Here is a 140,377-nt window from a genome sequence, read left to right as displayed (position 1 = left end):
CGGAGTCAAAGCAGCTCTACCTAATACATAGAAACAAACACAGGGAGGCTGCCAAAATGAGGAGACAAAGAAACATGGCCCAAATGAAAGAACAGATCAAAACTCCAGAAAAAGAGCTAAATCAAATGGAGATAAGCAATCTATGAGATGCAGAGTTCAAAACTCTGGTGATAAGGATGCTCAAGGAACTTAGTGAGGACCTCAGCAGCATAAAAATGATCCAGTTAGAAACGAAGGATACACTAATTGAAATACAGAACAATTTACAGGAAACAACAGTAGAGTGGATGAAGTCGAGAATCGAATCAATGATATGGAACATAGGGAAGTCAAAAACAACCAATCAGAACCAGACGAAAAAAGAATCCAAAAAGTGAGGGTAGTATAAGGACCCTCTGTGACAACCTCAAGAGGTCCAACATTTGCATCATAGAAGTGCCAGAAGGAGAGGAGAAAGAGCAAGAAATTAAAAAGAAAAAGAAAAAAGAAATCACTGAATTAAAACTGGAAAATGTTATGGCAGGTAAATTATACCTCAATAAAGTTTTTCTTATTTAAAAACCAGTACAAGTATAAAACAATTAGAATTTTTACTGCTTTATCACAGACTTAACATAAAATTGGAATTATTTAACTGTGAGTGCATAGTGGTCAATATCTGACTATTAGCACAGACTTAAGATTATTATGAAAGTAGTTTTGACCTCAGGGTTCCCCTGAAAAAGTCTCAAGGACTCCTAGGAGTCCAAAGACCGCATTTTGAGAACTGCTGCTTTAGACATAAAAGAGAACATGGATTCAAAAGTGGGCAACAGAAATTTCTCCAAAGATGTTCAAATGGCCAAAAGTACATAAAAAGATGCTCAACATCACTAATCCTTAGGGAAATGCAAATCAAAACCATAATCCAGCAATCTCTGTGTACATACTCAAAAGATGTGAGAGCAGGGTTTTAAAAGAGATATTTGTGCACCTATGTTCACAGTAGGATTACTCACAAGAGTTAAAAGGTAGAAGCAACTCAGATGTCCATTGTCTGATGACCGGACAAACAAAACACGGTCTATACTCACAATGGAGTGTTACTAAGCCTTAAAAAGGAAATTCTGACACATGCTACAACACGGATAAACCTTGAGGATGTTATTCTAAGTAAAATAGGCCAGTTGTAAAAGGACAAATACTGTACGATTCCACTTATGTTAAATACCTAGAACAGTCAAATTCACAGAGACAGAAAGTACAGTGGTGATCACCAGGGGCTGAGGGGAATGAGGAATGAGGAGTTAGTGTTTAATGGGGACAGAGTTTTAGTTTTACAAGATGAAAACTCCTGGAGATGGATGGTGTTGACAGCCACAATATGAGTGTACTCAATGCCACTGAATTTTACACTTCAAGACGGTCAAATGGTAAATTTTATGAGTATTTTACCACAATTTAAAAAAAGAATACAGAAAGCAGCTGAAACAAGGAGGCCTGGCTTACAGAACAGGTTGGGCCCTACTGACAGCTATGGAAACCAGAAACGCAGAGGACAGCCTGAAGAAAATACTATTTATGCCTTTGTGAACAGAACTTTGTGTACTGATGATTCACGCAAACACAAAGTCTGTCCATAAAAAGTCCAGCCACTGTTAATATAACAAGAATGGTTTGCATGACATCAATGTAACACAGCAGCCAACAAAAGTGGACTGGAATGTGCATGCATGAACATGACGACTTCAGTGTACTAGTCAGTGGGTGCAGTAGACGCCATTGAGTAAGCATGTGCACTGTGTGGCCATTGCATTCAAAAGGACTGAGTAGAGCAATGAATCTCCATCAAATTTTGCATTAAGATTGAACATTCCTCCACAGAAACTATCCAGACGGCCACAGCTACAGGCAGTTGGTGACTAGCAGCTTCTTCACAACAATGTGCCTGCGCAAGCATCACGTGTTGTGTTTTTTTTTATGAAACACCAAATCACCCAGGTGACTCAGTACCCCTACAGCCCATATTTGGCACCCTGCGACTTCTGGCTTACCCCAAAAGTAAAATCTCCTTTGAAAGGAAAGAGATTTCAGGCCATTGATGAAATTCAAGAAAATACGACAGGGTAGCTGATGGCAATTGGGAGAACCGTGTGAGGTCCCAAGGTGCCTACTTTGAAGGGGACTGAGGTGTCATTGTCCTATGCACAATGTTTCTTGCACCTTCTTCAATAAATGTCTTTTTCATATTACATGGCTGGATACTTTCTGGACAGACCTCATAGGAGAGGTAAAAATATACTGTTAGTAGTATTGGTGCTTTAAAATGTTTTGATTTGTATTCCTAAGTACATTTTGTTTTCAATGGTCACAAATATTAATGCGTCCATTTGGCCAATTAAATAAAGATCACAACTTGTAACAGAAGCATAGTTAACAAATTAAAAAAATTTTTTTCCCCAAATTGAGATATAATTCATATACCACAAAATAGTACTACTTAAAATATATAATTCAGTGGGTTTTAGTATATTCAAAGTTGAGCAGTCACTACCAATTGTAGAACGTTTCACCACAAATGGACCCCCTGGCCTATACAATGACTAATCTAACTTTCTCTATGGATCTGCCTGTTCTGGACAGTTCAGATAAATGAAAATGTGCAACATGTAGCCTTTTGTGTCTGGCTTCTTTCTTTCCCTTAGCATAATGTTTTCAAAGTTCATCCATGTTGTAGTATCAATACTTCACTCCTTTTTATGGCTGAGTAGTATTCCACCGTACGGTTAAAACAAATTTTATTTACCCAGCATCAGCTGATGAACATTTGGGCTGTTTCCATTTTTGGGCTATTGCGAATAATGCTGTTATGTTCACGTACAAGTTTTTGTGTGGAGGTTTTCATTTCTCCTACATGGGTACCCAGAAATGGAACTGTTCAGCCACATGATAGCTCCATCCTTCTCTTTCTGAGGGACTGACAGACCATTTTATGTTCCCACCAGCAGTGTATGAGGGTTGCATTTCTCTGCATCCTCACCAAACACAACAAACTTAATTTTTATATTTACTTCTCCTACTCTTGTAGGCAACTAAAATGTATCCATCTCAATGGATTGTGGGTCGGCAAAAAAACATTTACATCTCAAAATTTTCTCATAACTAAGAAAAAGCCGGAGCTATGTTCTAGAACACTGAAAAAAAAACCCCCAACCATTTCCTTTTGTACTCTATCACAATTCTCTGTAGAATAAACCAAGAGTATAGAAAGAAAGGTAAAAATGTGTTATTTAAAAATATTCCTGAAACAAGTTACTGATTGTGCCCAATTAAGCTGTGAAAAGGCCACTTGCCACTACCTTCAGATTTTTCTACTGCAGAAAAACCTTACCCACTGGTCTCACTCCCTGATATCCAAACTGAGCACTTAGTTTGACCCTGGAGGCACCTCACTCTTATTGTGACATGACCCCGTGACGTCCATGGAGATGGTGTCCTGTCCTTGTCCATCGGCATTCTCTTGATGATGCTTATCTGCAGTTCCAGCAACAACTTCACTTCATTTGTATGCATGCTGCTCTTGCTAAATTCTGGAAACTACTCCAGTGGTGTGACCCCAGCACCTGGACTAGAGCCTCAGTGTCATGAATGGTGGATGCTGCTGCCCCCTGCTGTGGAAGCCTCTGGCTGGTTCTAACCAGCCAGTAGGCTTCTGACCCCCTAGTTTACGAACAGTGCTAATTGCAAATGACTGCAAATATACTCAAGTTATGTATACATATTTGTCTCCATTGCTTTCATATAAAAATTTCCAAGATATGTTGACATTTGATCCTAAATCATTATGGAAAGGGGTCTTCTGCTTAAGTTTAAATTTTCTGACATGCTGACACTTCCAGTATTTTCTAAAATGTACTGCACACTTGTTTGCATTCTTAGGATAGCTCTGCTGCTCATGATGTTAATGTCTGCTCTACAACACCTGACTGTGCTGGCTGCCCTCCCTTGGGCACAGTAGAGCCCACAACACACAGGCAAGTCGAACTGTTTTTGGCGTGGCAGAAAGCAGCACATAAATAGCACAGGCCAAGTACACACGCCTTCAAGAGCAAGCTGACCTGGGTCCTGAGTGTGCTGGTCCCTCAGCTCCCATATACCCACATCAGCCCATCCCTCGGTATAGAGAGAGGGTCATTCAAGGGCCACTGGAAGTGCAGAGCTGCCTTTCCATGAGCTGGGACTCCACCGTGCCCCTGCGACCCTGCCCTCCCCGTGTGGTCAGTCACAGCTCCCTCCAGCCTCATCAAGTGCCCCTAAGTATTAAGGTTCACAACTGCTCTCTGCCCCTCCAAGCCTCCCCTTCCTTCTGGCTTCACTCTGGGTCCAGGAGAAAGAAATCTGGCCTCTGGAGCAGGGGGACTTTGAGGGACTAAAGAGAGTGAATATTGTATATTTTGTACCTTTAACCTGGTCTCTGAATGGTATGGAATTTGATATTGGTGGAAGAAGAGTGGATAATGGTGTCACAACATCTGGAAAAGAAGTACAGGAAGCTCTTGTGAACTTTAGACGGTACACGCAGGCTGGGTCACTGAGCAAAGTCATCAAGGGGCAGAGTAAAATTAAGAGAAAAACATCGTCCTACCTATCCAAGGAAAACGATGAATTACAAGACATATACCCAAACTACTGCTACATGTGAAAGAAACCTTAAAATTGGAAATTCTCATTTCTATTTCCAAATCTCTTACGACTTTAGCCCAGACTTTTAAAGAATATTTTACCATACTGCCACCTGTTAATGCTTCTTGACTCACACCGTTTACTTTTCAGGAGAGAGGGAGCCTTGTTGCTTTCAAAGGCCTTCCCTTTGCTACTTGGAAATCCATTTCCAATGAAGGATATACTACTGATACATCTTGCAGAAAAATGGTAATTTTCCTTACAGAGGTGGGAGAGTGCTGAAACTGGTGCCTGGGCATTTGGCCTCATTAAAAGAACCACTTAGAAAAATGACCAATACTATCCACATTAAAGTCATGGGTCTGTTACAAACAATTGGGCCTAGAACGGCAAGTATAAAAATGAGCAGGCTGGCTTCCCTCAGAGTTAGTCATTAAAGTGATGAAAAGACCAATAAAAGAATATTGTTTCACACTGAAACTGCCACCACAAACTATCATACTCTGTACTCTGGCCCAAGAATACCCTAACATATCCTGGGCACTTGACAAGACTGAACCGCCACCACAGTCCCAGGAAAAGCCAAGGCCACACAAATGGGCCATGCAAAGGCCCCTCACTCAGACAATTACCTTTCATGAAGAATCGGCAGGTGGGACGAGGCCTCACCTTCCTGTCACTGGGGTCCTTTACTTCGCCCTCTTCCAGATCATCATCCTGAAACAGAGGACAATGTGAATGCAGAGGGAATCATCTTAACAAGAGGGAAGAGGCAGGAGCGGCATCTACCAGCAGGCATGGCTTTCACCAAACCAGAAAGGATATGGTCATAAGACCCATATCTGGGCCACTCACCAATCCATGTTCATTTTCCAAACCTCAGGCTCCTCATCCCCACAATGGGTAATCTCAAAGCTTACCTATATGACTGAGGAATTCCACGAAAGAACAGAGTGAAAACATTGTAAAGCATGTAATACAAGGGACAAACCTGGGTTTCATTATACTATTTCTCTTAATTAGCAATTCTGGGAGGGAAATGGTTATATTTAGGGTGTTTAGTATTTTGTACATGTAGAACAAAATATTTTATGTTCTTAAAATTCAGCATTAACTTCCTCTAATTTTAAAGTCTGGGGGCAGGACCCTGGCCTGTGTAGCTCAGTTGGGCGTCGTCCTGCAAAGCATGGTTTGGTCGCAGGTTTGATTCCCAGTCAGGGCACATGCCTTGGTTGTGGGTTCCATCTTCAGTCACAGCACAAGAGGCAACCAGTCGATGTTTCTCTCTCTTTCTACCTCTCTTCCCTTCTATGATCAATAAAAGAAAAAAAAATTCTGGGAGTGGGGAGGAAGTAAGTTAGGTGCTGCAAGTTGTGATGCCACCTGGCCAGTACGTGGAGCCACTTCTTATCTTAGATCCAGGCCCTTTTTTCATTCTTATTCCACAGTTCCTATATCTTGGCTGTCTAAACTTGGAACAACACGGGAGCTTTAAGAAGACCAAAGCCCAAGGACTCTAAAGAGCAGTCACAACCTGGACCAGTCTGGTGCCCTCCCCAGCCGCCACTGTCCCAGGGCCTCAGTCACCACTGACCTGCAGATTCCCTCTCACCTGTGCCTCTTAGATGGGACCTCCCCTCCCTCAGGATCATCCCCAGCCCAAGAAGGCATCTCTGCTGACAACTGTTGGTCCAGGACGAAACCCCTCATTGCCCTGTGTCCCAGAGTACTCCAGTGTGGTTAATCCAAAAGGTCCCACAGGGCAGAGGCCTGAAGTCACTGGACCTCTTTCCTCCCACCTCCTGTAGCACCACCATCTTCCAGACTATGGCTCAGTCCAACATGGCCAGGGGAAGCACTCCCTAACTGGTGTCCCCCAACCTCTCTGGAACTCGCCCACACACTCCCAACAACACAGTGACCTTTTCAAACCCCAGCCAGACCATATCCTTCCCTCCCCTCTTCTGTCATCACTTAACCTATCTCATTTTTAGAATGCAGCTTGAGTCCCCTCCTCAGAGACCCCCATCTCCTTTCACGATGGGTCTCCACAGCCCTCTCTCCTGTAGCACTGATCACGGCTGCCACAGCCTGCCCCAAGGAACTGGAGGCTCAACCAGGCAGAACTGTGTTTGTGTGCTCACCATGTGTTGCCAGTCGAAGCACAGTGGTGAGCTTGTACTAAATGGAAAGCGTATGTTGAATGCAGAAATGCTGAAGTCAAACCCTGGACTTAGGATGACTTACTTTTAAAGCTCAAATAATAGTTATGTAATTTCCGCCTTGAAAATCTGAGTTATTAAAAAGCATCTTGTAGTAAAAAGAACAAATGCCTGAGAGTTATATCCCTTAAGAGAGCCAACAAAATGATTTTTTGAGAGATTAAATAACTTATTCAAGTTCACTTTTCAAGGATCCCTAGAATTCACTGAAAGTTTGTACACCCTGAACAACATTTTCCCATCTTCCCTTACCCCCAATGATTTCTTTAAATCTTGGAGAAATGTGCTTATTTTATGCTAAGTGACAGAACACCTCTCTTCCCTGGTCTATTTACTACTCTTCTCATAGTAATGATCACTACATTAAAGCCTTAATGTGGTCCTTTATATGAGCTCAAATCTAAGTCTAGAACAGATTCTTTGTTCTCATTAAAAAAACCCACAAAACTCTTTTGAAAGGTCAGAACCCATTCAGATCTCACTGCTTCAGTTAGAAATGAATGCACAGGAGTGAAATAATGAGCACAGAATAATAGTTTTTCAGAAGTAAGGATTCATAGCAGTGACTAGATCGGATTTAAAGAGGTGTGTGTTTCTGCAAAGGTGTTACTTTGAATATTCACAAAAGCAAAAAGAACCACCACCTACCCATCTTAAGATTGGTAAGCAGTCACATGAATCATACGAAGGAGTATATGCAGCTTCTAAAAACGATCAGTAAACAGACCTAGAAATGCACAGTAAAGCACATAATATAATGTCAAGCCAATGAGCACAAAACAGCACCTAGACGACAGTGACCACTGTCATCTGGTCCCCACACCTGCCAGGATAGAGATAGAGGGCTGTAGACACTACTGGTGTGCTGGGTTTATGGTCTCTCCTTTAATTAAAACAAAAAACAAGCAAAAACAATCAATCACTCAGCAATATAATATTCTGAATTTTCAACGAACCATTCATTTAACCCATGAGTTTTCAAGTGATGGTTGGTTAAAATAAGTTCTTAAATCTGTATTACAGTTTCATGCAAATACAACCCAAGAAAGGGATCTCTACAGCCAAACTCACAATGCTTAGTTTTTGAGAGCTGTTCCACCAAGTGTGTAATGTATGGGAATTCCTTCAGACCTCCTGACCATGTGACCCAGAGCAGAGGCAGCAGACAGCAGAGGACAAGGAGAGGCCCTGGTGGTCAGGCCACAAGCAAACTGGTGGGTCTGTGAGAAGGATGACACCTGTGAAGCTCTCAGCAAGTATCACCCCCAAAGGCTAAAAATAGTACAGATAATCTAACTTGGAGGAGTGTTCAAGGCCCTCTACAGTTCACAAATCGAAGGAACAGTCATGGCTCATTGGCATACCTCTATCAGCACTTCCTCAGGGTCAATATGCACGGAGCATATCCAACTTCAATGCTTTTATAAAATACATACAACTGGACAAAAGGCCTGAGTTCAAATTCTGAGTGACTGTGGACACATCCCTCCACGCTGAACTCTGGTTTCCTCTAGCAGAACAGGACTACATTCAGAGCGCTCATGTAGTGCTTCACATAAAACATGAGCAGTGAGCCCTGGCTGGGGTGGCTCAATTGGTTGGGCACTGTCCTGCAAACTGAAAGGTCACCCTGGTTTGATTCCCAGTCAGGGCACATGCCTGGGTTGCGGATTTGGTCCTGGGTTGGGTGCATGTAAAAAAACAATCCCAAAACCCCATGAGCAGAGCGCACTCAATGAGTTATCACTAATGGAAAAATACCTCAGAGGCAATATGCCGGGATACAATTATCTCTGAGCACTGGTAGCATAAGTCATTTTTACTTTCTTCTTTGAGCATGTTTTTATTTTCCTTACAAAAGGCACATATACCAATCATATAAGAAGTTGTTTCCAACCCCACAGCTCCCACGGCAACAGCAGATAAGGAAGACGGTCACCGTGTGGTGCTGCCGTGCCTGGAAGCAGACATGGCGTATGAACACACGCACCACAATCCAGGTCTAAGTTGCCACCCTGACACTGCCACCTGGGTCAACCACAACCTCCTTAAACCCTGGATCCTGCGTCCGTAAAACGGGTTAATGGTTCAGGTCTATAATCCCTTACCCCAAATCCTTGCAGCCAGATGTTCTGGGAATTCAGAAATGTTTTGGTTTTTAGAAAGGTGATATAGTGGGGTCTGAAGCAGCACCTTTTAACGGTCACAGTAATCTTTCTGTGGGAAGAGTGTGTCATACACAGGACCACAAACAACCTGGTGTCAGCTGTGAAAAAAACCTTTCCCATTCTCAAGAGGTTCTGGGCTTTCTGGGCCCTCCTGACCCAGAGTAAGGACTGTGGCCTGTGCTTACTCACATGGCTGTGTTGACCAGTCATTCAGGCAGCAGATAACGAATGGGCTCTTTTCAAATGTGGCACCAGCTTCCTATGCTTCGGAGAGGGGACTAATGCCGTCCCTCACCTAAGTGACTTGGAGGAGAGTGAACACAGGAAACGTACCACCTGAAAGGAGTGGGCCTCACAGACAGTAAACCCTCAGCCATGAAGGTTTGCTGAAGGGAACCTTTTTTTAACGACAGTATACATCCACACGTAAAAGGAACATCTATATTTGAATAGAAGAAAATATAAAATACCACCTGCAAAGAAAATGCTTCAAAGTATTTTTGTATGCAGGTGGTCTGAGAGCTACCACTTCTAAACAAGAAATCACATGGACTGTCCACTTAGGATGTGTCCTGCTGTGTGAGAGGCCACTCTACCAGAGAGAGAATCATGGATGAAAAGAATGGAATAAAATGCATACCCCAAAAGGATGATATATTATAGGTTGTCAAAGTTCTGTTAACTGAGTAAGCAAGCCTATAAAAACAGAACCAAGTAGCCCTGGCTGGTGTGGCTCAGTGGACTGAGCACCCACCTGCGAACCGAAAGGTCGCCGGTTTGATCCCCAGTCAGGGCATGTGCCTGGGTTGCAGGCCAGGTCCCCAGTGGGGGCTGTGCAAGAGGCAACTGATCTATAAAGGTGAATCAAAGATCTACGAAGGTTGTTCTATCTGCTCATATTTGCTCATCAAACACAAATCTTTCTGGCAATATAACTAGAGGCTCAGTAGAAAGGAAGACCCTCGCACAGTTGGAGTTGATTACAGCGGCCCAGCTCACTCTTCTGAGACACACCAATGCATCTGATTTTCTTAAATGTGGCTTCCTGATAGGTAATAGACTAATGATTAAATAAAGCTCATACTAGGTTCAGTTGTTAGGGACCCTCCGACCCCACTCCACATAACCAGGGTACTAGAAACTGGCCCCAACCCTGTGTGCAAAATCCACCCCTACTACAACACTTCCAGAAAGCCATTTATATCTGAAAACTGTCTGGTAGCACACCAAGAACATTATAAAGGTAATTCAAGACCGTAGTCATAAATTGTGTGGTTCAAGACAAAAGAATGTCAAGAGTTTACTGTACATCGAGAAAACTTCTGAGAGAGGAAAAGTTGGGGTGGGTGTGGATAACTCCCTCTCAAATCAGTTCATCTGTCTCAGTGACACAAAATATAAAGGGAAAAGCAAGATGATGCACCCGACAGAAGGGAAGAGCTCCTCAGGTACAGGAGGACACGTCACATGGCAATCTAGATTCTTCGACCCAACTGTTCCAAGCCACGCAGGGCCAGACTCTGAGGGAGGGTTGGAGTAGCTCATGCGTGCAGGAGAGGCCCTCTGAACCCTAAGTTTGCAGCCAGGCTGGCAGGACACCTGCCGGACACGGAACCACTCAGGGGCCTCACCGAATACATGTAATCTCCCTATAAACATATCTAGGAGGTTCACCTGATACCGGAGCTGCACTTGAAAGCCATGGGGAAAAAGCCCTCTGTGATGTGTAATTTCCATTAGAACCAGAAGCTACTTTGTAGGGATTCCAGCTAAAGGGGACCAGACCAAAGGCCCACTGGAAACAGGCTGCTTGTAGACTCAAGTACCCACCTCTGGTTCCTCCTTCACCAGAGAAATGCAGCTGGGGACAGGGCATTTTGGGAAAGAAACAAGAGAGAGCATTGGTGGGGACACAGGGCACACACTAGCAGAGAACTGACAGTAAACGAAGAGTTGGAGCTGGTACAGAGAGCGCAGGAAAAATGAACCAAGAGTAGTCATTCATGTACACACTGATACACGTCTCACACTAGGTTCTTCCAACGGTGGTTAGGGCTGGTGTTGGTCGCCCATAACTGGTGCCTAAACAGCCCTCTCTATGGGAGTGGCTTCCCTGGTGTAGACCTTCTGCCCACTGACACCCCACATCTCAATGGCATTCAAATTAAATGTGCCCCAAAGCAACAGGTTTCTCTATCTGCTCAGAAGGCAGGTACTGGCTACCTACCATGTGCCAAGTATGGTGATACTGGGGGAGGCAGCCTAGTAGGTCCCAGAAGTAGGGAACTTGTGTTCCTGGAAGAAAGAAGAGGGTGGTGGAAAACGATGGGAACACACTGACGATCCAGTTAATTTAACTGTGGAAGTATAACAAAGGTGCCAAATACAACAGAGAGGCAGGGTCAGGAGGTAGAGCCCAGGTAAAGGTGACATTTACATCAACATTCAAAGCAGCAGGGATGTCAAACTCATTTTCACCAGGGGCCACATCAGCCTTGCGGTTGCCTTCAAAGGGCCAAATGTAATTTCAACTCCTTAACAGTTACGGAGTAGTTAAATTTATACAGTCCTAAAATTATTTTGGCCCTTTGAAGGCAAGTGCGAGGCTGATGTGGTCCCCAGTGAAAATGAGTTTGACACCCCTGACTTAAAGGATGGAGAGGAAACCAGAAAGAAGTCAGGCGAACAGAGGAACTCCTCAGGGAAGGTGTGCTCATGTGAAGGCCCAAGCCACCATTTACAGTGCACCTCCGCACCGTGGTGAGGTCTGCCTGTCCCTCAGGTAGGGCAGGCTCCGCTCCACCCTGTTACTTCCTCAGCGCAGGGGGATGAGCCTGACACAATGTAGGGCCCTCCAGTGCTGTGTCCAAGAAAACAGACCTGCAGGGGTGGCTTCAGTAGGAGGGGCGGGCTATAGTGTGGGAAAGAAAACACCTCCTGCAACTAAAACAAACTGTGCTCTCGAAGTCTCCTCAGCAGTGGGCTGTTTCCAACTGTGGGGCCCCTCAAGAGAGGGTGCCAAGCAGGGCAAAACAAGCCACAACAACCAACAACCAACCAACCAACGTAGGATCTGAGTGGGTAAGAAAATCGAACTGGATTATTTCACATGCTGTTTCTACTGAAAACAAGCAAATCTCCAGAGGATGGGTGTTTTTTAGGGATAGTTCAATTCAACTGCATGCCCCATATCACCATATCTAAGTGCCATGGAAAAGCCCACTGGTGAAATGACGCCAAGGTACTCCAGGACTGGCAGGGATACACTTGACCCCATATGACCATGGAAAGGCAGAAGAGTACATGAATTTCCTCTTAAGGCTTATTCAGCAGGTGAATCACAAAGGGTTTGTGCTCTGACTGGTGTGGCTCAGTGGGCTGGGTGGCGTCATCCCGTAAACCGAAAGGCCGCCAATTTGACCCCTGGTCAGGGAACATGCCAGGGTTGTGGGCTAGGTCCCCAGTTGGGGATATGCGAGGCAACTGGTAAATATATCACTCACGCATCGATGTTTGTCTCCCTCTCTTTCTCCCTCCCTTCCCCTCTTTCTAAAAATAAATAAATAAAATCTTTAAAAATAAGTTTGCAACTGGTCCTCTCTTAATGAGAAATGAACTGTCCATAACCCTTGGACCACAATCAGGACCCCCTACCCTAACATTCCCTGCTGGCCGAAAAACCAAATTCACAGACAATCTCAACCAATGACTGTTTCTGCTCAAAATTTCACCTGAATTGATGAACTCGAGTGTCATGGCACCATCTTCCCCTTTGCCAACCCTGTGGTAGAGCTGAACTTCCCTGAAGTGGGAGAGAAGCACAGCTGGCAAAACCAAAGGGAACCTGCATGACAAGGTCCCAACAACACCTTCTCGAATAAGATAGTATTTCAAACAAGGTTTATTAACTCAAGAGTTCATCTGCACCTAGTTATGAGAAGATATGAAAAAATCTAAAATTCTAACCACATACCCCCTAACGTTGTTCTTATGAACCAAAGTTAGATAAGTGATGTCTAAAACCCTACAAATTCACCAAGCACAGCAAGGCCACCAATGTTAGAACAGACTGGGAATATGCACCAACACACTATTAGAGAAGTGTGGCACTTACAGTAAACCTGTTGTTAAGTATGTAACCAGTAACCTTTTCCCTCCCAACCCAAAACATTTCTGAGAGACTCCACACACCTTCATTGTGGTGACTTTCAGATAAGCAGCACCTCCTTCCCTAGGGGACTTTACAAAAACCCAGATAATTCAATCTGCTCTCTCTCTGAACTCCTTTGAGTAAAAGCATTACTCAGAACTTCAGGCTCTTTGCCCCCCAAACCCAACTTACTAAAGAGCATGATTAAAGTTCTTTCCAAAAGATTATCTGTAATGAAACCCAAAAACTACCCATATCCAAGATGATCTTACCAGTCTTACATTTTCCTCAACCTGAAGGCCAGATTATTTAAATAAATTATAAGGAAGTGTGATGGTCTGCTCAAAAGCTGAGGTATTCTGATGCACAACCCCATCTTATCCAGTCACTAGGGTCTTATTTGGCCCAGCTGGGACCCTCACCAGAGGACAGGCTGTGAGACAAAGATAAAAATGCCTAAGAGAATAAAAACTGGAAGGAAGCCTCTTGAGTCTTTTCAGTCTCAAGAACCTGACAAGAAGTGAAGATCCACGATGGTTCTGGTTGAATGCCAACTCAAATAGGATTTAAGATAGCAAAGATAAAAGGAGAAAATTACCTCTTCATTTGTTAAAAAAAATCTGAAACTTAAAAAAAAAAAAAGAAAAAAATTTGGGGCCAGACATTCCAATACCAATAGCATCAATAGCATCAGACAGATGAATCAATAGCATCAGACAGATGAGTGAGGGTCCAAGGAAATTCTGCCAGCTACCAACTGGCAGACAGAAGTTTTCTGAATCTAGACTACTTTGCTTTGATTTTTAGCAGTTCATAATTACCATGGCGACTGCTCCCAGAACAATCCTCTCATTTCCCTACACTCCGCCATCCCACCTCCTCGTTCTGAGATGAGGCTAAATTAATCCTCTGTACAGCCCGCCTCCTGAGAGCAGGCTGGGGTGTGGTTGGGCTCCATCTACGTACACTTGCAGCTCAGGATACTCACGTCGATCTCCCCATCATCAATCTCTCCATCGTCATCCTCTTTTTTTTTCTCCTTGTTAGCCTCCAGGGGCTCCTTTTCTTCCACACTGTGGACACCTGCCTTTCCCTCCTCCCTGGGAGCTCCTTCTCCCTTCTCCTCATCGTCCTCGGCCCCAGCCTTCTCGGCTTCGTCCTCCTGCCCAGTGGGGGCTGGCTCTTCGGGTACCTCCTCATCATAGTCTAACTCATGCTCATCCAATTCCCTGGTGACTGAGGAGGCCTCATCCCTCAGGTCACTTGTGCGATCTTCCTCCCCCCCATCCCCTTCCTCTGCACGTGGGGGGCTCGTTGGGGCCCTGTTTAGCTCCTGACACTCGGAGTCCGGGTCCTGATCCTCCTCATCAGAGCGAGTCTCCTCTTCCTCCTGGCTCAGTCCCAGGGCAGCATTTTCCTCATCCTCCAAATCAGAAGCCCTCCCCGCAGCTCTGTCCACATCCTGATCAGACCCACTTTCTCTCAGAATGTCATCGTCTGAGAGCCCTTGCTGCTCCTCCTCTTCATCCTCTGGAGAGCGAGGGTCCCGTTCAGGGCTCTCAGCCACATCCATCGGTACCCGCAGTTCTGCAAAAGAAAGAGAACATAGATTCACAACATTTATCAAAATGGAAAGTACATCTTGCCTTGGTTTTCCTGTCCCCACACTCACTCCTGACCTGCAGAGGGGGCCAGGATGTACATTTTGCTTGGTCCTGCACAGCTCCTCCAAACCCCAGCCCCCCTCCACAGACCACTACTGCTGGCTGTTCTACCATGGAGGATGGCAGGCCATCCCTGCACACATCACCTCCGTAAGGATGGACTATGCTCGCTGTGTGTTAAGTACTTCACATCTGCAGCAACCTGGCAGGAAGACACCTGGTGCACCTCTTCTTTTCACCAGTGATACCCAAACGGTCAACAGAAGGTAGGTGGTAAGATATGCACTCCAAGAGATTAGACTGCTGATGAAATTCAAGAAATAAGGCAGCAATGTTTGAAGGCATATGTGTAACCATTTTTTTCTGGAGTCATCCTGAAGGGCCTGGAACAGAAACCTGGGACTATCTTTAGGAGTTCCCACGTTGTAGGCTGTCTCCTGTTCCTGAATGCACTTCTTCAAGTATGGCCCTAACTGCCTCATCAGATGCACCTGGCATGATCTTGGGCCTCACCACAGACTTGTATGTTGGAGCCACCAATGGACGCCCAGAAGGTGGTATTCATGTACCCTGTGATTCTCACAGCAAAGTAAAGATCCACTGCTCTACTACAGGTATGTTGTGGGAAAGAATTCTGGCAGAAAATCTGATATATTTAAGTACGGTTGACTGTTGAATAACACACCTTTGAACTGCATGGGTCCACTTATATGTGGGTTTTTTCAGTTGACCCAGGGAGCTCAAACCCATTGTTCTAGGGTCAACTCTAGACCCTATTGTATGAAGGGAATCCTAGTATATGAAGGGCTGACTGAAGTCCTTGGCTTTTAGACTGCTCAGGAGGTCAGCACCCCTACCCTCATAGTCGTTCAAGGGTCAACTGTAGTTTCTTATGTAAAAAGACCAATATGTCAAGTTTAGATTTCATTTCTATTTTTACTAATCTAAATTTAATTATAAAGTGAATATTTTTTGGTTTTCCCAACTTGGTGTGCAAAGACAGTACATTGTTCCATTTGTTTTAAACAGACTGCAAAAGATGGGATAAGAGCGTAAGTGCATGAAACCAACACCAACAGTCTGTAAGGAAACACCATTCACCAATGAAAGGTGCAGCAAGTCACCACCACTGAATTAGTGTGCAATAATAGTGATAGTGAAGAGTTCAGTGGTCACCTGATTCTTCCAAATTTTTTATTTAAAATAAAATATGCCACAGTCATGCTGTTTGCATCTCAGCAAGATATGGAAACACACACACATATTTACAAACCTTACATACATGTAATTGTTTTATGTATTTATAGAACTAAAGATTAAAAATATGTATTTTTAAAATGTATGCTTTCAAAAGGAGAACCTGTGTTTAAAGATGCACATACCAAGAGTTGTTCTGAACCTACAATAAAAAACATTGTTTTGGCTGTTAATGGAAATTATTATAATTCAGCACACACAGGACAAATCACTTAAAATTCATCACTTCATAAATAAACTACATGATTAGCAGTAATTGAAACTTATAAACCAGTCAATTCATTCAAAGTCATTTAAGTACAGAATTTTGAAAATGATTTAATTTTTGGTCTTCTAACTACACTACCTAGAGGTAGAACTATTGGAAAGTATTAAAAAGTTAGTCCTAATATGGTATACTTGGCTGAAAATGAAAATTCGAGGCCACTCCCACGACTTTGTGGCTTCCCTGCACAGGCAGAGTCTATCATTGCACACAGCGCACTTCTATGGCGCAGGGCGTTGCACAAAGATGAGAAAGCTACCAAGGACAGGGCTGGCTTCTAAGGCCCCTTACACTCTTAACTATTCCAGACAGAGAATGGGGGCGGTTACAGTAATCAGCCAAGGGCCACTGGCAACCCCCCCAGACCCTTAGTTAATGATATTGAAAAAACACATAAGATTTTCCTTTGTGTATGATACCCTTTGCCTATCTCTGTATAATTTTTATTACATTGTATGTAAGAAATATTCTCCATAGAATGGCAGGGACTTTCATCTCCCCAGCTGCTTAAGCTAGCACCTGGTACCTTGTAGGGAGGCAGTCACATGGAACTGATTACTGAGCCTTATACATCACTACTTGAAACCAAACAAATTCTGATTTTCACATTTTATACTCTAATGGTGACCTTGACACAAAGCCACCTCTTAAATCACTCAACCACATTAGAATGTTCTCTCAAACTAGTTTAAAAGTCATGCAATACCCTGCAGAACCCTCTACCCCCAAGCCTGTGATTGGCTTTGCAACATACTATCTTATTCACAGCCACAAACTCTTACAACCTGTAACAGTCCTTTTCCAGGTCCCATGTGCAAACTGGTTTCTGCTTTGGTTTCATCGTTTGCTCAGATCCAATCAAATTGCTTTTGATATTTAGGTAAACTTGAAATTAAATCTTAGAATAAGGAAAGGAAAAAAGAGTGTCAAACTTCAAATAATGCAAGCAGTGGGATGTTTCCTCTTGGTACGCTGTACCTTTATGGTTACGTGGGCTAGTGCCAACAGTATAGGTTTCTGAGGTATAAATTGAGCTCCCAGGTCTACTGCTTCCTAGCTGGAAGATCTTAGGGAAATTAGGTAAACTTGCCAGACCTCAGTTCCTTCATCTGAAACATGGGGACAACAGTATCTACTGTACAAGGTTGTTGCAAAAATTAGATGAGCCTGATAATGTATGTGCCTGGCATGTTTTAATTTTTTTAAAAAATAATTTGTATGAGTTCATTTGAACCAAACTGATGAATTATAAATTATACTCAGGAGCAGGATCTCACATGCTTCCTGGCACACATCATGTGAAGGTGAGTAAAGGTAATCCTCAACTTCCAAAAACAATACTCCTTTCACCCGTAAGGTTCAGTTCAATTGTCTTGGTGCACTCAGGAGTAATTCATTCACTGTTTCATTCAGCAAATACCTGATAATCTACTTAATGCAAGACTGTATTATTAAAACAACTTCTGCAAAAATTCAACAGCTACCACCATCCACTGTGAGAACACCACTCTGAGTCAGGCGCTTGACCAATTTCCTCACATCGACCTTCCAAATAAGTGATGGTCACCTTCATAGATAAAGGAAACCCAGGCCACGTGGCCACTGAGTGGCTATTGCAGGACTGCACTTGGAGCTGCACTTCAAGTGCTCAGTCCCAGAGCCCTGGACTATGCCTGACCTATGCAGGGAATGAGCTTCCGCTCCCTGTCAAGGAACTAACCCCTAACTTTTGCCAATGTTCCTGTAGAAAAATGGAACCTGAGTTCCAAACTAATTTTATAATTCCTTTTTGGAACACAGCCCACACCTAAATTGGGGGACTTATATTGCACCAGTAGATTCTGCCTGTTTTTCTTTTCTCCCTTCTAAAGTTTTGTGTTAATCCAGCTATCCTCCTATCTTAGTCCTTCTAGAACCAAAAACATACCTTTTTGTATAAATGGAAAAGTTAACATATTTACACAGACTACTAGTTAAAAAATAGTGGTGAACATATGGAGATTCAACTTGTGACACCATTTATTTTATGATTTTAAACATGTCTGGAGTTTCAATCTTACTTAAAATTTAATAGGAATGCCCCCCACAGTTTGAATTATGGAAATTACTCCAACATTCCTGACTCTCAAAGGTGGTTCTCAGCATTGACCAGAGGTGGAGAAGCCAAAGGTCCTGAGTGTACCTGCTACTATCAGGGGCAGCTCAGGGCTCTCTGTCAGTGGTGCTTGGCCCTTGGGAGTAAGGACTGCTTTGAGGATAAGATGAAGGGTTGGCTTCCCTCTCTAGAAAAATCTGAACACACACAATTTATCTTCTACTTTAGGGAGTTCAAAGCCTCCTGAGGTTCACCCATGATCCCCAGATTAAGAATTCTTGCCTTAAGTATACCATACATTATTTTATTATATATCCATACTTGCCACACTGTACTGAGACTATTTGTTTGCAACGTCTATTGGGAGGCCCTCCTGTCCCCGCACAAAGTGACTGAGAGGACTCAGATTCACTCACCTCTATATGTTCCCTAGGCTCAGCAAACAAACATGTGGCACTTAGCAGCAGAGCTCCCATGTAATTTACTGTTTAAACTGGGACATGTTTGACACAGACTGGAAGGAGGCACTGTTAACAATTACATCAAGCATGAATAAGGGCTGTCCAAGGCACACGGGGATATCCAGTCACTCAAGGAGGCCCTGTGAGATCACCTGGGAACTCACAATCTGAGGCTGCTTCAGCCTTGCAGGTGGAAATATGAGAAAGGGCTCCCTGTTATTAGAAGTAACCTGAGTTAACAACGCACTGCACTGAAGAGGAGTGTCAGAAGATGGCTTGCATTCCAGGGCGTGCTCTAGGCAGGTTAACTGTCTCTCTGTGCACCCGTGTTCTAAAATAACTTGAGATTAATTCAATTTGGCAAATATCTGAGTGTGTGATCTATGTTAGGTGCTAAGAAAATCATGTAGCCTGTTAAGTGTAGCCAATGAAATGGAGGGTCCTCTGGTTATGTCTTCGCCAACTGCCAGGTGCACAGATTTTACTCAGTTTGTTCTCACACAATCACCCGGTAATTGAGGATTCTTGGCAAAGTTTAGAACGAATTCTTTAATCCTTTTATCCGTAAAATCGTGAACTTGCCCAGAGAACAGAATAATAAATATTCATCACTGTGCTTCCACTACCTAGTGCATTTGGCAGATGGTAACTGATGTTTGTTGAATGAAAGAATGACAAAATCTTGTTACCTGTTAAACGACCTGTTGCATACCAGAAGTAAATTCGAAGTAAGTGCCTAATTTTTAGAAGTCTATACCAGAACTCAAGCATAGTGGCTACTGTCTCATGTTCCAGCAATCACTCTAGAAGGCTGCACACTGATTCCAACAGCACTGCTAAAGCACAGAACATTTTGGGAATGTCTCTTTTGAGTGATCTTTAGAACCTGCAGAACACTCTCTCGGTGCTTTCAGTGGAAGCAAATCTTCCTCCTTTCAAGGTGCGCTGCTTTGAGAAATGGCAGGAAGACATTCCTGGTCTGGTAAGTGAAGTGAGGTGAGTTACAAAGATAGGCAAGACAATTTGGGGTCAAACATAGGGTGTAACTATTCAGTAAAGATAGATTTTCTCAAATGTCTTATGTGTTTATCAAAACAGGAATTCGCAAGTTTTGAATCATAACCTCTCATGTTAACAACTTTAAATAGAGCAGTTCCTGTCTGAATGCCTCAGTTTTGGTACATTTCGTTAAACTTCTCATTCATAACTTCATATACTTACAAAATCCAAAGGAAGGGTGGCATGGTTGGTGAAAGACAACACCCCCAACTAAGTTTGACCACCAAAAAAAAAAAAAAAAAAACCCTCAGAGAGGAAGCACTCACCTTGAAATGATCTGTAGCTGTTGGAAAAGTTTTTTTAAAAAAAGTTTTAAACATGAGCAAGGCCACAGCTCACCTGTTTGCGTTCTGGAATGATTCCACAAAGCTTTCATACAGAGTCTGAGCATTTCCCCCCAAAACTAGAGAGGAGTTCCAGCCTTAGGGATACATTTGATTGATTTCCAGAGCTGGCTGGGCTCACACATCTCAGACTGTAAAATTATCAGACAAAGACTCCCTTCCCAGGGCTTGGAAATGGGAATCAGCCTGTGTCCAGGTTCATACTGATAATCCCAACCTCTGCTCTGGACAAGGACCACTCCACAGGATATACAATGAAGGTGAATCTCCAGGGAGAAATAACGAGACCCCTTGCTATGCCCCTAAACAGTACTTCACACGTCTAACACCCTCTTCCATTCTCCCCAAATGGATCTGAAGACTGACCAACTCTTGCAATTGTGTTTGCTGGTATTTAAAACGATCAACGACTTTATCCCGCAAACTCGGCTGTCATATAGTACTTTGAAAAACTTAAGTTTTAGCAGGAGCAAGACTGGAAGTAGGTTCTTCCAGCATCGTAGCTGCAGTGAGTTTATAACAAGAACAGGCATTCTTTGGGCTCCTGACCAAAGGGGCAAGAAAATTACATATTTCTAAGAGTGGGGTGCGTCTTGGGGCACAGCCAGTACGCCCAACCTGTGCACAACGGGAAGCTAAGAGCAAGTTCCAGGAGGCTCCAGAGAGCTCAAAGTTCCCGAAGAGCCCATCTCAGTCCGGGCTGGCTGCCTCCGGAGAACGAACCTGCGTGCCTCCCCCGAACCACCTACGTGGGCTGCAAACATGTGCCATGCTAATGTCCCGGAAGAGAAATGACAGCTTTAGGAGAATCAACTCCCAACGCGGGGCGCGGAGGCAACCGAGGGGAGCTCGGACTCTAATAAGAGGTTCCAGGGTCCCCCGGGCCGGCTCGCCGCGGACGGAATGCTACCTCAGTATCCTCTACTCCGGGTCCAAGAGCCACGCTTCGGTCCGGGGGGGGTGAGCAGCCTGGAGACGGCGGCAGCAAGCTCCCGGGCCTGGGCTCCGCGCCGCCGCCACCACGCTCCCCGCCGAGCCGCCTAGGCCTCCTCCCCGCCGACCCAGCCACCCCGCCGCCTACCTCAGCGCGAGGGCGGGGAGGGGGCCACGGTTCCGCTGGGGTCTGGGCGGCGCGGGGAAGACGTCCCTCGGCCCTTCCGCTCCTTACAGGATCCGGCTAGAGGCGCGACACGGGCGGAACAAACGGGCTCCACTACCCGCGGGGGCCGGCCATTGTGCTACGTCATCAGGCCGCGACAGTCGTCCTGCCGGACGGCGGGCTTCCCTCTCTTGCCCCGCCTTCCTACCACTTCCTTCCGGCCCCCGCGCGGCGCGCCCCCACCCCCGCCCCTCCCGAGCCCATCACTGCGCAAGCGCCGCATCAGGCTCGGCCGCTGTTGTTGGATCTGAGCCGGCTCGTCGCCAACCGCACGATCACTTTTGCGGGGAGGGCTTAATGCGTCGCGCGGTCACGTGACGTATCGAGTTCCCGCCTCCCGTATTTGCTTTTGGGTTAGGGCAGTTTGCTCTTCTCAGAGATGGGTGGTTTCGCCAAGGGGGTTTGCAATTTGAATTGCTTCTGTTGGAGTAGGGAGCTCCCGTTCTCTGAAACTTAAGCACCCAACAAGAAATTAATCATTTTTGAAATACTGGCTTAGTAGATTGAGCGCTGGCCTGCGATCTGAATGGGCACTGATTCAATTCCCAGTCAGGGTACGTGCCTGGGTTGCAAGCCAGGTCCCCAGTTGGGGACGTGTGAGAGGCAACCTATCAGTGCTTTGCACATGGGTGTTTCTCTCCCTCTCTTACTTGCTCCCTTCCCCCCTCTCTGGAAATAAATAAAAATAAAAATCTTTAAAAAAGAGATATTGAGACCTGGCTGGATAGTTCAGTTGGTTAGAGCATTGTCCTGATATGTCAAGGTTGCAGGCTCGATCCCCAGTCATGGCTCTATAAATAACTGGAACATATGGATGGCTCTCTTTCTTCCTCTCTCTCTGAAATCAATAAAAAAAATTAAAAATAAAAATGATACTGACTTTAAATATCAAAGTCTCAACATTTTAAACTATGTTTGTGGGACCAAATAGCTCCCACTCTTAATCAGTTCAACACAAATTATTTTTGAGATAATGAGTTTAAATATAAAAACTTAAACAATTTTAACTGTCTCTGCTTTCTTAAAAGTAATCAGCTGGGAACCCTCCTACACTATTGGTAGAAATGTGAATTTGTTCAGTTACTGTGGAAACCAGTATAGAGATTCCCCCCAAAATTAAGATTAGAACTACCATATGATCCAGCAATTCCAAATCTTGGATTTACCTAAGGAATTCAAAAACACTAATTTGAAAGTATATTTGCATTCCCAAGTTCTAGCAACATTAGTTACAGTAGCCAAGATATAGGAGAAAGCTAAGTGTCCATGGATAGATGAATGGATAAAGAACAAGTGGAATATATATTCAATTGAGTATTACTCAGCCATGAAAAATGTGAAACACTGCCACTTTCAACAACAAGGATGGACTTTGAGGGTATTAGGCTAAGTGAAGTAGGTTAAGTCAGACAAAGACAAATACCATGTGATTTCACTCACATACAGTATAATGTGAGAACAAAACAAAAGCAAACACATAGAGGCAGACAACAGCTTGGTGGTTACCAGAGGAGAAAGGGCGGGGTGGAGGGAAGGCAAAATAGATATAGGGGTCAATTGTATGGTAGCAGATGGAAACTAGACTTTTGGTGGTGAGCAGGATGTAGTACATATAGATGTCAAATTATAATGTGACACACCTGAAACTTCTATATTGTTATAAACCAATGCTACCTCAATAAAATAATAATCATCTCAAAAAATTAGTCAGTTTTGAGATACTGAATTTAAATATCAAAGACTAAACATTTAAAACTATTTCCACAGTACTAAATAGCTTCCACTCTATTGAATATAATCCCTTTAACTCAAAATTAATCATTTTTGAGATATGGAGTTAAATATCAAAGCTTAAAATTTTAAAACTATTTCTGTCAGACTAAATAGCACTGTCTTTTAAATGTGATCAGCTTAGCCCTGGCCAGTGTGCTTCAGTTGGTTGGACGGAAGGGTCATGGGCTGATTCCTAGTAAGGGAGTGTACCCAAGTTGTGGGTTCGATCCCCAGTAGGGGTGTGAACGAGAGGACAGCTGATTGATGATTCATGCTCTCTCTCTCTCTTACTCTCTCTGTGTCTCTCTAAAAACAATGAAAAAATGTCTTAGGTAAGGATGAAAAAAAATTAAAATGTGATCAGCTTAACTCTGCGTAAACTGTCATAATCAGGAGGACATCGTGTCAATTTGAAGTATTTTTACAGTTTGCCAACCACCCTCAGAGGCCCACAGTGAGAGCCACGCAGGCAGCCTGCAGGAAAGCAAAGGAGTGCGCTCTTCACTTCGCGACAAACGCAGTTAGAAGGGAACTGGGCTTGACTGAATTCCCTGCTGTGCCCGCCTTAAAATCCTAGTTCTTTTTTTTTTTGCTTCTAAGTTTTTATTAGTGTGACAAACATCCATACCAGTGTGGGAGGTAGGAGTGGGAGAAGAGGGAAGGGGAGGGCAGGAAAGAGGAAAGGATAAAGCTCCAGGTTCTCCCCATCAGGGATTTCATAGTCCCCCAGAGGAATGTGGTCCTTAAAAATCATGTACCACTTCTTTAGTACGATCTTTTAAAATATATATATATATTTTTCCAGTATTTCTGTATGTAATTTTTTAAAAGATTTTATTTATTCATTTTTAGAGAGAGGGGAAGAGAGGGAGAAAGAAGGGAAAGAAGCATTGATTGGTTGCCTCTTGCATGCCCCCAACTGGGAACCTGGCCAACAACCCAGGCAGGGGCCCTAACTGGGAGTTGAACCAGTGACCTTTCGGTTTGCAGGCCGACACTCAGTCCACTGAACCACGCCAGCCAGGGAAATATCTTTTCCTAATGGGTACCAGTTTGGACTGTAATGATCTTTTGAAGGTCCCTGGTGGTGTCATCAGTGTTGCTGTTCACATTGACCTTCTTCCACAGACAGTAGTAAATAGCCTTCATCATCCTGTCTGGAGCTACACAGAGCAGTGGTTGGGAGGCAGCAGAGGCAGGACATCAAGTTTCCCAGGCCCCAAGACCTTGGCTGAGACTTTTCGGTTCCTAACCTCCCAGACTGGAGGCCTCCATTCTTTTATTGGTTGATTCTTGTATACGCCCTGACAGAGGATTGAAACTACAACCTTGGTGTATCTGCTCTAACCAACTGAGCCACCCCACCAGGCCCTGAAAGCAGCTTTTCAGAAAGGCAAATCTGATGGACGAAACAGCTGGGAAGAGGGCACCAGAGGGCTCTCCCTTCTCCAGGTTTGCCCATGGGGTAGGGGGTGGTGCCTCTGCTGTTTTGCTGAGGGATAAGGGAGGTGGTCTGGGGGGCAGCAGCAGCAGATGGCGGGAGTTGGAGAAAACTGCCATCCCCTGGGCACAGCAGAGCCTTCTGTGCGACTCTAGCCTGTGGAGTCCCATCCTTCCCAGCTATTCCAGGCAGCCCCAGTGGGGAGCTGGGTGCCGTGTTTGGGGGGCACTAGGGGCCACAGCCTGCCACCCTTTTCTTTTCCCATGGGTTCTTTCTCCTCTCCACCCATCTCTGTTCAGCCAGGTCCTGGAAATCACTTTTGGGGACCAAACTAATGAACATACCACTACGCCAGAACTCCTGCACAGAAGTCCATCGACAGTCCATTCTGCACAAACATTTGTAGCCAACTCCTGTGATGAAATATTACACAGCTGTAGAAGTGGATGGACTACAGTCATGCTCAGAGGGAATGAATGTCTCTGCATGATGATGGGAGTGGAATAAGCAGGATGTGCATCTATCAGTGCACGTGGTCCTGGCTATAGAGAGCACACACACAGGCAGAATAAAGGATGCTGTTTGAGCCTGGGCGTGAGCCTGGCAAGTGGCAAGCTTCTTGGAGGAAGGGCAGGGGCTGGGAGGGCAGGGATTATGTTTACTTATGTGCTCACTTTATTCATTCAGCCATTAATTTATCTTTTTTTGGTGTACCTTCTCTATGTTATTACACTTCACAATTAAAATGTAAAGAAAAAGAAAGACACTAATGGTCATTGGACTTTCTGGGGGAGTAGGCTATTAAAACCTGTATTCAGACAGTGACCAGAGGGGAAAGGGAGGAAGATAATGGGGGAAAGAAGGGAAAGGGTCTTCAAGGAACATGTATAAAGAACCCATGGACAAAACCAAAGACGGGTAGGATTTAGGGTAGGGCTGGGGGTGGGTAGGGCAGGGGAGAGTGACGGTGAGAAAATGGAGGCAACTGTATTTGAACAATTAAAAAATGATAAAAAATAAATAAAACCTATATTCAAGGGCACTGCTCCCAGATACTTGATTCAGAGGCCCAGGAATCTGCATTCTAACTGGGTCCTCCTGGGTTCTGAGGAGGAGAAACTCTGGCTCAGAATCTGTGTTCTAAATGCCTGGGAAGAGCCAGGCCCCTGGCTATTGAGGGGAAAGAGCCTGGGATTCCTGCTTTCTGAGCCAGCTGAAAGGCCCCTTCAGGGTTTCTTCCCAAGAGGGTGCACAGCAGTGAGCCCCAGCCCCAGCAGGAAGGATCTGGGGCACCCTTGCCCCCCAGAGCCTCCAAAACTGTGCCCCCCTCCCACTCTTTCACCTGTGCCAGCCACTCCTCCTTCTGAGCCTGTTTCCCTTCTGGCACTTGCTATACAGGAGATGCTCAGCAAGGTGTTCTTTCCTTCCTGGATCACTGTGAAGGGTCCTGGGGTGGGGGCATTGGCGGCCTCCAAACCAGGGTCACTTTCAGATTCCAGACAGTTGAGCACCGCCAATTAATTCCACCCTGGCCTGTCATGGAGAAGGGGACTTGTCCCTGCCCCCCACCAGCTCTCTGGGTCTCTGCTTTCTCCTGTCAGTCCAACTATCAAAGACTCAGCCTGATGAATTCCTGGGGAGCCCCACCCCAAGCCTGGGAGGGGAGGACCCTGGGCTTTCTTCTCACAGGTTTCCCTGCTGGGTAGGCTGCATCAGCTGATGTGGTTGGTGCAATCAGCCATGCAGGGGGCAGGCGAGGGGCTCAAGGGAGCGGGGAGAAGTTGGCCAGCTTCTGTGTCTGTGCATACATGTGTGGCATTGCAGTCTGCGGGATGAGAAGCCTTCATCTGTGGACAGACTGAGGTGCAGGATTGGTTTCCCTCTCTGTCTCCCCTGGAAAAGGAGGAAGAAGGCATTGAGTTTCTTCACAGGGTAAGTTCTCGGTGCTTGCAAGTTTCTCCTGGGGACTGGGCTGGGAGGCAGTGGTCCCAGCAGCCCACCTGGTGGAATGTTCTGTGGAGAAAGAAAAGTGGTAAGGAAGGCGGGGGAAAGGCAGGAGGGGTGTTCACTGAGGTGCTGAGGGAGCAGTGGGTGGCGCTTGCACATCTGGAGGGGCTGTTGTGAGATCTCTGATTCAGTCCTCCAGACAGCCAGCCTCTTCAGCTGGCAGTGGTGTGAGACCTTTGGGGGTTGCAGCAGCACACTGGGACCCTGGGGTGATCATCTCCTCACCTAAACAGAAAGGGAGGCTCATTTTCAGGAGAGTGATGGGCCTGGGGCTCATGTGGATCCGTGTATGCAGCTATGCAGAGGCCTGTAAGTACAGGGGTATGGTGTGTGTTCTGTGTAATTGTGCATGTGGGTGTGCGAGAGTGGATGGTGTGTGTTTGTGTTTACAGTACATACACTTGTGTTGTGAGAGAGCTTATGTTGTGTATTTACATACACATGTGTGCATTTGGGTCACTGGGTTTTGGCTACAGGGTATGTGTAGGTGAGTGCAAGTGTGTCCATGAAGAAGTGTGTGCTACACATGTGTATGTTGAGGTCTGTTGTGTTTGTGTGTGTTGAGTAAGCTGTTAAGGGGAGTTTGGGTTTATGAGTAATTTTGTATGTATGTGTGTGTGCATGTCTGTGTGTTTGTGTACTTGGGGGAGAATTACGGGCTATGCGTGCAGCATGTGCTTGTGAACATGATGTGACTGTGTGCTGCATGTGTGTGCACATGTGCACGCCTGGACGTGTTTGCAGGTGCGTGTTGCGTGCAGATTAGGTCATGCATGCAGATGTGATGCCGGCACGCAGTGGGTGCACACACATGTTACACGTGCGTGTCACACATGTGCGAGCACAGCACATGTGTTGTGGGTGTGCTCCATGTATGTGTTGTGTGTCTGCAGGTGTGTTGTGTGTATATGTTGTGTGTGTGCAGGTGCCTGGACAGCATCCTAGGGACCATCACATCCCTCCCAGCCCTGCTCCAATTCTGTGCCCTGGTACCTGCCCCATGGGGGCTCTGGAGGCTGTTGGCCCCAAGGGCTGGGCAGGAATGAGTGGAGCACCTGGCCTGGCAACCAGCTCTGGGTGGTGGTCAGCCTCAGCTTCATCTGCACAGAGGGGCATCTGCCACTCAGCCTAGGTCACTGTGTGGGTCATCCTGGCTAATGTGCCAGGTGGTGGGGTGGGGCTGCCATGGGCCAGCTCTGCACACACCCAGCTTCTCACATCAAGCTGGGGCTTTGAAGGGAGGTGACATGTGGCCTTCCAGGCCAATGGCACTAACAAGATTAAAGGATAGAAGTGTGTGTGTGCGGTGTGTATGTGTGGCATGTGACTGTTGTGTGTATCATGTATACACACTTGTGTTATATGTGGCATATGCATTCTGTATGATGTGTATTGTATGCATGCACACATGCTGCATGTGTATATCATATGAAGGTGTTGTGCAGCATGCGTGCATGTTTGTGTGTGGCACACACATATGTGTTGTATATTGTGGCTTACATGTGTGTGTGTGACACGGGTGTGATATGTGTGTACATGTGTGTGTGTCTCCTGTGCCCTCACCTGTTTGCCCAAGTCCCAGCTTTGACTTCACTCACTGAGCAGATGACTCTGTGGCTCTATCAGCTCATAACAAAGCTCCTTTTGCTATCATTCCTAGAAGCATGAAAAGGAAGGGGACATCTCTGAACAACGACAGATGGAAGGGGGTCTGGCTGACTCCAGATCCCTTTCCAGAGTAAGGCGGAGCAAGAGTCCACTGTGGCCAAGGCCTGGGGGGCTCCTGGACAAGAGTCGGTCATCAGCTTCCAGCTGTGCTCCCGGGAAGCTCCCCTCCAGCACCTGGTCAGCCACCATGGAAAATGGGAGCAAGCTAGATAACCCCAGTAATGTGTCGCTGGTGCGAGGTACCACTATCCTGGGCCTGATCAAGTACAGGATGGTCTCAGTCTCCTGGTGTTCTTAGTGTGCATGGTGGGCATTGTGGGCAATGCCATGGTGGTTCTGGTGGTGCTGACCACATGGGACATGCATATGCCCACCTGGTCAGTTTGGCCCTGGCTGACCTCACCGTGTTGGTGGCCACAGGGTTGCCAAACATCTCTGAAAGCCTGGCTGGGCAGTAGGTCTATGGGTACGTCAGCTCCATGGGCATCACCTACTTGCAGTATCTGGGCATCAATGTCTCCTCCTGCTCCATCCTGGCATTCACCATGGAGAAGAAGATGCTCTTAGCCTTCCACTTGCATGTCATTTTCTTTACCACAAAGCAATGCAGCCAGGACTTCCTGGCTGGGATCCTTAGTAAACTGAGGCTCAGCTGAGCAGAGAGGGGAGCTGGGGTGGGGCCTGGAAGAACCTGGCATCAGGGGGCAAGCTTTAGGAAGTGTGGTTCTCATCTTGGCTCTGTTGCTGACTCTCTGTAGGACACCAAGCCCACTACCGCAGTCCTCTGGGTCTTGGTTCCCTATCTGGAAAGTGGGCATTTAGACTGGATGATCTCTTGGGTCTCTTCTAGTTCTGATTTTAGTACCTGAGAGGCATTCTAGCCTCATAGTTAACCATGTGGACTCTGAAGCTTGCTGACTGGATTCAAACGCAGCTTTTTCTCTTCCTAGATGATAGGCCTTGGGCAAGTTGGCCCAGAGGCTAGGTGGCATGTCTAGGACCACATAGCGTCAGGACATAACTGAGGCCTTCTGAGATCCAGATGTTGTCCTGGTCCTAGGTCTACCTGGTTGTGTCCTTCTGGAGTCCAGTGGCCTCCATCTCCTTGCCATGTGCATTGACCTGGTGGCCTGGGTGTTATAGGGTGGGGGGACCTGGGTCTAGGCTGTGAACAATGTCTTTGGCTGCCTCAGTCAGTGACCTTTGGAAGTAGGCAACAGAAAACCCACTGGCACTGGTGCAAGGTCAAAGCCCTTTGAAGGGAACTGGGATCCCTGGGCTGTAGCAGATGTGGCAATGGCTGGTGGGCCTCAGAGACAAGGTCCTTGAGGGGAGTTCCGACTTCCCCTCCCCTCTCAAGACTGGCTCTCTTTTCTGCCAGTCTCCCCAGCTGCTTCAGAATGGCTACTTGGCTCCCCAAATCTTCATGGCCTTCACATTCTCCCATTGGAGGACAAGTTCAACCACCATATCCCCATTCCAGTTCCCTCAGATGGAGAATTTGATTGGCTAAGCTGGGTTAGGTATAGGGAACTGTTCCACACGTGGGAAATGTAGCCTAGCTCCCACTTGGAAAAGCTGGTGGGTGCGACGTTTGGCACGCAGGACCCACACTCACGGACAGGTTCTCCCATGGAGAATCAGGCCTGCATTATACCTAGGCTGCTATGAGACTTGCTTTTGCTAAAACGCCCTCACCCTGGATTGAGGAGGCAACTGTTTACTGAGTATCTTTAACTTCCTAAAGTCTGTGCTAAACCTCCCAAGTATGGAGTGTAACCAGTTCAACCATTTCCCCCTTGAGCTGTAACATCCTTCTCTTTGAAGTGATTAGCAGCATTCTGTCCTTTGTTGTCTGTAAAAGGTAATCACCTACAGTGAACCTGTGCATAGTAAATGAGGACCACCCTCGATGTAATGTGCCCAGAAAAGCAATAAAAGCCTGTCAAGGCAGGGGTCGGGCTCTCTCTCTTGAGCTCTCTGTGGCCCTCTCGCCCTCTCTCTCACTTAGAGAGTGGCCATGCCGTCCCTTTTTCTCCACAGGATTTCTGTAGTCCGTGTGTATTTGTCTACTGCTGCCACAACACAGGATCCTGCTGGCCAGGATCTGCATCAGTTACATGTCCCCACTTTGGTCCAATCACACACTGATGGGTAAAGTCATGTGACCCTGCTGGCCCAAGGGCAACTGGCTGTCTTTGGCTGCAGGTACCTTGCCCTCTGCCACCCCGTGTGGGCACAGACCGTGGGCACAGTGGTCCGGGCCAAGTGGATCATGGCTGATGTCTGGGGCGCATGTCCATCTACTGCCTGTTCTGACTCTTCCTGGTGGACCTTAACATCACTGGGAGCCACGGCCTATAGTGTGGCTACAAGGTGTCTTGTAGCCTCTACCTGTCCATCTACCTTCTGGACTTCACTGTCTTCTTTGTCACACCCCCGCTGGTGGCCACCATCCTCTGTGGGCTCATTGGGACAATCTTGTCCTGGAGCTCCCTGTCCCATCTGCCCCACCACAGGGGCAATAAGGCCTGGCCAGAGGCAGGAACTGAGGAGGGGTCACCCCATGGATCAGGCCAGGGCATGGTGGGCAGCTGCCTCAGACCCAAAGGCTTTTCATTTTCCAGGAAGCAGGTAATCAAGGTCTCCTCTGTGGTTAGGTGAGGCTGGTAGGTGGGTGAGGCTGGTGGAGGATGGGAGCAATTAGTACCAGAGAGAGGTAGGGAGATACAGAAAGGCATAAATGATGGAGAGAAAGGACGCAAGCTCAACATTTGTTCACTCATTCAACAATTGTCTACCAAGCACTTACTAAGTGCCAGACATGGTTCTAGGTGCTGGGACATGGGAGAACATGACAAGCTGGAAATCCTGCCCTGCTGGAGCTCATGGCAGGTGGAAACACACTGTGAGCACCACAAGCACACAAAAAAGAAAGGAAATAAGGAGAGACTCAAAGTGGGGAGAAGAGGAAGTTTAGGGGAGAGTTTGGAAAGTCTTCACTGAGAGGTGACAATGGAATAAAAATCTGAAATTGGCAAGGGAGCACACTGAGCAAATATCCAGGCCAAGCATTCCAGATGGGGAAAGAAGGCAGCACAAAGCCTGAGGCAGGAGGTGCCTGGTTCTGTGGATCAGCAAGGAGCAGAGGTGAGGGAGGGTCTGTGGGCTGGGAGCTCTTGGCTTTGACTAGAGAGAGCAGGGGCAAATGACTAGGGCATCCTGAGTGGAGGGACAGAATCTGTCTCAGGTTTCAGCAGGACCCCCACATGTTTGGAGGTCGAGACAGGAGTGTATAGGTTCCCACGTATAAAACATGATTGGGCACTCAGAGAAACTGAGGCAGGGAGAAAACTGAGCAGAGAGGATACCTGTGAATGAGCAAAAGATGTGAGTGGAGAGAGGGAGAGAAGGCGGGAGACGAGAGAGAGAGACAGAGACAGAGTGAGATGGACCAGGAGAAAGAGGGTGATTGAGAGAGAGAGAGGGCAGGGGGAGACATAGATATACAGAGGTAGAGAGAAAGACAGACAGAGGGAGAGATAGAGAGACAGGGAGGAGGGAGAGAAAAGCACAGGGAGACAGAGACAGAGAACAGAGTCAGGTGTGTTTGGAGCAGCAAAGGCATGTGCTCACACTTGGGGTGTAACATGGCCCCAGACACAAAGCTGTGGACACACAGAAAGTCAAAGTTCCTGGGGCAAAGAGAGTGATGACTTCATGGGTGCCCCTCTTCCTCACCAGAATTCATGAGGAGACTGCTATTCCCCTGATGCTAGAGGTGGAAAAGAGAAACTCAGAGAGGTTAGGCGGGCTGTCCAGGGCCCCACAGCTAGGGAGCAGGGTGCAGTGGTCTAATTTAGGCTTGCCTGCTCCAGCACCCATACTCTCATCTGCTGACTCTGCACCCTGGAGGAGGCAGCAGGGAGGCACCAGGACTGGAGCAGATGAGGGGATTCCTGGTGCTGCTTTCAGTTGGTCTAATTGGGAGCAGTACTTGTTGGAATTAATTGTTTGGTTTTCCAGAAGGTACTCAGAATAGAGGACTCCCTTCCAATTCTACCATACATAAAACATCACCTTCTTTGGATGAAGACCAGCCTTTGGTGTGGTTGGTGGTGGTTCATTTCACTTGCCCCATGATCTCTTCCATTCCATATTATTGAAAAGTATCCACTTTTTGGGGGTGTGTGTGTGTGGATGTGTTTTATTTTATTTTTTTGAAAAGTATCCACTTTTCATCGCCCATCACAATTTATTTTAAAAGCTGAACATTTTTGTTACATTTAAGCAGAGAATTGCATGCAGAAATATGGTCAAGAAGGTTTTTTTTCTGCTTAACTAATGTAGAACTCAAACATCAAAGCGATTAATATAACCAAGCTGGTGCAAATGATTGTCAATGCTTGATTTGAATATTCTGAGTATGTCAGCTATCTCCCACATGGTTTAACATTGACTGTTCTCAATTAATGTCTTGATTTGATTGCTATCAACTTCAATGGGTCTACCAGACCACGGAACATTGTCCAGAGAGAAATCTCCAGCACAAAACTTCATAAACCACTTTTGACACATTCGATCAGTCACAGCACCTTTTCCGTATGCTGCGCAAATCTTGTTTGCATTTCAGTTGCATTTTTACCTTTCTTGAAATAGTAAAGCATGATATACCAAAAGTGTTGCTTATTTTCTTCCATCTTCAATATTGAAATGGCTACACAAAAATTCACCAATTTTGGTGAGTTTTTAAAAAATCCATGCTGTTACGACAGCTGCTGCAATACAGTCTAACAAAATAGTTTTGAACGAAGTTAAAGACAACTAAGTGTTACTAGAGCCATCTTATGGAAAAAAACCAAACAAACTTTTTGGCCAGCCCACTACTTCATGATCTTATCAATCAGCACAGCTTTGAATATCAGCCCCGGGGTTGCTGCACAGGAAGTGTTCAGCACAGTGCCCAGAGGATAGGCAGCAATAATTTATTATTTTAGTAACATTCTCATCACTTACTTAGGAAACACTTCCTGAGGCAGGTGCCATGGCTGCACCTTTCTGTGGTGTTTGCTTGGCCACCAGCCATGAGGTGTGCCGGACTCCAGAGGCTTCCCCTCCCCCACCCTCCGCCAGGTCACCAAGAAGCTGGGGGTGATAGCGCTGCTCTTCGCTGCCTCGTGGATGCCCGACCTCATGCTCCTGCTGCTCGGCTCCTCGCGGCACAGCCTTTCCTGGACCCCTTGGTCCTTTTCTTCTGCCTCATCTGTGTCTACACCAACAGTGCTGTCAATCCTATCATCTACAGCTTCATGTCCCCAAAGTTCTGGGTGGCCTTCCAGTGGCTGTGCAGGTGCAGGGTCAAGAGGTTGCAGAGGTGCACAGCCCACCTCACCAGCTGCAATGTGGTCTGAGAGGCCCCCCAGAAGATTCAGACCAGCAGGAGTGAGGTCATAGGCCCTCAAACAGCTGTGTCCCTGCCCTAGCCATAGGAGCCTTACTTCTGCACGGTCTGAGGGCTGCCCTGCCACTGCCCAGCCTATCTCCTTCACCCCTTCTGCCTTCATCCCTTCTGTCCGCTCACTTCTGGGTCCTGCAGGTGTCTGTCCGTCCACTGTGGCTGGCAGGGCCTGGAGAGGGGCAGATGCCCCTGTTGCAAATGGTTCTTAGCTTCAGGTCCTCAGTGAGTTTCTCTGTGAAAGAGGACATTGGAGTCTCCTGGGTCAGGTTGTTGGAGTTCAAGGGTGGGCTCCATTTGGGTAGCTCTCTCACCTCCTCTGGAAGTAGGGGATGTGAGAAATAGGAAGAAGAAGATGCTGGAAGAACCCCAGTCTTCATCAGTGTGAAATTATGACCTTCCATCGTTACTTCTGTTGTAAGCATTGTGTTACAAGGGGAAAGTCCTGGTGGGCATTAAAGGAATATGCTTCCAGTCTCTGGTAGTATCCATTCATTAGTCTAGCTATGGACAGTGCCCCCTGCTGCCATGTTGAAAGGGTACCCAGCTTCCACTGGCTGACACCCAGAGATACTTCATGCTGCCCCATCATCTGCACAGAGGCTGTTTCCACTTGGCCACTCATATGTGCTGAGGATGACCAGGTACATAGGAATCCTGCTTCCCTCCCTTTTGACTTCTGTCTCTGGGCCAGAATACCCACGTGGGGCTATATCTCTGGGTTAAAAACACAGTAGGGTGCTTGACTGAACTAGAAATAGGAAGCCATTTCTGAGCTCCCTCACTCTCAAATGTGCAAGCTGAGTCTTGGGGGTGTACTTTGACCTCCAGGCACAGCCATCTGTTCCCCTGTGGGTGAGCCAAGGAGCTCCTGACCCCAGAGCTAGATATGACAAAGGTGTGAGACCCCTGATCCCAACCCTATCCTTCTCAGGATTATTTTCCTCCAGGGCCCTGCCCTGGGCATTAAAAGCATATTTTTGGTGGAGCCTTGTTTGGGAGGAGGTCTGAGTTTTGCAGAGATGGCCAGACTACAATCTGGCCGTGGGGCATCTGTGTCGGATGCAAGGAGGAGCAGCAAGTGTGGGAAGGTCAACCCAGAGGATGGTGCAGGCAGTGATGGGGTGGTGTTTCCAGCGGTGCCCGAGGGATGGATGGGGAGGACGAGAAGGTTAGGGGCCTCCATGGAGGAAGGGCACCTGCACTTGCACACTTGGAGCTGAGCTCAGTGGACACAGGCGTTGCCTTGGACCTGCTGGTGTTGAGGTCCAGGCATTGGCATTAAGAGGCCAGTCCTGTGTCAGTCTTGCTGTCTGAACCGTTCCTTTACTTTTTATTTTATTTTATTTTATTTTACTTTTTGCACAGGAACATCTAATTGATAGGGAGCTTAACATTGTATTGCCCCTTTCCAGGACATAGATGAAGATCAGGAAGTTAATTTGTGCATCCCCCACACTGCTGCAAACAAAAACAGAACTTCTGTAAGTGCAGGAGGTCACCGAGCAGATGCACTGACGCCCAGGAGTGGGCCTGTGTCTCTTTGCCTTCATTTGACATACAGCTCTCAGGGGTCCCCAAACCTGGTTGTGCATCAGCCCCTCCCCCTGTTTCCATTGTACTTCTCCAGAGTGAAGCCCCTTACTCTCTCTGATTTCCGTGTCCATTTCTCACTGCTTGCTGTGGACCAGAATGGTGATTTCCATATACGGACCTCCTGGGCCCAGGCTGGAGACCTGGGGGTGTATGGTAGCAGGGCCAGAAGCAGTGGGAGCAGTGAGAAGTGACAACTGTGGCAAAGTAGGCTGTGGAAACCATGACAACCGTCTCACGGGGAGGATGGGAGCACCTGAGCAGAGAGCCCTAGCCCTCTGGCTGGGCCACCCCCACCCATATTAATCATGACAGGGCCTGGTAGCAGGCAACACCCCTGTTTAAGGTGACAGACATCATACATTATGCTCTAGATATATTTCCCACCCCAATGGCTAAAAGTGAAAGCTTTGGTATGTGAAGGCATACACCAGTGGTTCTCAGCTGTATCATGAAATCCACACAGATGAGTGTTGAGTTGTCATTTCTGCATGAGATTCATTCTGCCTCAGCTAGGATTCATGCTCTCCTGGTATCGATCATCAGCGGAGCTTCAGCTGTGTATAAGTGGGAACAGCAGTCAGTGAAGCCAGCCACAGGAAGGGCCTGTGTGTCTTGGGAATGGGCTCAGAAGGTGACAGTGGCACTGAGAACCACTGGGGTGGAGTATGACACCTGAGTAGCTCTCAGGTATTGAGATACGTTGGCATTGTAATGGTGCTAACTTACTAAGTGCCACCAGAGCTCACCACCACCACTTCTGCTCTCTGATTAGTGTTTGTGGCTTCAACGTGGGGCTGAGGCCTCAGGCTAAAAGCCCTGAGTGGTGTGGCTGATGAGGGGACAGGGCCTGGTGTTGGCACAGGCAGACCTATAAATCCTGGCAGGGGCTCTATCTCCTGCCAGCTGGAGACAGCTGTGAGGACCAAGGGATAGGTGCGGGGCTGGGCGCTTTCTGCCACAAAGTTGGAGCTCAAGATGAGGAGGACTGGAAATGGCTGGACCAGCTGGAGCACTACTGTGGGTGGGCCCCTCTGAGGCTTCTTAGGACAATGTTGGACTTTACCTTAGCCTGTGCTCCCAGAAAACAGGGGTGGGGAAGAAGCCCCACAACCCTTTTGCTTTCCTAATGTCCCGGGAGATGGAGTACTACAGAGAACCCCTTCCCCGAATGCCTGGGCTGAGTCCCCAGTCTACTCTTTCTCATGACTTGGGTAAGACCCACAGATGACCAGGCCAGACCCTGACACTCTAGTTCTCTGTTCTTTATTTCATGGTTGATTACCCGAGATTGATTAGAGCCGTTTGTCCTCATGTTGGACACAGAGGAAAACATTTCCCACACAGCTGACCCTGACTCTCCCAACTGCAAAACAAATCCACCCACCTGTCACCTGCAGACCACCTGTCACTGATCTACACCTCATAGAGCCCAGAGCAAAGTCACCTGCTAGGACATGTGGTTGATCTTCAGGCCCATGGAGCCCTCCCTATTGCAAAGGCCTGAACGAAACTGAGGGTCTTCCTATAGTTTTGTCTCTGGTGTCAGTCCCAGTGGTGCTTCCTGACTTAGAGTTTGGGTGGGGGCAGAGGCTGGGAAGGTGGAGGGAGGTGGGAGTTAGGGAGCCATGCTCTGGGAAGGGTGTAGCTCTGGGCCTGCCCCAGCCTCCCTCTCTCATTTTCCACTTGGGCAGATCCTCATGGTGGTCCTGAGGGTGAAGGAGCATGTAATGTGCATGGTACATCGTGACGTGTTCCTGGAGTGTGGGGGTCACCGATGCAGTGGGTCATCAGTTGGTAGACTACTGGGAGCTATCTAGGTGGCTTAGGCACCTGAAGACCCCAGCTAACTGGCTGGTGGAGGCCACTTCCTGTTGCAGGGGCCCCAGGCCCCAGGAGATAACCTGGGGAGGGTTGGAGGTGCAGGGAGCAGTGCTGGACCTGTGTGGGGTGAGTGCTCTAGGATTGGGAGGCTCCCTGCCTGGTCAGAGGCGGGCGGAGGGTGGGGGTGGTGGTGCAGGGGCTCCAGCCATCATTCAAATTCCCATTGCATTAGAGACAGTGCTGCACGTGGTGAAGGGTGGGGACTTGAGGGGCACTGGGCTGTACCTTGACTGGCTGTGTGTCTAGCTAGATACCACATTAACGTCACTGAGCCTCCAGTTTCTTCAGCATCACAGAGAGCTCACCCCCATGACCTAGGGCGGGTCTGGTGAGTACTTAATCTAGCAGTTCTCAAAGTGTGGTCATCAGAACCCTCAAGGTCTGCGCCATCGGAACCGTTTAGATGTCACTTGCTTTTTTCACGGGTTGACTTTCTCACTGACAGGGCAGAAGCAGTGTAATGAACCTGATGGCGTCTGAGCTGGATGGAGGCTGAGGCCCCAGCTGTACTCACAGTCACTGCGGCCTTCAGGCTCACACACAGTCAAAGAGACACAGCTCCCCGAGGCTGGCCTTGAGGAGGCAGCTACAAGCATTAATTGTATTCAATCTCAACTCTTAAATTCTGTCTTTTTAATGTTTTTCGTGAAGTGCACAGGTTGTCTGGAGGGTAGACTTGCATGCTAGGTTTGTGCTGTGAGCCAAGCCGGCCACTCTTCCCACAGAGCAGCAATGACTGTGACATGCCACAGTGACGCAGAGCCAAGACTTCTCAAAGACTCACCTAGCAAGCCTGCCACCTCAAGGGGAACAGCTGACAACACTGTTGCTAATGATAGAAGTCGAGATCTGTGAAGTGAAAACCAAGTTAAAGAGAGCCAGACTCTCCACTGTGGGCTGGACAGCTTTGTAGAGTTCCATGATGTTTCTGATGAGACTGGCGGTGAGGTTGAGTGTGGTGTTTTGATGTTATATGACAAAGTGTGTCATGGTTTGGAACATTAGTGTGATTCAGTGAACTTAGATTTTCCAATGACCCCATGTGGGATGTTTGAAATCATGCCTGGGTAACAGATCCTTTCAAAGTGTAAAATTGACTAATGAATTTTAATGTAACAGAGAATGAAAAGTTGAATGATATGGTAGCAGCTTCCACATTGAAGCTAATCTTTAGGAATCGACCACTTGTTGAGTTTTGGTGCAGCCAAGACAGTCTGACAAGGCTATTAACACATTCCTCTCTTCCCAACTGCATGTCGTGTGAGGCCGGATTTTCTTTTTTCATCAATGAAAGTGATATATTGCAACAGAGTAAATGCAGACTCTTCCATTTAATTTTCTTTTTATTTTGGAAACTATTATTTTTCATAAAAACATGATTTATGTTAACATATAATGGGTTTATTCTTGTTAGTTCTTTTTAATCTTTAAAAATATGTGTATTGATTTTAGAGAGAGAAGAAAGGAGAGAGAGTGAAACATTGATTGGTTGCCTCCCACATGTACCCTGACCAGGGAGTAAACCCATAACCTAGGTATGTCCCCTGAATGAGAATCAAACCTGCAAATTTTTGGTGTACAGGACAATGCTCCAACCAACTGAGCCACACTAGCAAGGGCTCTTCTTAGTTTTAAATAAAATAAGTATTTAAAAAATTCTCAGTTTTAACATCTAATATGGTAAATAGCTATAGCTCAACCCACATAAATCAAAGCTCTTTGGGGTTCTCAGTAATCTTTAAGTGTAAACTGGGTCCAGAGACTAAAAGGTTGTGAACCTTTTAATAAAAAAATCAAATAGATGTGAATTAATTTTCATAGTACCTGGCAAATACTGTTCTTATAAATGATCATTTTACTTCCTTTTGGTTTACTTTTGGGGAAACTGAGGTTTAGAAGGAGAGAATTACCTATGGGTACAGGCAGAACCAGGCCACTGCCAGACTCCCACCCAGCCAGCGATGCCTGCTCTGTTTGCTCTGCTCACCTCGTTTCTCCACCCTCTTCCTCCCACCTGCCTTCCCCCAGACCCACCTGTGGCTTCTGAGAAAGGGCATCTTGACATAGTGTTTCCCTGAGCAGCTCGGAGCCCTCATGCCATTCACTCAGAACCCACCCCTCCTCCTTAGAGGCTGCCAGCATCTGGAAACACCTCAAGAGGGCAGATCATTGAGAGGGCTTCAGAGGTAGAAAAACCCCGTGCCTGCCTCTGAGGAGCCTACATTCATGTCTCCAGTCACAACAGATTCACTGCCAGTTATTAGCTGTAAACAACACATGAGCTCTTTTATAGATTCATCCAATATGTTATACCACAAAGCACAGTTGGCCCTTGAACATCTGGGAGGTTAGGGGTGTTAACTTCCCACACAGCTGAAAATTCATGAATAACCAACCACAGGTGCCTCTCCACAGACTCTGATTCCCAAGGGCAGAGTGGAGCCTTGAGCAATGCGGGGTTGGTCAATTGAAAAACATCTGTGTATAAGTGGAGGTGTGCAGTCCAAATTCATCTTGTTCAAGGGTCAACTGTAATTCAAGTCCATCATATCCTGTTGAGTTTCTCCCCAGGCCAATTAGGTGGCTACCAGTGCTGTCTTGTGACAGCTGAGGAGGTGTAGGGGGCTGTTCATGGTTGGAAGTGTCCCGCTGAGTCCAGGCCCAGGCTGTACCCTCACCTGCATCAGCTGTTGGGGACATATGATTAAAATAAAGACTCCCCACTCAGAAAACCTGTCCACAAGGGTGGGAGAGAGAGAAGATGGTTTGATTACCAAGTAAGCATGACCCCAGAATGTCATGCGGGTCATATCCGCTAGGTCATTAAAGATAGGGGAGCCCACCCTTTCCCTTAGCAGAGATGTAGCTCATGACATATGTGTTCTCAAAATAGAAGTAGTTCATTCTGAATCCGCCTGGTAGTTGGAGGGCCATCTGTGTCAGCTAATCACCTTTGTCTAAAGGAATAATAACACTTCTATCTCTGACTGGGGCCAGACTTGCAGCTGGGAGCTTGGTGCCTGCTAAGATAGGCTCCTGCCCTCTGTGGAGACTGGGAGATACGGTGTCCCTTTCTTTGTTTTTTTTAAATTTTTTATCCTTACCTGAGGGTATGTTTTATTGATTTTTTTAGAGAGAGAGGAAGGAAAGGAAGAAAGAGAGAGAAAAGAAACATTGATCAGTCGCCTCCCATATGTGCCCTGACTGGGGATTGAACCTACAACCTGGGTATGTGTCCTGACCTGGGATTGAACCTGTAACCTCTGGTATAAGGGACAATGTTCCAGCCAACTGAGCCACCGGGCCAGGGCAGGGTGCTCCTTTCTTAATGATCACATTCAACGAGGAGGCTCCCAGGTCCTGGGGAGAGATGGTCCTGGGTTATAAAACAGCAAGAGGCTCATAGAGCTAAAACATTACATATGTTTCGAAAGAGGCAGAGCAAGAATTTACAAGTTTTTAACAATAAATGCTCTAAGGAGAGTAGGTGGCTCTATTCTCTTTTTGTACCTGGAGAGTTAAAAATTTCCCCTATTTTGATGTGTATTTGCTCTTCCCCAGACCACCAGCCCGTCCTGAGGGAGTTGGTGGTAACCTGCCAGCTTGCATCTGGAGCAGGGAGGGCCTGCACAGACAAACAGGCTGATAAAAGATGTTAGTTCAGCCCTGACTGGTGTGGCTTGGTTGGTTAGGTATCATCCTGCAAAGCAAAAGGTCACCCATTTGATCCCTGATCAGGGCGCATGCCTGGGTTACAGGTACCGTCCCTGGTTGGGGTGCATACGAGAGGCAACCCATCGATGTTTCTCTCCTTCTCTTTCTCCCTCCCTTCCCCCCTCTCTAGACATAAATAAATGGAAAAAAAATGTTAGTTCAGGAGCACTAAACCTGTGAGGAACTGGCAGGGGATGTCAGTGAGTTCCAGAGATGCTGGCTCTCCTTGTCTGGGGAATTGGGAGCCTGGAGCCACAGTACTGAGCTGTCACCTGGAGAAGTCTAAGCTGATCAAATCCTTCTGAAACACAGATGCCTGTGTTGTTGGGAAATAACAGTCTTAGAATGTGCACACAACCCAGCTAATGTTCCCATGGAGCATGGGCTTGCTGTGTGTCATCTGCTCCTCCTGCAACCCTGGAGCCGGACCATCCCTGCGTTGCTGAGGAGAAAAAAATGAAGCTGGTGAGATTCCATGCCTGACTCAGCATTACACCGCTAGAACACAGAGGAGGCAGGACCTGCCCCCAGTTTTAACTCCAAACCTTTGTCCTCTCCAGCCTGCTCCACAGCCCCCTTGGTTTTTCTTGACCTCTCCTGTGTAATGAGGAAGGAGAGTTGCTCTGAGGTTGGCAACACTTACTGCGTATCTCCTGTAAGCAGGTCAAGTGCAGATACTGGTGTGTGAGAAATGGGCTCTGCCACTGTGCAGGTGCGACCCACAGTCATCAACTCAGGGTCTGTGCCCACAAGTTGAGAGCAACTTAAGCCAGAACAGAGCTCAAATTTTACACCTGGGGAACCTGAGGCTCTAAGAGGAGAAGGCACTTGCCCAAGGTTACTTAATGACTATAGCTCTGGGCCTGGAGTCCATCACAGCAAGGTCTCCCGCAAACCCAGGCTTCTCTGCTTGGCTTGCTTGCATTGTCCTGTCTCTGTAGCAACCAAGAGGCATCTGAGATGGGTTTTGTTTCTTGATGGGTTTTGAGTATAATCAGGGCTCTTTGTCCTCTCACAATAGGAACAGGATAGCTCCTATACCTGCCTCTCACCCCTGCCTGGCTCAGAGGTGTCCCTGGAGCCTGACTCCAATGGAGGCCAGGGTGGGGAGGGGACGCACCCCTGTCACAGTGCAGAATTTTGTGGCTCATGTTTAGAGAGTTTACAACAAAATCAGAATCCAAACAGGCCCTGATGGGTGGCTTGTCCTTTCTGCTGTCTTGATTCAACACAACTAAAATCAGAGTGTTTATTTTAGGTAAGACTGTGTGTGAATGTCTGAGTGTCTCGGGGCTGCTGTGACAAAGTACAAACAGGGACTTTAAAACAACAGTTTATAATCTCACAGTTCTGGAGGCCAGAGTCGGAAATCAGTAGCACTGGGTTGGACTCCCGGTGTCTGTGGGGCTGTGCTCCCCCTGAAGCCTCTAGGGGAGGATTCTTCCTGCCTCAGTCAGGACCTGGGTGCCCCAGGCATCCTTGGCTTCTGCCCACATCACTCCAGTCCCTACCTTCGTGGTCCCACGGCCTTCTCTGCTTCTGAGTGTGGCATAGCTCCCCCTTGTGAGGGTCCACAAGATGACACTGGGTCCGCCCAGATAACTCAAGAAAATGGCCCCCTCTCAAGACCTTAATTTAATCACATCTGCAAAACCCTTCTCCAAATAAGGTCACATTTATAGGTCCTGGGAATGAGGACCTGGTCTATTTTAGGGGCCATAGGTGGCCAACCATAAGTCTGGTACAAACCACCAGACTTAATTCTGATCTTGGAAACCACCTGTGGCTCTGTGCTTGGATATCATGAGGTGACAGGAAGGACAAGAAATAGTGGCTCCTGAGCATATGCTCAGGTGATTCTAGGCATGTCTGTTTGCTCTAATTTATCACTTTCTCACTTTATTGGAGGGGCTAGCTCAGGCTTTGGGTTGAACAGATCTGAATTGCTGCCTTTGCTCTCTACTCTTCAGCTGGGTGGCAAGTTAGCTGAACCAGCTGAGCTTTATGGTCCTTACTCAGAAACAGGGCTGGAAGCAGAAGGTCACCCAGGTTCTTCTAAACAAGATGCTATATGCAAAGTGCTTGATAGCAGCCTGGCCTTGTGGGAAGACCCCCAAACGGGGAGCTTTCAGTATAAAACAGGAGTTTTTACTGAAGCAGTAATGGCCCTGTCATTTTATTGAAGCCACCCCTCCCACCAGGTAAGGGAGAGTGGGGGAGCCAGCTCTGGAAAGCCAGCAGAAGTTCTGGAGCCACCCTTCCCAGGTGGGGCATCCCCTTCCAGCTCTGCAAGCTGAGTCCTTCCAGATGGGACCCCAGTCTGTGGAACCCTAACCCAGTCGCCGCCTCCTTCCCTGGATCCTCTAAACAGGGTTGGATCCTCTGCTCAGCACATTTCATTCCACACAAATTCTCTTTTAATTGAAATTTTATAAACACTTTAATCTTGCATATTGTAGCTGAAATAATGCATGTTTGTGCAGCCTTATTGAATAAGGAATCTGTCACCTCCCAGACGCCCGTTGAACTTGCCTTTTGTGGTGGGTTTGAGGGAGGGCGATAAAAGCATTTCATTTGCAATGCTGACAGACTGTGCACACTGTGGCTTTAAGAAAAAGCATAGGAGAAGTGATGACTCTGGGGAGCATTAGTCTTTGAAGGCCTTGGCAAAATACTTCCTTGTTTGTCCCCATCTGTGGAGCAAGTTCCGTAAGGAGCTTCACTGACTGTCTCCCTGCTGTCCCCGTGAGCCTCACGTGTCATCCTCCAGCCATTGTTAAGTGTCAGGTGTAACAATAGTAAGTGTGGGCTTTGTCTTTAAGTGACAAAGTACAAATAGGGAATTTAAAACAACAGTTTATAATCTCACAGTTCTGGAGGCCACAGTTCATGGGTGCAGGAGGTAAAATCTACACATGAATCACAATGATCCATGGGATAAAGTTGTAAGGCCCCTGTGTGAGGGTCCTGCTTGTAACAAAGTACCACACAGCTGGATAGCTTAAAACAACAGAAATTGATTCTCTCACGGTTCTGGGGGCCAAAAGTCTGAGATCAAAGTGTTGGCAGGGCCCTGCTCTCTCTCTGGAGACTCCAGGGAAGGATCCTTCCTGCCTCTTCCAGCTTCTGTGGTTACTGGCAGTCCTTGGTGTTCCTTGGCTTGTGGCCACATGACTCCAATCTCTGTGTCTGTCATCACATGGAGCCCTCCCTGCATCCTTTTCTTACAAGGACACCAGTGGGCGTGTGGAGGAGAGGGTGGGGCTCAGGAGCAGGCAGGGCAAGTGTGGCCTGGGGGAGCCACAGAAGGAACTGGGCCTAAGGGGACACTGCTGGCTGGGTGTCGTGTGATAGAACCTCTGTACAAGGTTGCTGCCTCCTAAAGAGATGATGCAGCCAGGCCTCCTGTCCTTGGGGAGGATGACAGGAAGCTGAGAGAGGCTGCATAGGGCTCAGTTCTACCAGCCTCATGATTCAGACCTGTCCCTGCCAGTGCCCACGAGCATGTTTAAAATACAGGACTGACACTCATTCTCAGAGGTGGAGCAACAAAAGGTGGCCTGTCACTGCACCATGCATGAGCCTTGGAAACACTCTACATGAAAAAAGCTGGTTGCAAAAGGCCCTGTGTTTTATGATGCTATCCAATGCACCATCTAGAAAAGGCAAAACCATAGAGGCAGAAGCAAATGAGTGGTTACAGTGGGCTGGGGGCTTGGAGGAAGTGGTGAGTGACTGCGCATAAGTAGGAACAGCTTAAAACGTGCTGGAGAAACACAGAGGTGTTGGGTGCACACCACAGGGGATATGCTAAACACCACTGAATGGTGCGCATGAAGAAGGTGATATTATGCCATGTGAATTTTACCTCAAAAAAAAAAAGCAGTGGGGAGAGGAGACTGTGGTGGGGAGTGAGCCAGGTGGGGAGCCTGGTCCCCACACTGTCCTGGTAGGACCCAAACCCTCCTGTGATCTGGGGCACTCCCCAAAATCGGGTATTTGGCTGTCTGGTTCCAAATCGTCATAATGTAGATAAACGTCTTAGAAAGGTCAGTAGTGTAATGATCATTTCCTTTTATTGGCTTTTTAGAGAGAGAGAGGAAGGGGGAGGGAGGGAGAGAGAGAAACATTGTTTGATTGTCTTCTTGTACACATCCTGACAGGGGATCAAACCTGCAACCTGGGTATGTGCCTTGACTAGGAATTGAACCTGTGACCTTTTGGCCCAAAGGACAACCCCCAACCAAGTGAACCACACTGGCCAGGGCTGTGATGGTCATTTTTAAAGAGTCTCTCTCATCCTACGTGGGGAAATAGTCAAGCACACAGCTCTCTGCAGGTTGTTACTTGGTCAGCCTCTCTCATCTCAGCTCAGACACTGACTCCCTTTTCCTGGGCACCCTGGGCAGGTGAGGGAGGCCACAGGGTGGCCTATAGCGGGCACCGGCTGGCCCCCTGTTTCCTGTGAAGTCAGGGCCTAGGGTAGGATGCTTGTGTTCCCGGGCTCTGAGATTTTCCTGGCTTGAAGTCTGATGTTAGGCTATGCAAGAGACAGGCAGAGGAGAGAGATGTGCATCCTCAGACCCACCTTCTGACCACGGGAAACATTCCCCAGCTGTTTCCCCTTCAAGGGGCCATTGAGCTTTTGCCCTTTACCTTGGGGACTCCCACCTGCCTCAGGGAACCATCCTCACCCAACGCTCCAGAAAGGAGAACCCCCCTGCCTGCCTGGGGCCTGGGGTTGGAGTCACCCTGGGCATCCCTGTCCCTGGGTGATATATGTCTTGCTCAGGCAGGTCAGGGCCCTGGACTTCTCTGGGTCCACCAGAGCTGGCTATGCTTATGTGTTGGCCCCTTTGGAGGCAGAGTGGACTTCAGTGGGTGACAGACCCTGTGGTGTAGAGGGAATAAGGGAGAGTCGACACCCCTGAGGCATGCATGGTGCTGGGGCATGGGAGACAGAGAAACACAGGAAGTTCCTTTTATTTGAGTAGAGTTCGGGTTGGGGTGGGGGACACCCTCTCCCACAACATTCCACATTTGACCTGACCTTGAAGGAGTGGGAAGGCGTGGGAGGTATTCCAGAAGGTCGCCTATGGACGAGGAGCAGACGTGCAGCGAGTATTTTGGGAGGAGGGAGGGGATAGTCAGGGCTCAGTGAGGGAGAGACTCCTTTGTCTTCTCTGATGGGGGTTCCCATCAGGGGCCCTAGAGCAGGCTGCAGACCTGGGAGAAGACTGTCCAGAGGGAGGCGGGTTCAGGCTGCTCGGTCGCACCCCAAGTCTTGATTGAAGCCTCCTCCACCTCCGTGGGGTGCCTCAGCTGGAGGACAGTCCAAAACACCTCTATCCTTCCCCAGGTATTAGACTGATTCCAGAAGTTCTTATTGCTGTTTAAATGAGGATTTGCCTGAAAGCTAAATTACAGACAATCTGACACAGATTGGAAATGACCTGCCACTTTTTTATTTCTTTTTCTCTCTTCTTTTTAATCCTCACCTGAGGACGTTTTTCATTGCTTTCAAAGAGAGAGGGAGGGAGAGAGAGAAACATCGACTTGGTTACCTTCTTGTACATGCCCCAACCGGGAGCTGAACCTGCAACCTGGGTATGTGACTTGAAGGGGAATGGAACCTGTGACCTTTTGGTCCATGGGATGACATCCAACTAAGTAAGCCGCACAGGCCAGGGCCCACTTTTATATTTCTTGGACTGAGTATTTAAAAAAAAAATCAGAGTATTCTAGGCATTACAGTTAAAATAAGACAGCCTGATGACTCCGCTTGTGAAATTGATTCTGATAGAGGACCTATTTTTAGACTCAGAAATGGACTAATTTCATTCTGCTCTAGTTCTTCCTATGTTGAAACCCAAGCTCCCTCTCCTTTTTGCCATGTGAGTTTTGCATGGAGTCTGGCCAAGGGCAGCTGGATTAGGACTTGCGGCAGAGTTAGAGCACGGAGGTGGTGCGGCCAGCATGCTGCTGCTGAGGGGGTGTTTAACCTCCTGGACCCTCTGTCTCCTCTTCTGTAAAACAAAGTGGGGCAAGGAAGGGCTGGGCTGGGCACAGAGCTTCCTAAACCCTGATCCATTAAGCTGTGCTTCTGTGGCAATATTTCTATTGGTCTGCAGTGAAGTGAGAAAAATAAAAGTCAGGGGTTTCAAGAAATCAAATTTATTTCATGCAAAAGCCTGTCTTTTGTTCTGAGAGTATGTCGTTCTAACATTTTTGATGCTGAAATGTGTTTTCATGAAATGCTGAGATGATAAAATAATGGTTAAAAAAATTAACGTCAGTATCTGGAAAAAAAAAACAAACCCAGGAAAGATTAGATCCACTTGACCCCTATGGTGATCGTTGGCAGTTTTCTGGCTTGTAAATTTCCACAGTCTGAGGACCCTGCTCTGGGGGTGTGCCCTTTCCAGACTTCAGCTTGGATCCCACCACTGATCCCCTTGGACAGACCAGCCATGTGCTGGGCCAGAGGCTCTGGGAGGGAATGGTTGCCCAAGCTGTTGGTCCAGCTAGGTTGGAGAGGGCAGTCTAAGGTGGGGCAGCGATGCTTCAGTCTGGGCCACTGAGAAGTCAATCAATAAGCAGTCCTGCCCGGAGCTCGAGGTGCAATCAAGGAGGGCTCCTAGGTTCCAGGCTGACACTGTCACCAGAAAAGGACCGGACCTGGAGCAGGTCTGTCTTGGACCGGCCTGTAGCGTGTGTGTTCTTGACTTCATGCAGAAAGGGTTTCACAATGCGTGACCGGGTGATTTTGAGAGGACGTTTATCAAAGCTGGGGACAGTGAAACCAGGAAGGGCCTAGGACAGGAGGGAGCCTGGGAGGTGCTCTGCTCTGGGTCTCAAGAAATGTAGGAAAGAAGTTTGCCAAGGTGGGACTGCTTTTAGCTCACTGGAGAGTCAAAGAAAAGGGGGCCTTGGAGATAGGTTCAGGGGGTCAGCAGAGCATGAGCTGGCCCTGCTCACTCTTCCCTAGGAGAGAAAAGTAAAGATGCATGCCAGAGGGGAAGAAAGGTGTGGGCGTGCTCCGGAGAGAGCCCTGGCTGGGCAGGCACCCTTGGTCACAAGGGCTTTTCTGTCTGGTGGGAATCCTAAGGGGTGGTCTCAGGGGAAGATCTCAACAGAATATCTGCCCGTTTCCCAGGTGTGTCCTTCAATACGATGATTCATCAAAATGAGTGCGTAGGGGAGTTTGGGATCATTCTCTGGTCAGCTTCACTGCTTTACTTTTTTTATCTTGGGTTTGTCTGGCTCTAATCAGGTTTTTCGCTATTTGTTCCCCTGACTTCATCCGTCCTTGGGCTTGGATGGCATAGACAGCACTAACTGGGTCTCTGTTACCTATTTCCCTGACCAGGGTGATTTAAGGTGGTTAGGGAGGCAAGGTATAAATCATACGTTCTCAAGGGTCCTTGGTTACGGAAGATAAAGTCTTACAATTCACTAGCTGGCTATAAATTGGTCAATTGTTTGGCCTTGTTTAATGGTCTTTTCTCAGTTTCCCCATTCCACTTGCCAAGGAATTTTCTTAGCTTTTTACTGTCCTGCCTCAATACCACATGAGAGCAAGGAGCCCAGACCATGGGTCAGGAAGAGCCGGGGTGGTACCACCACATGACTCTGGTCCCAACCTGCCAGGGTTGGGGCTAGGGGGTTGGAAGCCCTTTATGACTCCCAGGGGATGAATGGGATGCTCTCCTGGGGGAGCGGGCTTTGATGATAATGACGTGTCTATCATTGATATTAAAGGATGAAATCTTGGTGGCGATGCCTGTGGGGTCAGCAGGACACTCCCATTTTACTGATGAGGAGGAGAGGCCAAGCAGTTAAATTGTTCCACCGTCACGGGTAGAGCAGGGATGTACATCCTGCGCTATGGGGGCTCCACCAAGGTCATCCATCGGTGTGGCTGTGGTATCTTCCCACAGCCAGAATTGAGCCCACCCAGAATCTGTTCTTTCAGAACAAACATGCCCGCAGCTCTGCTCCTGTCCCCTTCAGGAAAAGGGTATTCATCCTTGCCTCAGCTCCGTGCCAAAAGGTCTCCACGTCCTGGCTTTAGGCGCCTGACTTCTCATCTGCCCACAGATGTGCAACAAGGTCACTCCTTCATTACTCATTGGACTGGTGAGGACACTGAGGGCCCTGGAGGTGACCTGCCCAAAGCTGAGTGGCCAGGAAGGGCCAAGGTTGGATTGAGCTGGGGTGTCTGAAGCCAGAGCCCATTCTTATAATTTTTAGACTTGAATGATCATCAGTTTCTGCTTTTTCACTTTAAAATGAACATCAGTGTTTTAGGGATGGGCGAAGGATCTGAAAGGACTTTTCTTCAAAGACATACAAATGGTCAACAGGTACATGAAAAGATGCTCAACATTACTAGCCACTGAGGAAACACAGATCAAAACCACAGAGAGACCTCATCCCCATAGGACAGCAGGAAGAAAAAGTTGGACAGTAACAAGGGCTGGTGAGGATGTGGAGCGATCTGACCCTGATACGAGGCTGGTGGGGATGGAACATGGAGCAGCCACTGTGGGAAACAGCCTGGTGGTTCCTCGAGAGGTTAAACATAGGGTGTTCACATGACCCAGACATTCCGCAGAAACACCTGTGCATGGGTAATCATAGCAGCATTATTCATAACAGTTAAAGAGAGAAAACAATCTAAGTGTCCGCACTGAATGATCAAAACATGTTCTATCTATACAATGGAATATTATTTGGCCATCAAAAGGAATGAAGCACCAACACATGCTACAGCCTGGATGAACCTTAAAAATAATATGCTGAGTGAGAGTAGCCAGGCACAAAAGGCTGTGATGGTGTGATTCCATTTATGTGAAATGTCCGGAACAGGTAAATCTGTAGAGACAGGGAGTCAGTGGTGCCTGAGAGATTTGCACACAGACTGGGAATTCCATTAGATGCGAGGTGGGAAGGGGAAGAGGTTACCAGTTTGTCCCATGTGGGTGGGGGCTTATTCTCCCCCGGGGGATGGGACTATAAATAGAGCCCTAGGTTATGGCTGTTATCAGCTCTAATTATAAGGCATCCTTTCTGTCATCACTCCCAGTTTTCTTTGCCTCTCTCGCTATCTGTGTAACTCCATTTCTTTCCATTTCTTTGTGTCTCTTTCTGTTTATCCCTCTCCATTGTACTCTATTTTTCTGTCTCCGAACTGGGAGATGGGGAAGCAACATGTCAAAAGGTTAATTCTAAAGGAGGGACTTGCTAGCGAAGGAAATGGGCGCTCAGTCTCCCCCTGAGCATGGGATGCAGCTGATGCCAAGGTTGCTGCTAAGAAGTGTAACTGAACACAGGTCCAGCTGCCTGCTGTTACGAAAGCCAACACTCAAGAGGCAGGTGCTGATGTAAAGGAAAGTGGTTTATTTGTAACTGCTAGCCATCTGGGAGATGGGGGACTCATGTCTCAAAGCCCATCTCTACCTCTTAGTGGAGGCAGAGGGGGGGTTTTAAGTAAGGAGGGAGAGGGGAACAGAACAAAGAGATCAAGGGAGGGGGTTGCAAAGTTCTCTACGTGCAGGTGAGCACAGTCCATTCTGATCAGGCAAGTGATGGTCAGGTGTGCACCATCCTGGATTCACATCATCCCAGCTTCACATAAACCTGGATGCATGGATTAAGTTCAGCAAATCTTCCGGAGTTGGGATGCTTGAAGGTCGGGGCCTGCATCTTTTGAAATTAATTGCTAGCATTCTTATACAAACATGCTGTTCATCTATAAGCCACATATCAGTCAGAGTCAGCACTTACAGAAACAATGTCAAAAGAAGGTGGGGTGGGTTACAATGTTTCATTGTTACAGAGGAGATGGCTGCCTTTCAAGCCAGGATGCCCAGATACACACAAGGGAATCAGAGCCTACAGTCATTTGCTTGTGGTCACTTCAGCTTTGATGGGACCCATGCTGAAGGGCAGCCAGGATGACATGGTAACATCAGCTTATGAATGGGCCTCATGAAATGTAGCGACTGCTGTCCTCTGCACCTGACATTAGCCAGCAAACAGTCTGGTCCAGTCTTCATCTCATAATACTTTCCTTAAGTGAAACCATGCCAAGCCCTGTGTAGGAAATGGATTAAATAGAGCCATTCTTGTCTGTGTAGTGGTGAGTCACCTGGAGCTGCCTTCCCTCAACCCCAGCAGCTTCTAACATGCCTCCATAGACCTCATGGGTCCTGGGAGCACAGTCTGGAAACCACCAGTGCAGTGGGAAGTCTAGGGCCTGCTCCCGGGTTCCTACCACTGTAACATGGCTGTGTCCATAATAGTCCAGTTCTCCGGGATGAGGGCTGGCCAATGTCCATGCCCCGGACTGTAGAGCTGGGCCTGCGTGTAGCATGCAGGCACTCTAGCAGGTCGTTGACAGAAGGGTCTCCAAGTGACTGTCCTGCTCACAGCCTGGACAGGCCTTGGGATCAGGGCAGGCGGAAGACTGTCCATTGGCAAAGGAGGTGGCAGTTCTGACACTCCAGAAGATTCCTGGTCAACACAGAAGACTATTCCTCCCTCTGAACCTTAAGGAGTATCAGGTTGAAAGACGTTCTGGCCCTGGCTGGTGTGGTTCAGTCGACTGAGTGCCAGCCTGTGAACCAAAGGGTTACCAGTTCAATTCCCAGTCAGGGCACATGCCTAGGTTGTGGGCCAGGTCCCCATAGCGGTGCACGAGAGGCAACCACACATTGATGTTTCTCTTCCTCTTTCTCCCTCCCTTCCCCTCTGTTTAAAAATAAATAAAATCTTTTTTTAAAAAAGAAAAAGGCAGCCCCGGCTGGAATAGCTCAGTGGATTGAGAGTGGGCCTGTGAACCAAAGGTCGCCAGTTTGATTCCCAGTCGGGGTACATGCCTGGGTTGTGGGCCAGGTTTCCGGTTGATGGTACATGAGAGGCAACCACACACTGATGTTTCTCTCTCTCTTCTTCTCCCTCCCTTCCCTTTTCTCTCAAAATAAATAAATGAAATCTGTTTAAAAAATAAAATAAGTGCTCACTTAGGCAGCACATATACTAAAATTGGAATGACAGAGATTAGCATGGCCCTGCGCAAGGACGACATGCAAATTCGTGAAGCGTTCCATATTTTTTGGAGGCAGGGGAGGAAGGTGGGTTCGGCTGGGGTGGGGCAGAGGGATGGGGAGAAAATGCAGACAACTGTGATTGAATAACAATAAAAATTTAAAAAAGATAAATAAAACCCCAATCTGTTCTTTGAAAAAAAAAATAAAAAAAAGAAAAAAAGAAAAAGGTATTTCCCCAAATCCCTCTGGAGTTCTGAATGCGTCCTTATTTGGAATAAGGGTCTTTGCAGATATAACTAGGGTGAGGATCACAATGAAATCCTCCCTTGTTAGGGTAGACCCTAAATCCAGTAAAAGTGTCCCAAAAAATGACGGAAAAGGAAGACATTTAAAGGGACGCAGAAGACAATACCACTTGAAGAGACACCCATCCAGAGGGTGGAATGATGCTCCTACAAGGCTGGACGGACACCACCAGCATCAGGCTGAGAGGCCTAGGCCTGGTGCGGCTACTCCCCTAGAGTGAGTGTCAGGGGAGGGACGGCCCTGCCCACACCTTGATTTCTGACTTCTGGCTCCCAGAAGTGGGAGAGAACCCTTCTGTTGTTTTAAGCACCCCCAACCCCCTCTGTGGTCGTTTGCTCTGGCAGCCCTAGGATACTCATCCAGGGGGCAGGGACTTGAGTGGAGAGGCATTTGGAAGAGGGTGAAGGCAGGATCCTCTCCCTGGGGCTGACTTCCTCTGGTCCCGCCTCAACTCCCTCCAGCATCCCCATGCTCCCTGAAAAAATCAGGGAGTTCAGATAGCAACTCAACCCCCAGAGCTGGTGACTGTCCAGCAGATGCCCTGTCACTGGGCTGAGAGAATAGAGTTAGGCGGCTCCTCCTTCTACAGCCTTTCTGTGGCTCAGTCCTTGAGGCCTTCTGCCTGTACATTCCTCCACAGCCACCCCTGTCCCAGGGGCACAGAGTGCCCAGTGAGCCATCAGTGATCAAGGACAGCCCCTCTATTGCCCTTTGCCCTCCTGTGTTCTGGCCCCTCTGTCCTCCTGTGTCCTGACTGGGCACCGGAGTCCAGCAGTTTTCTCAGATGCCTGTCAACACCTCAAGGCTCCCACAACCCAGTGATTGAGGCAATTATGCAAACATGGTTTGGTTTTCTCTTCACAGAGCAATTTGCTGACTGGTTACGTGGTGTTCCTTTGCTACCAACAGGCCTCTTGTTGCATTAGCACCAGCATTCCTTTTGGGGCGGGAATATTTATTTTCCTCCAGGTGAGTAACTTAGGAGCAGGTATCCCAGCGTTTCGAAGACCGAAGGCTCCTGTGGCTTTTATGCAGGTGTTTCACCTCCTTGAGCCTCAGTCTCTTGCTGGGAGGAGGGGGCAGGTGACGTCTGCCCTCATTCCGCTCTTACACTTGAAGGGCACTTCTTGCTGGATGTAGACTTCTGGGTTGACAGTGTTATTTTTCTTTTAGCCCTTTAAAAATTTTATTTTGCTGTCTTCTGGATACCATTATTTTTTGATGAGAACTCAGCTGTCATTCTCATTTCCTGCATTTTAGTGTCTTTTTTCTCTGGGTGAGTGAATCTGATCCATTTGTGGTTCTGTGACATCCTGCATCGTCATGTGGAAGACACTGGCTTATTGATTCATGCAGAACCTCCAGAGTGATGGCATTTGTATTACAACATTAAAAAAATTCACATTCATTAATATCGCCACCAATCTCAGCAGGAAAAAATCTTTAACTATTGAGAAGCTGTTGAGTAGACAGCGATGGATACAAGATTCCCCAAATTCTAATTTTCACATGAAAGTTCCAGTGCTAACAGTGGCAAGAAATACTATCACCTATTTTCCTCAAAGGGACAGGCTCACTCGTCATTTTCTAGGCCGGGTCTGACCAATATCCAATTCTGAATAGTCACAGTCTTTTTATTATCCATTTTTCAAATCAGAAAAAGATGTTCCCTGAGAAAATCAGGGAGTTCAGGTGGCAACTCAACCCCCTATTGCTGTTCTTCCAGGCAGCCCCTCCGCACTTCCCAGTTCCTCCTGGGGTATTCAAAAGAGTGTGCTCAATGGTGGAGATTTAATACAGTTAATAATTTTTACAGCTTCGTCAAGGACATTCTTAATTGAAGTGTGAGTGGAGAAGGGTTATTGCCACAATCTGGTGCTGTTGCCTTATTTGTGTTAAGGTCCCCTTGTCACATCTACCTTAGCTTTTGCGCCATTCATGCAAATGTGGATCAAAATAGGGTCTTGTAGACCCTCTGCAAGGGTCTTGGGGCTCCCTAGGGTCCTTGAAAAACACTCTGAGAACTGCTGATATGAAAGCACATAGAGGTGTGTGTGTGTCCTTTTCCTTTCCACCCAGTCCTCTGTTGAGCAGCTGGAGTGTCCAGCTGGTCGGCAAGGCCCTGTGGGTATGGCCTTGCTTTGGTGCAGCTGCAGCTCTAGGTCTCCAGCTGGGCTCTGGGTTCAAGCACACAGTATCTTGGGGAGTTTCTCTCCTTCTCAGCCCCTCCCCACCCCTAGCCATCTGCCCAGCCTCTGCAGATCTGCTACCTCTTACTATGAGCTGAGTTGGATGAGGGTTGGGTGCAGCTCTGGTTACACCTCATTTCCTTGGGCCTCAAAGATCTGGAGGGTGAGCTCAGGCCACTCTCCCTAGGGGGCTCTAGGACTGAATTCTGTCTACTGCAGGACTTGAGACATCTTCTTTCTTCCAACTAGCTCTCCCTTAGGGAGCCCTTAGGGGAATGGACTGAGTCTGGCTTTCAGGTTCAGATACACACACTACCCATGGATGGTTGAAAGCACGGCTGGTGGAAAGTATGGGATGGTGGAAAGACCTGAACCCGGCTCTCTGGGAGGCCCACTCCTCTGCCTGACCAGACAGCCTGCCTGGGCCTTGCTGGGCCTTGCTTGTGCTTGTCCCTCTGGAGTCTGTCTGTCTTGAGGTCATCTGGTTGGCAACCTCAATTCCCCTGTTTCATGTAAGGAAACATATTCATACGTTCTCTACTGTGTAAGGAAACATATTCATACATGCTTAGGATACGGACAGCTTTGGGGCCGTTATTCTGTCAATCACACCATCCCTTAAAGCTTTTTAAATCCCTGCTCCCTGCATTTGAATCCACAGTTACGTCTGTGCCTTGGTGCACTTGCATTTTCCCCTCAGCATTGGGTCAGTGCTTGGTGAGGAACACACCCACGGTTGAACACCGCTGGGGACCCCTGTGGGCATTAATGGGTGGAAACAGGTCTGTGGCTCCTCAGACCAGCTCTCATGAGCGGTGCGCTGTGGCCGGGAGGACTCTGGTTGTTTCTTTTCGAGTTTGTAATATGGGATGGGAAGAGTGGAAGCACTCTGCACAGGGTGTCCCTCCACGTTTAGGGCTAGAACTGTCACCCCTGGCTATTCTGGGCACTGGTGTAGTCCGGGCTTAGCAGGGCCGGGGCTCAAAGGTTCATCTGTGTCATGGATGAAGGGCAGAAAGGTATCAGGGAGAGTGTCCAGGTCATTGGGGTGGTCAACCACATACTCTGTGAAGGGGAAGCAGTGGTCTCGTCATTCCTCCAGGTTGCAAGAGCCTGGGATATGGATCCAGCCTTCTTCCTACTCATCCCTGCCCCAGCTGACAAAGACCCTCTCAGCACAGCTATATCTGCACCTGCTAGGCTCTTAAGAAAGATGCAAACAGTCTGTGCTGTTCTTATGCGGGTATTTCTCAAACTTGTTAGAGAAGAATCTGCTGGAAGCTCATTAAATGCAGATTCTCAGGCCCTGACCTGCTTCAGCCCCTGGGGGAGGCCCTGGAATGTGGATTATCTACTGGCTCAGGTAATGTTAATGGGAGAACAGGGCTCTTGGGAACTGTGGCCAACTGCATCCCCGAGCACCTCTTTCCTAAGTTGTCCCCAGTGGTGAGGCAACTGTAGATGAAGGGAGAGAGGCCTGATTTGGCCAGGCCAGAAGGATGTGCAGACCAACCCTTCTAAGCTGCCACCACTGAGAGCTCCGGTGAGGGCAGGTCTGTGAGCCAGGCTGGGGCCCTGGTGCAGTGGGGATCCTGGTTGCAGCCAGGAGGTGGCAGACGTGCAGGTGGCTGTGTGCAGTTTGCTTCAGTGCTCCCAGTAGTCCTCACGGTTGGGGGTGGGGGCTGTGGCAAGTTGCACCCTCTCTGAGCCTGCTGCCCATTCCATAAGAACAACGACAGGAGGGCCCTGGTCAGGGAGCTCAGTTGGTTAGAACATATTTCTGATACACCAAGTTTGTGGGTTCGATCCCCTGGTTAGGGCACATACAAGAATAAACCAATAAATGCATAAGTGATGAGAAACAAATTGATGTTTCTCTCTGTCTCAATCTCTCCCCCTTCCTCTCTCTAAAATCATTAAAAAAAAAAAAAAAAGCAGGGATAGGAGGACAAGCCATACCGTGGGCACTGTGGAAGCATTTTGATTATGGCCTGGCACCTGCTGGGACTCTGCCTGGGGACCCCCCTGCTGTCTCTGAGTTCCCTTGCCCCAAGGCCGACTCCAGTGCAGGCTCTTTCCTCACTGACTGGTCATCTTTGCTGCTCCTTCCCCTCCTGTGGAGATGGACTATTTTCCAAACTGTGAGGTCGATCTCTGTGTCCTCTTGAGGCTAATTCTTGGTTGTGATGGGCTATCTCCCATCCCTCTTTGCCCCCTCCCACCCCTTTCCTTCTGTCTCAGGGGATGAAGGGCCCACAGGCTTGGTGAGCCTGGAGTGTGATAGGGCAAGCTCCCGGAACCTGGCCTGCTTGCCCATGTAAATGAGTTGCTGCTGACCCCTGGTACCAGGAATGTCCACTTGCCTTGATTCCTAGAGCTAGGCTGTCTCTAGGGGTGTGCGGGTGTGTGTGAGTGCACAGGGCTGTGGATGGCAATGACCTGGGAGTGGGCTGATCATTTAGTACCCTCACAGGACTCCGGGTGGACGGCCCGGTTAGGAGGAGACAGGGTTGACCGGTGGCCTTGAACAGGGGCCACGAGTGCAAGGAGCTGTTATATGATGTCCCTGGTCAGAGTTGGCTCCAGGGAGGTGCGATTGGTATAGTGGAAGGATGGGATCCAGGAAGAAGCCCAGGGGTGGACAGGAGGGGCTCGCTTTGGGGATGGGCTGTAGAAGGGCCACCAGGGTGTGGGGGAGGGAGACTTGCTCATTTGTCTGCTGGTCCTTTCACTCCTTTGTGACTTCAATGATTGCATGCCCCTCCCTGGTGTGAGTGAGGCCCCAGGCCAGGTGCCCAGCAGGCAGTAGTCAAGGCAGATGACGCCCTTGGGGAGGGACAAGGGGGTGGCAAAAAAACCCAGATTTCTAGAGTGCCACTGCTATGGGGGAAATAAACAGGGTGCTAAGTAAGGCAGGTCAGGGATGATCCTTACACTGACAGCAGTGTGGCAAGAAAGGCAGCCTTTCGGGGGGAGCAGACTAGACTGAAGTACTGGCAGGGTGAACAGGACCTCAGGGCGTGGTGTGGTGAAGAGGGCCTGGAGGCCCCCTCTGTGTGGCAGGAACCCCTGAAGGCTTGAGTTGGGCCTGGTCAAAGCTGGGAGGAGAGCAGTGGTGGCCAGGGCTGGCGGCCAGTCCATTGGATCTGGTGTGGCTGGGGACACAGGCAAAGCAGCAGTAGTAGTCTTGAGAGGTAGGGCCAAGCAGACTGGCTGATAGGTTTGAAAGTGGAGATTAAGAGAGAATCCAGCCCTGGCTGGTGTGGCTCAATGGAGTGAGGGCCAGCCTGTGAATCAAAGGGTTGCCCGTTCAATTCCCAGTCAGGGCACATGCCTGGGTCACAGGCTGGGTCTCCATTGGGGGGCAACCACACATTAATGTTTCTCTCCCTCTCTTTCTCCTTCCCTTCTCCTCTCTAGGAATAAATAAATAAAATCTTAAAAAAAAGAGAGAGAATCCAGGTGAAGCCGCAGACCTGGAAGCTAGATGGTGGTGGCAGAGGCAGGTTTGGTGAGGTGTGGTGCCCTATCAGGGTGGTTGGCAACTTCTGCACAGAGGCAGGGAGAAGATGCAGGTTGCTGGGGTGCAGTCTGGGACATTCAGGGCCCATGAGGGACATCAGGGTGACATCCAGCACAGTGCACAGACAGATCTGGTGCTCACAAGAGGTGTGGCTGGGCTAGAGAGAGATTTAGGGGTGTGGGAATCCATATGCATACTGGGGAGGCCGGGGAGTGGGGGGTTGTCGGCTTTGTGAGCGGTGAACTCTCCTCATTTAGGGAAGCAGCAGGCTAATGGGATGAGGGGGTGGTTGGGAGACAGAAGCATCAGGTTTCCTGAAGAGAAGTGGGAAGGAGGCCTGGGTGCCATCCTGGGGCTGTAGCTGGGGCAGTGGCTGCAGTGAGTGTGGCAGGTTCTGGTGTAGGGGTGGAGTTGTGGCGTGGGGGCCTTGAGGAGGCATGGTCCACTGATGGAATCTGTAAGGTGTGGGAAACCTGGATCTGAGGAAGGAGGGGGTAGACATGGGCTCTGGACTGCGGCTGGGTGCAGTACGGTGCTCGGCACTACCTTGGGAGGTAGGGAGCAGTGGGGGGACCCAGGACCCTTAACCAGTTGTGTGGTGCTGCCCTGGAGAGTCCAGCCAAGCCACCACGAGGCCCTCCCCAGGCGGGGGTGAGGGCAGTGGGCTACAGGGCCCAGGACCTCCCTGGTGACAGGGCCAGCAGTTCAGGCCTGGGGCAGGGGTCAGGGCCAGCTTTGCCTGCTGAACTGAATTCTCAGAAGAGGCCACAGGACCATCGGGCGCACCCCTGCGCACATTTACAGGCATGGGAACTGAGGCTCTTTTCTGTACGGCACTGTCTTCCACTCACATTTGCCCTCTTGATTCACTTGCCACTTTGTGTGGGGATGGGGTGTGGCTTGAGGCGAGGTGAGGACATGGTTGCTGGTCTCCCTCATCTGTGTCTGTGTTGCATTTTCCCTCCTTTGAACATCTGTTCCTCATAAGAAGCCATATCCCTGATGTTCGTCAGCATCTTTCTTTAAAAAAATTATTTTAAAATTTATACACAGTAGAACTCACTGTTAGGTTTAATTTTTTTAAAGAATAGTGTGAGGACTTCAGAGTGCCTTTCATTCAGTGGTCTGGCTCAGAGGCGGAGATTCCTGAACTCTCCAGGCAAATTAATGCAGAACATTGCGAATAAGGAGCAGGGAGGAGGGTCTGTGCACTCCCCCCCCCCCCCCCACACACACTCCAGGAGAGGCCAGGTTGGTCTTTTAGAGGACAGGTATCTACAAGAAAGGGAACTTGGCTCCCATGGGACACTCTCCCAACACTTCCCTGAGGGTGTGTGAACCCTGACTGCCCAGCGGCCTTGGCCAAGTGACCTTGTCTGATCAAGCCCTGGTACTCAGGACTAGCTCAGAGCAAGTTCTTGCCTGTGGACGATGCCATGGAGACTGAGTCTAGGTGGGTGGCAGGAAGCACCTCTCAAGTCAGACAAAGGTCAGAGCTGCTGAGTGAAACTGTTTGCTACTTCAAACAAAGTTGGAAAAGGCTGATGGTGTGTTTTCAAGCAGGTACACCAGGCTGGACGGTGCTCAGTTACCCAGCTGCCAAATGGCAGGAGCACCGCTCGCAGCACCAGTAGAGCAGACTGGGCGTGCCGTGCTCCTGTCCCTCACCCCCACTGCAGCCACTATGGGTGCCATGCTATACCCACTTCAGGATTTGCTCCCCCTAGACCCAGGGCCACTGTGGGCCTTGGTACCCTGTCCCTTGTGCACCTTCTTCCTTGGTGTCTGTTAACTGCCCTTCCTCTCCAGCCAGCTGTGGCAACAACAGGGGTTCATCCTTCCGAAGATGCTCCCATCCCCGGAACCTTGGTGGCTTATGACTGGACAGGTGTCACCCAGGCCCCAGAACCAAGTGGGGTGGGAAGACTGTCTGCTGTGTTTTGTTATCTGGTGGCCAAACCAGAGCTTCTGGTTGGATTTGGGTGGCAGCAACAGTGGGCCTAGAAGGGCAGTACCTGTTCCCCCTGTGCCTCAAATGGGTACAGAACAGCTGGCAAGGCAGCAGTTCTCAGTGTGTGGTGGCATCAGACTGACCTGGGGCTCGGTCCAGCTCTTAGGGCCACTAATCATGTGACTTTGCCAGGGACCTGGTCACTCCAGACTGCAGTGGCCTGTGTGTATGCTGGAGGTGGCACCGGTGGCCTCTAAGTGCTTGGTGCACAGATTGCCCAAGATGCTGGCCAGCATGTGCCCCCACCCTGCAGGAGAACTAGGCTGCTCCACCACTCTATGCATCAAACTGAACTTCTTTATTAAGTGCCAAGGGTCCAGGTGGGCGCTGCCATCAGCAGCCTCCTCTGCTGAGGCCTGTGCTTGGTGCGTTTTCTAGGAGCCAGAGTCACCAACAGCCAGGTTCCTGGGGGTGATTCTGTGTTTATGAGCGTTAGGCTGGTAGGTCCTGGCTCCTGGAGAGCAGCGGGGTGTGTGAAGCGGTCTTCCGTCTGTAGTGTGGCCTCCGGTCACTTTACGTGCTCGGCGGCGTGCGAGGAACAGTAATACTTCTTGTGGGCAATGAAAGTGGACAGGCTGCTGAACTTGATGTTGCACAAGCGGCAATACCTGTGGTTGCCGTTGGGCAGGGGGGCTGGCGTCCCCTTGCTGGGGGTCTGGACGCCCTTGTCCGAGTGGGAAGGAGGGGTTGGTGGGGCCGTGGGCGGGCCGGGCCGGGGACTGCTGTCAGGAGGGCCAGTGGGTGGCTCCTGGCCGTTAAGGCCATCGCGGGGGGCGGCGGGCGAGGGCGTCCGGGTCTCCGCACTGGGGCTGGTCAGGGGTTTGCCCAACAGCAGGCCGTGCGCCAGGCGCAAGTGCTCGACGAGATCCCCACGAACCAGGCCATTCGGGGGGCAGTAGGGGCACACGACCGCGGGATCCTCGGGGGCGCGCGGGCGGCACGGTGCAGCGGGGCATGAAAACTTCTTGTGCGCTAGGTAGGCTTCTAGGCTATGGAAGCTCACGCGGCAGGCCGTGCATTCGTGGTAGTCGGCCAGGGCCGGCAGCACTGGCTTGGGGCCGGGCAAAGGAGCGGCAGAGGTCTGGCGCCGCGGCTTTTTGCTCAGATCAATGGGACCTTCGGACTGATCCGGCCCGTTTCCGCTTCCGGGACGCGGCGACAGCGGAACTGGCGGCTCAGGACCCGGAGACAGCGCTGGTGGGGCGGGGCCTGGAGCTGCGGGGGCGGGACTGACCGCCTGCAGCTCGTAGAGCTTGCGGCGCCTGCGCGTGCGCACGGGTGGCGGTGCTGGCACGGGGATGCCGGGGATCCCAGGGGTTCCTAGGAGTGCTGCGGGAGCCGGCCGGCGTGGCGGTGGGTCGTGGCGCGAAGCGCAGTAGTAGCGCTTGTGCACCGTGTAGGTCTCGTGGCGACTGAAGCGGATGTTGCAGGCTTCGCACAGCGTCCGACGGGGGTCGTCTTCGTCGTCCGCCCCGCTGCTCGGGCTGAGGCTGCCCTCACTGCCCCGGCCGCCCGTCTCGGCCTCCGGCGTGGTTGCGTCCCCCGCCTGGTCCTCGCGCGCTCCGGGTCCGGGCGAAGAGCTTGGCGCGTCGGGTTCGGCAGGTGGCGGGGCAGGGGGCGCGCGAGCAGGGGTGGGGGGACCCTTGGGCCTGCGAGCTGGGGGTGCGTCGTCGGGCGCGCGGCGGCCGGAGCAGTAGAGGCGCTTGTGTACGTAGAAATTGCTGACGTTGTTGAAGGTGATGTCGCACTCGAAGCATGTAGCGCCCTTAGGGGCCCCCGCGAGTAGGCCTGCCGGCGCCCCCGCACCCACCCCCACCTGCAGCCGGCTGTGCACCAGCTCTGACATCTTCGCCAGAATCTCCGAGGCGGGGGGCGCGGCGGGGAACTGTGGCAGGAACAGTGCGCCGGGGCCCGGACTGGAGCCGGGCGTGGGGCTGGGCAGCTCAGCCTTTACCCCGGCGGGCGCGGGGCTGGGCGGGGAGGGTGTCCGCGATGCAGGGGCTGGGGGCCCTGGCTCCACCTCCGGCTCCTCGGCCGCCTCCACCTTGATGCTCCTGGGCGCCCCTGGGGGCTCACCGCTGCCCCCATTTTGGGGGGCCGCTCTGGCCTCTCCATTGGTGGCTTCGGCCAGGGCTTTCCTATCCAGTCCTGGTGATGGGGTGGACCCCAGGCCCAGGTCAGAGGAGGCCAGGGGGCCATGCAGGGCCGGGTGTTGCTGGAAGCTGGCCAAACTGTCTGCAGGAAGACCCCAAGGGCCACACTTCAGGGCTGGAGCAGGACCTGCCTGGGCCAGACCTGAGGAGGGGGCAGGGTGGGAAGGGAAAGCTGGACTGGGTATAGGTGGTGGAGGGCCAAGGCCAAATTGACCCCCAGTTGTGTCATAGACCAGACCCCCCCCCCGCCCCGTCCCCGGGACTCACCTTGGGGGAGCTTGGCTGAGGGGTGCCCAGCTCCTGGTGAGTAGATCTCAGCCTTGGAGCCTGGCTGGCAGACCATGTGGTTGGTCACCAGGTGGCTGTAGAGGATGTCCCTTGTGGTGGAGATGAAGCCACAACTGTGGCAGACACCTGCAGATGGGCTGTGGTGTCAGGGCCCTGGAGCTGGTGGGCTCCACAAACACCCCTTGACCTGGCCCTGCTCCCTTCCCAGCCCGCTTACCGCTCAGTGTGTCTGTGTGCACCTTGAGGTGCCGCTCGCAGTTGGCCTTGGTGGTGAAGGCCGACAGGCAGATGAGACACACGAAGGGGCGCTCGCCTGGAACACAGGGCCCAGTGAGGGGCCATGATACAGGCCATGTGTGGAGGGCTCTTCAAGCCTCCCAGGACCCTGGCCTGGGCCCAGCCCCGAGCTGACCATCCAGGCAGCCATAGATAGGCTTCATGCCCTGGGAGCTTTGGGAGGCTATGTGGTATGGTGGGAAGACCACACAGGCCTATCTGTTGCCTGGGCGTAGTGGGCACGCATGCGCTATCGTCAAGCAGGCTGGGGTCCTGGGGGGGCATGGAGCCTCACCACTGTGGCTGCGCATGTGGATCTCCAGGGAGCTGGCACTGGGGCAGCTTTTTCGGCACTGGGGGAAGGGGCAGATACGCTCGTTGGGGTATGGTTCCTTGGGCTTCTCATCAGCGGTGGCTGAGGCAGGGGAGCTGGCACTCTGGCGGCTGGCGCAGTAATACAGGAGGTGAGCTTGCAGATTTCGCTCACTGCGGTACCAGATGCCGCAGTCCTTGCAGGGGAAGACATCTTCTGTGGGGGCAAGAGGTGGGTGACACCTGAGGGGACATTCCAGAAGTAGAGGGGGGCTGCCTGCAACCCAGGGTAAGGCAGTGGACTCTGCAAAGTGAGAGCTCTGCCCTGGCTGCCTCCTGCATCCTTCTGCTTTGATCAGTGAAGTTTGTGACCTGGCCTGCCCTTCCCATCAACACTTCTCTTTCTTATCTGTTCTTTTACAACCTAGGGTGCCCTCTCTATGGATTTCTAGGATGCTCTCCATGCTGCCTTCCAACAGTGAGCCCATAAGGAGATGCCATGGCCTCATGCGGTGCTCACGGGAGGAGTGTGGACATGCTATGGGACACCTGCAGGAGTGGGACTGTGGTCCAGGACGTGGTTATGTCAGTTATTTGGTGGCAGCAGTCATGTACAGGGGAAGAAGGTGGCGAGTGTATGCAGGTGCCTATGTGCTGGCAAGGGGGCCATGAAGGGAGGACCTGGGTGCTGGTGAAGGATGAAACAGGCGTGTGCCCATCAACAGGTGTGTGAATGGCCAGGTGCATAGGGACCAGATGCATCAAAATCCCCAAGCACTTGGGCATGAGGTTGAGAGTTGAACATCGCTCTGGGTGGCTTCTGGGGTGGGGGTGGGAAGGAGGTGAGGCCAGGAGATGCAAGGAAGAGGAGTCCTTCCTGTTACCTTGTCATTCCCCATATATCTGGGTGATTCCACATCAGTTACTGAATGAATGCTCACATTAATGAATCCACCAAATTTACCCCAAGTAACCTGCCTCTAATTTTTCAGTTTTTGGAGTTTGGACTGCAGGGCTGATTTTGCCAGCAGGTGAGGATTCTCTGATGGATGCTTCACCATTCTCTGGTTCCGTGTCTGTATAGCAGAATTTAAAGGAATGCTCTGCGTGTCTCTGCCCCTGCTCTGCGACCAGCTGCCCCTTGGCTGAAGGTGGCCAGGGCAGGGCTTGTACCTTAGAGGTAGAATGAAGGGCCCTGGGGTTCCTCGTCATCTGGTTTCTATTTCTGCAGGTTAGGGTGTGTTTCTCAGCTTGGCTTCTCTGATGTCTGTCCCAGGTCCCTAGTTACTGCGCAGGTGCTCCTCCACCCAGGAGGCTGCCAGGTTTCCTGCTTTTCCCACTTCTCTTAAGGAATTTAAGTACCTTTATCTGTCTGGCTGAGGTGACCACCCATTGTACCCTGTACCTACAGTTTTTCTGACTGTTTTCTTCCTCTGGTTTTCAAGTTCCCTTTCATTTGGGGTCTCAAGGCAGTTCTGTTCTCTATAAGCTGAGACCTTGAGCTGGGTTGGGGACCTGAGGCCACTGGTGGGTTTATTTTTATATTTGCAAAGTCAGTGCCGGGGACTGTGCTGCTGCCCATGGTGTCAAGAGAGGGGCCAGAGCCTCAGAGGTCCATTCAAGCCCTGGCCACTGCGACCCAGGGCTGACCGCGGGTGGGCTGACCACGGGTCAAGTCCTGGGTGGGTATAGCCCAGGAAACCTGCACAAACACCTCAAGGCTAGTATTACCATTACCTCAACTTCGCAGGTGAGAAAAACAGGCCAAGGGTGGTGGAGTGTTGAGAATTAAACACCAGAGTCCTTTGCAGACTTTCCCCCACCCCATGCTAGTGTGTGAAGGCCCTGTCTCTTCCTGGGGGTCTCATGCTGCCCCAGAGCTTGTGGAGCTCTGACTGCCCTGAGCCCCAGCTCATGTTCCCTGTCTCCCTTTGGGTCAGGATGCTCAGAAGGGCTCTCCTTTGACCCCCCACCAGCAATGGTGCTGACCAACATCCAACTGGACAGCCACACCGAAGCGCCTTGCTCGCTGCTGCCTCCTCACCCAGCCCAACTGTAGCTGGCTGGTCCCTGTGGGCTCCAGTGTCACTTCTGGCTCTGTCTCGGCTGCACCCATTTGCATCAAGCTATCATCACCTTCGACTTACAGTTTTGCAACCCCACAGTTGCCACGCAGCAGCCAGGGTGATTTTAAAGCCAAACTGGATCACACCCTTTGCTGCTTAAAGCCTCTAGTGAGGCCTCATTGCTCTGAGAAGAAATTGGTTCTTGCCTGGAACCACCCTCAGAGATTGGCTGCCTGCATGCATGCCTGCCTGCCGCACCGCCAGGTTCCAGCTGCAGTGACCACCTCCCGGGCCGCGGTGGGTGACTGACCACTCAGCAGCTCTTTCCCAGCATGCAGGTCCAAACCTGAGTGTTCTTGTCTGAGCAGCTTTCCTGAGCATCTCAATTAAAGGAGCCCCGCCACTGCCTGACCACGTGTCATTGCTTTCCTTGCTGGATGCACCCTCCCCTGCAGCCACTGCCACCACTCTCAGTGGGCCAGCGCCCCATCTTGGTGGCCTTGGTGCCTCCACTGCTTGGTTCGTTGTGGATGCTAAACGAGTATTTGTGGAAAGAGTGGGTCCTATTTCACTGTCATAACTCTTTAGGTTTAGTGTGTGCTGAGAAGTCAGGGTAGTCCCAGCACTTAGTGGGCAGGGCCGGGGGCGATGCACATGTTGGCAGGGTCTGAGAGACAGAGAAACCTGCACTGCCCCAAAGGGGTAGTCATGGGCTCGGGTGTGTGCTTGCTTGCTGTGCCTTTCCCAGTGCAAGACCGGAGTCTTGGGGACCTTGCTGCCTCTCCGCTCATGCTAGGTGCATGCTGCTGCCATGCCTCCCTGCAGCCTGCTCAGGGTTGCCCCCTTACCATCCCTGAGCCAGCCATGTCACTCATGTTCTAGCTGTAGCCTGGATCTGCCCCACCCCAAAACCCCCTTCCTGGGGCCCTACTTTCAAGTTCTGTGTGCATGCCCACTGTAGCCCACTTCCTTCTCTGCTCAGATCCCAGTAGTCACAGATCTTCGTGCTGCTGAGCACTGAGCACTACCTGCAGCCCTGTGCCCGGGGACTGGGCTGGCCCTGCCAAAAGGTGGGAAAGGGCGGAAGGAGCGGAGGCATGAGAGTGGTACTCACTGTTGATGACTGCTGTGGCCAGGATGGATGCCATGCCGGCTTGCTGGGGAAGGAGCTGGATGTCAGTATGTGAGCGGGCCAGGCACTCAGGCTCCGCTGGCTCCTTCTTCACAGGGTGCCTGGGGCTGCTGTGGGGATCCGCTACAAGGAGTGTGCTCAGCAGTCCCCCTGCTGGCACCGGCTTGGTAAGCCTGCACCAGAGGGCTTCATCTGCAAGGGTAAGGACACCCTTGATGGGAGGGCCAGCAGCCCCAGGCCTGCCACACCAGCTCTGCAGATGTCCCCACATGTCCTCCTGAAGGCCTCCTCTTAGAGATCAGAGTTTTGAAGCCAGAAGGGGCGGACAGAGCCAAGGCCACGGTCAGGGAGTGGTCATGCCTGGTTTATAGCTGTGGCTGTTTGGTTTCCAAAAGTGGTCCTGCCTCTCTGGGGTAATGGGGTAGTGGCCTGCCCAAGCCTTAGGCTTCCTTGCCTTGAGTCCATCGAGTTGGAGGGTCCTGAGGGTGGCCAGAAAAGCTGCTGTGTTTTCCAGGAGAGGGATGGCATGTGGGACAGGTAGCAGAGTGCCTGGGCAGGACCTGGTAGCCACTGGACCTGCCTGCCTGCCCCATTCAACTCTGCTGGCGCACTTTCCCCAACATGGCCTGCAGGGGGCAGCCTTGGCCAATAGGAACCCAGTGAGCTACCCAAGAGTCCACTTCGTGTTCAGCACAAGGCCATTTCACTAGCCACCAGGACCCTGGTCCTGCATGGGCAGACACAGGTGGCTGGAGCTCTGCTGACTAGGCTAGGAGGAAGGGCAAGCCAGGCAGTGCTGACTGGCCTACACCCTGGCTTGGTGTATAATCTCATGGATGACTACTTGCTGCCAATACCTAGCCCTCCAGCTGCTTTCTGGGTCCTTAGAGTACCCTTTGATGGGGAGGAGGAGCCAGGGTTTTCACCCCCTGTGGGTGGAAAAACTGAGGTACACAGGATGAAAAGCCCAGGTCCCCACATGCTGAGTCCAGCACCTGTCTGTACCATGGCCCAGCCCTGGCAGCCCCCAGGTGGGAAGGGGTCGGGCCGAGGAGCTGGTCACAAGGCTGCTGCCTGTTGCCAATGGCCTTTAGCTCTGTCTGGAAACCAGAGCCACCTTCAGGATGGAGCTTTGCCTCCACTGGGGTGTGCAGCCAAATGTGCTGTGTGCTCAGGAGTCGGTGAGAGTGAGGCCTCCCAGGATGTTTTAGCAAAGCAGAGCTCCCTTACAGGGGAGTGGGGTGGGTTTCCTGTGGTCAGTTGGCCCACAGCCCTCCTGGGTGGCCACGTGGGAAATGACCCTGCTTGTCTGTAGAAGTTGTCACGTGTCTGTCCCCACTTCCTCCCCTTATTTGTACTGGGGGAGGGGGGTTCCACAGCATCTTGACCCTCACACACTGGAAAGGCCATGCTGTACTTTCCTCAGGAGTAAGACCACTCAGGGCAGGCAGGGCCACAGTGATGGAGACAGACGCCCATGCGTCTGAGTGGCCTGAACTCTGAATTGAGGTGAGGGGGGCGAGGACCCCCATCTTGCTCTTCCTCCCACCCACCCAGGCCCTCCCTCCTGGACCCCTTTTCCAGAAGGGGCAGAGAGGCAGGAGTGGGCCAGAATACATAGGCCCTGGTCCAGTCGGCACCTCTTGCTGGGCCCGGGCCCCTGGCCTCCTTGGTCTGGGTTCCTCCACTGCACTGGTGGTATCCCAGGGACCTTGAGAGTGGTCCTGGCTTCCTGAGACCCTGCTGCCCATCCCAGGCCAGACAAGTGCCCGCCCCCAGATGGGCATTAACTGGGTGCTAGGAGTGTATGTGGTGGCCAGTCCCTTGGCTTGGCTCAAAACAGGCTGGTTTCCCTTTAAGAGCCAGCCCAGGGAGAGCCAAAGGACCTCCACCTTCCGGAAGGCTAAGAGGGAAGTGCCAGATACCAACCCTTCCTGTGGATCTCCACATTGGCCTCGGCCTCCGTCAGGGCCTGGGGCAGTGTCCTCAGCCAGCAGGCCTCATCCTCCAGTAGCAGCATTGGGGTGGGGCTCTGGGGGGTCAGAAAGGAGGGGTGAGCAAGGACACAGCAGGGGGAAAGCCCAGCTGGGGGTCCCTATAGAGAGACTGCCTGGTGGATGGCAGGCTGTGGGCCTGCTCCTTGTCAGATGCTGGGTTCTCTTAGGAACTGAGACCCAGAGAGATCATGCAACATAACCCAAGGTCACACAGCCAGCCAGCGGCAGAGGGGGGACTCATATGTAGACCCATGTTCTCTCCTTACTGCCCCCTGCCATCTTAGCAGGCTGCTGGGTGCTATGGTGAGTTCTCAGGGTGCCCATGGGGGCACAGGCTCCTCCCACGCGGGCTCCCAGGGCCTGTGGGCCAAGACCAAGATTGGTCCTTAGGAGACGGCATGCCCTGACAAGAGGGGCTTTCATGTCCTCCCAGACATTGGGGCTCCCCTCCCCCATTGTAGGGCAGGGCAGGCCCACTTTTGCTTGGACCAACCTGGGACCAGAAGGTGGTAGACATTTAAAGGACACCTGCCTGGGCCCAGCAGCTCACTGAAGTCCCCAGGCAGTGTCCCCATGCTGAGGCTGGCTCAGCACCTGGTCCCCTTCTCGTGGCTCCCAGAGACTAGCCCCTTGCCCCCCTGGCTTTGGGCCAGTGTGGAGAGCAGGCAGTGTCCTCCATCTCACAGGTGAGGAAACTGAGGCATGGGGAGGGTAGGAGGTAGGGGAGGGACAGCTGGCACCGGCACCTTGCCCAACAGTGCAAGTGCTCTCTCCCAGTTGGGTCTGGGAGCCGGCCTTCACAGCACCGGGAAGGAAAGAGTGCTCTGGTCAGGCCCTCAGAGGGGCGTGGCCTGACTTCAGGAACCCTGCAGAGTGGAGGAAACACTCGTCCTCTGTCCCAGCGCAGTCTGGTGCCTGGAGGTGGTTGGCTAGGGATGGGCTGCCTGCAGCCCCACTCAGGCCCAGCTCCTGGTTATACTCGGGGTTGTGGTACAGATCCACAGCTGACTGGTGGGCAGGGCAGAACTGTGGCCCTTTTTGCCCAAGGTTGAGGTGACCACCGCTGCCCTTTGGGCCTCAGCCCCAGCACTGGACCCTGGTTCTGGGCTCCTCTGCCTGGAGGTCCCTAAGCTTAGCAACTGAGTCCTGTGTGGAAAGGTATGATGCACATCATTTGGGTGTTTTGTTTTATGCAAATAAGTGCTTTTTACTTAGAAACTTGGTACATCAGGACCTTTAACTGAAGAACCAGTGTCACTTGCTCTCACCAGGAAATGCTACCACCTATATGGGGGTGGCTTTGTGCACCCACAGGGTACACATGGCAGTTGGTGGGGATGCTGCCATGTGGGACAGCTAGGGCTGGGGATGGTGTGTGGGGTGTCCTCTGACAGGTTCCAGGCACCTCCCCGCCAGTTCTGAGCCCAAGGCACTCTCGTGGGCTTTGGCTGTGAGGACGACAGGGGCTCCAGAGCTGGGCATCAGGGTCATGTTAAAGCTTGACCTCCGTCACTGTGACCTTGGGCAAGGCATTGCCCCTCAGCAGCCCCTTTGACCACCTCTGCATCTTATCCCTATCCTGTGGCAGACTTGGGGATCAGGCCAATGTGCTGGGCACTCCTGGTAACACTCCCAACCACATTGGGGCACCCTGGTCATCAAAGCAGCTATGTGGCTCAGTCATGGAACAGGCGAGCAGTGTACATAGCTGGCCAGAGGGTCAGGGAGAGCCCCACCCGTCCCACTACCACGCAGCCCTCCCTGGGCCTTGGCATCTCTCTGCAAACAGGTGATGGATGCCCTTCCTGGTTGGAGCTGTGGCGCGAGCCTGCGTGTTCACTCTGGACCCATTCGCGGCCTGCCACATTCTTGCAGGGCACATCTCATTTTTGGCTCTGTGACTCAGTTTCTCCTGGGCATTGGGAAGAAGCAGTTGTGTGAAGCCCTCCTGTGAACAGTGCCTGTCTGGTGTGCGAGCAGCTCTTGACAAGCGCCCACCACCAACACCCTTGCTTTTGCATTCCCTTTGGTCAGCAGGCCAGGCCAGGCAGGGGCTGTGCCTTTGGGCCCAGGAGGCTGGTGTCCATGGGGCAGCAGGCCAGCGGTTGGTAAATGTCAACTGTGGACATCTCCACCAAGGAGCCTGCTTTGGGGCAGGCGGCTCTGGCTTTTAGAAGACGCCTGGTGATTGTAACATTGCAGAGCAGGGGGTGGGAGCTGGGTGCCAGCTGAGGGTCCCTGTCAGCTGGGAGGCCACAGGAGTGGGTCAGGCCTGGGGCAAAGTGGAACTGGTGGGGGGTGGCTGGTGCAGCGGTGGGCAAACCAACGGGGCTAGCAGCAAGGCAGAGGCTGGGCCTCCTGAGTCTCTAATGAATATTAATGAGCAGAGGAGGGTGAAAAAATTAATCTGCCTTATCCTCCTATGGGTGCTACGGTAACGATATGAAATCTAATTATTCGTCCCAATATTTCTAAACCCTCAAACTGAGACTGACAGCCTCCCGGTCGGTTTAATGCTTATCACTCTCAGGAGCGCGTGTTCGCAGCATGATAAAAACCCCTGCGCTCAGCTTTGCTGACGCTGCAGAACTCCTAATTTTCCGTGTGCGTTCTAAGCTGACAGAAGGCAGTGGTGCCATGTCCCTGGCCAGCTCTGTGCCTTCTGCCCGGAGCAGCCCATCTGTGTCTTGACGGGTACTGAGCGCCTGTGCTTGGTGGTTCCCTGGCTGGCCTAGGTGACAGCCCCTGTCTGTGAGGGCAGGTGAGGAAGGAGGGGTACAGGGGCCTTAAGGGGGCCTTGTGCTATACCCCACATCTGGTTTCCAGGAGGAAATTGGTCAGGAGATCTGGGGCTTTATGACTGACTTTCAGCCCATATTCTCTCAGCCCTTAACACTGGGGTGGGCTGCCCCCCTTAGATGGGGAAGGCTGGAAAAGGGTGGGGCACAGCCATCTGAACGGCAGCACATGCCTGCACTTGGCCCCTAGGGGTGGAGGGGCCACCATACCCTGGCTCCTGGGGAGTGTAGCTCGGCCTTGCCCAGCTTGCCCCTAACCTGTCCCCCAGCCAGCCCTAAGCCACAACCCCCATGTCTGCTGGCTGCAGCCTGAAGGCCACCGTTCTGCCCCCAGGGGCATGTCGAGCCCCAGGGGCTGAGGACATGCTATCAGGAGCAGATTTCAATCTCTGCCTCCGCTGTGGAGGGGCTGGCACAATGTGGGGCTGCCCCATGTTATTCTTTTTCTTTTTTCCCTACTAGTTTCTCCCCAGTTCCAAGCAGCCCACGGAATAGAAGCCCTTTTGTGGTGAAGGCGCTGGGCCAAGGCAAGCCCCCTTCCTGGCCTGCCCTGCCCATGGGCAGTGGGGTGCAAACTTGGGAGGGGCTATTCATAACCCCCCACCTTGCCCTGGCCCTTCTGTCAAAACTAGTAGTCATGTATGCCACCAGCTGCTCTCCCTCCTTGGGTGCCCCGCGGCTCGGTGCCCAGTCTGGGTCCAGCTCACTGGACAGGCCCGGTCAGGAGTAAGTGAGAAGCCCTGCCTGACCTGCCTACAGCCCCTCAGGGTTGTCCCGGTCCCTCCCTCCTGGCTCCAGGCCGGCCCCACCCAGCCCCAGGATAACCTGGGGCGGCCACTTTAAGTTCTCTGGGTGCGTCTGAGAATGCTCCTTGTTTCCCAACAAAGAGGTCAGTGTCTGGATTCTCTACCCGCTGATAACCATCAGAAACCCTATCTCTGCCGCATCCGCTGTGACAACTTTATCTGAGGCTATTCCCAAACCTCGCAGTGCTTCTCCTGAAGCCACATAGAAGGAGAGGTGGGGGCCCTGTTCTGGGGGAGGGTGGCCTGGCACAGGGAGCAGATGGTCCTGCAGAAGGTCAGCAGGGCCAGAGGGCCTCCCCCAGGTTACTACAGGCAGGTTCATGGGAGGGCAGGTCTGGGGCAGGCCCAGATGGGCTCTGACTGGGCCCCAAACCTCTGTTCTTCAGCCTACCCTGTGAAGCCCCGCCCATTTCCCCCTGCCCTCACCCCTATGCTCACCTTGCTGGAGGCAACGGCCTTTCGCACCTCAGGCCCCTCTTATCTCCCCAGATCCTGTGAAGAACCCATTTCACAGCAGAGGAGACTGAGGCCCACAGAAGTGAATGGCGTCCAAGAGCACAGGACGTCGCTTTGTGTACCCAGGACTGGAACCCGGGTATGCATGATCTACACTGAATCACTGCATCCTATTCTTCATTCATTCACTGATTCATTCAAAAACAGTCTTAGAGGGTGTGCTTTATGCCAGGTGCAGGGACAGAACATGCAGTCCCTGATGTCCCAGCATGGATGATAGAGCGGAGAGGCCAGCAAGAAACGAGCCGTGGAGGCTGGGGGGAAAGTGCTGGAGAAACAGGGACAAGGCTGAGCTGGGCTGAGGTCTGGCAGGGGCAGGGACTGGGTATGGGCAGCCGTAGCCAGGGCAGTGGGGCAAGGCCTGGAGGGGAGAGTGGGGCACTGTGTGGGCATCTGTGGAAAGGGGACATTGTGGGGGTGGGGGAGACAATAGGGGAGGGAGCAATAGGGAGGAAGAGATGACATGGGGAAGGACCTTGTGGCCCCCAACTCTTTTCTTCAGGGTAGCCCTAGGGCTCAGGCAGGGATCTGGTCATTAGGGTGGGCCTGGTGCCCTGGCCCCAGGGGAGGGGTGGCTAGGGCTGAGGAGGAGGGATCTCTCCCAGCCCTCAGCATGGGTCTTTCTGGTGTGGTGGGAGAGGTCCTGAGTCCCTGACACTAGCTGAGTCCTCTTGGCTCTCCAAGAGGTTGACCCTGTAGCTACAGTCCCTTCATGCTGACAGCTCCTCCCTCACCCCGTGGCACTTTTCCAGCTCCCACAACTGCAGGCAGGGAAACTGAGGCATGGAATGGAAGGGTGCCAGGGGCCCAGGGAGGCCAGCAGCAGGTCTGCTGCCTGTGGCTTGTCCCCAGCAGGACACCCACACTGTTCTGTTCCCTACCCTGGCACTCCAGCGGAGCCCAGACCTGGGCACCCTCAGGGGCTGCCCTGGAGGGCCAGGGGCCTGCCTGGCCCAGCCCTGGCTCTGCCAATTGCGAGCTCTGTGGAGCAGGCTGAATGTGGCCCCCAAAGATGTCCACTGGGAGCCTGAGTGTGACCTTGTTTGGGAAAAAGGTCTTTGCAGATATGATTAAATTAAAGGTAACCCAGATGAAATCATACTGGATTAGATTAGCCTGGTGTGTCCTAAATCCAATGGCAAGGAGAGAAGAGAAGGCAGAGGTGGGACTGATATATCTCTGAGCCAGGGATCCCCAGGATCACCAGCAGCCACCAGAAGCTGGGGAGAGGCCTGGAATGCACTCTCCTTCAGAGACCCCGGGAGAAACCAGCCCTGCCCACACCTGGCCTCCGAACTGGGAGGGAAGGAATTCTGCTTACGACACCAGGTTGCAGTAATTTTTTACAGCAGCCAGAGGAAACTTACATTCTGGGGCCCTCTCTGAGCCTCAGTTTCCCCATCTGTACAATGGGGTTAGTTGGAACAGCTGCCTCAAGACCGAGGTGAGTCAACAGCATCAGGGTGAATGAAGCTCTAGTCCAGGGCCTGCTGGGGAATAACCACCATGGTCCTAGTGACCTGTTGGCACCCCAGGGTGTAGGCCAGGCTGCATGTCACTTATGTGGGAGGGGGCGGGGAGCATAGCCTCAGGGCACTTCCTTCGAGGTCCCATGGGGCTGCTGGGCCCACTGGACACCGGGCTGGGATGGTTGGAAGAGGCCCTTGGGAGCACCAGGGGCAACGATGGCCCATGGGGCTGTTAAGTAAGGAGGCAGTGCTGGGGCAGGGACGTGGGGAGGCACAGCTGGCAGGCCAGCTTCAGTGCTGCCTGGCTGTGCCTGGACCATGGTAGGTAGCAACCATGTGCTGTTGGGGTGAGTCCACAACATGTCCAGTGTCATTCTTACTTTCCAGGTAGGAACATGGAGGCTGGACAGCTGCAGCCAGCAGCACCTGGCGCTGTGGGGAAGAGGCTGCCCTGAAATGGCAGAAACATTTCAGCAGGTGAGCAAAGCAAGATGCAGGGTGGCTTGCAGTGCATCCCCACTTGGGTAAAGAACTAGCAGCACCCCACACCTGGGCTGCGTGTCCCAGAAGTCTCGGGGAAAGCAGTGCAATGATGGGTGGGCTGGGGGTATTCTTCTCTATTACAAACAAATGTAAATGAGAATCAAGGAAGGAGAGAGGGGCATCATCGGGAGTGTACCTGGGCATCCTGCCTCAGCTCCCCTCGCCCCCAAAAAGGCTCCTGGCCAGGGCTGGCCCTACTGTGAGGTTTGCCTCTGCCATGGCAGTGACCCCTGATGCCACCCTTCGAGGCTTCCTGCATGGAGAGCTGCTCAGAGCCAAGGGCCCAGCCCTGGTTCCATCTCCAGGTGAAGGACCAAGGAGGCCGACCCTCTACACTGATTGCTGGGCAAAGACTCACCTGGGACCACACGGGAGGACAGGATCCAGGGGGTCCCGTTTCAGCCTCTCAGGCAGGGTCTTTCCCCACTGAACCTGTTGCCCTGCTTGGCAGCCATGGGGACCCTCCCAGTCTCACTGATGTCACGATGGCTTTAGGGCTAAAGTAGGTGAGCCCTGGGGGTCAAAGGGATGGAAAGAAGGGCCAAGCCAGTGTGGACCCAGCTGCGGGTGAAAGCTTGTTCGTTCATTTGCCCATCCAACCATTCATTCATTCATCCACCCATCCGTCCATGTACTCATCCATCCATCTGTCCATTTATCCATCCATCCATCCATCCATCCATCCTCCATCCACCATTCATCTTGAACACTTTTTTTGTGGCTGGGCCTCCAAGCCCTTGTTTCCAACAGTGGAAGTTGCTACTGGATCAGGAAGGGACCTGCCCGAGTTAACACAGCAGGTTGGTGCCAGAACCACCTCTCAACCACTGCCAGGCTCTGTGCCCTCTGTGTCCTTCCTTAAGCTCCCACCCCCAGTGGGAGTCCAGCCACCCTGTCCCTTCTCAGCCTGCAAGAAGCTACCCCCACCACCAGCAGGAAAGGGTCGCCACACCCCATCGGGCGCCCCTATTCCTGCCTCCTCCTCCCTCTCCAAGGGTGAATACTGCCTGGCGGCTGATAGGAAGATCTGGGGCAGGAGGTGCTTGGGGGAGAGAACTGGGACCCATCAGCTGAGATCGATAAGAGGCCCGCTGAAATGTTAGCAAAAATATTTAGACAATAAATGAAGTATCAGAAAAGTGCGCGTATCTTTAAGAAATCAATCATCTTGTACGTGCGTCTGGACACTCGGCGCCAAGGCAGAGATAGCGCCTGCTGGGGAGATAAGGGTTAATCAAGGATTTAATTCTGCAGGAGATAAAGCTGCAGGGAAGAGCAGGCAGGCTCCTTCCTCCCCAGGCTCCTCCGCAATACCCTCAAAGGTTGTTGGCTGCTCTGGTGCTGGCTCGCTCCCTCGCTCCCCTCGGCATTATCTCTCTGTCTGGAGAGCGTTTCCAGCCTTGTGCCAAGTCTCGCCAGGCTGACCTGTGCCCCAGGCCCAAGGAGGACAAACCCTTCATGGGGTGGGGGGCCAAGGGGGCCAGGGCTGGTGCCTGAGTCTCCAGCCCTGTCCTTATGGAGCCTGCAGGAGTCTTTAGGGTTGGGCAGACAATTCTCCCTCTGCTACTTGATCTGGACGGCTTTGCAAAGTCACTTGACCTCAGTTTCCTCATCTGTAGAACAGGGGCAGCAGTCCCTGCCTCATAGGGTGGGAGGGAAGAGGAAATGAGGGGCTGTGTGTAAGCAGGAGCACACAGGTGTCCATCTTGGAAGGGGCCAGTAATCCCCAGGAGGGAGCAGAGGAGAGACCTGCAGACCCCACTTAGAACATGCTGAGACCCAACCCCTCAGCCACATGCCTTTGTCCTGTCACTGCTCACAGGTTTTCTTGACACTTGGAGCGTTCAGAAACCAGGGCCCCAGAGCTCCCAGCCCACTCATTCCTCCTTCCAATTGTTAACTGCCCCTGACAGCCTACCCTTGGAAAAGTCAATTGCTACTTGAATGCCTCCAGTGACAGGAAGCTCACTGCCTCTAGAGACTGCTCTAAACAACACAGCCTCTATCCCACAGTGGAGCCAAAATTGGGCTCCTTCCACAAAGCCAAAATCCATCCTGGAGCTTCCACTGTTTCCTTCCAGCTTGGGGCCACAGGACAAGAGGATCATCCCAGCTGCAGGCCTACTGGCTCCGGTGCCTGGTGAGCCCTGCCCTGTGGTAGGCACCACTTGTGGGTCATCTCTCTTTTGACCTGCCCAGCTGCCCTGGGAGGCAGGCAGGCTGCTGGCTTCTCCACTTCACAGACAAACTGCAGCTCTGAGTGGAGGCTGGGGGGGTCTGCAGCCTCAGTCCTCAAGGACCCTTCAGGGCTTCCTATGTCCCCCTGAGGTCCCAAACGGTGAGGAAACAGAAGCTCAGAGAGGTCAGGGACATATCTGGGAGCACACAGCAAAACTGCCACGAGGTAGGATACCTTGGGATCCAGACTCTGTGCCACAAAGGTGGGTGCCCTTGGTCTTGCACCAGCCTCCCACTGACTCATTGGGTGGCCTGGGCAAGTGCCTGGCTCTCTGTGTCTGGCTGCTCAGCTGTGACTGCCATTGTGGGCAGTCCAGGGGGCCCTCAGCAGGGTTGCACATTTGGACCCTGGGAGACTTCTCCAATCTCCTGAGGCCCAGACCCAAGCCCAGAGATTCTGATGCAGTGTGACCCACAGCCCAGGTTTTATGGTCCACGGCAGTAGGTAGGGGCTATAAATGCTGGTCCAAGGGTCTTCAGCTAGGGATTCTGCCTGCAGCCCTATCGGCCCTCAACACTACTGTAGGCTGAGTTCCTGGGGCCCTGGTTTCTGCAGCTGAGAAATGGGGGCTCTAAATGCCAGGTTGGAGCTGGTTAGAGCTTTAGGGCAGCATTTAACCTCTAGGTGCTGGTGGGGGTGGGGGTAGGGGAGAAACCCACCTAACAAACCCACCTCTGCTTGATGACTACATGCAGACTGATTGGAGGCTGACACCTGGGGTCTTAGGACCAGGAGACCCAGCACTGCAGGACATCCACCAGCTAGTATGTACCTTGGATCAAGCTATACCTGAATGCCACATCAGGAATCAAAAAGGACCTAGGCCATTGCTATGGCTGCACAGTTGGAGCACCTGAGCCTGGGCTTGAGGGGACCAATCTGGCATACCACCTGGCCTCCCAGGCAAGGGCCATCAGGACAAGGCGGTGTTTCCTGAACACTCATCATTCACAGGCCCCTCCCAGTTACCATGATACTATATGCTGCCCATTTGCTGTCCCATACTTACTTATAATTGATGCCCTTTCTTAATTGAAATGTATTTTATAAAGAGTCTTTGTACTTCCTGCAAGAGGATGCCAGACCGACCTGCCATAAATAGGAGGGGGTAGTTTAGAAGTAACACCAAGACAATGATGACCTGGAGGTATTTTCATCTAGAGAAAGGGTGCTGCCCCGGTGGGGCTTCTTGGTCAAAGAGGGAGACTAGCAAGTGCTGAAGAGGCACTGCTGACACAGGTGCCCTCTCCTTGTCCTCAGAAGGACCCACAGGGACAAAATCAGAAAAAATCTCTTGCCTTCTGCGGCAGTTGTCCCAAAGTGCCCAGAAGACCACTTAGCTTACCACTGGGGGGCCCTGTCCATAAAGTGCTGGGGTGGGTGGGGATGTTCCTGACTTCCTCCTCAGACACGTGCAAGGTCCAGCCCCAGTTTGGCTCCTTATTGCTTCCTCCCCTCAAAAGCCCTTCTTCTCTGCCTCACCAACTTCTACTCATCTGTTAAGGGCCTGCTTAAAAAACCCTCCTCCAGCCCTGAGTTGGTTGGTCATTGTCTCACAAAGCAAAAGGTCACTGGTTCGATTCCTAGCCAGGGCACATGCCTGGGCTGCAGGTTTGGTCCCTGGTTGGGTATGTATGAGAGGCAACTGATTGATGTTTCTCTCCCTCTCTTTCTCCCTCCCTTCCTCTCTCTTTAAAAATAAATCAATAACATCTTTTAAAAAGCCCTCCTCAGGAAGTCCTCCCTGTGTCACCTGAGGTCCCATAGACCCTGCATCACCTCCTCCAGGAAGCCCTCCTTGTGCTCCCAGGCAGTTAACCCTCCCTGCCCCAATACCCACCTGGCCCCAATACCCGCATCTTCTGATGTGTTTCATGTGTAGTGGTGGGGGCACCTGAGCTGGAGTCTACACCTGACCTGGCTTGGGAGGGTCAAAGGGGCCTGTGCCGTGGGTGGGAGGCTGCCTTGGCCACTACCCTGCAACCGGTAGGCGGTCTAGCTGTGGTTGGGGTTCCTTACCAGTTCAGCCTGCCTGGGGGATGAGGCTCTGCTCTGGATGCTTCCGCGGAATGGGCCCCAGGACAGGCCCTCAGCAAGGCTTTGTCGAGCCCGGACGCACCTCTGCCCATCCTGCAGGACTTCCTCCAGCTCGTCTGCGGGGAGACATCAAGGGTGTGAGGAATGCCCACCATGGTGACCGCCCAGCCCTGCTATCTGCCCAGGTCTAGCATACCTCTGCAGCCCCCATCCCCAGGAGCAGTCAGGTGGCTGCAGGACAAAGGAGGCAGTGCCTCCCTGTGGGCCTGGGCCTGAGGTACAGGGATGGTAGCTGGTGCCCAGTTCTGGGGGCCAGACCAGCCCCTCTGGTGGAACTTTCCTGAAGACCAAGGGCTACAGAGATAGGACAATGATGGGTGCCTGCAGCTAGATTTGAGCAGACAGGTGCATAGCTTGGGGCCCATAGCTGGGTATCAGGGACATGTGTGGCCTGGGAACCATAGCCACTGTGCCAGTAACACACGTGGCCCAGGGACCACAGCTGCCATGTCAGGGACATCTGTGACCCACACGCAGTCCAGAGTAGCACTGGCAAAGTTGCTTGTGCCCAGGATGCACGCATGGAGTCAGGTCATCCCTGCTGCCTAGGCTGAGATGGGCAGAGCAGAGGACGATGATGTTGACGAGACCCATCCCCATCCCCTCCGCACCCTCCTCCCAGCCCCTTCCCATTGGCAAGTCCCTGAATCTGCACAGCAGGCCTGTTAAGGCAGCTGGGGAAATGCTGAGCTTTGCTTTCTGCACCTATAAGATTGGATCCCCAATACTTCCTAGTTCCTTGGGTGGTATGAGGATTGAATGAGATATCCACCTAGCATGCTTAGCACAGTGCCTGGTGGGGCAGCTGAGGTACAGAGCCAAGCACTCCTCACAAGGCCCTCAGCAAAGCCAGAATCTCCACCTGGGTTGTGCAGAGCTCAGCTCCATTTACTCTTTGAAGATCAGCAGGGACCCCAGAATGCTGTTGACCTCACATGGCCTTCAGGACCTGTGCTCTCTCTCTGGAAGGACTGGACCCTGACTCTTCCTCAGGTCTTGGGGCAACCATTGCCTATCTAAGGGCCTGTCTCCTAGCTGAGGGTGTAAGGTGCCAGGGGGCTGAGGTTCTGTGTGCCATGGGCAGGGCCACACTCTCTGGGCTCTGCCAGCTTATATGGCCTTGGCTATGACTCCGTGGCATGGCTAGAGTAATGGTATCCGCTGCAGAGCCAGCATTCTGCTGTTTACACAGACAGATGGCCCTTAGTGGTAGCCCCTTTGATGGACACCCTCACAGTGTGGGGCCTCGGGGCTTGGGCAGGGTCTACAGTTAGGCTCCCGGGTTCAGCCCAGGCATGCCACATGATCCACCTGACCTTGTGTCATGGGCTGAATGGTGGCCCCCAAGAGATACGGCTACCCAGAACCTGGGATTGTGTCCTTATTTGGAAAAAGGGTCCTTGCTGACGTTATCAAGTTAGGGTCTCCAGATGAGACCATTGTGGATCACCCAGTGGGCCCTAAGTCCAAGGACAAAGGTTCTTGTAAGAAGAGACACACAGAGGAAAGAATCCAGGAAAAGGCCATGTGAAGACAGAGGCAGAGATAAAGTGGTGCAGCCAGGAGGAAGCTGCGCCTGGGGCCCCAGGGAGTTGGGAGAGGCAGAAACGGTCCTCTCCTGGAGCTTCCAGAGGGAGCGCAGCCCTGCTAACACCCAGATTTTGGACTTCTGGCTCCCAAACAGTGAGAGAATACATTGCTGATGTTTTAAGGCACTGAGGTTGAACACATTTGTCAGGGCTGCCCTGGGAGAATCACATCTGCATGTTACCTCTCCTCTCCCACCTCAGTGTCCTCTTTGGACAGGGGAAGAGTGGCAGCCATGCCCTCAGATGGCAGCACCTCCCTAGGCCACACAACCTCTGCTCAGGAAGGCCAGGCCACCTTATGCCTCAGGTGCCACCCAGGCTGCCTAGGCCTATGGAGGCCTCATGTGGCCTGGCCAGGTCCCTGAGCAAGCGCTTCTGTGGCGGCCCCACTTCCTGGAGCCTCGATTGGGCAGGCTGTGGCCTTAATGGGACCGATTATCAGATAACTGCCGGCCTAATGGCAGAGATAACGTGTAAATATGCCAGGAGGCCTGGCTAAAACATTCTAACTGGGTCCTTGTCTTCCCCAGGGCAGATAAGGTGGCAGGAGACCAGGGTGAGGCCGGGGAGGCTGGTGCCCCTTTATCAGCTCCGCAGAGAGGGGGGCAGTGGCCAGCTCTGTTGCTTTGTGGCCTGCCCACAAGGGTCTGAGTCCTTTGCCAGCCCCCTAGCATGCCTGGGTCCCAGCCCATGGGCCACAGTCTCCTCAGGTCCTCAGAAATTGGTGCCAAGGGATAGGAGTGTGGCCCAGCCACATGTGGTCACCCAATCCTGCCCAGGTGGCCCTATGAAGCTAGCCTTTTCCTTAAGCCCCCCTGTATAGATGAAGAAACCGAGGCCCTGAGAGGACACATAGCTGGCCGTGGGATGCCAGAATCTGAACCCAGGCCACCTGGCTCCAGATGCTGACCAAGGGTCCTGGCTCCTTGTGTCCTGGGTGTATCTGGGTCTCTGGTCCTCCACCTGGCCAGCCCTCAGGGGTAGGTGTGTGTGAGGGAGAGATGGGGGATGAAGAGGCTGTCTAGAGATGAGCTCGCTGGGCACTCATTTGTCCAGCCACCTGATGGGTCCATGTGCTGCTTCTGAGGCTGGCAGGGAGCCAACCAAGGACTGAGCCTGTGGACTGCCCACTCAGGGCAGTAGGATCAGGGGGAAGCGTCCAGAATCCTAACGCAATGGCTTACCCTACCCCGACAACTAGACACACACTAAGCCACACGGGTTGGCTGCACTTGGGCCTCTTAACTGGGTTGCCCATTCATTCCTCTGGGCACTAGTTCTCCTCCTGGGGCCACAGACAGGACAGGCACAGTGGTCGTGATGCCCTCCGTCTTCACATATTTTCTTTTCTGTGTGCGGAATGTTCGTGTAGGAGTTGTTCCTGGCCTTGTTGGTCATGGAGCCCCCACGAGGAGATAACACTTTCCATCTGAGGCTGCTGCCTACCTTCCTGTGGGAGGGGAGCTCAGAATTCAACTCAGTCTTTCCATGTGTGGGCCGGGACTCAGGGGCATGGAGGTGGAGGAAGGCAGCTGGCCCAGGTCGCCCCATGAGCAACAGAAAGAGTGGGGCAGCCCCAGGCATCCCAGTCTGCCCTGCTTGTTATACCTGTGGGGGCCTGTGGTCCCTTTCCTGGAGCCCTGGCTCTGGCTTGCCCCCCACCTGCCCATGCACGCACCCACAGGCAAACGGCCGTGCTTCCTAATCAGAGCCCCACGGCTGGCGGGCCGAGCCTCACAGATAACAGCAGGGCTAGTGTTCCCCACAGCAGCCGCTCCATCTCATGAGTATCATGCTTTGACAGACAGGCCTGTCTCCTGATAAAGGCGGCTGGCTGTTCTGCACGGCTGGGGACAGAACCCACCACCCTGGGTTTGCTGGGGGCTGGTGAAGACCCCGGAAAGGTGGGGTGGCTGGGAACTGAGGGACCTGGGCTCGGAAATGGCAATGGTCACTAAGACAATCCGCCTTCCAGGTCAAGGGAAAGCTGTTTTAGGCGCCCCCTGTGGGTGGATGCAGGTCCACAGCAGGTACCTGGCTCAGTGAGTGGAACCTGACTGGATCTAAGCTCCAGCTTACCTAGTGCCCCTGTGTAGCGTGGAACCTGTGCAACTATCCATGGTAGCCCTGGTGATGTTCAACACCTGTCTGCTCAGATAACCTATTTCTAGGTCTCTGTTCCTGCCCAAATCCTCCTGTGGCTGGAAGAGGGTCAAGCAGGCGTTAAAGTGCAGTTAGTACCTCACAGAGACCCCTTCCAACCACAAGTAAAACTGCATTAGAAAAGTGGGGTGGGTGAGACCACTTACTTCTGGCAGACTGGGTATCTCATGAGGGTTCAGTTCAAGGCCAAGAATGAATGAAGGCAGAAATAAGCAAGGGCGAGGGGCTAAGAGGTGGGAGACGCTGAACCAGGGGTGACAGCTGACAGGGAGAGTGACAGGCAGGAAAATGCAGTTATTTTTAAATAGCCTCTGTAAGAGCTGGAGGACCCAGACAGTGGTAGCTGTGCAGACGGCCACTTCCCAACCACACTGACAGGAAACCCAGGGCCCACAGAGGCCCAGGAGCACCCAAGCCACACCACGAGCTCAGGTTAAAGGTGGGACTGAAACCTAGGTCTCTGGACTCATGTCTCAGTGTTCACCCATGTGGGCACCTGGGGAAAGGACAAAGGAGGCACAGCATCTGTCCTCGAGGAAACACAGATGGTAACATCTCTAATGGTTCGCCAGTCAGAGTAGGCTTCCAGGTGGAGGTGTCCTCATCCCCAGAAGCCTCCTGTGACCCATATCTATTGTTTTCTCTTCCCCAGCTCCAGCCAGGTACTGGCCAACTCTTCTCTATCTACCCTGGTCCCTAGCCCCTCAGCTGGAGAATGAGGGCAATGCCATTTACCCCAAGAAGTCACAATCTTCACATGGTTTCTGGTCATTTATTGAGCCTTAGCCAAGGGCCTGGCACAATTTACAGAGATTCCTCCTAGCCACACTGAACTTATTCCTCAGTGTACAGATTGAGAGACTGAGGCTCAGAGAGGTTAAGCAACCAGCCCAAGGTACACAGTAAGTAGGTGGGAGGTCATGGCCAGGGCCTCAACACCCTTTTCTGGGCCGAGGCAGGAGGCGATGGAGAAGACAGGGGATAGAGGGGCTGCTGAAGAGGAGGTGGGGGTGGGTGGGTGCTGTGGGCCAGCTCTGAGCTCTTCTGTCCCGTGGCTAACTTCCTGCTGTCCTCAGTTTCCCCATTTGCTGATGGCCCCCTCTGGAGGTAGGGCAGGCCCTGATGCCTGGGTGGACCCCCCACCCCCATGAGGGTGAGCCCATCACTATAGGACAGCATCAGGACAAAAAATAATTTATTCTGGTAAACAACCAGCCATGCATTATTCCCACAGCAAACATGCAGCACGGGATTCAATCTCACCCCCAAGCATCTGTGAGCAACCAGATGAAAAAATATGATTTACACGTCTATTTAGGTCTCAAAACCCTCAATGGCATCCCACAGGGATGGTGAAGGGAGGCAGGGCTGAGTGTTGCCACCCAGGCCGGCTAGACCCACTCCTGGAAACCTGGCGGAGGGGTGGCTGGGGGAAAGAATTGGGGTCTGGGATCAAAGTGCCGGGGCCAGGGCCTGCCTCTGCTTGCCTCTCACTGAGCCTCAGTTTACCTGCTGGGTTGGCAGTTGTTCAAGTAGAGGTCCAAGTGTGGGTAGATGTGGCCAGCATTGCTTTCCTCCTCAGGCCCAGCCCCGGGCTGCCCCTGAGCTGCTGCCCTCAGCTTCAGCCCCAGCTCTGCCCCGCCCTGGAGCGTGTGGTACCCTCCCTCAGCAACCTGAACAGGCCAGTGAAGGGTTCCACTCCTCCCACTTCATCCCACAGAGGGGACCCAGAGAGCTGGAGCAACTCCCTAAGGGCTGCACAGCGGGTGCCCGCCCAGACCTGCCAGGCCTGAGCTCCTTTCTGACAGAAGACCCAGGGCTCCAAACTGGACCACCTAGCTCCAGAGCCCACTGTGCCTGGCTTCCTGGGCCTCAGTGTTCCCCCTGAGCAATGGCCCCAGCAGGCTGGCTTGCAACTCTGACTTGGGGCAGCTCTGTAGGTTTCCTGGAGTGTCCACGAGCTTAGGGGCTGCCTCCTGCACACTGCTGACTGGCCCTTCCTTTATGCTAATGGCTGATGGCCTCCAGAGCAGAGTCCAGCCACTGGGCAGTCCCTGCCTGGAATGGTGGGCTATGGGATCAGTATGTGGGTGCTCACCCTAGAGTCACTGCCAGCACCCACTTACCTAATCAGCCTCATCATTCCCACCCAGCCCCGCCCTGTGGCTCCTGTGGGCCAGCTGGCCCTGGCTTTGTGGGGAGTGTCCCTATCTCAGGGATCATGCTGTTTGCCTTTGATAAAAGTCATAGAAAAGAGAGGGAAAAAGGAGCGAGAGGGAGAGAGGGAGGGAGAGAGAGGAGGAAAATCCCAGGATGAGCAGTACCCCCTTCCACTCGGCAGGGTTTTAAAAGTTTTCCTGGGTTTGGGACAAGAGTGGAGCTGGCTTGGAGACTGTGTGGGCCCTGAGAGAATGTATTTCTAACACATCCTGTACCAGTGTAGAAACCAGGCCCAGAGAGGGCAAGTAGCTCTGTTAAGGTCACACAGCAGATCATGGTTGGCCCCTCTATCGGCTGGAACAAGTTCTCCTGCAATGAGGTGTTCTCCAGACCCATTCATTCACACGCCTGCTCGGCCCCTCCCACCGCAGATGTACCTCACTGGACCCACCCCCATGATCTAGAGCACTGAGGACTGTGCCCCTTTTACTAAGGGTGATGTGACTTGGCTGAGGTCACCTGCTCTAAGGTCCAGCCCTTTTCCAGTCCTCAACTTGGCCCTTCTGACTGGGAAAGCCATGAGCTGGATGGCAGCTGAAGCCCTAGAAGGACAGAAACAAGGGCAAAGGGAGGAGGAGGCTGAGTGGCTGGTGGCCACCACCATTCAGGGTCTGTCTACTCTGCAGCTTTAGCAATTGACCTAGGCTCTGGAACCTGTGTTGGTATCCTACCACTAACATCTCCCAGCTGGACAGGTCATTTTTCTCGCTTCTGTTTCCGCTTGTGTGAAATGGGGTATAAGAGCACCTGCCTCCCAGGTCATTGCAAGTTGGAAAGACATAATAAATATGGTACATGAAGGACAGGGCCTGCACATAGTAAGTGCTCAATAAGCACTCACAGAAGCACGGCCCGCGAGTGGGCCCGGGGTTCCAGCTGGGCCAAGTGCAGTCTCTACATAACCTCAGCCAGGCTCTCAGCCCCTCTGGGCCGGGGCCCCATCTCTAAAAGTGCCTGCTCTCAGTGGGGACGGGGTCCCTGACAGCTCTGGTACAGTGCCACATGACCACCAGTCTTCTCTTCCGAGCCCATGGTGGCTGCCATGGTGTTGGAACACAGCTGCAGCCACCACTACCTGCCTGCCTGGGCACCCTGGCCTCGGCATGTTGGAGGATTTGGGAGCCACCCATGGGGGTGTGGGCAGAGCCCTGGTCCCATGGACATACGAACAGGGGTCACAGGCAGGCACAGAAGGCCAGCTCCTGGATGGTTGTTGTGAGGTGCAAGTCGAGCCTTCTAGATGGGGTGGCACCACCTGAGGCCATGAGAGTCTGGGGCCCATGGCTGGTCACCCTCCCTGCTGCTCTGTGAGCGCTGGGAGGGGAAGGTTTATTCCACGTGCATGCTGTGGCCTGCCTCACATGGGACCCTCCTGTGATCTGGCTGGAGGGGTCAAATTCAGGCCTGGGGAGAAATGGCTGGGGGAAGGCAAGTTCCATCAGCTTCTTGGAACATTCCCATGCGCTCAGCCCCACCCTTTTGGTCCCTGTTCTTTTTTTTTTTTTTTTTAATTTAATGACATTTATTTGAGGCGGTAGTTTGGGGGAGATGGCTTGAAGATTGTGCAGGACATGATTAAAGCCCCCAAAGTCCTTGGCATGGTCTTTGGGGCTCAAAACACAGAACAGGACTGGTGGCCAAGGGGACAGACTACCCGATGAAGACTACCTGAAAGCCCGATGAAGAGGTTAGTCTTGTTCTGTGGGCCCCTGTTTTTGCTTCCATTTAAAGGTGTGGCAACATGGCCCAGAGGAGGGGGCACCTGGCTCAGGGTTCCCATGTGAAAATGGCAGACCCTCGTCCTGGGGCATGAGGACGGCTGTGGGGCTGTGTCTGGGTGAACTGGCAAGGTCACAGTGGACTTAGGACAGCTTGCTGTTTGTTCCCATGAGGCCCACCCTTGCTGCCAGTTGTCCCCCAGGCCTGCCTGTCTGCAGGAGCTGTGTAGCTTTTCCCATCTGGGCTGCTTTTCCTCAGGGTGTGGCAGTAGTGACTCCCAGCTGCACTGCTCACAGGCTTGGTGCTGACCTTCTCGTATCCTCCAGGGCACGAAAAAGGTGGTCACGCCCACATAACCCAGGGCCTCAGGACCCGGAGACCCACAGCTACAGGGCACCAGTCAGCCAGTATGTCCCCTGGATCAAGCCACACCTGAATGTCAAACCAGGAAACAAAGAGAAGCAGAGCTTAAATTTAGCTGTGGCTCCATCACCAGTGGCCACCATACCTTTGGACAGATCCTGCCCCATCTCAAGCCTCTAGCTCTCATCTATGAATTATGAGGACTCAGTGTTGAGAGAACATGGCTTAAAAAGCTTTGGGGAAAAATAGTGTGGTCCCTTTCCCATGCTCTCTGCCAGTCCAGGGAAGCAAGGCTTGGTAAGGTTGAGGTCACATGGCCAGCAAATGGCACAGAGAACCAATCAAGCTCAGGTCCCTCTGACCCCAAATACATGACCCTAACCCAGGCCGTGTGCCCTTTCTCACAGTGAATCTGGCCCAGTGCACGGCGGGCGCACTCCAGGCCACAGCACAGTCCTGGTCCCATTTCACAGGTGGGAGCAACTGTGCTGACAGGGGAGTAAACAATTCTGATGCCCAGGCTGTGTGCATAGGCCTCACCCCAGTGCTGAGGCTGTCTCCCAGGCCCTGGCCCAGGACCCTGGCCCTGTGGCAGTTGGCATGGCCAAGGTGGAAGGAATAGAATAATCTAGCACGTGCTGCTCTGGAGGGAGGCAGTGGGGACAGGAGTGAGGGAACCTTGGAAGCAAAGCCACCTGAGCCTCAGCGGATCAGTGACTCATGGCCCGGGTGAGGGTTTCCACCTGCCTTTGGCCTGGGCATCCCCACAGAGCCCCTCAGAGGGCCCAGACCCCCACAGCAATGCCAGAGGGTCCGGGAGCTGTGAGCTGAGGACATGAATAAAAACGGGGACCTGCTGTTGTCATTTAAAAATAAGGTTTCACATACAGTTTGGGAGGGAGATAGTAGATGCTGTGACAGAGCCAGGCTCTGGTTCCTGAAGGCCAGTAACCGTGCCAGCCTGCGCCGGGGCTGCTTGCACAGTGACTGTCTCCCTGGGTGGTGCCCCACCCCCTGCCCTGGTTCTGGCCGCACTTCCATCAGATCACTTCTGCATTATTTTATGATATTGAGTCCCTAGCACTGGAGATGTGGATGTGACTGTGACCAAGCCCAGCATCCGTCCATTTCACTGGTGGGGAAAGTCAGAGAAAATTCCTGCGCACCTCCCAAACCCCTGCGCAGGGCCTCCTGGGTGTCCTGGTCCCACCATCGCCTGGGGACGTCTCTGGCCTCTTTGCCTGTACCCTGGTACTCTCTGCCCAGTGTGGCTCCTGCTGGCCTTTGGGCATGGTGACAGGTGTCCAGCCTCTGCTAGCACCAGCCAGCCCAGAGCTCAGGCTAGGACAGTGCACAGAGCCCGAGTCCTCCCTGGAGGGGGTGTTTCCCTCTCATTCCAGGTCAGAGTTTTGCAAAGGGCTTCAAGCCCAGAGCCTTCTTAAGAGTTTTCCCACAGACCCTGTGTTCCCAGTGGCTGGTTGCAGGGGGCAAAATAAGTCTTGACCTCCTCCTGTAGTGGGGGCACAGCTGCCCAGAGAACTAGGGTGGCCTGCCCAGCCCACTGTACAAACCTAAAGCTTTCTTTCCACTGGACGTGGGCTGAATGCCCACCCACTGGGCAAAGCACCCTCTCCTGAACCTCCCCTCTCTTGTCAAGCTCTGCACAGCAGCTGCACAACACAGGGTGGGCTGAGACCAGGCAGAGCTGGCAGGCGACATTACTGGGAGCCAACGGCAGAGGGGGCTGGCATGTTGCTGGCTGCAGTGTGGGCTTGTGGGTGCAGGCACAGTGACCACCACAGGGGCAGGGTAGGGGTACGCTCCAGGGCCTCTGTGTGCCTGAATGACCTCATGCATGCAGCAGCGTCGATGCCCTTGGCCACCACCCCCTCTGCCCCCTGCCTTGTTGTACCCTGAGTGCCACTACCCCCAGCACTGCGGAGTTGACACTTGTATTTTATTAACTCTGTCTCTCCACTAGAATGTTAGCCCCTTGGGCTGGGGTTGCCGAGGGATGTGTTCTGATGGCCCTTACAGAGCTGGGGACCCGGCAAGTAGCTGTGTCTGGAGGATGGTGGTAGGAGGTAGAACTAGAACTGGGCATTCCAGTCCAATCAGCAAGCATAGGTCTGGGAGATGGCGCAGCTGGTCCTGCTGGGCATGAGAGGGGCCCCATGCCAGCCTCCCCTCTGTGTCTGTTCTCACCTCCCAGCCACCTCCCCTCCTGACCCTGGGGAAGGGCCTGGCCACTTCGGGCTTCCTCACAGGGGTGGCTCTCCGGTTGCCCACTGACAAAGAGGTGGAGGGCAAGGAGGGGGATTACGGGGACTGGAGTCCACCGTGGATTGGCCTGCCTGCCAGCCAGGTGAGGGATGAACAGGGGGCGGGTGGGGGCGGGGCAGCCTCAGGTGCTGGAGCCCCCAGCCCTGCCCCCACCCCATCTGCCAGCTGGTGCCTGTGAACTTCTCTCCCTATCACTGGAACATCACTAGGGATTATTGATTTTTTGATACAGAACAACAGCCCATCTTTATCGGGCTGAACCCTGGCCCCGGCTAATGGTGGAGCTGGGACCGCCTGGGAATAGCCCAGAGAGCAGGGTGGGGCCAGGCTCCCTTCACTGCTATTGGGCCCGGAGACCTATCCCGGTGAGCGGTGGCACTAGGGAAAGTGGGGGGTGGGGTGGGTCTGCAGGGCTCAGGTGGGACAAGGCCTTGGGCAGCAGGGGTCACAGGGGTGCCACACTCAGGCCCAGAGGTGCCCTTTCTGAGGCCTTGTAGGCAGCTTAGATTCCTGGGGAAGGTTGTGGTGGGGGATGGTCTAGAGCTCTGATCACCCCATCTGAACCCCCAAGGTGGGACTCCTTAGGGTGGGATGTGTCCCAGATACTTGGCCTCCCCCAGGCACCGCCAAGAGCACCAGCTTGACTGGCAGGAGCAGCCATGGGGTGGGTGGTGGGCCGGAGACTCCTCAGGGTCAGTGTGCTGGGCCCTGGACCTGCCCTGACCTCACTGAGTTTTCCAACAGGCCCCTTCCTGCTCCCCACCCTGGATGGAGCCAGAGAGCCACAGCTTCCTGGGTGCCTTAAAGCTCAAGGACTCATGAGCTAGCTGCCTTCTTAAGAAGCTAGCTGTCCTGGTCTCTGGGCCTTAGTCTTTCCACCTGCAAAGTGGGGAGAGGAAGCCCCTTCAGCTCCCGGGCCCTGGTACTTTGATCTTGGGAGACCCTGAGGCCTGTGCACTGGGGTCAGGGTCCCTGACTCTCCCGGCCCTGCCTCATCCTGTAGGCGGGCTGGAAGCAGGATGTATGATAAGGCAAAGAAAATACCTCCTGTGCAAATAGCTTATCTGGCCCCTATCAGCTTGGGCGTCCTGGCCCCTGTCCCCTGTTTTTCCAGGGGCCAGTACCACTGAGGGGGCCCTTCCTTCTCGTCTAGCCTCCAGCTCACCACCTCTTAGCTCCCAGACCGGCTGTTCTGCCCTGCTCCTTGAACCAGGCTGGGACATGGTCCACACAGGGCCCTGACCCTCTTCGGTAAATGGGCAGGTGGCGTGGGGGTGAGTGAGGGTCTAGGCAGAGGCTGGGTGGTTGGAAGGGTGAAGGGAGGGCCCACTGCCACTGCTGAGGCACCAGGCACAGCCCCAGCCTTGTCCTGCTGTGGGGGCAGCAGTGGGCACAAAGCCAAGGCACTGGAAAATACTATAACACTGCCACTACCTACGCAGGGCGAGCCCCTTAGGGATTACAAAGACCATTCCAGAAAAGACACCTGCTCACCCTTTATGAGCGCCAAGTACCTCCCATCTGCTCTGCCCACAAAGGAGGCGTTTACACAGGGGGAGGGAGGCTGAGGCCTGTAGGGAGGGCTCTGGCTTGCCCAGCGCCCCACAGCCCTAGGGACAACCTAGTAGGAGACCGGTCCCGGGAATTGTTAAAGTCCCCTCTTGTGAAAGCTGAGTGTGTTCATTGCATTATGCAAAACCAGCTGACACCTGCTTCCACAGAACTGATCAACTCAATCCTCAAACCTCCCCATGCCATAGAAACTGGTATTCTCTTTTACAGATGAGGAGACTGAGGGTCAGAGAGGATCTGGACACACAGTGGGGCAGATGACTGAGTTGTCACCCAGGCCCCAGACCCTGTCCAGTAGTACTCTGCCCTGCTTCATGCACCTGAGGAGGCAGTGGGGAGAACAATGACTAGGGCAGGGCAGGGCAGGGCTGGGGAAGAGAGGTGAGGACTGGAGTACAGAGGGCCTTGCCCTGCACACAGCAGACACGGGCTGGCCCCCACCCTAGACACAGCTGAACCTCTCTGCTCAGGAACTCTTGGGGCTCCCTGCTGGGCCCTGAATGAAGCACCATGCTGCCCATCTAGCTGAGTCCATGGCCAGGCTCCACCGGGGGTCCCTGTCTGAGGGCATGGTGCTTGCTCCCACCTCCACTCCGTCTCTGGTTTGCCAAGATGATTGCATGTCCCCTCTGTGACCCAGCAAGGTCCCCGGGCCCTGGAGTGGGACATGTAGAATTGGCAGGACCAGTAAAGCTCAGGGGCCCAGGAAGGGACTGGGTGGTGGTGGCACTGCCCTATGACAGCCCCAGGTCTGCTGGTCCTGCCCATGGCCTTTGACCCTGGGCATATCTGACCTACTGTGTGTGCAGGACATGAACATGATGGCGGAGCAGTGGGGACATCTGCGCAGAATTTGCTACTTTTAGAATCATTTCTCTCTCTTGTAGAAATTCTGCAGGCCAGCAAAAATAAATAAATAAATAAATACAAATGGTTTGCTATCTTCAACACGGCATGATGACTATCCTCGCCACCCTATGCCTGTCCACGCTGAGATTATTTTTCTGGGATAAATTCCGAGAAGCTGAACTGCTGAGTCAAGGCAAGAGCATCACAGGGCCATGCGGGATCCAGCCTGTGCACCTGGCATGTAAGTGCTTTTTTGGAAGGGGGGCAGGTCCCTAGAGCCCACTGCACCCAGCAGCTCCAGGCAGCAGGGGGAGTCTGGGTGACAGCCACCAGCACTGAGGCTCAGGGAAGCTGGAGAACAGCCCAGGAGGCCAAGAGGCACTGGAATGGCCCAGATGGGAGCCTAGGGCCAAAACCCTTCCAAGAGCCCACTGCTGAGGGCGCTCGGGGATCCTGTGAGGGATGGGGCTGAGGATGTGTGGGACACAGGAGTCTGTCTAGAGGGGCAAAGGCATTTTCTGGCAGGGTGGGGGCAGGGGCCGAGGCAGGCAGGGCCCCCTCCTCACTACGACACATAATAAGCCCCCGAGATAGCATCGTGCCTCATTTCAGGCCCCGCTTGGCCCTTTCGGGCAGGATATGACCAGCCCTCGAGCTGATGGCGGCCCCTTTGTCCCATCTCTGGGGACCGATCTTATCGGCCACGTCCACCGCTGCCGTAATGGAAAAACGCAGTGAGGAAATCAAAAGTTATGCACAGAGATAGAATAATAATAAATAAATAAATAAGGAGTCCAGCTCGCCTAGCAGGGGGAGGAGTTCTCCGAGAACGAAGTGTTAAATCACATGGCGGGGAGGGCAAGTGGCTGGCTCGGCCTGTAGGGTCAGTGGGGGCCTGGTTCCCATCCTGGGTCTGAGAGAGCCACTGCAGCTCATCCAGCCTCAGTTTTCTCATCTGTCAAGTGGGTGTGATCAAAGAGCCCACTCCTGGGGCCGAGGGAGACCCCATGACAATGTCTGGCACGAGGGCAGTGCTGCCTATGATTGACAGCAGGCTGCCTCTGTCTCTTCTGGGCAATGAGAGACAGCTGGTACAGGGAGGGAACCGCCTGATGGTGACCCTGACATGCCCCAGCCGAGGCTGCATGACCCCAGGGAGAGCCCAACACCAAGCCCTGGGGACCGCAGCCCCGGGCACGGCACAGCCCTGAGTGTGCTTAGAACCACCACATCGCATGGGCTGCCTTCCCGCAGCCCTGCACTGCCCGGCCTGTCCCAGCCGTCCTGGCACTGCCAGACCCCCGAATATCCTGTCCCTGTCCCACAGAGGAGCAGCTTGAGCTTGGGGAGGGGTGAGGGGGTCCCAAGGCTCCCAGTGAGAGAGGTGACAGCTAGATGCCAGGGGGGCTGTGACAGCAAGGGGTAATGGGCCAGTAACAATACTAGTGCTAGTGACAGTGAGAGCACTAATATGAGCACCCAGGGTCAGTGCTAGCAGTGAGTGACAGTTCTAGTCCCAACAACAGCGACAGCGCTGGGATGAGTGACGGCAGGAGCACCGGTGCCGGGAGGAGGGATCATGCCAGCACCAGCACCGGCACTGACAGAGGAACAGCGGTAGTTGGGGCAGCAGTGGCTAACCCACCGTCCCCATGGGGTCCTCTGTGTGCATCAGGGGCTGTTTTCCTAGGAGGCTCAGAGGAGTAAGCTGATACATCCCAGGCAACAACAGCCAGGCTGTGGTGGGTCTCAGTCTGGGCCCAGGAGGGCCCAGGAGGAGGACAGGGAGGGAAACTTCTGGAAGGAGTAGCCAAGGCTCCAGGGGCTCCCCAGGTGGGGGCAGGTGGGCCTGCACTACAATGATGTTTGGGAGGGTCAGGCCAGGCAAAGGCTGATGCTTAGACACACAGACGACTGGCGGGGTGGGCTGGCTGAGGCAGGAAGCCAGCGGGAGGGCGGAGGAGGAAGCCAGGCTTGATTAGCACCCGCAGCCAAGATAGGCTGCCCTGGCCACAGATAGGCGCTCCCGGAAGGCCAGTGAGGTCAGCGGGCAGCATGGGCAGGCAGCCAGGCCCAGACCCCCCAGACACCGGGACAGCCGAGGAACTGGGCCCCAGCCACGCTCCTCGCGGGGCAACCAGCTGCCCCCTCACCCTCCACCTGCACACTGTCTGCACCCGCTGAGAAGAGGCCCTGGGAGCCCCTCAGAATCCCCTGGGGCCAGGCCAGGAGAGGGTGGGCTAGGGCCACTCCCTGGTAGGTGAACTTCAGGCTCAACTCTCAATCTTCCAGTAGTGGCCCTGGGGCAGCTGCTCAGCCTCTCTGGGCCTCAGTTTCCATATCTGTAAACAGGGAGTCCAGCATCTGATGCCAAGTTTCAGGCTCAGCCTTTTCATGGGTCTCCCATGTTCACCCTGAACCCCTACAGTCCATTCCCCACACAGCAACCAGCTCAGGCAACAGCCCTCACCTCCTCCTGCTCGGCCCTTGTCTCCCCGGCAGGTTGCCCTGCATGCAGGGTTTCTGCACAGTGTGCTCTGTGGGGCTGATGACCTGGGATCTGCTGAGCTCTGAACACTAGAGGATGAGGGGCGGTTTTGCCTCAGTCCCCTGCCCACATCCCCGTTCCTGTCTGCATTCCCTGCTTGGCTTGCGTCCCACAAGGACTGCTCTCTGTGCTGCAGGTTTCAGCTCTGGTGGGGAGCAGCTGGTCTGTTTTGCTCACACTATACCCCCAGTGTCTATAACAGGGGTCAACATACAGGAGACACTCAATAAGTAAATGTATGAGTGAATGAGCCAATGGGTTAAGCTCCTGTGGAGTAGTTGGGTGGGATGCTGGTAGTCTTACAAAGAGCTGCCTGTTGACAGCCTGCTCCTCCCACATATTCTGACCATCCCCCAACCTGTGACCCCAAGGCCTAGGTATCTTTGGTGGGGGAAGAGGTCAAAGTCAGAACCAGGCCAAGGGGCAGTTGCCCTGGCAGGGCTGACGTAGGGTCCGGGTGGTCAGCTCCGCCAGGTTGAGGAACTGCTGAACACAGTGAGGGGCTTCCCAGGGCTGAAGGGGCAAGCTCTGTGCCTCAGTTTCCCTCCCAGTTAGAGAGGGCATGGGTGGTCTTATTCCAGAAGTCCCTCTGCACAAGGCTCTTCTGGGGTGCTGTGTGCGGCTGGGTGCCAAGCCCCAGGGGCAATGCAGGAGGCAGCATCCATATGGGCCAGGCCAGCCACAAAGGAGAGGCCATGGGCTCATGTTCCGGGGTCTGCCCACAGGGCCTTACTCAGAGAGGTGGGCAGTCCTGAGCTTTGGTGGTGGACACAGGCTAAGGGTTCAAGGGTAGGAAGGGTCCCTATCCTACCAGGGACCAGTGTTCTGGCGAGGGATCATGGAAAGAGCTTGGGGCCCCGGGTGCGGGGGGGGTGGGCGGGCAGCCGAGCTATCCACCAGTCAGCCAGCCACCCTCAGCCAGTGCTGGCCAAAGCCTGTGACCTCTGAACTCTGTTTACAAGATAACCACTAGAGATGGGGCCCCCGGGCTCCACACTCACTCCAGACCTAATCCAAATGCTCTGGTCAGGGCTTGTGCCTGCCCCGTGCCCTCCGCCTGGCACACTGTCCCCAGACAGCAGCTGGTTCCCCGCACTCTTCGGGTCTTTGCTCAAACATGGGCTCAGGGAGGCCTACTCTGGCCATGCAGTATAGAATTGCTCCCCTTCTTTCTCTTCTTCCAGAACCTCACCCCCTTGAACACATGTCATTTTTTTCCCCTTATTATTTAGTCTTTGTCTCCCTGACTAGAACATAAGCTCCCTGGGTGCTGGGACTCTGCTGGTACCAAGCAGGAACTTAAGACACATGTGTTTGTTGAGTGAATAAATAACCGCCTTCCCTTCTCTTGCCCACGCCTGGGCTGTACACCTATGCTCTTCCGGTTCTACGGACTGTGTCACCTCCACAACACATTTCCATGAGGACAGGAGAGAGTCCGTTTCTGCTGGCACCTGTGCTGTGCCTGGCCCCTGGCAGGTGCTCAGGAAAACACCTAGGAAAAAAGGATGGTCCGCTGCGGGGACACACAGACCCCTCCTCAGGATTCTGCTCCATTTCCCAGAGTCTCAGTTTGCTCAGCTATAACATGGGGAAGTCAGGATGATGTAGAGCCCACCGGGGCACCTGGTATGGACCCCCGTCCCTGGGAAACCCAGAAAGAGGTGGCTCCTGACCATGCCACTGAGTCTGGTCTCTAGAGGCTGACTCCAGGTTGACCCCTGACATCAGCCATTACCCCCCTCCTGTGGCCCTCCCCTATCTGTTAATCTAAGACAAATAGGCCTATCAGGCTGCAATGCCAGGCCTGGTGATAAAGCAAAATAGCTGAAATGATTTTTTCCCACCCACACATGCCGAGCTGGCGGGAGGGGACTTGTGGCCGGGCAGTATCGGCCCATCTCCCAGGCTGTCCATCAGGACAGGCCGTCCTGCCTCCACCGCCTGCCCTCCCACTGCCCGATAACAAACCTTGAGGTTTGCATAGAAACTCCAGGCAGCAAGATTAGTCAGCCGAGCACGGCCCAGATAGTCGGCCCTACGCCCTCGCTCGCACTCCAGGGCGAGGATTCCCAGCTTCCAGTAGGCCCCCTGGGGACCCTGGGGATGGGGGAACCAGGCTTCAGTCCCTGGGCAGGAAACAGCTGACAGATGCCTCCTCCAGCCCGTTACAGCAGCCGCTTTACTCTCAACCTACTTGCTATGTGGCCGCTGACCACATACCCTGCTTAAAACCCTTCATTTTATAGCCAAGAAAATGGAGGTGTCTCCCAACAGTCCATGGCATTGAGCTCAAATCCTGACTCATGCCCACCCCATCCATCCTCTCCCCAATCCTGTTCCAGCCTCCAATGCCTGGGCCACACCCACACCGAAAATCTTGGGGCCTTTATGCATTGCCAGCTCTGTGCTCGGTCAGCCTTGACCCAGTGCCAACCTGTCCTTTAGGCCTCAGCGTGGGGGTGGGGGAGGGGTTAGGGGTATGGTGCTGACCTGCCTCTGACCATCTGGCTGTTCCCTCTCTGACCTGCAGTGCGGTGGGAACACAGCCAGCCTATCCATCAATCCCTTCAGGGCTGGGGATGGAGCTTGGGACAGAGAAGGTGACACCACTATTTGGGCAGCTGGATTTATTTTGTAAACAGAGGTCACCAAGAAAAAGCTCTAGGCCCTGAGACATTGATGGGTAAAGGGGGTGTCGCTCCTGGGGCCCTGATCACACAGCCGGCCAGGAGCAATGTGTGGAGGCAGAGAGGGAAGGGGAGACACTAAAATGAAGCCTAGAGACACCTCCCACCTAATAGGCCGAGCCCTCTCTGATCCCAGTTTTGTGTACAATGGGGGTCGGCTGACCTTGGCCATGTCACTTCTTCTTTCCAGGCCTCAGTTTCCCTATTATAAAGTGGAGCTCAACTAGTAGCTCCCTTGCAGGACAGCTGGCAGGATTAGGAAAGATAATAGTCACCTCAAGAATTACAGAAAATCACGATACACAGAAAGCGTGAGCAAAAGCAGCCTCACCAGGTCATGCCCTGCTCCACAGTCCTTCTCTTGGTGGGCATTGGTCCCCACCCCCACCCCATGCCCCTCTCTTCTGAAACTGGGCTGTCCCAGACAGGGGAGCTCACCTCAGTCTCAGCTCTCGGGAACTCCAGGCCACTCCCCCACTAAAGGCCCTGGCTTCTGGGGGAAAAGAACCAATGCATCCCTGGAGTTGGGGACATGGAGGTGGTGGTGACAGACTATGGCCCCTTGTGGGGACTGTTTGTCCCACAAATGTCTCAGCTGCTACCTAGTCTGGGACGGGACACAGGTTGCTGCTAAGTGTTGAGTGAAAGGTGGGTGGCAGGTGGTCCCCAACTCTGTACCCCCTTCCCTTCCTGTTCCAGTTCAGACTCTTCTTGCCCAGAGCCAGTCTGGGGACTTGTGGACAGGCCTCCTGCCCACCCTGTGCCCTCATAATAAAGCCAGGCTGCCGTCCAGCAATCAGTCCTGCACAGGAGGCTGCCCTGCTGCCCACAGGCCTCTCACCCATGGCCCCCTCACCTTCTCACTTGGTCCCCACCTGCCCAAGGCTCTGCCTAGTCGGCTTTATTTTGTAATCAGTGCTTACCAGGAAAGTGTCCCAGGCTCTGAGATATGTGCAGGTGAAGGAGACCCTGCTCCCGAGACCCTGGTCACACAGCCAGGCCATAGGTACCCACCACCCTGCGCACTAAATGTGCCCCTGGCCACCTCCTTCCTTCCTGGGCCTGTGGAGCTCAGGCTGCCCTCATAGCCACTCTATGTCCCCAGAGCAGGTGGGGAGCCCTGTAGGCCTCCTGGCTTCCCTCCTGCTCCCCAGTGAGTATGGCACCCATGGTGAGCAGCCCTGTGCTCAGCATCCAGGGCATCTGGATTATGCTGCCTCCCAGACAGGTGGACAGAGAGCTAGATGGAGACTGTCCTCATTGGAGGTCCTCTGTTCTGGGAACAGTGGGTGGGGGTGGGGCCGGAGGGAGGTCAGACGAATGAAGCAGGAGGTCACCCTGCCTCTACTGGCAGAGGAGCTGCTCAGTGGAAGAGGCTCTGAAGGGCTCTCAGGGGGAGGGGACCCAACACCTGAGCCAACCCCCCCCCCCCCCGGGGGCCCAGCCCCACACACGGCAGCCACTCCCTTCATCTCCCTTGGACAGGGCCATGAGGTGGGTGGAAGGCCCAGGACCCTCACACCATCAGATGGGACCCTCAGTGCTCTCAGTACTAAAGGGGGCCTCTTGTCTGTCTGACCTGCTGCTTCTGGATGTTCAGTGGAGACGGGGAGGGAGAGGAGTGTGGTGGGAGGTGTGGGGACACGACACAGAGTGGGGGTGGGACGTGAGGCGGGTGGAGCCAACCCCTGAGGAACAGGGAGTTTGGCAGAGCAAAGGCAGGGGTAGCCGCCCTCTCAGACAGGCTTTGGGGATTATAGATTATAGTTGGCATCCATTTGCATATCAGAATTTTAAACAGCCAGCCTCTCCAGCAAACAAGGTCATTTCAAAGATAAAACTACTGAGTTCTCCCTCTTCCTGCTGCCTGCTCCCTTTCCCTCTGAACTGGGCTGAAGACTCAGGCCAGGGGAGCTCCAGGCCAATGTCCTCTTCTCCAGCCCTGGGGGTGCCCTCCCCACTGCGGGCTGTGACCCTTCCCCATAGAGGCCGGGGTGGGTCTCCTGCTCTGCCCTTGTCTATTTGTCCACTTTCCTGTGGCAGAGAGGGACCCCCCTCTGCTCAGATGCCACCCTCACTCCCTCTCCCTTGGGACCAGGCCCCACCTACGTGACCCCTCCCTCACACTTCTTCCCCTCAGGCCCCAGGGCCTCCTTGCTGGGCCCTGATCCTACCTGAGTCTTTGCATGGGCTGTGTCCTCTGCCTGGCACCCTCCCATCCCACATGCTCTCAGCCCTGCCTGCCCTGCTGGGACCCCGGGTCCCTCCCTAAGACCCTGTATTTCCCACACAACCCACAGTGCACAATGGTGTCTCCTGAGCTCTGTGAGGGTGAACATCCCTGGCACAACCAGCCTTCCTCCAACACTCATTCGGGGCACCTCTGCTCCAGCCCCCTCCTACCACTGGTGGCTCAGAGGAGGAGGTAACAGTGCAGAGGCCACACTGTGGTGTCACTGCAGAGCTGGGCCTCAGACCCAGCTGGGACCCTGGGCTCTGACTGACAGGAGATCTGGCTCTAGGGCAGCCAGGGCATCTGGGGGAGAGGTGGGTGTGGCATCTGTGGAGCTGAGATGACCGCCACCAACAGAAGAGTGAAAGGTACTGCTCCCTGCTCCACGGCCGCACAGCTCAGCCGACCCAAGAGCAGAATTCTGGTTGTCTCAGACCGTGGCTCCTTCCGTCCAGCCTCCGACACCGCCAGGTCCAGAAGAACCCAGGCTGCCAGGGAGGGAAGACAGCCCTGACCCTGATGCAGAGGCACAGTGCTGGCTCTGCACCAGGCACGGCTACCTCCTCATAGCTCCCTTGAGTGGCTGGCACTCTCCTTAGCTCTCTTGGACACATGAGGAAACCGAGGCCCAGAGAGGACAAGCTGTCTGCCCATAGTTACTCTGCAAAGTTTAGACCCAGGCTGGACAGGCTGACTTGGAGTCTGTGCTGCTGCTCTCAGACGGTTTGGGGGTTCCCTTTGAAGGAAGCCGCCAGCTGCAGGTACAGCTCATAACTTTAGAAAATGAAAACAAATACCCTGAACCCCTCCTCAGCCTGATTTTGGTGCTCTGGAGTTACCGGATATCAGCCAGTGAGTGGTAGGAAGAAACTAGGGCAAGGAGCTAATGGGGCCTGCAGATGATAGGATGGGAAAGGGGACCTCACTGGTCTTTGCAGTGTGTGTGGAGGTCCTCCTGGGAGGACCTCCCTCCCAGGGAGGGGGAGGCCTCCCTTCTGCTCAGTGCCACGGGGTGCCTCCCAGGGGTTATTTTGGCAGTCTGCTCAGGGCCCTGACCGTTGGAAGCAGGGCAACTGCGGTGCCCCCACCGTACAGCTGCAGAGAGGGGCCCTGAGGCCTGGCCTCTCCACTGGGTTGCTGTCGCCTGGGGCCCAACCAGCAGATGGCAGCCAGCATGGGCTGTAGCACGTGCGCTGAGCCCTGGGCTCTGTGAGGCCACCAGCTCCCACCCTCATGCAGGCCAGATGGGAAACCAAGGCTCGGGTCCAGTCACTTGCCCAAAGCCAGACGGTGTAGGGTGCACTGTGGTCCAAGCTGCCAGCCCCATCCCAGAGGGGACAGGTGGCTGATGCCCCCAAGCTTGCTGCTGGTGAGGGTAGCAGCTGCATTTTCCCTCATATTTGAGGTCCGGGACTAGCTTCCGGCTGGGGATCAAGAAACAGGGAGAGAGATGCTCACACGCGACGGGGAGGAGGCTCAGAGGAACAGAATGAGAGAGGGCCTGCGGCTTGCAAGGAGCGACAGGACTTGCAGGTGCAGGAGGCCAGGCACTGGCTGCACCCCTAACTTCCAGGCGGTCACTGCTGGGCAGTGCCCTTGGGACACCAACCCAGCTGGGCCCTGACGAGGCCCTGCTGCCCCATCACTGGCACAGGCGGCCCCTGCAAGATAAGAGCCCACTGGGCCTCTCTGGCTTCCCCGGCCGGGTGATAAGTGCGGCCTGCTTGCGGCCTGATAGGGGGTGGCCACCACGGCGGTTGGCCAGCGGCCGCTTATCGGCCCATCGCTGCCCACTTCATATCTGTGGGCACTGATAGGGAGCCCCTCGACCCTCAAGAATGCAAATAGCACAGGAAGCTCCTGGGTGTACCCCAGCCCTCGTCTGGGGTCAGGTTCTGATCTCCAGGGGCCTGTTTCTCTGTGTGTGAAATGGGGATGATGACATCAATCCTCCAGGGGGCGGACAGGCGCCACCTGGGGTGATAGCTGAAGGTGGCGCTCATAGACCCGCACCGACTCTGGAGCCAGGTAGTGGGTCCAAACCTGATGCTGCCACTTCCCACCTGGAGACCTTGGTCACTCTGTGCCCCTCCGCCTTGGCAGAGACTTCCCTGCACCCCAGCAACGTGAAGCCCTCATCACGTACCTTCTTTCCACTGGTCATGAACCTCACTTGTATTATTACACCCGTCTGTGCCCACACTCCCTGGGGAGTTTGCTCACAGCTGTCTGGTACACAGCAGGGGCTCAATAAATGCTTGCTGTATCCACAAATGTGCCTGACATGAGTACACTGTCTCCTTTCCATCCTCCTAGTCACCAAGGATCACGCTCTCCCTCCTTCACCCCAGCTCCCATGTAACAGCCCTCCATGGCAAGCTGTACCTGTGCCTGCAGATGCAGTCCTGCCAAACCTTCTCGTACGCTGCCCCGGTTCCCTGAACTGAGGAACCATAGAGACAACCAACATTCTCCCTTCTCTTCACAAATGAGCAGAGTTGGAGGACCCAGAGAGAATACATATGGCGGGACCTCCAAATTCAGAATTCCAATTGCAAATTGGAGGTGGGTATGATTATCGGCCCAAGACCGCCCTCAAAGACACTTGCTGTGGTCCAGGGCCAGGCAGTCTATAGCCACCTCCTGCCTCCTAGGAGTCTGCAGCTACTGCAGGGGCAGGGGCAGGGCAAGGGCAGGGAGGGCTACTCTGTACAAACCTGAGTTCCTGTATGGCTCTAAATCCCTAGCCCAGCTGGGAAGGTTCTCCACACGTACTCACCTCCCTCTTTGCCCTGGCTGTTTCCACCTCCTGGGATGCCTTTTCCTGCCTGCACCGCCTGCTCCTGTTTCCCAGACAGACCAGACTCAGCCTCCTAGGAAGGCTCAAGACACATCTGTCTGCCTGGAATTCAGCTCTGAGCATCAGCAAGGCTTGGTGCTTGCCTTCAGCAATACCACTGGACCCACGGGCAGGCTGGACTTTGGAATAGGCACAGGCCTGGGCCTGATGGGTTGCCACCAACCTCTCCAACCAGCAGGCCAGGCCTGTCCCACTCAAGCCGTCAGAGTGGTCAGCTCCCAGGACTGCGAGAAGACTGAGCCCTGGGGCCATCCCGACAGGCAATGCTGCTTGGCATGACCGCAGATATGGTTACCTGGCCCGCTCCAGGAGCTGCTGGCTTCCTCCTCCAGACTCATCTCTGGCTCCTGTCCCTCTGTTTCCTTGGGGCCTCCAGGAGATGTAGGGTGCGGTGTTGGTGGTGGGGGCAGGGGATTAGCTTCTGCAGAGAGGAAAATACCATCAGGCCCTGCCAAGCTCTGGGCACCAAGTTGCCTGACCACTTGCCCCACCCTGTGGCCAGGAAGGACACTGAGGCCCAGGTGGGTGAGTGTGTGCCTAAGGTTACCCACCCCTAGGCTTGCTCTAATCGGGGAGGATCAGACATCTCAATTTTCCCCTTGGCCTTTAAAACCTCTAATCCCCCTCATTAATTGTAGCAATAATAATTGCTACTCCAGCTGCTGTTATAATTAGAGTGCAGGATGCCCTACCAGGCACGCCCAGGCCAGGGGCCTGCCCAGGCCAGGCGTTAAGTGTGAGCTCCGCCTCCTGGTCTCCTCCTGGGGCAGCTGGGGGCCTCTCCAGCAGGCCCTGCATCCAATTCCAGCCCAAAGGGCATATTTGCCTTCCCTGCCAGCCTGATAACCACCTCAGCCCCCAATCGATGAGCTCCCATAAAAGCCCCCCCCCCGTTGGTGACGTCATGCGCCGGCAGATTATTAATACCCAAGATAAGGGCCATGATTAACATCAAATAAATCAATCACACAGTATAAAAGTCCTATTATTTTTGGCTATAAATCAACATGGCTGGCATTTGAGCTCCAGCCACTGAGAGGGAGCTGCGCTGGGCCCGCCTGAGAGGCAGATATTGCTCCTGCTGTCTTATCTCGCCCATCGCCACATTATCACCACGGCCTGTGCCAGGTGCAACCCCTGCTGTTTTTTCCAGCTCCTTCCCCACCCCACCCCCATGAAGCCCCAGTTCCCAGATCAGATAAGGGGCTCTGGCACCCTAGGAAAGCCACCAGGTCAAAGTCCAGTAGTAACAAGCCACTTGCCCTTTGGCAGATCAAGGCCCCTGTGAGGCCTCCCCATTAGTGCACAGCATCTAATAGTATGGTGACGAGGGGCCCCTCACACACTCCCTCAGACCCTCGGCCACCCTGAGGGGCTTATGCCCAGTTACAGATTTGGAAACTGAGGCTCAGGAAGGGAAGGAGCATGGGCTGGGGACCAGCTTGTGGAGGGAAGCTGATGCTCCACTAAGCAATATGAGGTGATGATGATGATGATGATGATGATGATGATGGCAGAGATAATAACGAACCAGAGCAGGCACCAGAGGCCAGGTGCATGATCCCTTCACATGGTCTGGAGGTCCCTGGTGAGCTGAGGGTGATGGGAACCCTGGCCCCTGGGTTCAACTCCCATTGGCCCAGCCTCCTCTCACTGTATAGCCCTGGTGACTCCAATGGGCCTGCTGGTGGGAAAGGGATGCAGAGGCCAGCAGGTCTCAGAGGATGAGGTTTATTGGGCTCCTGGGCCTGTAGTCATTCTAGGGGAGTCCCTGATGCTGAGACTGGGAAATGTTGGCGGTGGGGCATCCACAGTGAGAAGGAACCTCCCTGCCAGGGACTAAGATCTGCCTGGGGTATCCACCTGCCCCCCTTCCCCTCCTCAGCTTCTAGACCCCCCCTTCCCCTGCCATCTACTCTCCATCCCACCTCAGGGCCTGTGTGCGGCCTAGTACACCCTTCCCTGTACACTGGCAGCATGGGTGGCTCTATGTGCCCTTTGGGTCTCTGTTCCATGTTCCCCACACCCCACATCTCTCCTTCCCTCCATGCCCACCCACCCACATACCACCCTCCCAAATGGTCCAGTTTGTGGGGGTAACTTAGCTGGGGTGTGCATTGTGGCATAGAATGAAAACAGGAGTAAAACTGCCAGCCATGGCCATGGTGGGGATCCGGGGAGGCAGGGGAGAGGGAGCCGGGCCTCACCCCTCTGTCCTCCTACCACTAGCTTTCCATCCTCAGTTTCTTCATCTAGAAAATGGGCGGGGGTGCTGACCTCCCCCAGTGCCTCTGCCTCAGTGAGGTCCCTCCTACTGGGGGTCTCTCGGGGTGTCTGAGGGTACAGCTAGTCCAAGAGGCTGCCCCAACCTTGAGGTCCCACTGGGACCAGCTCTGAGCAGGCCTCCTGCTGTCAGCCCTGAGTGGAGGGCTGTGTCTCCTTCCAAGACTTGTTCTAAGCTGGATAAATTCATCCTGCCTCCACTGGGGAGACTGCCACCAGGAGACCCAAGAAGAGATTCCAGGGTGGGGTGGGGTGGGGTGGGGAGCAGGTGGAGAGACAGGGGGATCAGTGTGACTCTAGACCTGGGGGGTCAGACCCCTACTCAGGTGCTTAGGCTGTGTGACCCTAAGCACCTAGCAAATGAGGTGACAGGCCCTAATAGGAGAACCTGCTATGTGCCGAGCACCATGTGTGCTGAAGTAGGTTTGATAGCCAGGCAAGGGCCTGCTGCCCAATTTATAGAGGGTAAATTGAGGCTGGGAGGGGATATAGCTTTCCCAAGGTCACTCAGTGGCCCATATGACTCACTATCTAACCCTTCCCATCTGTATAAGGGGCTAGACTTCTAAGACCCTCCTGATGAAGGTGTGCATGCCTCCTCTCCCCAGCTACCCCCAGCCCCCCTAGACCTGTGATCAGGCCCCCTGCTGGGAGCCATCCAGGCTTCTCTCGGCCCTACCAGGCACAGTTAGCCTCCAGATATACCAAGCTCAATGCTACTTCACAAGTGTGGGAACCCAGAGGGACCGGCTCCCGTGAAGTCACAGGCGACAATGTGAAAAGGTGTGGGATGGCTCCGGGTGCCAGATCCCGGCCTGCTATACCCACTGCCCAACTTACCTGGAATAGAAGGGCTCGGTGGATCGGGCTCTGCCTTGGCCTTGGGCTCAGATGCTGCTGCCTCTGGCTCTGGGAGGCTGATGTCTGTGGCCTGTGCCTCTTCCCTAGCCTCCATGTCTCCAAGAGAACCTGCAGACATAGCCCAAGGGGAATCATGGGGTCAGAGGCCACAAGGGACCAGCCAACAGTATGGGGACTCCCTCTGGGTCCCCCAAGACTTGATGTGAAAACCTCACCCCATATCAACCTGGCCCCTGCAACAATTCCAACACCTGGGGGGTCACTGGCCTTCCTGCCCCACCTCTCACCTGCCTACAGCCTGTGCTGGCCCAATGAACCACTCTTGCCAGGACAATGGACCCAGGCTTTCCCCTCTGCTCTGCTGTAAACCATGGGGGCAGCTATGGGGACTCTTGTGGGTCAGGGAGACCCTAGAGGTTATGTGACCGCTGTGGCCTTCCACGTCTCACGGTTATGCACTTCAGGGGCTTACAGGGCCCCAGGGTACATCTGTAGCCCTTGTGGGCAAACATCTCCTAGGCCTTGCATAGCTGTTTCCTCTATCCTGGACCCCTCCTCTAGGAAGCAGCCCATACTCAGGTTCCAAAGACTGAGAGCTTCTTGAGTGTGGGCTCTAGCAGCTAGTACAGGAGGCGCTCAGAGAATCTGATTAAAAGGGTAAACAGCTGATGGGACTCAGGTGAGCACACAGGCACCTGCAGTCCACCTCTGGGGGCCAGAGTGCCACAGGCCTGGGGTCCCCGGAGGCTTTTACAGGGGGAGCCCCAGGGAGCCCATTTTACAGGTGAGAATCCAGGTGATCTGACCCAGACCAGTCCCCAGGAGGGTGTCGAAGCTGCCCTGGGAAGGCCCCTGAGTGCAGGCCAGGGTTGCAGTGTTTGCTTGTTCCGAGGTCAGACAGATGGTGCCAGTGGGCAGAGAGAACACTGGTGAGCAGGTGCCCCTCCTCGTTCTGATCCCCAAACCACTTGAGCCCCTTCTATCTGTGTCTCAGCCTGGGCCCCAGGGCAGGTTCTGAGGTGCGCTGCCTCCTATCCCAATCATGGGTTCTTTTTAAAGTTGTTTTTTTTAGAGAAGTTTTTGGTTTTCAACAAAATTGAGAGGAAAGTAGAGATTTTCCATATGCCCCCTTCTCCCACACATACATAGCCTCCTCATTCACAGGGATGGTACTTTATTTTTTAAATCAAAAATGAACAGCAGGTTCTTGAATAATATCATTTATTTATAACGTTGATGAGATGCTGTGGCAACCTAACTCTGGTTTTGTGTCACAGCCTAGGGAAACTTGGTTCTATTACCCTTAAGAGTCACAGAACCTATAAGTGACATTAAGTGAGGATTTACTGTATCCCCCCAGCTTCTCTCTCTGCAGCCACCTGCCTGGCCCCCTCCCCCCTATTATCAGGGAGATGACACTCATCACCCAGGTGTGGCATGGGGGAGGGTCCTGACTCATGAACCCCAGCCATGGAGCTGGGGAGGGGGCTTCTGGGCCCAGGAAACTGAGCCTGAAACATCCTGGCCCTCTTGCTGCTTGAGGACAATGAGCAAGAAGAAAAGTCTAGAAGCCATGGCAACATCTGTGAATTCCCATGTCAGAGGGGCCTGAAGGAGCAGAGTGGGGCTTGTTTTGACAGGAACAGAAGGCACGGGCAGGAAGGCCTGAGCAGGGAAGAAGGGAATGGCTACTTCTCAAGGGCCATTGAGCTCCCGGTCCCTAAAGGCAAGCAAGCAGCCGCAGTGGGAGACTTGTTTGGGATGTACACCTCAGTGGCCAGTGGCTCCTGATCTTTTGTATGCCATGACCCCTCGGGGAATCTGATGAAATCCAGTACTTTCTCCCCAGAAAAACACAGAGAGGGACCAAAACGTGTCCAGTTTTAGGGGGCTTCTCAGTGAATCCCTAGTGTCCTCTGTCCCAATGCCCTTACTCTCCAGCTCTGCCGGGGTTTTCCAGGGGTGAAAGGGGTTGGGTGGCTAGCTGGTGGAGGCAGATGGGTCCTGCTGATGCTTCAGTGACTGCCCAGCAAGAAACAACTGTGCCACCTGCCAGCGTCCAACACGGGCCCCAGGAGCTGGCTCACGGCAGAGGGTCAGGGAGACCCACAAGGCTACGACAGAAAGTGGTGCCGAGCTCCCAGGCTTCCTTTCAAAATCTAGCTATTTACACGGAGCAGGGAGGTGCAAAGCTGGTTCTCTCTTTGTGTTTCAGTGCACCTTTCTGACCACAGGTGGGTGATGGCCCGCCATGCAGTGAAAACTGAGTTGTCTCTGGTAGGGCAGACGCCTTTCCTGACTTCTGCGAACATCTGAGGGCAGACACTGTTCTAGAAAGCAGAGGTGCTGGGACCTCTGGACTCTGTGGGGACTTCCAGGACAGCAGGGAGATAGTCAGACAATAGGCCCCAAACCAGAACAGGAGAAAATTATAAATGTGTGGTGAGCGAGGGAGGTGAGACAGAACAACAGGCAGAGATGCTACCAGCAGATCTCAGAGGGGACGATGCTGGCACGATGCTGACGCTGAGAGGAGGGCAGAGGAAGTGGCTTGTGCTAAGGCCCGGAATCCGGACAGGCCTCTATATGGTAGAGGAAGGAGGAGGGGGTAGTCAAAACTGAGGGGAGAGTAGGGCTGACCTAGAGGCAGGGGTAGGTGGGGGGTTGGGGAGCAGATGGATCCTAACCCTGGAGGCCAACAGAGGGTCCATGCAGGACAGCAGGGTCATTTCCCAGCTGCAGCCCTTTGGAATTAGCTTCTGCCTCCCCAGCCTCCTCAGGACACCTCAGAGCTATTATTACTCAGACCACACAGAACCAGCCCTAGGCTAAGCCTCCGTGCTCTCCTCAAAGTGCCCACACAGGCAGGCTCTGTGTTGAGCTGGGCACATCCCAGACCGGTCGGACTCGTGCCCCTGGGACAGGTGGGAGGCCTGACCTGCCATAACCTCCCTTGGCACGCACCTGGGCAGGAAAGCACTGGATGCAGTGGAGGCCAGTCTCTGATCCCTCTCCCACAGCATCGGCCCTGAGTGGGCACTGCCCACTACCGTGGCCAGCACACATTCCTGAGGTCAGCCCCCTTGCTGGCCCTTTTCCAGAAGCCCTGGTGCCTTCTGTGGCTCATTCACAGCTAGAGGGGTTGCCCAGGAGCTGCAGCCCCTCCTGCTGAATAGGCCATTGGATTTCAGGGCCGTGGTTGCCTACTCTAGAGACTGGGTATGAAGCCATCTGCTTTCAGGGAATGCAGGGACCAGAGCACTGGAGTGGGGCTGATACTCCCTTCCCCACACCTGCCAGGACCCTCGGGACAACAGCCCCCATTCTTGGTGCCTCATTCAGGTGGGCTAAGCCATCCAGGGAGGCCCTGAGCTCCTGTTGGGTCCATTTACAGGAGAACAAAGGTGTCCGCTCTGCACAAAGGCGTGACAATGAGCGTGAAGAAAGAGGCTGCCGGCTGAGGCAATTTATTCTAATGCCCCTAATTCAGTTCCAGCACAATTAAAACAGCTCTGATAATGCAGCAGACAACTGCCAACTAGCAAATTGCTACAAGCCCACAACCAGGATGCACAGCGTAGCAAATTCCACCCACACCAACCTTGGTGCACAGAGAGTGTGCCACATGGCCCCCACTTAAGGCCCAGTGACCACCCTGGTTCTACCTGGGGCTCGGGGAGGAAGGCTTCTCAGCTGGCCAAGGTGATTGCTGAGATGCTGTGCTTTCCTGGGTGCCTTGTGCTAGGAAAGAACCTGGCTGGCCCCCGTGAGACTCTCTCTGCCCAGAGACCCCAACAGCTGAGCCAGGCCAACCCACGGCCAGGCAGGAGGTGTCGTTGCTGTGTGACCTCAGACAAGTCACTCTACCTTTCTGTGCTCAGTAACCACACAACTCCCACCTTACAGGATGAAATGTGGCAACACCTGTATCTGGGCTTAGCTTAGGGATGGTACACAGTATGTGTGCCCCAAACATCAACTGTCATCACTGTTAGCTACTACCACCCACCACCAGCAGGGCCTGGGAAATGGTGGGGGGATGCGTTTATGATTAAGTACTATCCTGTGCTCATTTTATAAATGTCCTTCCTACCCCCCTGTAGCCAGGGCTGTAGGGGCGGTGGGGAAGGTGTGTGTGGGGAGGGGCTTACAATACCACCACAATGAGAGGAGCGGTGGCAGAGGATAGTGGGAGGGTGATGGGGATGAAGTGGTTGGGGGAGGCAGGGCCCTGATGACAGTCACGATGGGCCAATGCGCCTCCCAAGATGGAAGTGTGAGTTATGCCCACTTTGCAGGTGAGTAAACTGAGGCCCAGCAAAGTGAACTCACCTGCTCATGGGCCTGGGTGAGAAAGCAGTGGTTGGGGGGTAGGTAAGGAAGGAGCCTCCTCCAATTAGCCACGCTTCCAGACACTGGCTCAGGGCATGGCCCTTCTCTGCACCAGGTGTGGCCCCATGCCTCTCCTCAACCTGCAAATGAGGTGGAGCGAGGGTGAGGCTGGTCCCATACCTGGTGGGGTCAAGAGGCTGATGCCCAAAGCTAAGCACCTGTCTTGGGGGGAGACAATGGGGGATGACAGGGGTCACCACTGGCCAGGGCAGCACTGGGCATGGCCCCTGCTGTCCAGAGCCCCTCAGTTATCACAGTGAGCAGACACCATGCGCGATGATCTGTCTCCTGCTCATTAAGCCGGATGCCGAAATGGAAATGAAAACATAATAGCTATTTGATTGGGGGTGAGATATTTTGCATATTGGCTCAGCACTGATAGCAGAATTTCATCAACTCCCTTTTTTCATGCTTTAAAACTGAATTACGGAGACAGGCTCTGTGTGGCGGGATGATCCCAACTCCTTCCAATTCCTGAAGCAGGAGCAATTAACGACCCCCTCCTGGCTTTGATGGCAAAGCAGTTGGGGGGTCCTTTTGAATAACTGCCTTGAAGAAAGCAAGAGCTGGTAGCTGAGGGTATAAAATCCCCCTGGACATCAGCCCTCAGGTGGGCCTTCCAGGTGGGAGCAGATGGAGGTGGCTTGAAGCACTGGACAGAGCTCCCCCATCCCTGAAGCCTGTACCTGTGTCGAAAGGGGGCAACTCTGACCATCCCCCACCAGGCCATTGGAAAGAACCAGAGCAAAGTCCTGGTGAGCCCTACCCTAGATTGGGGCTTGACCACAGGTGCAGATCTTTCCCTTATGCCTGCCCTTTGCTTGGGTCATTTATGTCTCTCTGGGGAGACCTTCTACAGTCCCAACTTATGACAAAGCAACAGGTTCGGCACCTGCCCAGGTCCCCTTCCTTTATCAGGGTGGGATTTTGAATACAAGCCCACTGGCCTGGGGGCTTATGTGCCCTGCTCCTCACCCACCAGTGTCCTGGCCTGTCCAGGGAGGCGCAGAGCTGGGAGAGGGGCACCAGGAAGACCCTGGGGTACAGGTGGAGCTGGGCTCTGATGGCTCATTCTCAACCATTGTTCTTTTATTTACTCACTCACCCATGCACTAGCTCAGGTCTTCATTCCCTTATTCATTCATTCATCAAAGCTTTCCTGAGCCCACCGAGTGCCAGACCCCCCTGCATAGGAGATCCTGCGACAACTAAGACGCAACCCCATGAAAGAAACATGAAAAATGCAAGTGCAGCCACTGGCACAAAGGAGAGGGTGCCAGTCAGGGAAGCCTTCTTGGATGAGGGAACAAATGAGTAGAGACCTGGAAGGGGAACAAAAGGAGGTTGCCTGCAAACAGGGCCAGGAAAAAGCATTCCAGGCAGAAGGAACAGGAGGATGTTGAGGCCTGTGACCATGTGCAGGCCCTGCCTCCCTGAGTCTGGTTTCCTCACTGAAAGCCTGGGAAGAACAGCCTTCTGTCATGGGCTATGGTCAGGGTTCAGGCAAGGCGATGCCCAAGGGTGCTGGGCACAGACTTGTGGTTATTATTACAAGTGTTGTTATTGCAACTCTCCACGGAAGTGCCCCCTGGCCCTCTAGGGGTGACAGGGCTGGGGGTGCTGAGGGGCTGGGGCCTGGGGAGGGGAGTGAGGGTAGGAGAGGAAGACCTCCCTCCAAGACTGGCAGAAGGACTGGCCTCCTGTCTTACTGGCCGTGGACAGCCGGGCGGGGGAGGGGGATAGGAGGCTCAGTGCGGCCAGGAGATAGACCCTGGCCTCTGGGTGGCACAGTGGCTAGATAAGGCCCTGATAACAGAGAAAATAGCAACAGATTCAGACTTTCCCACCGCTGGGCATTGGGCAGCTTAGGCCATGGTGGGAACACAGAGGCGGTGGGGACAGCCCTATTCTCCCTGAAGGAGCTGTGTTGTGGGAGCACAGGGTGACAGGGACCTGGTCATTTTGGGGCCCAGCGGACAGAGTTGGGTCTGAAGCTTGACATCTAGGCAGGAGGCAGCGTGACCTCTGGTGAAGCTCCCCCTCCCCTGGGTCCTGTCGAGCACGACTGGATGCTCTTAAACCCCTTGTGAGATAGGAGGTTTGGGATCCAGCTTGTGTGTGACAGACATGGAACCAAAGACACAGAGTGCAGGGGCAGCTGGCTGCTCTGGCCCAGCACCTGCCTGTTAGCTGCACCCTGCACCCTGCAGCCTTCACTCACTGCCCAAGCCCCCCATGACTAAATACCTTGTACTCAATGCAGGATTCTGACAAGCAGCGAGCTGCTTTCCAGGCTCAGGTAGATGGATAGAAACAGGTTAGAAGAGGGAAGTGCTGGACAGGGCCAGGAGAGGGTCAGGACAGGGTCAGGACCAAGCCCAGAGCAGCAGGAGGGAGTCCAGCATATGGGGCTCTGGTGAAGGCAGGGTATCTCCAGGGCCCCCAGCAGAGAGGCCCCAGGCAGTCAGGGGACTAGTGAGGTTGGCTTGTGCCACCCACAGGGGCAGGGGCATGCTCAGTAGGGTTTATGAGAGGAAAGGGGCCCTTGTGGGTAGGCATAGAGGGTAGATTCTAGGAAGTTACAAGGCCTGGGAAAAGTGTCCATTTAACCAGAACTTCTTCAACAGCTTCTCTAACATGAACAAAGGCAGGTTTCTGGATCACTGCCTCCTAGGAGCTCTCAGCAGCAGAGTGGCAGGGGCTCCCTGGAGGCGAACAGGCACCCACAGGAGGAAGGTGGAGCTCTGGGGGCGCCTCCTGGACACCCAAGAAAGCCCTGGCACTGACTGCCCCTCCCAGCAGGTCCTCTCATGCCCACATCCCACCAGATGCTGAGGGCCGGCACAGATGTCACAAGGAGCCTGGCAATCTCAGTAAGTCCAACTCCTGTCCCCCATCCCCTAAAAGTAGCCTGAAGCTGACTGCTTCTCTCTACACCACTTGCCAGCACAGGGTCTTGGCCATTGGCAGGTGCCCCTCTTGGACCCTAACTCTTCCCTGATCCACCCCCACCCCCAGGATCAACCAAACCTCTTCCACTGCCCTGGCCCTCCAGCCACAGGGCCTCCTCAGCCCATGCTGTCCTTCTGCCAGGACACTCTCTCACCCCGTCTCTGCCAGGTTAAGGCCTTCTCAGCCCTCAGTAAACTCTTCCTCCCACAGTCTGCATGTCTGTGGAGCTTCACATTTATTTGCAAGTCATTTGTGCAATTCTCCGGGGAGTGCAGAGTGGGGGCAGCTGGTCAGCTGGTGCTCCTTCTGGTCCCCAGTGCCCAGAGGGAGGAAGAAGGGTGACCCACCTGTAGCCGGTTTCAAGGAAGGCACTGCCCCAGTAGCCCTAATGGGCGTGCCCTGGGTTCAAGGGGACTGCATCAATGGCTGTGAGGAGCGTCCCAGTGGAATGCAGAGGAGTCTCTGGAGCCTCAAGAGGTGTGAACTAGGAGGGGCCCACAGACCCATGCTGCGGCCTGCCAGTGGCTGTCATCAACCCAGGATCAGTCCCGATGACAGTAGGGCGACCACAAAGAGGATGTTGGCAATGATAATCTTGGCTTATTTGAGGGACAGCCTGCTCCTCCAAGGGTAGAGTGAGCATCTGATCCTCTGTTCTGGGGACCTGGGACTAGATGCTCTCCCACACTGATTCTGTGCCTGCCGCTACCCCAACTGCACAAGTGGGCCTGGGGCAGAGGAGACGTGCGGAAGGAGCAGCTTGACTCTCTGCTTCTCCACCGAGATCAGCCAGATGATGACTGAATGCATCCTGCAACGGGGAACTCACTGCTCTCTCTTCCAGAGGTGCAGACATCTGAGTCCTAGACCTTTGCCTCTCAGGTCTTGGTGTCCCCATCACAACTGCTGTATATAATTGCTGGGCTGTGAGCCTCCGAGCTCAGCAGGCCTCCAGGCCGAGCCCGAAGGTGCTGGTGAGTGCGACTGTCCCAAGTTAGCCAGGCTGGAGGAGGGTGGCTGGCTGCTATCACAACACACTCTGGGCCATCCGAGGGCAAAGAGATACTCTCGGCATCAAGCACAAACTTGTGGTGCTCAGGGGCGCCAGGCAGGAGCCCTTTGCTCTCAGGGTACACAGAACCATGCTCTGAGGGACAAGAGCCACTGGGACCGACTCCAGCTAACAAATTAAACAGATCCTAGGGAGATGTAATTCACATACCATAAAAATTCATCCTTTTAAGGTGTGTTTATTGAAAGATGGGAGGGACAGTCATAAGTATCCAAATAAAACCCAGGGCCCCCTGTCACTAAGTCTCACACAAAGGGGCTAGCATCTTTCCTTGTCAACTCTCTCATGCTCTCAGCCAGCCAGTGCTTCTCACTTGGGGCCCTACACCCAGCCATGAGCCAGGTCCTTGTGCCTTTGCCCTCCCTTCCTGCACTTGAATGTTCTTTGTCCCAACTTCCCTCTCCCTTCTTCCAGGTCACTTCTCCTCACACCTACCTTCTGACTCCCTACAGGTCTGGCACTGGGACTGGCGACTGTCAGGTCTCACTGGGAGGGCATGGAGGGAGGCCGGGATGCTGAGGACAAAACAAACCTTCCCCTCAGCAGACAGCGGGCAGGACACAGGTGAAGGCCGGTAGCCACGCTAATGTGGATATCTTGTCCCTGTGTCTCCATTATGCCTGGGGGCTGCTGTAACCAAGAACAGCCCCAGCCCAGGAAATAAGACCCACTTTCTACCTGTGCAGCTTCTGGGGCAGGAGGACCCCATCTGAGGCCTTCGGCCCCCTCACCTTGTGGCCCTTAACCTGCAGCCGCCCCCCTCTTCCTAAGGCCTCACCTTCCCTGGCCACCCAGTGGTCAGCTTCCCAGCTCCTTCCTCTGGGGGCTGTTGCACAGATTCTAAGGTCACATTCTCTGGTGGGTGGTTGTCTACACTCCAGCTCCCATTGCACTCAGGCCTACTGGTGATGTGCACCCCGAACCCTCCACTCCTTGACCCACCCTCCTCTGCTCAGCACCCCCATGGCTCCCTTACTGTGGCCCACAGCCTATGCCAGTACCCCAGCTCTGGAACAGCACCCAGCACATAGTAGGTGCTTAATGAATACTGGTGATTGTGTGATGGGCATAGGGAGGGAACAGGCTGCTCACAGACGACCTGGCTCCGAGCCGAGTGTGGCGGTGGGCCTTCCGGGCCCCCATAGGAGAGGACTGAGGCAGGGAGTGAAGGGCCTCGGGGAGCTTCATTCAGCCCCAGAGGGGAGCCTTGGGGCCTGACCCCATGTGTGGATGGGTGACAGGGGCTGAGTCCCGGAAGAGGGGTGTGCCACCTCCCCTACTTGTGGAAGCCGCACCTTCCTGCCTTGGGTATCTGAGGCCTGGGTGGGTATGGGGGCTCCAGGCTGGGAGGGAGATTTGGGGAGATAGGGCACTAACACCCAGTGGGGGGGTCCTGCATCCATATCCCATTCCTCAGCCACCACCACTTCCTCCTGTGGTCAGTCCCTTAACCGACAGGCGGAACTCAGGGGGCTTAACTGCCCCAGTGCCGAGAGCTGTGCCCAGTGGGGGGCCTAGGGTGAGCCTGGTCACTCCCTGCATGCATGTGCCCCTGGAGGCCTCACAGAGCAGGAGGGACCACGTGTAGCACTGGGGCACCTCCTGGATGGCCCCTGCTTGGCAGGAGTGAGCACCGGCAGCAATAATGACGGTGGTGGCAGCAATAGGGGTCTAAGCAGCCTCTGTAGCAGGCCCAGTTCTAGGGATTTAATCATGCAGCACTTTTGATCCCCAACTCCTCTACTTAGTGTTACCCCCACTTTACAGATGGGGAAACTGAGGCAAAAGGAGGTTAAAGAAACTGGCCCAAGGCCTCATAGCTAGAAGAGTGGGCGGCTGCCTGCTCCCTTTCCAGTGCCCGGTGTTTCCTATACTCTCCCACCCATTGTTTCTGTTTACAGGGTGGTGGTAGGAGACCCAGGACGGCAGACTCCCAGGCCTGTGGCTTTGTCACTTGGTCTCCCCTCATCTGGCCTCAGTTTCCCTTCCTTGCCCTGTGTCACAGACAGACCAAGGCCTGGAGAGACCCTCTCTCTCTCTCAAGTTCCTTCCAGAGTCCACCCCGTGATCACCCTGTCACTGCCATCTATCTGCCAGTCCTCCCCCCAGCTACCAACGGCCTGTTCCCTGAGGCCAGGGCCCAGGCTCCATCAGCTACTTGCCATGTGGCCTGGGCCAGCATGCCCCTCTGTGCTCTGTGGGGATGTCCACCTGCCTCCCAGGGGTATGCGATGACAGGCTCTCAGGCCTTCCCCCCAGGAGCTGTGGCCCCTCTGGCCCAGATCCCTGGGACACAAGTGCATAGCCCTCAAGTTTATGAAGCTCTGCCAGCCTGTCGGTAAACTGGTTCCTCTGTACAGATGGGGAAACTGAGGCAGAGCACTATACCAGTCCTCATCTCGGGCCTTGGACTATCTATCCACCACAGCTATTCAGGGCAAGGCACAACGGAGGCTGGGCCAGGCTCTGAGACCAGGGAGTCTGCCCAGGCCTTGGTTGGCACATCCGGCAAATGGGTGCTGGCGCACTACCCTTGTAGTGCTGCTATAAGGAGTGAACGGGAAGGGCAAGGGCTTTGCAGGAGGTGAAGACTCCCCAGATGCAGGCTATTCCCAAGAGTACTGTAACCCCTTCTACCAGGTTCCTGAGCACCTGCTACCTGCTAGTTCAACATGAGCAAACAGGTCCAGAGGGGGTGTGTGTGTGCGTGCATGCGTGCTGTGTGAACAATAGGGTAGGGGTAGACATGCATCTCCGATACTAGGAAGAGCTAAGATGGTATACGATGGAGAACAGGTGGGGGTGGAAGTGGCCAGCGAGGGGTTCTCAGAGGAGGAAGCGATATCTCAGCTCTGACTGTGAATAGGGAGATGGCTCCAGGCTGAGGAAACTGTCCCTGCAAACCCCTGGAAGCGGGACAGAGTTGGTGGGTTCTGGCTCTGCAGCTGAGGATGGTGGAGTCGAGAGGTAGAGGGGCTGGAGCACCAGGCAGCTGGCTGGGGTTTATTCTCAGCACCTGGGAGGCTAAGCAAAGATGTGGACACCGGACTGAAGGGAGGCCAGCTGTTGTGGATGGCCACCACCTCCAGGCAGCCCCTAGCTGGGTGCCATGTGCTTGGCCTCAATCAGGATCCTCCCCTGCCCCAAGCCTGCCCCCTTTCTCTGGCCAGGGCCAGTGGGCGGGTCCCCCACCCCTGTCCCCAGGGGCAGGGTCGGGGTGGGGCAAGGCAGAGAAAGGGGAGGCAGAGGAGGTGGGAAGAAAATGCGGGGCCTGAGAAAGCCCAGCCCGGCTGATAGGGAAGAGATTGGTTTCAGCCAGAGCTGTGGGTCTGCCAAGTCCACATCCTATCGTGTGGCCTGCACTTACTCAACATTCATCTCCGCTCAGCTCGGAAACTTTATCAACACTGGAGGTTGGCGCCATCTCTGGGCCTGGCCACTCCCCACCCTCCGATGGGCCCGATAGCTGCTGATAGATTACACGAGATTGTTTCACTCCAAGGACCGATTACTAATACTCCTGGGGAAGGAGGTGCAGACCACGTGGCCTGGGCGAGGTGGAGAGGGGCCAGGCCACTCATGGGCCATGGAGAACACACTTGGGGCTGTGTGGCAAAGACCCTGGTGTGTGACTGATGGGGAGGTGGAAGGGAGAGGCCACGGCACGGGGTGATAGTGGTGGTCAAGGCCAGGGTGCATGGCAGAGGCGGCCAAGGCCACGGCTTAGAGTGGAGAGCAGCAGGCAGCCTGGGAAGGAGACGGGGAAATAGTGCCCAAGAAAATGGAGTGCCACTGGCTCCAAAGAGATTCTCTCTCCAGATGAGCCGATAAGGCTGATAGATGGGAGTGGGGCTGCAGCTAATGGTGCCGTTGCTGGGTGGCCCCCAAGTCAGATGGATGGAGGCAGACTGCTTCCTGGAAGGGGCCAGGGCTCCAGTGTGACAGGGCCCTGCCATCTGGTAGGTGGGGCAGGAGACCGCATGGGGAACCAGCAGGTGGCGAGCCCTCCTCAGCTCCAGATTTCTCCTCTCTCACTTCGGAAGCATCTGGCCCTCAGGCACTACCACACTGGGTCCGCACTACAGACATCACGAGAGGGCCTGTCCTCAACCACTTTACCAAGGAGCTGTGGCCTCAGGAGGAGTGGGAACTCTGGCCCCAGGGAGGCCGGGGTTCAGGACTTCATTTGCTTCACCTTCCAGGTCATGGAGTCCTGCCCACATATCCTGCAGGCTGTCCTGACGCTCTGTGTGAGGAGCACACCCGAACCAGGAAGACTCTAGTATCCAGACTTGTGCCCTGGAGACGGTGTGCAGGGAGGAAGAAGCTGGCCCTCTGAGTTGGCCTTTTCCCCTGTTGGGTTTGGCCAGATCCCAAGCAGCAAGTCCACTCTGCTCCCACTGTACAGACGGGGAAAACTGAGGTACTTTCCCATTCCCATGAGGAGTTGGTGGCTCTACAGGGCCTGAAACTGTACGTCTGGCCCAGAGCACCCCGCCTCCCCATGGGGCCAAGGGCCAGCATTAAGGAAGCTGGGGTGGGGGATACCCGGGCTCAAATCCCACAGGGCAGGGCCCCTGTCCCCTGAGCCTGTTATCACAACTGAAAACTGGGAGTTAAAACATCAGCCTTAAATTCATAGGCAGAGAGTAGAATAGAGACTGTGGGGGCTGGGGGTGGGGAGGCACTTAGTATTCAACGGGGACAGAGTTTCTGTTGGGATGACGGTAACTTTCTGGAAGTAGATAGTAGCGATGGTTGTACAACCTTGAGTGTATTTAATGCCACTGAATTACACATTTGAAATTGTTACAATGACAATACATCTTATGTGTATTTTACTACAATTAAAAATATCTGTCACCCAGTGCCAAGGAGCACAAAGCAGGTGCTTCATTAAGTGTCTGCTCCTTTCCTCAGGGATTCAGAGACACAGGTCCCTACCCCTGTGCATAGCCCTCTGCAGGGACACTGCCTTGGGCCATTTGCTGGATGTGGAGACTGAGGCCAGGGCTTGCTGGGGTCTGGTTCTGCAACCACAGATGGGGTAAGGATGCTGGGGGGTCGTGGCAAGTCCAGGAGGCAGGCCAGACCAGTTGACTGGTCCCATGAATGGCCCTAGGCAAAGTTCCGCTGCTGGTCACTGTTCGGCCCCAGTAGGCTCTCAATGAAGGGTCTGAGGTTTCCCGCAGTCCAGCTGCAAGCCCTGCAGCCTGGGAATACCCAGTGAGACTGGATCGAGCCCCAGGCCTGTGAGAAGCATGGTCCATTCAGCCTCTAGTGAGTTCCTCACAACCTTGGAGGGCTCCATCCGAGGCTCAGGGGTTTCAGTGACTGGCCCCAAGGGACCCAGCAAGTGGAGGTCTGAGATCTGCTTCCAGAACCAACAACCTTGACCCCTACAGGATGAATGAGAGCCATGGTGACAACAGTCACCTTGGGGCATGGACATTACAGATTTGAGCCAAACCCTCTGGCTTGTCAAACACTGGCTTGTATCTGAATTCTCAGAGGTCATCGGGCCAGGACAGAGTAAGTGGAGAGGACAAGTCTGGTACGTGAGAAGGAAGAACTGCACACACAGGCCCCCTGGCTCCTGCTCACACCCTGGGCCCGCGGCCATGTGCTGTCCTGGCAGCTGGGCGGCATGCTGAGGCAGTGCTGGCACTTGAACTGGGCCTCAACTGCGTTGGTCAGCACAGCAGGGGCTGGCGCTTCTCCCACTGTGATCACCTCATTCCCTGCTCAGAGTTGCGCCTCTGTGCTTCCTTCTGCTTGGAATGTTCTTCCCCTCACGTGCCGCCATGCCAATGTCCATACTTGAGTGTGGCCACCTCACCTTCCCCAACTGCCAGTCCCCCAGCTACATGGGACCCCTCCACTGTTAGGGATTAGTTTCTTCTCTATCTCCCACCAGCCCGGGGCTCCATGAGGGCAGGGACTGAGGCCCCACCTGTGAAGGTCACTGGGATCCCTGGTCCAGCTGCCCCCTCCCCACAGTAGGTGCTCAGTATAAGTTAGAAGTCAGCCTGTATGTCCCAGTTTCCAGGTAGCCAGCCCCTGAAGGAATGAGTCCCCATCATGCCTTGGGGATAGGGACCTTGCTGTCCACCAGGTAGGACCTGAGCTCCCACAATTTAGGGCTCTGCCCACAACATGTTCCCTTGTAGGCACTAACTTTTTCTTCCAGTTTCCTTTTCTCCTGGGTTTGCTTTGCTCTGCTGGGAGGGGCCAGGGTGGGGATAAATGTAGACATCAATTGAAGTATAACTTATTGAGCACCTACTGTATGCCCTGCACTGTCCTGGGGGAGACAGAACTGCTGGTAGAATGGGGTCTCCTCTCAAAGAGAGTTCCAGGCAGGTGTTAGGAGACCCCTCCAAGGTAAAGATGCCCCCTCAAAAATCCCGTCTTTCCACTCTAGTGTACCGAGTCCCTCTGATCCTCACACCTCCCACCCCGAAAGGCACCATCACCCCATCTTATGGGGTAGGGGACCAAGGCCCAGAGAGGTGAGGGGCTCAGCTGAGGACACACAGTGGCAGTCTGGTTCTGGCTCGATGGCCCCCTCCCCATTTCCTCCCCTTAGATCTCAGCCCAAACTCATTCTCTCCTCACCCCGCTGCTATTTTCCACTTACGCATTTTTGAAAAACGCCCACACCTGTGGCTGCTTTTTGGTCATGGAGCCCTGCTGGTGCCATGGGAGCTGGGGGAGCCTCTGGCCGGGCCTACCTGGGTCCCGTCTTCCTGACAAGATGTCCCGTGGGGGTGCAAAGTGACTTCAAACACAATGAGAACCCCTCAAAGTTGCTGATCGACTCCTACAGACATGGTCTCCTCTCATGTACATTTCTGAAAATGGGAAATCTAGAAATATGCCTCTAGTTTCCAGAATATGCCACAGTCACAGGAAGAGTAGGGAATCCCCAGAGAACATTCTTCTCATTGTGTGGATGGGGTAATGGAGGCCTAGGGGGTGACAGGGTTTGCTGCAAGGCACAGAAACTACCCGGGAGGCAGAGGCCAGACCCTCCTATTCACAGAGGGGGAAGCAGGTTTGGGAAGCAGGTTTGGCAAGCAGGTTGGAACTGTCATTCATGAATTCGGTGCTACAGAGCCTGGCAGGGCAAAGTCCTGATAAATCATAGCTGGGGAGGCCAGAGAGTCAGGGGACAGCATGCACAGGGTCTGGAGGTACCCAGACACAGGGAGCAGGAGGGGAGGCTGGCCAGCCTTGAGCGGTCCCCACACTGCTTTTGAACTTGGTGTTCTCATCTGGGAGTCAGAGTTGCCAGCGCTGATCTCAGGAACACACAAATCCTGGCCCCCTAATTCAGGCTGTGGGGGTCTGGGCTCTGAGGGTCAGCAGGAGGTCATGTAAAGGCCCTAATTCAGGCTGTGGGGGCCTGGGCTTTGAAGGTCAGCAGGAGGTCATGTAAAGGCCAGCCTGCCCATCCCCCTGCTTCCAGGTCTCCAGAGCTGAGAAAGGGGGGATTTCCACTACCAGGCACTAGGTCTGGCCTGGGATACCGGAGGAGCCCCGCCCTGGTGTGATCAGCCAATTCCTGGGTCACACATGCTCATTTGCATGCCCTGTTTCCATCAGCAGCCAGCACATAGTTAGGACCTTGCTTCCTGGGCTTAGGGGGTGCCTGAGGGGAGGTTACGGGATAGGTGGGATTGGGAGACTAGATTGGGGTGCTGGGCTCTGGGGGGCATGGGTTGGGGCAACAGGCAAGGGGTGATGGGCTCTAGAAGTGCCAGACTTTTGGGGGCTGCGCTAGTGGGGCACTCAGCTCTGGGAATACCAGACCCTGGGGTGCCAGGTTCTGAGGGGCCTGGGTTCCGAGGGGCTGGGCTGGGCTTTGGGGGGAAGTTGATGGGAGACTGGGCTGGGATCTGTGGGGCTGGTTCTGGAAGTGCCAGATTCTGGGGGGCCAGGCAAGGGGGGTTTGCTATAGGGATGCTGGCTCTAGGGGGTCCCAGGCTGGGGGCCTGGTCCCTGAGGGGCTGGGCTCTGGGGGGAGACCAGGTTCTGAGGAGCAGTGTTTGGGGTGCTGGGCCCTGGGTGACTGCCCTACTCCAGCCCCAAGTCTGGGACGCAAAGGGGAGCTTGCTGCGTGGGGAAGACTGGTTACATTGCAGGCTCTTCTTTTTCCTCCAAGGTTTCCCTAACTCCTCAAACTCTGCCAACCCCCCCACCCCTCAAATAAGGAGCTCAGAGGGGGAAAGATACTGACCCCAGGTCACACAGCCAGGAGGTAGCAGCACAACTAGAACCTTGTCCCAAGTCCTGGCCTGGCCCACCCCATCCCAAGGCTAGGTCCTTCCCTCCAGGGAGGCCCTGCAGAGGTTAACTTCTTAATTTTAGTTTTGTTTCAGGGAGGTCTACTTTTGGCTTCCTTTGCAAAATGATGATGATGATGATGGTTTTAAGAGAACCTGAACAACCCCCAACCCCCGCTTCTTTCCACCTTAGATCTAGTGGCACCACTTTCTCGGGCTCAGCGAGTGGCAGGGTGGTGGGCTCCCTGGTACGTGTGTGTGTGTGTGTGTGTGTGTGAGTGTGCTGGTGCTTTTGTTCCAGGCATTTTGGTGGGCAAGATAAGGGGAACGACAGAGCTGCTCGGAGCGGAGCGGCAGGCAGATAGATAGCAGCGATAGGACTCCTCCACCACACCGGCCTATCGCCCTCCTTATCACAGTTCCCTTTTCTTTATTTCTTGTTGGGCAGGGGTAGGGTGGACTAAACTCCCACCCCTGGCTCCCAAGTGGAGGAACCAAGGGGTGAGGCCTCCCTCTCTCAGGCTCCCTCCTGTTGTGTCCAGCACATCTAGCACCCTGCCTGGCCCAGAGCTCCCAGCTGGAAGGGGCGGGGGTCCTGGGTTGGCTGTCACCATGGGGACAACAGCAGCAGGCACATCTGCCCTTGCAAAGTGAAGACCCTGCATCCCTCTCATCAGCTCAGGAAAGGGCCCTGAGGAGGGATGACTCCCCATTCACGGAGGAAGGCAGAGAGGCTCAGAGAGGAGACAGGACATGGGTGGGGCTGGGATTTGAAGCTGGGCCTTGGAGTTGGTGGTCTGGAGCTGAGTGCTGAGCTCCTTTCTTGAGAAGTTGTATGAGGCCACAGGTGCCCAGGAACAGGGAGCCCTCAGGGCGGGTCTTAGTATTTTCTGCCCCATTTTACATATGTTGAAACTGAGGCTCAGCACAAGGTAGTGCCTGTGAGCCACAGACAGGAGGCACACTGGACCCCACACTCCCTCTGTGTTCCCTCTGGCTCTGGTGAAAATGGAGGGTTCTCCAAGAAATGGACTCCCAGAACTATAGGACAAATGTTCTAGAACCACTGGCATCACTGCGGGATAGGGGAGGGCCCTGGGCCTCTGCAATTGAGCTGTTTGCCAAAAGCAGTCCAGGAAGAATGCTGGTAGGTCACGGAGCATGTGCAGCTGACAGCCCGAGGGACCCTTGCTCTGTAAACTCTGTGTTTCGTGTTCTACACTGTCAACCTACTTTTGCCCCATCCTGCACATGTCCCCTAGAGAACCCGAATCCCTGATGCTTTCCCCATTTCTCTCCCATCTCATTCCTCAAAGGCCGAGGAGGCTAGAATCGCAATTATGCCATTTTTAGGTGACTTAAGGTCAAGTGACATAAGTCACTTGCCCAGGCCACCAGCCCGGGGGGGCAGGAATCAAACCCCAGTCACCCCACCCTACACTTGTCCCCTTCCCCTGCATATATACTTGTTTTATGGGAAATAGCTGACTTCCCTTAGAATACTGAAAGGAATCAAAACCTAGAGACAGAAAGAAGCCAACTTTTTCATCAAAGGAGCCAGTGCAGGGGTAGCTATCAACTACTGCTCTTGGACAGGGCTATGTAACCCAGAGCCTCTGTTGCTCCCTCCTATGCTGTGTGACCTTGGGTGAGTTATTCAACCTCCCTGAGACTGAATCCTCCGAGGAGAAATGATGTCAGAGGTGCTGTTCCCGGGGCTGCTGGAAGTACTCTACAGGATAATACAGGTCAGCCCTGTGCTGGACCTGGCTGGAGTGGCTCAGTGGATTGAGTACCAGCCTGTGAACTGAAAGGTCACCGGTTCCATTCCCAGGCAGGGCACATGCCTGGGTTGTGGGCCAAGTCCCTGGTTGGGGACATATGAGAGACAACAGACATCTCTTGAATATCAATGTTTCTCTCCCTCTCTTTCTCCCCCCTTTCCCCTCTCTCTAAAAAACAAACAAACAAATAAATAAAATCTTAAAAAAACACCCCACATAGGTCAAGTCCAGGCCTGGCCTGGCATACAGCAAGCACCAAGTATCTAACAATGGCCACCATTAGGATTATTATAATTGGGAAGTCCCAGAGCCATCCAGAAATGTCGCTGACTGCCCACTCAGGCCTCTTGCCTCTGGACTCACAGAGAATCTCATTTCTCAAGAGTCACTTAAAAAAGTCAATGCAGAAAGGGGGGAAATGGCCAGCAACCCTGTGCCCCCTGGGAGCCTCCACAGCCCCTCTGGAAGGCTCTTTGCACCAAAGGAGGCGGGCTTTGCCTGGCCACTGCCCCAGCTGGCATGTCAAGGCCACCAGGGCTTCAGTTTCCCCTCCAAAACAGCTGGGGCTGGGAGTCCCTCTGCAGGCACCAACCCTACCACAGCTGCCTCACCTGTCCCTCACCGGGAGGATTAGCCACACGCCAGCCCTAATCGTTGCTAATCGCACCATCAGCTCCAGATCTCGGATCAGCTGAAGGAGGCGGCTTTATCCAGACAGACGCGGAGATGGCACCTCAGCCCCATTTGGGTGCTGCTGTCACTTGTGGCAGCTGAGCTGGCCTCGGCCTCAGAAGGCAGGATGGCTGGGGATGAGGCGGGGAGACAATCGAGTGCCCTCCCCTTCCCAACTGACAAATGGGGCCCTCAACATTTACTAAGCACCTGATGTATAACCAGGCACCATTCTAGGTGTCCAGGAGACAGCAGAGACCTGAGGAGGCAAAATTCCTGCCCTTGGGAGCACTGTATCCTCTTCACAAGCCTGTGCCCATTTGACAGATGAGGAAACTGAGGCCCAAAGTTGTTTCCCTTAGAGTTAGAGCCCAGGTAGCTGGGTTGACTCCAATGTGATTCCTCTTCTGAGGGAGGTCTGGTCTGCCTCCCCAGCCTAGGCCCTGGATGCTGTCTTTGTACCAAAACCTGCATGGCCTGCCTGGAGGCCAGGAAAGGCCTGAGAGACAGCCAAGGGCTCCCCTCCAGGGCCCCCATCCTCCCCACCCTCCTCCCTACCTTCTTTTTCAAAAACATAATTTATCTGTGTATTATCAAGAAATCCAGACACTTTAATCAGTGAGCTATGAAGTCAGAATTTCCATTCTTATCTGCGGGAGGAGTGGAAATGGAGGAGATAGGCGCAGGAGCGGGTCGCTGGTGGGGAATGTTAATGGGTGGAGAGGCTGGGCTATTGGCCACGGAGAGGCCGAATCTCCCCCATTATCAAGGCAGTATCTCGCCAACCATCTCAGCGCAGTAATGGGGCCAGTTCAACTTTCCGAGTTATCACAGGAGCTGAAACCTGTGCCTGCCAGAGGCCCGGACTGGGAGACAGTTCAGGGCAGACTGGTCTTCGGCCGGCAAAGCTGGGAGGGAGAGAGACTGCTGGTCTGGCTGGGACCCCCAAGGGCCTGGGTGCCTGCCGACCCTCAAGGCCACCGTAGGAGCACAGCAGTGCTCCCTCTGTTCTCTGGTAAAATGCTTGGTTTTGGTGGAGCCATGTGTGGGTATATTGAATAGGAGGTGAAACCAAGGCAGGAGGCCACCTCAGGGTCCCAGTGGGGCTGGGTGGTCCCAGGCCTTCCTGAGCTGTGCCTGGCCCATGAAGAGGAAAGATGGCTGGTGGTGTAGGGGCACAGCAGGTAGGGCTGGGGTGTCAACAGCCTGCCCTCCTACCTTGAGACCTGCAAGGTCCCATGTCCCTTGCCTGGGGCCTTTTCTAGTGTTAAGCTGCAGCAGCAAGAATATCAGTAGGATGGGCTCTGCCCTGCAGATCCCGGCCTAGGGTTCCACTGAAACTCCACGGTCCCTGGGCAGCCTGGGCAGCCTGGGATATGCTCAGTGCGCCCCTCAAATACTGAGGGCCACCTACATGCTGGCATGGGACACCCTGGTGAGTGGGCCCAGGGCCCATAAACAGAATAATACCTCTGTCCGTTCAGAGGAAGAAGTCCTGAAATGCACACATTCCAAGCCCCTGGGGACTACATGCTCCCACTCAGGGGGGAAGCTAAGGAATGGTGCATGGGTCTCACCATAGGACCCCTCCTGCCTACAGCACCTGTCTGACAGCTGCAGCTCTGGTTTCTCTCCTGCACCCAGAAGGCTGAGCGGCAGCCACCTTGGCCCAGAGACGGGAAGAGATGCACCCAAGGTCACGTAGCCAGTGAGAAATAGCATGGAGACCCAAGCTGGGTGCTGCATGGAACCACAGGAAGGCCTGTTTCCTAAACTTGAACCCGGACATGGCCAAGCCCAGGAGGGACCACAGAGATTTACCCTGGAAAACACCACCAAAGCCATCTTCTCCCTCCTTCCCCCAGGGGCTTTTTGCAGCCCTAGGTCTGACTTTCAAACTCTCTGAGCCTCAGTTTCCCTTCTGTGCTAATTACTGAACCTCCCTTGAAGGTTGTTGGTGGGGAGGCTGTGAGCTCATGGCTGTAAGTCCTGGGCACAGAGCAGAGTCTTAAGAAATGCTCAGTTAATGCTTGCTGTAATGACCAATGACCAGTGAGCCTGAGGCGATTGAGAATGAGCTTGGGGGCCCTAGATAAGCTGGGGGCAGATGGGGGAGGCCATGTGAGGACCTATGGCTACCTACAGCTCTGCCTTGGCTTTCCTTTCTTGGGTTGCCAAGTGCCTATTGCCAGAGCAGCCCAAAGACCAGCTGAGGGGGCAGCCCCAGACCCCCGATCCTTCCCTGGGAGCTGAGAATCCAGCAATGCCCAGGATGGGCATTGCCTGTGAGGTCCTGTCTCTACTGGTGGGCCCTTCGGCAGCTCTTCCCCGGAAATCCCACCTGCAGGAAGAAGCCAAGACCACTTGGCCCTGGGGCCCCTCCCCTTCCTGTTCCCTGGGTCTGACTTGCAGGGTAGAGGCTTGATGGAGAAAAAGGAAATTGAGGCAGAAGATTATGATAGGCAGATTGGGAAAGCTAGAGGGCTTGAAGACCTCAAGAAAAACTGAAAGGAAGCAGCCCAAAGGAGACTGGAGTGGGGAGTGGTGCCCCTCTGTCCTCAGACAATACAGATGACACACTAGCTCTGTCTCAGGCCGTACCTCCTATATCAAGTCTCATCTGTGTCACTGATATGCCCAGAGAGGTCTGTTCCATTTTGTAGGGGGAAACTGAGGCTCAGAGAGGCTCAAGGACTTGCACAAGGCCCAGGCACCCTCAGAGCTCAGTCCAGTGTCCTCATCTTGCAGAGGTGGAGACAGGCTCAGGAAGGCAAGGTAACTTCTGCATACCTGCAGAGTCCAAAAGCCTTGATTCCAGGATTCTACCTGTCCATGGCAGTGGCATACACATCCAGAGATGCCCCTGTGGTCTTCCCTCCTTCCCAGGAAGCAACACACCTGCCAGTTCTGAGGGCGGGGTGCACCCAGCCTGGAAGCTGGGGCAGGGCTCACACAGACCATCCCATCTATCCTGTCTCCATATCACAAATGTGCTGTGTGACCCTGGTGCAGCCACCCATACTGTCTGATCCTCCATTTCTTTGTGCGAAAAATGGCTTGAGAACCTGAGTGGGTTTCGGGACATCTTCAAGAGGGGATGCCTGCAAAGTGCTTAGCAGGTAGGTGCTCTGAGATGCTGGCTGGCTGCCTGGGTCTTTGTCCCCATTCCAGTTCCTGGACTGGAGGAACCAGGAACAGCTGAGCTGGGCTCTGAGCAGGCCAGGCTCAGGGAAGCTGCACACCAATACCCCATCACCTCTTTTACAGGTGGGGAAAACAAAGTTCTGAGCATCCACAGCCTTTTGGCCCAGGGGAGGCAGAATGGAGGGACAGGAGGCCAAGGGAAGGGTCTGCTTATTTGCCTCACCAGGCTCTGGCTCAAGGTCAGCTAGCACATTCCTGCCCCAGCAGTGCCTCTACCTTCTCCCAAACATGGGGCTTCGAGGAAGGAGAAGGGGTGGGAAGGAGAGAGGCTGGAGAGGCCTCAGGAGGACACAGGACATTGGGGTAGATGGCCTGGGGGGCTGAGCAGGCACTGCCCAGATAAACCTCTGCCCACCTCTGTGTTGCAGACCCAGCTCCTGTGTCACATTGTCACAGTCTCCTAGGGCCTCAGTTTTCTTGCCTATAAAACGGGTCAATCAATAATGATGATGATCATAACAGCAGGTAAGATGCCTGTGCGGAAAAGGACTGAGAGGGCTTGGGTGTAGGGCTGGCCCAGCCCAGGGCGTGGTACAGCCAGGACACCCCTGCCCATGAGTTCCTCCTTTTTCAAAAACAAACACCCAAAGAGGAGGAAGGCAAAAGGCAGGGCTCTGTGTTGAGTGATGGGCCCTTGGGTATCTGGCAAAATATCAGTAACAGCCAGCAGCTCTCAGGGCCCCAGTGTCCACCGAGGACACAACTCCAGGACAGCACTTTACAGTTTGCACCTGGGATTTCATGGGCCCCACACGAAAGCCCCAGGAGAAATCTGCTCTGATTAAGCTCTTCCTACAGAAGTGGAAACTGAGGCATGAGAGAAGTCACTTGCCCCCAGGGTCACAGTGAGGCCAGGACTCAAGGTTGAAAGGTGGCCCCCACTCCAGTGGCCTCCCCCTCTGAAGGCAAGCGGTGGCCTGCCACCCAGAGCCCTCAGAGGGTGGCCCAGGTCTAGAACTCAGAGCCTGGCTCCCTGATGTGGAAGATAGGGTGGGGATGGAACTCTGGGGCTCCCCAGAGAAGGGTTTCTGTCCTCAGTCCACCTGGTGGCCCCGTGGACAGCTGGGGTGGTGGGAGCAACATACCACTCAGCAGCGCACAAAGCCCAGGTCCCGCCGATCTTGGACCTCAGGTATGCTCTAAGTGGGGCTATTCATTGACACTACTGTGGCCTGGCCATATTCAGCTCTCCACACAGCCACAGGGCAGCCACCATGTTACCCACATTCTACACATGAGAGAACCAGGACTGGGAATGAAGGAGACAGTCGCCAAGGTCTGTGGGCTGAGATGCAAGGCTGAGCATCTCAGGCCTCTTTCAGAGCTTGACTCTCTCCATTTTTCCCTCTTGCTCCAAGGCAGGATTCTAGTCCTGACCTTTTGTAGCCTTCATGTCCTCATCAGAAAAGCAGGGCATTAAACTTGGATGTGTCCATTGAACCAATGGGCAAGCTGAGGCAGGTAGAGAACAACAGTGATGCTGCCTACTACCCTGCCAGCAGACACTAAGTTTGCCTCCTTGGGTAGACCCCCACTCCTCCTGGACTGGTTGTACCAGGCCCACTGCTCTTCTGACCCTGCCAACTGCTGGCTGGGGACACTTGGCAAGCCTACCTTCCTCTCTAGGCCTCCAGCTCCCATTTCATCTGTGAAATGGGCATAGGGACATAGGAGACTCTCACTTCGCTGCCTGACTCTGTGGCCACTCAGCTCTAGGATGGCTTGGTCCAGACCCATTCAGAGCTCAGGTAGGGAGGTAAGGAGGTGGTGGGGGAGACAGGAACATCACTGACCACTTCCCAGTACAGCCTCTCCTCTTCCCCTTTCCTCCGACAAAGAGGAGACCCCAGCCCAGAGACAGCAAGCAATGTGCCAAGGTTGCACAGCTTGGTTACTCGGCAAGTCATGGTGGGAATGAGCAGGAGAGAAGGCTAGCCAGGAAGAGGGGTGGCACAGGGCCACAGGGTCACAGAGTGGGTGGGGGCACTTCCTGAGTAGGGTCATGCATGTATTTTACTCTCTGGGAGAGAGTTTGGGAAAAAGGATTTCTCCATCTCACATGAGCTGGAAATGACAGATCTGACCCTACTGACCACAGAGATACTGTAGAGGAGGAGGAGGAGGAGGAGGATGGTTCTGGCAGCTGTATCAGATGATGTGTATTTCTCTTTGATCCTCACAGCTGTGCTCAGAGGCCAGCAATGACCTCACTCCCATTTTGTAGATGGGGAAAACGAGGTTCACCTGGGGCAGACATTGCCCCTAGTCCCATGGACAGTAAGCGGCTCAGCTGGGATCCTAGTCCATGTCCATTTCACACCATGTATCCATTAGATAATTTATCTGACAGTTCTGGAAGGCCCTCTGTGTGTGGAGAGGACAGACCCTGCCCCTGCTCACAGGGAGTGGACGATCACACAGACTAATGAGGTTACTGCAGGAAGGGTGGATGTGGAGGTGAGGGATGACCTGGCTGTAAGGGGCTCTGAGCAGAGACCTGAGCAACCGTGCAAAGGCACCGAGGCTGGAAGGGATGGAAGGATGCCAGAGAAAGAGTGCCTCCAAGTCTTGGGTTGTGCACAGCCCTGGTGAGCAGCTCAGCCCTGATGGGAGCTCTCCCATGAGTGTAGGCTCACCCCTTCTCACAGGGCCACACACAGTACAGACTGAAGGAAACTGAGCTCTTACCAGTGGGGCCATCTGCCCCCACCTGACACAGCCAAGGGTACGGAGGCCCACAGAGGGCCAGGGGACATGGAGGCTGGCTCCCTCTTCAGGTAGAACCCCCTTCGCCCCCAGCCACTCCTGTCTGAGTGGGGAGCAGCAGACTAGGTTCAGAGAGCACACATGTGGCTGTGGCCTCAGCTTCACCCTCTGTGAAATGGGGATAGTAGCCAAGGGCAGCTCCAGGAAGACCCTGTCAGAGACATGGTGGCTGGGTGGGCAGGAGCCCAGCCAGGTGCCCGAGTGTGGTCCAGCCAGCCTCCGTGAGGGCCCAGGCCTGGGTCTATGGGGTAGGTGATACCAATCGGCGAGGCAACAGCTGCCTCCAGGAGGAGGCCTGTCGATGGCAGATAGGCTGGCCGGGAGTATTATTCATGAGCCCGTCAAGCCCCAGGAACGTCTGGTTGGCATAGAAACAGGAGATAAGGGGTACAATTAATGGCATCGCATTCCCTCCTCCTTTCTTCCCCAACTGACCCATTTAAATCGCTGGCGGTGTTGGTGCCATGCTGGGCTCCCAGTGACCTCCGGGGAGGGGCTGGCTGGGCGGCCAGGACTAGGCCAGGCTCAGGCCCCCTGGTAGGGCTGGGTGAAGTCTCCCTGGGGACCACTACTGTGCAGGAATGTCTCAGGAAGGAGGCCATGGGAGACTCAGCAAGGGCAGGACTGGAAAAGACCCCAGAGCACCTCTCTCCCAGAAGCCCATTCCTCAGGTATGGAGACTGAGGCCTGGGGAAGCCCAGAGGCAAGCAGAGGGGAGAGGGCTTCAGGAAAGCAGCATGGTGCTGGTGGACATACTGGTTCAGAGTGAGGGGCCAGGCTGCCTCCATTCCAAGTCTGGCTCTGCCACTTTCTTGGGTGAGAAACTTAACCTCTTTGTGCTTTAGTCTCTCTAGATATAAATAGCAATAAGAATTAAGATGTGCTTAAGCTCTGTAAGTATTAGTTACTATTAATATTATTATTACTATCAAATGAGCTGACTGTCTTCCCTGAGGCCTAGGAATGCAGGAAAACCAAAAACAGTCTGGAGTCATGTGAAGCCCCACCATGGGGGGTGAGACGCTGGATTTCGGAGTACACCAGGCCCAGGGGCAGGGGCTCTGAGCAAATCCCTCTGGGTCTCTAAGCCCTCTGTTCCCTTTGCTCACTATAGGTCAACTCCCACGCCCCCACGGCTCTGAGAAGGGGGCCAAAGCTAGCTGAAGGCTGAACGTAGGTGCCTGTCACACCAGTTTTTCAGAGGTTGTGACAGGGAAAGTAACCTATCCACGATGGCTCGAGTCAGAGGCAGCCAAGATGCCATAGCCCCCTCTTTCCCAGCTCCTCTGCCATCACAATGCGATGAGAGGCATTTCAAGGTGGCCCCTGGGAGCAAGGCAGACCCCAGGTGTCTCCGACACAGAGAATGAAAAGTGTGCCTGGCTCTGTGCAGAGAGCTGCATTTATATCCATAAACACTCACACAGACCACTTCATCTCTTTTCAGGGCCTGACCCAGGCTCAGCCGGAACTGGCTCTTGCCAGAAGGCACAGCCAGTCCCACGGTTGGGTGTCGGGCTGCTGGGGAGAACAGGCAGGTGACTTTGAAGCTCGGAGTAAATTAGTCATCCTGTGGCCACCAATAATTTGTTTAATCAAACTCTGAGAACGTGTGAAAAACACCATCATCTGAGATGGAGCTGGAGCAGCTGTCAGGGCTTGGACTGGTGGGGACTGTCGGGCCAGGTGAGGCTCAGCTTCTTCTGGAAGCTCCTTCCTTGGCTGGCCTCGGTTTCCATTTGGTATCTGGGATCCATGGTCCCCAAGGGCCCTCTCACTGTAAAGGGACTCTGTGGCCCCTGGACAGCCCCAGTCTGACTTGAGGGTTCACTCCTATCCCCATTTTTCAGAAAGGGAAACTGGGGCCCAGCCCCACCCTCCCTTCTGACCTCATTCTTGCCTCCTCACACAGGCTGTCCCTTCCCTAGCATCATGTGACTCTCGACCCTTCCTCTGCCCCACAACAGCCAGGAATCATCAACCCATTTTTCAGAGTTGGAAACTAAGGCCTGTCCATTGTCCCTGGGGTACCCCCATAGCGAGCCTCTTCCTGACCTCTCTGGAAGTCCCTCCTGTTCCCAAAAGTGTCCTTGACTACCTGATGTGCCCCATCTGCTCTCTACCCCCTACCTTGTCTGTCTTGACTTCCCAGAGTTTCAGACCTCACCCCTTCTATCTCCCCGTGAAGTGTGACCCAGTGCTTGAGTACAGCAAGTGCTCCATGAAGACATTCTGAGTGAACCAAGGCAAATCTACACAGACCTTCTCTCCTGGTTTGGAGGACCTGCTCAAAAAGAAACCAGCACACTAGGTCCCTCTGAAACCCAGCCTGGGCGATGGAAACCACCTCGATTTTTTTTCCCAAGCAAACTCCAAGCAGGTTCCACCTCATACTTGCCAGAAAACGACACCAACCCCAACATGATTCAAGAAGAAAAACACCATCTCTCCTGTTGTAGGTGCCAACCCCACCTCTGCTTGTCTCACACCATCTAATAGAAATTAGGGGCGGGGTGTCCTCCCCTGCCCTCCCCCATCCTGGCCAGCACAGAGTCACTTTTCTTTCATTTTGATGGACTGTACCACCCGCAGGGGGAGGATCAACTTCTTGGCAATTAAGTGTGTTTGGGATGAAAACTCGCCCAGACAGACCAACCTTGGCGCGGAAGCCCACTCCCCCTGCCCCCGCCCACGTCCGAGGCCCCCAGTCGCTCCAGCCAGACGCCCCCGCGCTGTTGTTGCCTTGAACCGGCGGGGCCTGGTGGCCATAGATAAGGACTCATATCGTTCTTGGCGATCGCCATCCGGCGGACTGGCCCGGGAGTTTATCAGAGCTCACATCGACCCGGGCGGGAGGAAAGCTCAGCGGGGCCCGGGGAACCAGGGGTCCCGGGCCGCGCTTTGCCCAGCGCTCCCCGCCAGCGCAGCAGGGCCTATCATCTCAACCATCTGGCCGGCCAAGGCCGCGCTCCCGCCTCGCCCTCCCCCGCTCCCACGTTTGAAGTTAATAAATGGAAGCGCCTATCGCCGCCGCCATCGGTTACTCGCCTTATCAGCGCGGCACATCTATCTATGAGCAGAACAAAAGGCGCACAGAAGCGCGGGCAGCTGCGCCCCGGCTTTGGTGGGGGGGAGGGTGGCAGCGGCCCCAAGAGCTCTACCTACTGCCGTCCGTACCCGCGGCCTGGTTGCAGGTGAGGCCAGCGCGGCAGGCGCACGGCTGCGACGGCCGCACGCACAGCCGCGGGCAGAGGGTAGGCGGGCGGGCGCCGCCGCTTGGTGACAATCAGCGCTCACATCTTAACGCGCCAAGATCTGCCTTTGGGAGGAGGCGCCCGGGGCCGCAGGCAGCAGGGAGAGTGCCCGGCCCCGCCTCCTAGGCCGGTCCCTTCCTCTGCCCACGTCTTGGGAATGCAGAGGGTGGGCATCAGGGTCTCCCGTGCGCATGCTGCAGTCTCTGTCCCCAACGCGCACCGCTCTGCCGACCCAACTGGGCCCGGGCACTCACGGGGTTCTAGGCCTTATCTACGCTGGCGATCGGTTCCCAACCTGCGATCTCCCTGCCCGCGCTATCTGCATTTCTCATCACGCTGAAACACACACACACTACGCACACACGAGAACAGATCGAACAGTGGCGCACAGGGGAGGAGGGGAAAAAGAAACCAGAGAACGCGCGCAGATCGGGACCTGTGGGTTGTTTTACCTAATACTTGAGTTGACTTGATGGAAAGCGACTTTCTGAAAATAAGTCCCGCTTGCACATTGAGGGAGTCGGATTACGGATTACGGGAATCAGGATTCATGATTGTGTTCCCCCCTCCCCAGGACCTCAGGAGTAGACACTCCCCTAGGAGTTCGCACATGCGGTCCTGGTGGCAGTGGTCATGTGGACAGAAGTGGCTGTGCCCCTTCTGTGCCTGGGGCTGCACAGTGGGCTGGCCCCAACTGCCTGCCTGTCTAACCTGGGTGATGCGACCCCCGGAGGAAGTCCCTGCCTCTGCCCTGGACGCCGAAATATTAAGTTATCGGCCTGGGGCGGGGAGCCGCGCTTCCTGTGCGCTCGACCCGTTGCTCCTCCCGAAGCCGCGTGGCCCCCGAGAGTTCTGGGCGCTCCTATCCCAGGGGCTTCCGGCAGTGTGGACTCAGTGGCCGCCCAGACCCCCGAGGAGTGGCCCGCAGGCCGGATGGGCGAGAAACTTGGACGCGAACACAGGCGACCCTAGCCCGGGACGAGTCCCCAGTAGCCCCCTCTCTGATTTGGGGTGGGGGGTTGTGCCCGCAGGCATCCGAGCGCACCTTCTGCTGCTGGTGCGGCCTTGGCCGAGTCGGACCTTCAGGAGACTCTCCCAGCAGAGAAGTCTCGAATTTGAGACCCCGGCAACAGGGGTCTGAGTAGCTAGAGCCAAGTGCTCGGGCTGCCGTAGCTGCACGCCACCCCCACCCCCGGCAAGCCACGTGGCTCCTTGGCTAGCAGGGGTCTTTGGGCGCCGGCCGGTCCTCACCACTTGGCCATGCATTTCCACGAGGCCGCGGGTGTCCCCTCTTCTCCCAGGTCTTTTTCTCCCTCTACATACAAAAGCCTGAGAGAGTCAACCGTTCGAGATAAGATCACAATTTCAGCCCGTCCCGACAGAGCGATCTTATCAGGATGGGACTTGCAGAATGGAATATTTTAAACTTTATCTTAGCCCAGATCGGGGCCGCCTTATCACCGCACCATCTCGGGGATGCAGGGGAGGGGTCGGTCGAGAGGTGGGCGCGCCCAAGACACCCCGCTCCCGGCCCTCTGGGCGGACACCTCTCCGGGTCAGACCCCTGGTGCGGAGCCGAGACGCAGGGGCCCAGCCCGCCGTGGAGATTAGATTACCGCGCGCTTGGCACAGAGCGCGGGGGACGCGGCGCGGGGTGAAGGTCGGCGGCGCAGCGGGCAGAGCGGGGCGGGCGGGAGGCAGGCGGGGAGCCGGCGAGGGACGGCGGGGGTCGGGGACGGCGGACGGGCGGGCAAAGTTTGACTCACGCTTGATCTGCCGGGGATTGCTCTGTTTCCTTCTGGACATGTCTCCGGCGCCGCGTGCCCTCCCGGTGGCCGCCTCTAGCCTCTGGCGGGCGGCGGCGGGCGGCGGGGGCACAACGGAACCGCGGGACGGCTCATGCCCCCGGCCCTTGGGCTCCACAGCGGCCCGGCCCGCGCCCCCAGACAGCCGCGGTCGGTCCGGAGCCGCTGCGGAGGCCGGAGGCTCGGCCCTGCGCTGCGAGAGAGCGGGCCACCGGGGGCGGCGGGCGGCGGGCTGCTGCCAGTCCTCGGCTCCCGCGCATACGCCGCCGCCGCCGCCGCTCAGCTTTTCTCAATGGAACCTGCAGGCTGCGCGCGGCGAACCGGGCAGCTTGGACCCTGGAGCTCCGGGAGGGCGGGCCGGTAGGGGCGGGGCCTGCTAGTCAAGGGCGCCGCGCCTCCAAGCCCGCCCCGCCGCCCTGGCCCCGCCCATGGAGCGGAGTGCCCGCCCCGGCCTGCACAGAGCTGGCCCCACCCCTCTCTCGGCGACAAGGCCCGCCCCCGTGTCGTGGCCCCGCCTTCACAGCGCGGTCCTAGCCCCGAGGCCCCGCCCACGGCCCTGGTAGACCTCTGGCCTCGACTCCTCCTTCGGTCCTGTAGCTTTGTCTCCAGGCCTCTCTGGGACTCTGCGACCTATTCTGTCTTGTCGAGACCGCGGCAGTGCATCCAGCCCCGCTCCAGGCCTCTCTGGACCAGACCCTCAGCGCTGGCCTGCCTCCCGGCTCTAGACCAGCCCCAAGCCTGACTGAATCAGATTGGACCCCTGGACGCTGAGGCCCCGCCCCACCTCCGCCTCAGCGGCCTGGCTCCTCCCTCGCTCCGCCCCAGCTCCCCCATGGCTCCGCCCCCTACTCTTTACTCAGTCCCCAGATTCTCGGTCCTGCTCGGAAGACCTCCTTTGCCCGCGGGAAGCGGCCAGTGAGGGGTCAGGAAGCTCAATTCCTTGACACCTCACGTTTCTCCTGGGCCCGATTTGGGAGCCAGCTCTGGCCGGTGGGGGCTTCCGTCCAAATCTTTGGTGGAAGCAGCATCCCCGGGATCCGCCATCGCGTTGGACAAGACCCCCGAATGGAGAGAGGGGACCTCGGGTCCTCCTCTCTTGTACTGAGATCTGGCAGGAAATCTGGGAAGGCGCGGAAGCTAGGGGCCTGTCCTGCACCCTCTCCCGAGCAGCCAACGGGCGTCACCCCTCGGAGCCTCTCCTCCGTCGGGCGCTCCTGCTGGAGCCCAGGAAGCAGGCCCCTCAGCGGGCTGAGCGAACCCCCGCACCCCTCGCCGCCTGGGCAGTCTGAAGGGAGCGAGGGTCCCAGTGTCAGTACTGTCTGGTCCAGTCCTGGAAATGGAGGTGACCCACCCTGTCCTTTGCTATATATATTCATGGGACCTCAGAGACCCCGCATTTCTAGTGAGTCTTGCTCAAAGTCACACAGCATTAAGGTTGTTTGGGAGGGAGCACAACTGTATTCTTTTTAAAAAGAAACAATTTTATTTATTGATTTTTAGAAAGAGGGGAAGGGAGGGAGAAAGAGAGGGAGAGAAACATCAATGTGTGGTTGCCTCTCACCAGTCCGCCACTGGGGATCTGGCCTGCAACCCAGGCATGTGCCCTGACTGGGAATTGAACCAGCAACCCTTTGGTTTGCACCACGGTGCTCAGTCCACTGAGCCACACCAGCCAGGGCACATTGTATTCTTTTATTTTAATATTCTTGGCCTGAATTTGGTGCCTGCCCCCTCTCCCCTATATTCACAAAAAAATAGGGAGTTATGGGGGCCCCAGGGCTACCAGGAAGGGTTTTTGCAGAGTCCCACCAATCTGATGGCAGATAATCATCACCACTGTCACATGCAGAGGCTGGCTGAGTGCAGAGCTGTCTGCCTGTGAGATCCCCTCCTCCCCTTCTGACTCCTGTTACCTTTGTCCCCACTCCATGGATCAGGAGAAGTGTTATCCTGAGAGCCTGGGCACTCTCTCCTGTCCTGCCACTACTCTCAGGGGGTCTCTGGGCAGTAGTGGCAGGCAGGGCAGGAGGCAGAGGTCCACCCTGGCACCACCCACTGCCACCAGATAGACAGGAACACTAAGGCTAGGAGGCCAAGAGACCTGCCCAGGGTCACCCAGCTCTCTACCCAGGGCCATTGGGTACGGCCTTCCAACAGCTGCCTTGTGCTGTATTCCCTCACTGAGGAGCATGGGGCCTCACTCACTGAGGGGATACACTGGCTGGTTCACTCAGCACAAGGCTCCCACAATGTTTGTTGACAGAATGAGGCACTCCACCTGTCTGCGCTTCCCACTGAGCTTACTGCCCTCCCAAAGCTGGGGACTTGGGAGTCAGAGGGATTACTGGAGGAGGTGGCCATGGGCTGTGTCTGAGGTGCCATGAACCTCAAAGTTGGTGCTGCTGAAATGGCTGGATATCTGTGTTAAGGTGGATTCTGAGAGTCAGCAGGAGAGAGATCCATGATCTATTAGTGATACCTGTCTAGGGTGCAGGATGAGAAAATAAGCATCACTTTGGTCACTTCTTTGCCCATAAACAGGCCCCAAGAGGAGAAACACATCCAAATCACCCAGGGACTTAGGAGCAGAGGCAGGTCAGAAACAGAACCTGCTGACCAGGACTGGCTACATCATTTTTGGGGCCCAGTATAAAATGAAAATGTGGGGGCCCCTTGTTCAAAAATTGAGAATTGCAGGGCAGCAACAGCAGCAGAGTGTTAAACCAAGTGCAGGGCCTTCCCAAGTGCAGGCCCCATGCACCTGTACAGGCCACAGGCCCATGAAGTGCTGTAACAACCCTGGACCCAGGTGAGAGCTGCTTCTGGAGCACTTTCCTTCTATGCTTTGCCCCTCAATCTGCCCTGCAGGGGATATTTTTATCCTCGATATACAGAAGAGGAAACTGTATTGCTGGTGATCAGTGGTGATGCCACAGGACCTGAACATACTACTAGCCCTCAGAGAAGGTCTGTTGATAATAAAGGTAAATTGAGGAAAGAGGAGCAAGAAATATTGAAAGGAAGTCCTGGGTGAGTCCAAAGCGGGAGTACCTGCTTCTGCCTGGGGAAGTCAAGGAAGGCTGTCTGGAGGAGGTGACATCTGAGTGGGGCTTTGCAGGAGTCCCTAATCAGGTGGGCGAGAAGGAACAGGGTGTGGGGTTGCTGAGTGTGTCTTACCTGGCCACCTCCATCCCGCATGGGCTGCCCGTTGTGAACTCTAATTTCTACCTGTCCCTGTGTGTCTGAGGAGTACCAGGATTCACACCCAGAAGTCATTAGTGGAGTAAACAGAATGGCATTCAGTCTGAAAGGGGGCTGTCAATGCCTGCTGTGCAGCTGGGAGGGGCTTTGCCTGGAGCTGGGCTGCCCTGACCATGGTCTGGTTGTTCCCTGCTCACTGGATTCCAAGGCTAATAGCAGGCTTTCTGGAGGCCTCCCAGGAGGCTCCCCAGGTGTCTGAGCCTAGGAAAGGCTCCTGAGCATGGCTCTGTCCTGGATGCCCAGTCTAGGGGCGATGTCATGGTTGTACCACCAGCATTTGCTAAGCCCTTCCTTTGGGCTGGTTCATATTCTCTCATGATGTCCTTGTGCAACCCTCTGCTGGTTATACCCATCAGGGTCACCCAGGCAGAGAGTGGCAGAGCTGGGCCTGGGACACAGTGTTCAAGGCTATTGTGGTAGTGATGAAGACACTAAGGCTCAGAGTGGTCCTTCAGCTCAGACGTGGTAGAGCTTCCTGTAACCCCAGGCAGGCTAACTCCAGAGTCCCTGCACTTAACCCTGGCCTGGGAGTCTGGAGAACTGGCTCGGAATCCTGTCTCTGCCACTTTAGAGGGCAGGATCTGAGCAAGTCCTTAACCAATCTGGTCCTTGGTTTCCTCACCGGTAAGTGTGGGTGGCTCCAGACCCCTCAGGACTCCTCTAGCCTTGATGCCATTGTGGTTCTGGGCTCATGTCTGGTCTACCTCTGCCCTCTGACCTGTGGGCTGGCAGTCTGATCGGAGGGTGGCCCAGATCCGGGAAGTTGCTGTGGTTGGGGGAGGGAGTTAATTGTGGCACCTCCCCCATGTCAGACCCTGCACTGATTGTTGGGCTATGACAAAGTGAGCCACAGAATGTTCTAGAAACTTAAGCTGGCCATTGAAGAATGAAGAGGGTATTCAAGAAAGAGTGATGGGAGAAGGGCATTCTCAGGTGAGGGAAGAGTAGGTACAAAGGTGGGGAGGGCTGAGTGTGGGGTCTGAAAGGTCTGGGGCTACAGCAGACTGACTATGGGTGGAGCAGGCCCTGAGGCCAGGCTACCGGAAAGCCCTCAGGATTCCATGCCCACCAAGCCCTCTTTCTGTTTCACTGTCTCTCCTGTTTTTGTGACTTCACCTCCTTATAGCTCCAAAATGCCTCCTGAGATACTGCCACACCCCATTTTGTTCCAAGCCTCCCTCACCCACTGCCTTAACCATTGCTGCCCCCTCCCCACTGGTTCCTCCAAACCACTCCTGCCCCTGCTGCCTGTGATAACCTCTACCCTGCTCTTATGCTCTTTTCTGAACCTCCTTGTATATGGGCCCAGGTGCCCTGAAGGCTGGGCCTCTGTTCCAGCTTGTGGTGGCTGGAGAGGCCTCTTCCACAGCACTTGGTGCTCTGTCATCTTACACTGGCAGCCGTGAGTGTAATGTCATGGAGGGTTCCTCAGTGCCAGGCCCTGTGCCGAGCACTAACATAGGCTGATGCACTGTCTGCTCATAATGGCTCTCTGAAGGACTGTTAAGTGTTTACATTTGCTAGATGAGTAAATTGAGGCTCAGAGAAGTGAAGTCACTTGCCCAAGACCACACAGCAGGTAAGTGGCAGAGCTGGATTCTCCCCAGGAAATCCACACCCTCTGTTCCAGAATGATCACCAGTTGCTGTGTTGGAGGGAATGGGGCCCAGTCTGTCCCATGGCCCCTGCCTGGTCCAGGCTTCACTCCTCCCCTCCACCCCGCCCCTCTGCCCCCCACCCCCACCCCTTCCCCTTGCCGGTCAGCCCAAGGCCCTGGAGTCACTGGGCAGCTGCATCAGGGGCCAATCCTGACATTCATCAGCACTGGCTCTATGAAGGGTTTAATTAACTTCCTGTTTCAATGGGGGGATAATGAGT

General features: G+C 53.6%; 2 protein-coding genes, 1 long non-coding RNA gene and 3 pseudogenes across 14 annotated transcripts in view; 3 read left to right on the top strand and 3 right to left on the bottom strand.

Moving 5' to 3' along the window:
* ZC3H18 (zinc finger CCCH-type containing 18) overlaps nucleotides 1-21,605 on the bottom strand; it is a 62,788-nt gene extending 41,183 nt beyond the window's left edge. For 3 of the 5 annotated variants that reach the window (XR_008425670.2, XM_053914777.2, XM_053914778.2), the window contains exons 1-4: nucleotides 21,429-21,605; nucleotides 14,191-14,789; nucleotides 5,295-5,379; nucleotides 4,440-4,511 (exon numbers count right to left, since the gene is read on the bottom strand). Coding sequence is in view for 4 of the 5 variants with exons in the window: in XM_053914777.2 (XP_053770752.1) it covers nucleotides 4,440-4,511; nucleotides 5,295-5,379; nucleotides 14,191-14,775 (742 nt within the window). In the remaining variant the exon portion in view is untranslated. The remainder of the gene's footprint in view (nucleotides 1-4,439; nucleotides 4,512-5,294; nucleotides 5,380-14,190; nucleotides 14,790-21,428) is intronic. The other 2 variants (XM_053914779.1, XM_053914780.1) reach the window with 1 other exon arrangement.
* A 2,115-nt stretch (nucleotides 21,606-23,720) lies between these two features.
* Nucleotides 23,721-24,431, bottom strand: LOC112300576 (ubiquitin-like protein 5 pseudogene; annotated as a pseudogene).
* A 4,151-nt stretch (nucleotides 24,432-28,582) lies between these two features.
* Nucleotides 28,583-33,908, top strand: LOC112300629 (thyrotropin-releasing hormone receptor-like; annotated as a pseudogene).
* An 18,152-nt stretch (nucleotides 33,909-52,060) lies between these two features.
* Nucleotides 52,061-52,161, top strand: LOC112300876 (U6 spliceosomal RNA; annotated as a pseudogene).
* Nucleotides 52,162-59,574: 7,413 nt separating this feature from the next.
* On the bottom strand, nucleotides 59,575-135,942 carry ZFPM1 (zinc finger protein, FOG family member 1). Of its 5 annotated transcripts, none has more exons than XM_053914653.2 (10): nucleotides 135,200-135,705; nucleotides 105,029-105,157; nucleotides 102,201-102,326; nucleotides 78,739-78,872; nucleotides 68,281-68,383; nucleotides 66,334-66,543; nucleotides 63,137-63,367; nucleotides 62,783-62,878; nucleotides 62,545-62,691; nucleotides 59,580-62,419 (listed from the first exon to the last, which is right to left on the bottom strand). In XM_053914653.2, exons 1-10 carry the CDS (start codon nucleotides 135,237-135,239, stop codon nucleotides 60,633-60,635), a joined length of 3,003 nt encoding a protein of 1,000 aa, XP_053770628.1. In that variant the 5' UTR covers nucleotides 135,240-135,705; the 3' UTR covers nucleotides 59,580-60,632. The 5 variants fall into 5 exon arrangements, with proteins under 5 accessions (XP_053770630.1, XP_053770628.1, XP_071076091.1 ...); XM_071219990.1 differs by lacking the exon at nucleotides 135,200-135,705 and adding an exon at nucleotides 135,804-135,942 and having other exon boundaries at nucleotides 59,582-62,419; nucleotides 63,137-63,370; XM_053914652.2 differs by having other exon boundaries at nucleotides 59,586-62,419; nucleotides 63,137-63,370; nucleotides 135,200-135,609.
* LOC112300696 (uncharacterized) lies at nucleotides 61,386-118,249 on the top strand. 4 transcript variants are annotated; one of them, XR_008425653.2, is made up of 5 exons: nucleotides 61,386-61,520; nucleotides 72,442-72,547; nucleotides 74,325-74,414; nucleotides 91,613-91,815; nucleotides 117,668-118,249. It is a non-coding gene; the product is annotated as an uncharacterized lncRNA (long non-coding RNA). The 4 variants fall into 4 exon arrangements; XR_011650665.1 differs by lacking the exons at nucleotides 91,613-91,815; nucleotides 117,668-118,249 and adding exons at nucleotides 76,562-76,620; nucleotides 77,415-78,730; XR_011650664.1 differs by lacking the exons at nucleotides 91,613-91,815; nucleotides 117,668-118,249 and adding an exon at nucleotides 77,415-78,730.
* Nucleotides 135,943-140,377: the final 4,435 nt, after the last annotated feature.

The sequence above is a fragment of the Desmodus rotundus genome, chromosome 12 (genome assembly GCF_022682495.2).
Source record: "Desmodus rotundus isolate HL8 chromosome 12, HLdesRot8A.1, whole genome shotgun sequence".
NCBI lineage: Eukaryota > Metazoa > Chordata > Mammalia > Chiroptera > Phyllostomidae > Desmodus > Desmodus rotundus.
The sequence above is the reverse complement of the archived record's forward strand: the minus strand, read 5'-3'. Positions and strand labels throughout refer to the sequence as shown.

What these genes read in the sequence shown, in the direction of transcription:
- ZFPM1 (XM_053914652.2), bottom strand. Translation starts at nt 135,239, where the DNA reads ATGTCCAGAAGGAAACAGAGCAATCCCCGGCAGATCAAGC. An exon ending in ACCGAGCCCTTCTATTCCAG is followed by an intron (nt 102,327 to 105,028) that starts GTAAGTTGGGCA and finishes TCCTCTCTGCAG; the next exon opens with AAGCTAATCCCCTGCCCCCA. An exon ending in CTCAGCCAAGCTCCCCCAAG is followed by an intron (nt 62,420 to 62,544) that starts GTGAGTCCCGGG and finishes CCCCCTCCTCAG; the next exon opens with GTCTGGCCCAGGCAGGTCCT.